The 101,616-nt window shown below is 40.9% G+C and overlaps 7 protein-coding genes across 12 annotated transcripts; 1 reads left to right on the top strand and 6 right to left on the bottom strand.

The window, feature by feature from the left end:
• Positions 1 to 6,089: 6,089 nt before the first annotated feature.
• heyl (hes related family bHLH transcription factor with YRPW motif like) lies at positions 6,090 to 9,845 on the top strand. The gene is made up of 5 exons (XM_075449676.1): positions 6,090 to 6,464; positions 8,214 to 8,280; positions 8,365 to 8,448; positions 8,564 to 8,645; positions 8,757 to 9,845. The coding sequence occupies exons 1-5, from the start codon at positions 6,385 to 6,387 to the stop codon at positions 9,434 to 9,436; spliced, it is 993 nt and encodes a 330-aa protein (XP_075305791.1). The 5' UTR covers positions 6,090 to 6,384; the 3' UTR covers positions 9,437 to 9,845.
• A 6,506-nt stretch (positions 9,846 to 16,351) lies between these two features.
• LOC142368211 (coagulation factor XI-like) lies at positions 16,352 to 21,019 on the bottom strand. The gene is made up of 9 exons (XM_075450347.1): positions 20,959 to 21,019; positions 20,696 to 20,852; positions 20,162 to 20,271; positions 19,906 to 20,068; positions 18,768 to 18,886; positions 18,544 to 18,676; positions 18,227 to 18,333; positions 16,634 to 16,793; positions 16,352 to 16,466 (listed from the first exon to the last, which is right to left on the bottom strand). The coding sequence occupies exons 1-9, from the start codon at positions 21,017 to 21,019 to the stop codon at positions 16,352 to 16,354; spliced, it is 1,125 nt and encodes a 374-aa protein (XP_075306462.1).
• Positions 21,020 to 21,936: 917 nt separating this feature from the next.
• LOC142367285 (glutathione S-transferase A-like) lies at positions 21,937 to 24,445 on the bottom strand. The gene is made up of 6 exons (XM_075449280.1): positions 24,203 to 24,445; positions 23,970 to 24,035; positions 23,675 to 23,780; positions 22,936 to 23,051; positions 22,347 to 22,432; positions 21,937 to 22,259 (listed from the first exon to the last, which is right to left on the bottom strand). Exons 1-6 carry the CDS (start codon positions 24,368 to 24,370, stop codon positions 22,130 to 22,132), a joined length of 672 nt encoding a protein of 223 aa, XP_075305395.1. The 5' UTR covers positions 24,371 to 24,445; the 3' UTR covers positions 21,937 to 22,129.
• Positions 24,446 to 28,983: 4,538 nt separating this feature from the next.
• LOC142367203 (glutathione S-transferase A-like) lies at positions 28,984 to 33,268 on the bottom strand. The gene is made up of 6 exons (XM_075449160.1): positions 33,101 to 33,268; positions 32,260 to 32,325; positions 32,055 to 32,160; positions 29,533 to 29,651; positions 29,354 to 29,442; positions 28,984 to 29,271 (listed from the first exon to the last, which is right to left on the bottom strand). Exons 1-6 carry the CDS (start codon positions 33,266 to 33,268, stop codon positions 29,139 to 29,141), a joined length of 681 nt encoding a protein of 226 aa, XP_075305275.1. The 3' UTR covers positions 28,984 to 29,138.
• A 1,844-nt stretch (positions 33,269 to 35,112) lies between these two features.
• On the bottom strand, positions 35,113 to 37,343 carry LOC142367302 (glutathione S-transferase A-like). Its single transcript, XM_075449300.1, has 6 exons — positions 37,106 to 37,343; positions 36,314 to 36,379; positions 36,073 to 36,178; positions 35,513 to 35,631; positions 35,335 to 35,423; positions 35,113 to 35,245 (listed from the first exon to the last, which is right to left on the bottom strand). The coding sequence occupies exons 1-6, from the start codon at positions 37,271 to 37,273 to the stop codon at positions 35,113 to 35,115; spliced, it is 681 nt and encodes a 226-aa protein (XP_075305415.1). The 5' UTR covers positions 37,274 to 37,343.
• A 1,704-nt stretch (positions 37,344 to 39,047) lies between these two features.
• Positions 39,048 to 40,487, bottom strand: LOC142367304 (glutathione S-transferase A-like). Its single transcript, XM_075449301.1, has 6 exons — positions 40,320 to 40,487; positions 39,868 to 39,933; positions 39,683 to 39,788; positions 39,441 to 39,559; positions 39,265 to 39,350; positions 39,048 to 39,180 (listed from the first exon to the last, which is right to left on the bottom strand). Exons 1-6 carry the CDS (start codon positions 40,485 to 40,487, stop codon positions 39,048 to 39,050), a joined length of 678 nt encoding a protein of 225 aa, XP_075305416.1.
• A 189-nt stretch (positions 40,488 to 40,676) lies between these two features.
• On the bottom strand, positions 40,677 to 97,509 carry fhod3a (formin homology 2 domain containing 3a). Of its 6 annotated transcripts, none has more exons than XM_075448982.1 (30): positions 96,959 to 97,509; positions 91,068 to 91,177; positions 87,685 to 87,752; positions 70,788 to 70,855; positions 69,945 to 70,050; positions 66,097 to 66,191; positions 65,222 to 65,333; positions 64,878 to 64,972; positions 64,596 to 64,739; positions 64,181 to 64,416; positions 63,962 to 63,988; positions 62,743 to 62,844; positions 62,109 to 62,516; positions 60,993 to 61,052; positions 60,465 to 60,599; positions 58,656 to 58,706; positions 55,026 to 55,243; positions 52,431 to 52,751; positions 51,651 to 52,348; positions 50,123 to 50,263; positions 48,666 to 48,824; positions 48,380 to 48,562; positions 45,601 to 45,720; positions 45,207 to 45,368; positions 43,798 to 43,988; positions 43,351 to 43,555; positions 43,174 to 43,197; positions 42,739 to 42,949; positions 42,481 to 42,645; positions 40,677 to 42,138 (listed from the first exon to the last, which is right to left on the bottom strand). In XM_075448982.1, the coding sequence occupies exons 1-30, from the start codon at positions 97,121 to 97,123 to the stop codon at positions 42,062 to 42,064; spliced, it is 4,857 nt and encodes a 1,618-aa protein (XP_075305097.1). In that variant the 5' UTR covers positions 97,124 to 97,509; the 3' UTR covers positions 40,677 to 42,061. The 6 variants fall into 6 exon arrangements, with proteins under 6 accessions (XP_075305097.1, XP_075305098.1, XP_075305099.1 ...); XM_075448983.1 differs by having other exon boundaries at positions 52,431 to 52,748; XM_075448984.1 differs by lacking the exon at positions 43,174 to 43,197.
• Between the last annotated feature and the right edge of the window lie 4,107 nt (positions 97,510 to 101,616).

Raw genomic sequence — 101,616 nt, 5'->3', positions numbered from 1 at the left:
TTAGCCTCTTTATTTATCTTTGCGTAGAGGGGGGTGAAGAGGCAGACCTCTCTCTCTATTTCTGGTCTCCCTCTATGTCTCTTGCTCGCTCACAGACAGCAATGACCCCATGGCTGGAGCCCTCCTGCCCTCCTGACACCTCAGATCACAGCAACCAGCCACTACCTCAAACATATATATTGTCTGTGTCTAACAGTGTGTATCTGGCTCTTATTTCACACCTCATATCAGTTCGTTCAGGTCATAGAAAACACAGTGCAAGTATTCAGAGGCAACAGAGAAACCTGGCATTTGCAGGAATGACTCACGTGTTCAGGTTATTCTTCGAGACTTGTGAAGAGGACCAGACAGCCACTGCCAGAGGTCCCTGGCATTCCTTATTTGCCTGAGGAGGACATAATTCCCTCATGGGTCACAGCCTGGAGAGTGCCAAGCCACTCCGATGCCAGTTCCCATGCCAATCCGATCTTGATCTCAGTGACTGATCGGCCAGCCACAGACTGACTATTATAATGGACTCATACTAATAAGGAATTAACTGATGTTGAGGGTACATGTCAGTGGCACTTGTATGCAGCAGGACAACATACTGAGCTTCTTTGACCACATTTGGCCCCCAGACAAGGCTTCTAGACAGTAAACAAACATTTAATTTACTGAATGCAGTTTTCTGACATTTGACAATATTTCAGGGACATCTAGTAATTCAAAAGGCATGTTTCTAAAACCACTGTAATCTATCATTTTCATATAAACTTGCAAAATTTCTATTTAATCATTCTCGTGTCTGCATTCATGGAAAGGTGTGTACTGCAATTGTGACATTTCTATCTCAGCAATTCAGGAAAGATGACTCTCATTATCTTCACAGTGTGCATTCACAGCAGGAATGTTTGTAAATGCTTCAAAGGCAAAAATAATCTGTAATTTGTTGAATTGCATCAATGTATTCAACAGATTCAAGCACCAAAGAAAAGGTTTTCTGAGCATCTTCATTGTATTAACATTATAAATCATGAATTATAAATTGAAAATCATTAATAAATCTAAAACTCAGCAACACGCATTTAAAAAAAGGTGGAAGGTTTACCATTGTTTACATCTCTCTTTTCTCTCTTTCCATGGACTGATGTACTTCCCTTCCTATACTGATGATACTATTTTACCACATTGAGTTAAGTCTCTGCCTGCCATGTTACTTACTCTTCTTATTGTTTATATAATCTGTTTTGTCAATCATTTGTGAAGCCCTTTAACTGATTTGTTTGAAAGATGCCTTTCTGTCCATCTGAGCTCACTCTAATATAACTGCGGTTACATCTGTAGAAACGACAGAAGGTAAGAACATACGAGCATTTCCACATCATGTGAGATCGAGACCAGCATAATTCAGTCAATGATGGCTTGTCACTTCCTGGTTGGGTTCGGTCAACAACATCACTTGGTTAGAGTTAGAAAACGATGGTTGGGGCCAAAACATCATTCTTTTCGCAACGTGACACACTCTGCTGGATGCCTTGGTGACACATAAACACAACAAAATGATGGTTTGGCCTAAAACAAAACAAAAAAAACATTCTTTTCACGATGGAACCATCACTGTCACGGAGGCCGTTTTCACAATTCACATGCAATTGTTCCTTCAACCACTAGATTTCTCTGGTATCCCTAAATCTTTAAATCGCTGTAGAAGTCGAAAAACAGAAGTAGATCGCAATTTTGCATTGATTGATATATTTCTTTGGGCTGATCAATGATTCTCAGGTGGAGTTTAGCACAAACTGGTGACCTACGACCCATCCTTAATAATTAATCTGCTTAATGTTGCATGTTTCCAGACAGTTTCATTTGTGGAGTCTATAAACGTTTCTCTCTTTGCTTCAATCCCTATTTATCTGTCTATCTGTTTATCTAATGATCTATTTACTTTATAGATTTATTCATACGCCATAGTCAAAAATGCAGTGAATTTGCTCAATGAAGACAATTAACATAATTTCCTTTGTGTCTTTCGATTAAGGTTGAAACAAATTAACGCCATTAAGATTCAAGCGTTTGTTTGATTTTAGAAAACTTGCCAACTTTTCTTGAAATTAGTTTTGTATATATCAGATGTTTGATGATTTATTAGGAGCCTTTTATTTTCATAGGAACAGTCGGTCCTCTGTTGCCGCACCGCAGGATAAATAACCAAAATCAGCCATGCTGTATCTGATCAGTTATATAGTTTGTCATGAATGCAGAGAAAAAGACACAAACACATACTCTGCTAAGCCAGTTCCATCTCACAGACTTTCAAACAATAGCAATAGTCATGCATCAGAAACAATAATTGCAGCTGAGTGTTTGTGCCTTATAAATTGTGGGTACGCACTGTCCACATTCGTGTGAGGGAGTCGTATGCGTGTGCTTGTATGAATCAGTTCACGGCCTTGTGTGCGTATATGTCCCTGAGCGTTCACACGTTCATACTTGAGCACTGCGTGTGTGTGCAAATTGTAAAAGTATGAGCTTGTTAATTTCAATAAGGGACTTCGCCTTGTTGTGGTTTGGTGGGAGTGGAGGGAAAGGACTTGAAGTGGCCGACCAAAATCGCCAGAATTCCATCCCACAATCCAGTGCCAGCTTCCCCTCCGTCTCCCTTTCTCTCTCATGTTGGTCTGCATCACCCTCTCTTCACACAACCTCGCCATGGAACCATTTTCACAATTAATCTATTTATTTATGCATTCATCTTCTTAATTACTTTCCAGTTCTTGTGTGTTTTTCATGCAACTTGCCTCATCATGGAGCAGCTGGGAGGCGTGGCTGGTCGTATACTAGTGGAAACCAGAGTGATTTCATTCACTTGTGATACAGAGGGGAAAGTTAATCTTTAAAGAGAAGGAAAGACGGGAGGGCGGTAATAAAAATAACAACAGACTGAAAGACTGAAGCCTGACTTCATAGATGTCTCTTTTTTCAGTCTCGTTTTTCTTCCAGTTTTCTGATGCTGAAATGAGATCCAGATCTGAATCAAGGAATGATTAGTAATGAAAGGATATGTGGAGGGGGTGGAGGGGAAAGAAAAAGGGATTTCTTTTTGTCCTGACTCACACTCCACCACACTGAGAGCCCCTACCCACGCCACCCCCCACCCCCCCACACCCCCCTGTGATGGCCACACTGATGACTCACACTTGGGTATTACAAACACACGCTCATGCACATGTTTTAATTTAGTTTACTGCTTTACACAGAAGACATGACAAAAAGCTGGTAGAGAAAGCTCAGACTTGACCAAAAAAGAAAAAGAATAAATAGATAAAGCAGAAAGATATATATGCGTTGATTTAATAAGTCCATCTTTGTTTCCCGAAAAGTTTTGAGAATTTTAAACACACATTAAAATTTTCTATGCAAATCAAAATAGGAGAAAGGCAACATATTAGGATTTGTTTTAACTAATAGACTTTTTCTTTTTTAATGTATGCCCATTTTGAATTTGATGCCAGTTTGCTCCAGTTTCACAAGGAAAAACACAGATACGCATCTATTTCCAGAAAACCCTGGGAAGTTTTAAAAAATGTGACAATAAAAAACATACTCAGAAACAAATGTATTAATTTAAAAAAAAAAGGGCGAGAGGCAAAGACAGACAGAAACAGTTATTGGAATATACAACAGTTTTTTTTTTGGAAGAATCTACAATCAGCTTATAATTGAGTGTAAAAGGAGCAACCAACAAAGACCTATTCTTCCCATCCAAGCACGGGTCGTGGTTCACCACTTTGTTTCAAACTCTGTCAGAGAATCAACTATCAAATTTAAATCAAATATTTTTCTGTGCACTGCTGTGTCCAGAAAGGAAACTTCCACTACAGTCTCATGAGGAAGCCATGTGTCAGTTTGTCACAGAAACAGAGTTCTCTGGGCAAGAGCTCATCTTAACTGGACAGAAAGGGAGTGGACACGTGTTCTGTGGTCCGATGAGTCCATGTTTCAGTTTCTTTTGATAAAAAAAAAAACTACATGCCAAACATGAGAAAGACCATCCAGGCCATTATTAGCAAAATGTACAAAAGCCAGTATTTGCTATGGTATGGGGGTGTATCAGTGTCGATGACATATGTGACAAGCATACGTGTGACGGTACCATTGATGCAGACGCATTGTTTGGAATTTCAGAGAAACACACGCTACCACCAAGGTGACGTCTCCTCCCAAGAAGTAAGTGGTTATTTCACCAAGAGAATGCCTGACCTTGTACTGCATGATTTATAACACTGTGGCTTCATAGACAGTCCAGATCTGTCTGAGTGAAAATGTATGGATCATCACAGTGATGAGAATTAGGCAACAACCACCACAAGCTGTTGATCATCTGAAATGTTTTTTTTTTTTTAGCAAGAATGAAAACGGATTCCTCTGAAAAAAAAATAATTCTGAGATGATTAAAAAGTCTCATTTAAAGAAAGACTGAGTGAACACAATGGTGCCATGTTTTCATCCAAACCTTTTTTCCATGAGTTGCTGGGATGTTTTTCACATTTTTTTAAGATGTGTTTATTAATTTGAAAACCAATTAATTTGATCACTGTAAACACTAATCCTTTCTTCTATTATTGTGTCTGATAAAATAAATGTATGGATTGCAGATGTAATTTTTCATTGCGCATTTTTATCGTTCCCAACTTTTCTGGAAATGGGGTTTGTAATTGCAGGAGCTCATTGGAACTTACAGGAGCAAATTCTGGTCAAAAAGGACACTTTACTTTCTCAAAAGGTCCACACAAAGATCTTGCACTCATGTATTGTAGTATGTTTAAACTAACACACCCTTCCAGTCTGCCAGGCAGGAAGAGACACACTCAGCTGGGCATTGTGTGGAAGGGGGCATGCCACTTGGCCTCTCTGTCTTTCACATACACATATGCACACAGTGCTGGGTCAGTCAGGCATCGCTCCTAACAACCGGCGCCTGGGACTCATGTTTCCATGGCAATCTGTACCAGCAATCTTCCCACGGTGGCAGCGGAACCCGGCGCTAAGTGTTGCAAGAAGCCGTGCGTGTGTGAGTGAGTACGAGAGTATAGAGAGCGCTATCTTGTCCACTGAAGAACACAGATGTTCAGACACTCACTGGGCTGATTCCTCACTTGACCCCTCCCTGCTTGCCCTCATCTCTGCACACATTGGCACTCACACAGGACTGGTTGAAACAGTTTGGAAGAAGTCAGGTTTAAATGCCTCAATCCTGATTTTTCAGATAAAAATGCAGCCAAATCTGGGTCCAAAATTGCATCTTACAAAGCCAAACATTCAGCAGCTGCATGGTTAAATAATTCTTTGAACTAGGGTAATTAAGGGGTATTAAAAAGACAATTTAAAAAATAAATAATATGGGCAAACTGTTTAGATGTAATTACTTAGCATTGATGATTGATTGTCAAGCCATATGTTTGATCATTCGTGTTAATAGTAGCGTTAAATAGGTTAAAATGAGCATCATTTTCTAATTTCTCACCAGGTGTGTTGCTGATCACTGCTTTTTTTGTTTGTTTGTTAGTTTTTTGGGTTTTTTTGCAATGACATACTTCCAAAAAGTAGCTCAGTAACTAGATTCTCCAAGTCACCTGTGCAAGTTTTAACTCTCTCCCAGTTCATAATTCCCACAGTCCTCTCTGCTCTCCTCCTCCACCTCCTGCTGCCATTGTTGGACAAAGCGGGGTCATTAAAAAGAGCCGAGAAAAGACAAAGAGAAAGGAGGATAGAAAATAGGAAGGAAGGAAAGCAGGACGAGTTTGGAGGCTAATTGACTGAGGATGACTGAGCAAAAGGATGGAAAGATGGGCCTGAGGGGGGGTGTGGTGGAAGGGAAGGAGGGTGACAAGCCAGGGAAGGGTAGATTAAAGGGATGGAGGAGGGACAGGGAGAGGAGGCGGGGGAGCCGAAACTGGCAGCCCTGCCCCAACTGGCAAAGTCCTATTTTGTCATTGGGTGGCTGTGACGGAGAGAGTGAGCCAAGAGAGACATAACAAGGAAATAAACTATGATTGGATGCCACTGATGGAGTAAAAGACTAAAGCAGCTTGTGAATTTTCTTAGTTGTCATGGGCCCTTGGGGGTTGATCAAGTGGCACCACTGACTCACACAGAAAAGGACTGAGGGCACATGAAGAAACAACAAAAGAAACGAACGCAAGTGACACGAAGTAACTAAGGACAACAAGGCTTTTATAAGAGCACAAGACAGACTTGTGCTGAGAGTGAGGGGCACGCAGGGAGAAGCTTGACAGTGTTTAGTGCCTTCAGGCAGCACAGAGAGCGACCAACAAGACTCATCTATCTGTGTACCTAACCATCGATCATCATCCGTCCAGCCAGGGAGGAAAGGCCGGAGAAATGAAGAGACCTCACGACTACAGCTCCCCAGACTCGGACACAGACGAGTTTATTGACGTGGGACAAGAAGACAGCTATTGGTGAGCATCCACCAACCACACCTGAAAGGGGCTGAAACACGTTGCCTCCAATCACACTTTACAGGAAAATTATACTGCTGCATTTAGCGGCTCAAGATACATTTACTCTAAACATGTCTTGCAGCGAGATGTGGGTGTTACGCATCATTCAAGTTCAAAGACTGTGGGAAAGAGGCTCCCAGACGCTGATGTGGTATCTAGAAAATACATAAAGCAATGAAGAATTAGCTTTTCATATTCTTCAAAGCTTTCAGCATTTAGACCAAAGTTTATACAGCGACACAAAAACTGTCTCATGAGTTCAAAAATAAGTTTTCATTGTGCTCAAAGAAACAGCGCTTTCCTGCGCTTTTAGATGAATGTCAGTCAACACGGGAAATTCATGAGAGAAATACGAGGCAAAATGTGTGTGAGATATGCGAAGGTGGGATGGGGTCATGAAAAATCTAGTTTTAATGTTTTTAATAAATGAAAGATGTTTAGATTAAATGCATAGATTTTTGGAATTCATTAAATATTTCAGGTTCATTTGAAATGTGAACTTATTGTAATGCAGACTTCAGGCATCTATAAGTCATGTTTTATTATAAACTTATAAAATGGAGATCAAATTTTAAATGAACACGAGAGCAACAAAGAAGGACAGCCCCCCTAACAAATTTTATATGTCATTTTTCAAAGAATATACTATTTATATAGTTTTCCTAGAGTTTCTAGAGTGCATTAATCTTGTCAGGTTTGTTGTAAGCTCACACAGGAAACTTGTTTTTTTTGTGTTTTCATTCCTTGTGCATATTGGCACAAACTGAAATACTTCTGAAAGAACGGATCTTTGAACCCCTGAATGCAAAAGTGACCTACAAAGCCAAGCTCCTTAACCCCAGACCATTTCATATGACTTCTTTCAGTGTTGCGGAAAATGACCGATAAGCGGTAAAACTACTCTGAACACAGCACAGTCTTTTTAAAAGTCATTAATTCATTGAGCTTCATATGTTGCTTGGCTAGAACTACACACATCTGGATTCTGGGAAACATTCGTGCAAGTGCATTTGCAACTTTGGTATAGAAAAAAAATTGCTCACTGACGTACCGTTTACATCACAAATGCTAAGCAAGCCACTAACACTGAAGACGGTTTTGACGAGTTAAACTGCTGTGTGACATGCAAACAGAAGACAGCTCTGCCTTTTCAAGTCAAACATAAACCTAAACAAAAACACTCAGCTGAGTTGGCAGGCCTCATGTTAAAATCTAATAGACATGCAATAAGTCTCTGGTGGGACAGTTTGAAGGAAACTCCAAGCTGTCAAGCTCTTTCATGCCTGTAAGATGAGAGTTCACAAACAAACACAATCCACATTGAGTGACTGTACTTGGAGGAGCTCCGCTCCCATGCTGCATGTCGGAGCTCCATGCGAGCGAAAGCATCGCCCCAAGGCTGTATAATCAGCTTTCTAAAAGTGCTTTCACTTGAATGGAAAGGAGAACAGCATATCATTTCACTGAGACTAATGTCCAAAGACGCATTAAACTAAAAACTATTCTTATCTTCCCTCCTTTCCTACGCTGTTCTGTGCCCAAAAAACAAATTAGATTGAAGAGAGCTGATGTGCCAACCTGTCTCTGTGTCAGATTAAGGAGAGTAATAATAACAACATGCAGGAGACTCAAGGTTCCAGCATTTTTTCTCTGTAAATGCAACTCTCTCATCTTCCCTGTTTTTTTTTCTCTATCTCCGTGATACAGTCCAGTCACTGGGTCCATGTCTCCAGGCAGCGCCTCGCAGATTCTGGCCCGAAAGAAGAGAAGAGGGGTGAGTAGAGCGATGGATCTTCATCTTTTTATTCCACTCTCTTTGGCTGGCTCTGAACGTCCCTCTGCTCCTTTTGTTCTGTAGATCATAGAGAAAAGGCGCAGAGACCGGATCAACCACAGCCTGTCAGAGCTGCGGAGGCTGGTGCCCAGTGCATTTGAGAAACAGGTATTTGCCTCTAAGAATTTCTTGAAAAAAAACAAGTAGATAATGATATCAAGCAACTGAACAACTCCATAAATCAGTATGGTACGGAGTAAAATTTTGACAATTTTCCCTTAAGGGTTCCTCTAAGTTGGAGAAAGCAGAGATTCTGCAGATGACAGTGGACCATCTCAAACTGCTGCATGCCATGGGAGGAAAAGGTACAGGGACACAAAAGTTCTTAAAACGTTGATGGACAGAGAAATTAGAATTCCTTTTTTTCTTTGTTTTTGACTACTCATTCTGAGACTAATTCTGTTGTTCCCTCTCAGGATACTTTGATGCAAGAGCTCTGGCAGTTGACTACAGGACCCTGGGCTTCAGGGAGTGTGTTGGAGAAGTGGTACGGTACCTCAGCTCACTGGAGGGAGATTCCCCAGATCCTATAGGAGCTCGCCTTGTCTCCCACCTCTCCCACTGTGCAAGTGAGCTGGACCCTCTGCTCCTTCAGTCGCCACCTGCTTCCACCCTGCCCTTCCCTCCTTGGACCTGGACCCCCTTCCCTCAGATCGCTCCAGGCTCACCTGCCCCCTCCTCATCCCCTTTCTCTGGTGGGCGAAGAGATCTCGCCCTACTGGGGAGCTACCCGTCAGCTGCCTCTCTCCGCCTCGCCCCCCTCGCTGGCTGCCAGCAGGGTGCACCACCGCTCCTTGCGCCATCAGCTCTGGCCTCTGTCCACAGGTTGCCCTCCCTCACAGCGTCTTCAACCCTGGCCCCCTCCAGACCGACCCAACCTTCCCCTCACAGCACCACCAGGGTTTCACCTCTACCTCTTCCCACTCCTTCATCTTCCTCTCCTTCTACCTCCGCTTCTGCTTCATCATCCTCTGCCCCTACACAAGTCTCTTTCCGGCCCTTTGCACCTCTGGGGTCTCCCACAGCCCAGCGCAGGGGCTTGAGTGGATCAGCCAAGGCTGCCTCGGGATGGGGGACTGAAATCGGAGCTTTCTGAGGATCACCTCTGGGTTTGTTTTCCAAACAAACTCTGTACTGTGGACATGAAGCTTCCTTGTGCGCCATGTAGCAAATATGATACCTTCGTGGGAAAGACACATTGAACCTTTGATGATTGTCTCTGCTTTTGAGCGACTCTAAAAGCCATATCAGAGGATGAGTGAAGTTTCAGATTACTACAATCACATATGATGGAATGTAAAGGAATAGACTAGAATAATTCATGTTCTTGACTGAGAGTTATAGACATAGAGTACCCAGCAGAGCCATATATACAGTAATAAACTCAGATGGTTTGGGTTTTTACTGATCTTTGAACTGTGATATTTTTTTTTTTGTAAAACATTTGTACATCTGATCAAATTTTCCATTTCCGAAGAATGTTTGACAAAGCCTTCATAAACACAAAGTGCCTTTACTGTTGTCCATTTACTCTGTTTTTTTCTGTGATTGTTTGAGTTCACGCAAGCATATATTTGAAGCTGTTGTCAATACAAACAGCAAAGCATTGCTAAAAAGACACAAAAAAAGCCCATTTCCCCCATTTATCCATATCACTCACGTCTGCAAACACTGCATGTTCTCCAGCCATAACCTCTTTGAGCATGTAAGCTGTCTCCAGTGAAGGCTGATGGGAGCTGTGGTCTCGTGGCTGCCGAGGATAAACATGGTGGGAGATGGTGATGTTTTTGGGATGCCGCGGCGAGGCAAACAGACCCATCACTGTGCCCTCTAATTGACATTCCCCTGTAATTAACTCTACCCTCATATCAGCCCATGTATCTTCCTCTCCTCCGCTGTCTCTTTGCCATTCTTTCTCTCCAATCTTGTGGTACACCAGCGGATATCTTCTCTCCCTGTTTGTCTGAGCCACTGTCTCCTCAACAATGGACAGACAGTAAAGGAGAGGGCAAGAGGGAGGAATGAAGAGAGGGGAAAACAAAGGAAAAGATCTGAAGGGCTGTGGTCGAGTGACTGATTCGGTGTAGACGTTCAATAACATTGTTAGGGTGGGAGACGGGGTTAGGGGTAGATGAGAGGGACTGTGAAGATTTAAGAAATGGTGTGAATCATAGAGAGTTGGCCAGCACATACAAGAGCGCACAAGTCGTCCCCAAACAGTGATGAATGATCGTTGCGAAGAGTTGTTTCTTCAGAAGATTATTCACCAAAGCTGTTTGCTGGGGATGAGAGAAGACTTTTGTGTGTTTACTGCAGGCAAGCGCTTTCATCTGCTTCAGGATGCAATGCTTGTGGTCTGGGGTCCAAAAATGTGTGTGTTCCGCAAGTGCGTATTGTTTATGTGAGTGAGTGTGCTAGTGTGTGCTTGAGCCAGTGTTGAGCTCTTTCATTCCCTTGGTGTGTGTGTGTGTGTGTGTGTTTTTGTGCTTTAGTGAGTGTTTTGTTTATGCGTGTGTGTGGGTGTGTGCGCACGCGTGTGTGTGTGTGTAATGCGAGTATTCAGGACTGGCGTCAGGACTGAACCGCGGTGATGGCGTGGCTCTCGTGCGAGGCCGGCTGGCGGTCAGACGGACGGTATGGTGGTGGAATGTTTGTGAAGGGTGCATGTACACATGCATGGTTACACACACAGACAACACACACACACACACACACACACACACAAGCTGGCTGGCACTATTCTAGCCTCTGAGCGAAGGAGCCAGAGTCACCACCACAGCTTCCAGGAAGGACAACCACAGTCACACTGCACTGGATTTCCCACGGGGGGAGGGAAGGCGAAGAGGGAGCAGCAAGGAGGGAGGGAAGGGAACAACAGAGGAAGAAGGAGGGAAGTGTTGTGTATATGAGGAAAAGGAATATGGAAGCTGAAATAGGAAAAGAGGAGGGCTCAGTCAGCAGGGTGGAGGTAGAAGGGAGAAGAAAAAAATCAGGATGTGAGAACATTTCTCCTCACTTCAGTAAGTAAAACGACTCCACTGATGCATCAAAGCTAAATTTGATTATAGGCGTGCAGCTTTATTCAACAATATTAAACTGAAATGTGGGAGGAAAACATACAATGATGTTTCAGATAACACCAAAACACTTGCAAGATTTGAAAATATCGACTGATTATTATAATCACATTAAACATGATTCATTTTGGCTGAAAATGCTTTTCTAAGGTTCTCCCTATGGTAAGAATCAAGTTTTAACCGGGTTAACGTGTCATAGAAGGGGGTAGCTTTAGGAGCTTGAGCCCCCGCCCCTTAATGTCCAAAGTGCCCTTTTGAGAGGGCTGTACAATTAGTACAGATGTGAACATTTCTTAACAATGCTTCAATTCATATTTTTATGAAACAATAATTTCTTTATTAATTAAAATATCTGCTGCCTCCAAAGCGTGACGTCAGCTATGGGTGTCACGTACACCTTGCATGTACGAGGTGCACTGGCGACAGTGATGGAAGAGACCGTGCATGGAGGTAACTTTAATGGGGACGGCTATTTCTGATCTCCAAACTGTTTAGCTGATGTTGAAAAATAAACCGTTTAAGGTTTATCTTATTTCATAGTGCCATTTTCTTTGAATGATATATTTGCAGGGCCTTTTAAACAAACATAATTTTGAAATTACCCGATTAACCGCGTTATTGCTCCATTCCATTCCCATAATGTTGCAGCTTAGCTCCGAAAATAAGCTGAAAATAGCTAAGAGAAAGAGCATCAGTTACAAAATACATTTTCTCTTTGGGTAATGTGTTTCCTGTCCAATCCTGGCTGGCAGTAGTCTTGTTCGCTCAACAGTTCCTCTTTCCTTGATATAAGCCTGCTAACTTGCATAATCATTCACCTGACTGTTCCCATAATTGGTGGTTTATACATCTTTACATGGCAATAGATTAATAGGTTCCATCTCCTTCAAATCTTGTTCCATATGTCCTCTTTTAAAAAAAAAAAATTTGAGTCCCTGCCCCTCCAAAGGTCTGCACGGCCCTGCAGCACAGTCTCAGATAATGAGGTCAGACAGCTCATACGTCCCATGCCGAACACTGGAGGAATGGAGGAACCAGTTTTGCCTACTTTTGGGGTGGGGCTTTACAGCTAATGTACATGCACAAACTAATGTTGCTGGCACAAAACTGCTAAGCTGCGAATAAAGGCCAGTCTAGTCATTACAGGGACACTCCACCCATTTGCATTAGGCTTTGCATTGTTAGAAACCCGGTCATACTTTTGAATGGTCATGCAACAGTCTCTCATTTCCCCCTGAGACGGGAGAAATCCGTATTCACCTCTTTACACTTCCTCCTACAATTATGCAAAAATCGTCATTTTGCGTCATTGCAGGAGGAAGAGTAAGAGGGGTGGATTTTTGTTGAGACTACAAGCGCTAGTTCCCACCCTTCAACACCGCCCATAGGGGGTTGGATCTAATGCGCTAACAGACCTATCGCAGATCAGTGCCAGTGCTTTTGAAGTCACTGGCAGAGAGCTGGAGGAATCTTGACTGGTGTTGAGATCATTGGTGCTGGTGCTGTCTGGGATTCATCCTCTTCTGATGATAAGGACAACTCTGCAGCAGACGTCGACGTCGTTTTAGTCTGAAATGTCATACGTTCAATAATGTTAAAAACATTTGAATAACGTCAGACTAACACAGTAAAACATGGTGGATTTACATCGCTAATAACGAACTTATTTAGATCTACATAGCAAAGTGTCTAACGTTACTTTGCTAACTTTGCTGACGAGTGGAGTTAGCGAGGCAGACACACTAGAACAGCAAGCGACCAAAACATACAAGATATTTACTTTGTAAACAGCCAAATCATATGAGATGTGCTGCTTTACAGCAGACGACTATATCAGTGTGTGTTCTCAGTAGCCGCTAGAGTCGAGTTAGAAAAAACCTTACCTCCAGGCAAATGCGTTTAGCACTGATAGCAGTTCCAGAAGTTCCTGGTTGTTCGTCGACATCATCTGGCAATATCGACGGAATTGCGGTTTTCACAAGCGCGGGTCTCTTCACTCCTAAGGGGTTGGGTTCGAAGTCTTCTGGCTTGAAATGTAGACTGCACACCGTCAGATTTTTTAGTGCTTCAATGGCCGTGTCCTCTCCGAACTTTGGGTTATTGATGGCCCGTAGCCACTTTTTGCACAAGTCCAACTCTTTGGGTAATCTATGAAAACTTACTCCGTGTATTTTCCTTGTGCTGGCTGAACATCCCGGTACCATGCAAGTGCACACCATTTCGAAACACAAACGACGAAACACAAACGAAGAGTAATTCCCTAATGATTTCGCAAACTGACTCTTCACTAGAAATTGTGTGACATGATTTCCAGGTAGCGTAGAGTCGGGTGGAGCTAGTACACTCTCGGGGGAGTGGCCTGCGGATCTTGAGCATTGCAATGCACTATGGGGATTGTTGTCTGCAATCCACAAGCACAAAAAAGTCATTTTCTGCCTTTTCTCGGTCAAGAAGGCACCAAATTAGAAATTTATGCTACTATTCTACTACATATATGGCCCACTTTCAATACATATTCATGTCTCCACTGGTGGAATGTCCCTTTAAGCTTGTGGCTGTCTTGCAGCTGCAGCCGGCAGCATCCACGGCCACAAAGGTCAGCCAGGGTCACTGCGAAGCAGGCCGCCCTGGCTGCTAGAAGCTCCAGCTGTGGCAATCCACAAGCAGTGCATTTCTTTATATGGTTAAAAGTGATAGAAGGGCTTAGTTTTCTCTTTGTTTTAGAGAACAGACCACAACATAGCAGACACAGATTGAACAGGTAAGGTCACTGTCATCTGTTGGCAGGTGGGAATGTGTACAAGGCTGGATTTGCTCATTCATGGATCCTTTTATACTGAATAAGAAGAAAAGTGTGTCATACCTCAAGCTGTTTTAAGGTCATGATTTTTTTAGTTTTTTGTGAAAGACTTGAGTTTTTTTAAAATATTTTTTGGGGCTTTTTATGTCTTTAATGATAGGACAGTTGGAGAGAGACAGGAAGCATGGGGCAGAGAGGGGGAAGACACACAGCAAAGGGCCGCTCGGTGCGGGACTCGAACCGGGGCCAGCTGCTGCGAGGACCGCAGCCTCTTTACATGGGGTGGCTGCTTAACCCACTATGCCACCGACCGCCCCAAAGACTTGAGTTTTCAATCGATTTTTAGTTTAATAATAGATTATCATTCTTTTCTTTTTTTTAGATTGTTGGATTATTATAACTATTGGATTAACCGGTAAAGCATAATCCACATAATTCAATCTATGAACCTAAAAAACAAATGCAAAATTCCCATCACAAACACAGCAAAACCACACAAACCAAATATTACTGAGAAAATGTTTAGCCAGTATACACCTGGCTGTAATGGACTGGCGACCTGTCCTCTCGTCCAATGACAGCTGGGATAGACTTCAGCCCCTCCACATTAAGGTTGCATTAAGGTGATTTATATGTAGTTGAGTGACCCCTGCTGTCATAATTACAAAAGTGCAAACATAAAGTAGGAACTGCGGAGACAGAATGTTTTTCTCTCACCCAAAATTCCAACAAAAGTGTTACATCAGCTATACTTTTTTTCTTCTTAGTAATATTGAAGTTTAGCTCATTAAAAACTTCCTATACACTACAGCAAAACAATATCACTGGCCTGTTTTTCTTTGGCATGACCGTCAGTGTGTTGGTGGCATCATTAATCACATTTACCACAGGTTCATTCTTATTTTTGTGGGAAAATTAGATGATGCAGTCACTTAACAATAATTATATTCTTATGCAATTGTTTGTAAAATATGTTTACCATAACTTACACATTTGAGGCACGCAGATTTTTCATAAATTAATTTATGAAGTTTTCCTGGTTGAGCCTCAGTCTTAGTACAATTTAATTTTGGTAACTCCTTATTCTCGGAGTAGATGGTCTTGACTACGTTATTACCTCTGCCCTTATAAATGGCAGGAATGACATTACATGGTGTGGGATTTCATTGTCATCTTGACACACTTCAGATAGCAGAGGAGCCTGTGATTGCAGCAACAACAGTATTGTCAGCAATGCACAATGATGATTTCTACATACAGTACAACAAACATCCCTAAGTCTGTAAACATCTAATATAGAATTCATTTTGGAGCTACTTGGTCTCTTGCTACTTAAGGTAAAGAAACAGTTGCCTGCAGCAGCCAGCTGATGCCTTAATGTGAAAGCTGGGGAGTATTTGTGCCACCTGCTGGTGGCAGAAACAGACAGCGTGTGTCAGTTACTAACAAGACTTCCTATCTGGCTTGAGCTTGCACCCTCTCAGTTTATTCCCTTTTGGTGTGTGGTACTGCTATGCATTGTGGAGTCTAATCTACAGGCTCAGTGTTGGCTGCAAATCCCTTTGCAAATTACAGACCAATTACCAATTTCCCCTTCATTTGTAAAACCCTTGAAAATAGCGGTTTGTGTCAGACGTGTTGATATTCTCACAGATAGGTTTGCTTGAAAAATCGATGCAGATTTTGTCATGTAATGAGTTTTCCTCATACGCAACAGAGTTGGATGAATTTGGGTGAGTATTTTCTGCCTCTAGATTCAGATATAAGTGGCTTGATGTCATTACGTTTGTCCCCAGTGCTATTAGCAACACCACTGTCTCAAATTTCTATTGCTCTTGACTTTAAAGACAAAACACTTTTAAAAGCCTCCATCTGGTCCAAAATAACGTAGTTTGGATTAGAATTGTAAGAGAGATAATATTCATCTTATTATTGCTTCTTTTCATTGGCTCCCAATCGAATACAAATACTAATTGATGGGTTCAGGAGGCAGATGTTATTTTATACCAATGGAAAAACAAATATCAAAGCAGAATGCTAAATTATCTGGACGGTTTTACTGCTCTCGTTTACACACACAAACCCACACGGACAGTAAAACTGTGAAGAGAGACAGAATATTTATCTCTGTCTTTTAGAGGAGTGCCGTGTCACAGTTCCTCTTGGAGAAGCCTGACACCACATCGTCCAGTTTATTAACTTTGGCAGGAGAAGGCATGGTGATGACGCGCTTCAGATAGCAGCGACGCCTGCAACACAAAATCGACAACATTTTTTATTAAGCACAAATTACATAGCATGGAGTATCTATCACCTGATTAATAAAAACTAAATCATGCATTACATCCAATAATTATTTGAATTGCAAAGACATACATGACTTGTGTTTGAGCAGGTTAAATAAGAAATACTGTACCAGAAATTACGATCAGAAAAGTTTTCATTGACGTATGTGTAGAATTGGCAGTCAGGATCTTCAGTGCAGGTCTTCTGACAGGTTTGAGCATTTTCCATCAATTCATATTTAATGTCAGAACCTCGGAAATCTAGTCCTTCGTATGCCACCTTAGCCCAGTCTGTTAGCAGAGATGAATAAAACGTTAAATTTCTGCCGCACACGAGAAGACTAACAATGTGGATATGTCAGATATTCATGTCCAGAATGATTACAGTTAGATTAATATTAGACTTTACAATTACCAAATCTGAAATATTAGCTTCTGGAACTTGTCCACAGTTCAATAAAGTGTTTGAAATAAATGATTAAAGTCAAATGATGAAAGTCATATGACATAAAAACGGCCTTTTGCTGGATTCAGAACTCCATGAGTGTCTGTGGAAAATGTTGGGCCAACTGATCTACAAATGTTTGATTCTTAAAGTGATGATTAAAGTTGAAAATGACTGACCATCTAACAGACTGAATGGAATTAGCACCCAATGACCCGTGCTGTTGACTGGTCATATCGTGTCTTTGTATCTTGTGTCTTTTTCTGTTAAAATGATAACTTAAGGCTGCAGTCAGCAACTATTTTTCAAGCATAATGCCTGGAACTGTCTGGGGATTCTGAAAGTAGTACATTAAATACTCCAATACAAAAAAAAAATGAGTTCTCTAGGTCCCCTATATGTCCCGCTAGGTCCCTCCAAAGCCAGCAGGTTTGTTTACAAAATTGCAGACAGGACCGGTAAAAGGTAACCAATCAGGTTACGAGCTGGGGTCTGCTGCCTGTCAATCACCGATTGTGCACGCGCGATACAAGGTAGGCTCGTCCCCACGCTTATTTATCTAGACTATTGAACTTCATTACGGGCTAGTCTACTTACTGTGTCTTCCATGATCGCAAATGACAGGTGAGTTGATGAATGAGGACTCGTGTACGCGCATCTGGCGTGCACGTAGACGTACACGAGTTCTCATGTGTTTTGATGGGGCAGGACAGGAAGTTGAATAACTTTTTATTTTTCGGTTAAAAAATAAGCATTTCTTGCATTTTGCGACTACGGAGGTCACTGTTTTCAACTTCAAGCGTTCTGATAGAACATGTAAACTCTTAAAATGCCAAAAATTAGGACTTTACGTATGACAACAACAAATCCTGCAGACTGCAGCTTTAAGACAGAGTTTTCAACATGGGTTTGGATGCAGTGCTACCAGTAATTCTGGCACTTTTTAAAATCTACAATGAGTAACCATGCAACAGAGTTGTTTATATGCAGGAGCAGCTTTCCCAAGCCCAAATAATGTCTGGAATAAAAGCCCAGATCCAGACAAGTTGAAGAGGATGTAACAGAGAAGCGAAATGGAGACAAAGGAGGAGAAAATTTAAATAATTTTTTCTCACAATCATCAACGGGAATGTGAGGTCACGGGCAAATAAAATCTTGTTTGGAACACTGACGAAGACAAAGTGGGAATATCAGGAATGCATTATTATATGCATCACAGAGACATGGCTACAGCAGCGTATACTGACACATAATCTATGTGCTTAATAGTGCTACATACTGTCATCAAGCTGGCAGAAGCGTGCTGGCATTCCTGAGGTGATTCCCTCATTTGCTTTGGTCACCATTTCATTTGGATTGTTCTTTAAATAGCAGCTGAATTCATTACTGCAAAAATAAACAAAATGAGCTGAATAGACATTTCTAAATTCTGGCATATGAAGAGAGAACAGAATTTACTGAAAAGCAGAATCAGTCAGGCATGGATGATATAAATAACCACTTGCAGTAAAACTTGTAAAAAGTGTTATGTGTAAAAATAATTAATATAAATAAAAAAAATACATTTATTTTCACTCTATGAGGAACTTATAGTACCTGAGAAAAGAGAAGTAGGTGCACTGTGGATGAGCAGAGCACAGGAACTGACAGTGTTCAGGAGAGACAGCCTTCAGCACCTGTAGGTCACTTCCTGGGATGTCAGTGATTGGGAAAAACGTGTTCTGACAATCTGTATAAAACAAAGGCAATACAACCAGTAAACGTGTACAAATAAGTGCAAACAGTTGCCTAAATCCAAGACTCTAGCTATGACTGTGTACCTGCATCGAATTTTTGAGTTTTTGTTGTTTTTAGGGAAAATCCAGATATGAGGCCAGCCGTTCTTTCTACAATGGGAGTCCTTGGCACATTCCAGCTGAATTTAAGGTGACACTTGTACCTAGAACAGATCAAGAAATGACACTGTTAATTTATGACTACTACATCCATCCAATAAAGATAATTTAGCCAGAGCTACACTGTCTTCATTACACTTAATGTATTCACTTACTATATTCGCCAGTAGGAAGAAATAATAGCTGCAGGTACTTTTCCATGTTTAAAAAAGAAGCCACATGATGTCACTCATTTCTTCTTCTAGTTTTGGTCTGGGCCAGTCAAATTTAAGCATAAGGTGTCAGCTTCCTTTCGGAAATTGTGTAAAAAGGCTACTTCATCTGTCACTTATTCCACCTTAAATGTACATCAAAATATGAACATATTTGATAAATAAACACAAAAGTTTATCTATGTTACATCTACAAGGCCTAAATTCATGAATGAATAAGTACATTAGAAAATGTAGTGAAAAAGTCATTTACATACAAGAGGTAAATGATGACATACTTTATAGTGTTCCTCTGTTTTTGTCTTTTTTTATCTATTTGGCTTTATATCTACACATTTATTCATTTGTTTCTGCACATATTTCTTTGTTTATTTTCATTTGCTTTAACATATTTCTTCTTTTTTGTGGCACTCCTATTATTCCACACCCAAGTGGGGATGCAAAAGGAGAATGTGGACGCCCCCTTGGGGTTGGTTATGGTATCAAGCCGTATCTGTGAATCTGCTGGCACTGCTAGAACTTTATCAGTATGTTTTTATGTTTTGTTTTCTTTGTTTTTTCACCTAAAAACATTTCACTTACTTACCCTCAGTTATAGATATCTGCATCTAATCTTGTTTAAATTTATCTCATAGTGGGACTTCTTGAGCCAGGACATAGTACAAGAGTTAATTGTTTGTAATATTGCTTTCTCCTTTATAAACAGTTAATCCCACAAACCTTTCTACGCTGAGGTTTAACTTAAATGTGGACATTTTTTGTCTATTCACAGAAGTCCTCGCTTAGAAATAAGAAAATATTTTGGTAACACAACATATATTATACTGTAACACTATGTAATCCATATTTACCTGTAAATCTGTGGTGTAAAATCCCCGTTTAGAAAAGTAAAGAACTGGCAGGCAGGGTCCTGAGTGCAGGCTCTCTGACACTCCTCATAGTCTGTTGTGAACAAGGATTTGTAGTCTGATCCATAGAAGTCCACATTCTGGTACACCTGAGACAGACAAGGTTCTGGCGCAGAGAACAGTAACACAGACAAAGACTGTAAAGCAGAAGGTGGACATATTATTACAACATGAGCAATGGTTATGGTTGTGAGCCTACCTGATCCGGCGTTGCAGGGTTTGAGGGAAAAGCCAGATGTAACGCCTTGTAGTGGAGTCTCAGAATTGGGCTTTCCAGATGTAGTGGATTTGAGATAGCAGTAGAAGTGCCTGAAAAGACGGGGGTGACAGTTTTCAAGTTTCATTTTTCATATATACATATACTTTTTTTTTCTAGATTTGTATATATATTTGTAGATTTTATTTTCATTTCTAGTGAAAATTCACTTCAGTTATAACAAAAACAATATAGAAAAGAATACCTCTGCAAGATCAATACACAAGAACAAAATCCAGTTTTATTTAAAAAACAGTCCCACTTATATAAAGTATATAATGCAATTATATGTAAAAATATATAATGTATTTTTGACTTTTTTCCGCCTCTTTAATACATCATTTTGCTGCTTTTTGGTTTTGTTAAGCTTTCAAGTTTTTACAATTCAAGATGTATCGTCAATGTTTTATTTTCTGAAAGCATATATTTTTTTTAAACTATTAACGCTTCCCTTGTGCGACTCTGTCAATGTAATACCTTCCATCTTTGGTCCAGTCAGCTCGAATGAAAGTAAAGAAGAGGCACGAAGGGTGCTGGGTGCACAGCAGCTGACAGTGCTTCTCATCAGGAGAGTAGAGAAATGTTATATCTGATCCTGGAAAATCCACATTCTCCTGGAACTCAGGCTGACATCCTGGAGAAATGGTAAAAGAGGCAAAATTTGTACGTGTACAAAAATAACAAATACAAAAATAAAGTCAGTTCTTTCATCACAAAATACTGCACGGTGTGTGTTCTACCTTGACTAAAGGAAAGACTGCAGAGAGACAGCAGCCCCAATAAAACCAAATGGATAACCATCTTTTACTGCTGATATCCTGAAGAGAATTAAGCTACTGAAGCAAAGCTACGGTCAAATAAATGGTTCAGCAAATGCAAGTTGGCCAAAGAACTATTTGGCAATGTTGTAACGTTCTGTTTACACAGTTGATAAGTGACACGATCGATAACTTGCTTGCACTGGTCCAATCCAAAGGGCAAAAAACAAGAACAGAAACTAATGCTTTGATATGATTTTGATATTTGAATTAAAAAAAAATTCCATGTCCTGTGAACATATCAAGCACGTTAATAATTGTAATCCTTCCCTCCTATCATTTAAAATGTACTTATCTGTATTTAACTAAAAATTGCAGCTGTGCCGGGCTTTGCACAACATAGTTGAAGTTTGACCTCTTTTCAACTTGCTGGGTTACGCAAAAAACAATGTACGAATGCTCTCTGGCACCAAGACCTGAGGACAGTGATGTATTTGGTTTTGCGCTGACTTTTTTTCTAATTAAAAAAAAACAAAAAAAAAGAATGAAGCAGTCGGTCCCCGTTAAGTTTATAGGTGGTATGTTTGTGGCTCGTGTGTTAGCAGTATGTAAAACTAAAGAACCGAGACAAAATAGGATTGCTGCAGGAGTGCAGGATTACTCAAAGTTTGCTGCAGTTTTGCTTTTTAACCAGTGGTGGGGCTTGGAACTACTTACCGATTAAAATGTTGTAATCATACTTTTTAAAAAAAAAATAAATAAATAGGGAATGCAGTCTAAGACACTCCCTGTTGAAAATAGCATGGGATATTTGGATATTTTGTAGCTTGCCATGACAGACCAGATCAAATATCTGTGTCAAGAAGCTCCAGCCACATTTCAATAGCCTCTAACTAAATTATGGCCCCCAACACAGGCCTAATAAAACATATTAGAAGTGTAAAAATAAAACAGACACAATTGAAAATCATTTTTCAGTTTATTTTTCTTCCTCAGAGCATATTCCGTAAAGTAAGTCACATGTAATTTACTTCAGGAAATTATAAAGCACAGCAAAAGTGAGAGAAAAGCTTTTAAAAATGTGAACTTCTAAATTAGTGCAAAGCACGGAGTGGTTACGCAACAACATTACAGCAGATTCAAAGTTTGAATCTCAGAGGTCTTTCAGCATCTCCTGTCCAGGTGTCTCCTTCCAGGTAGCAGGCCAGGTGGCTTTGATGCTGGGTCTGCTCTTCAGACGGTTATAGTAAGCTGCCAGTTTAGGGAAATGCTCCTCCGATAACCTAAAGACAGAAGAAGCGTTGGTGTGGGACATTTTCCTGCATTCATTGTTGGACCAGAAATTATTTCTGATAATTCGAGCGGCTTACCCAAAACGGAAGAGATAAGCAATCACTGGGTAAATAGCTACATCAACCATTGAAAAGGTCTTTCCTGCGAGGAAATCGCCTGATCCCTGAAAGTCAGAGCAAAACAGTGTTGAGCCAAGATACCAATGTTAGCAAACTGGGGATAGAAGAAAAAAAAAAAAAAAAAACAGAACATAATGGAGGCACATTCGTGTCACACAGCTTTTAATTATTAGTGTTTTTTTTTCCGTTTTTTTTTATTTTTTATTAAAAGGTAGCTTTGATAAATGGTTATATAATAAGTATCTCACCACTAAGACTGAAGTGTAAAAACAAAATGCTGTGGTTTTACTTGGGTTTAGTTTTTATACTTGATTGTAACTCCAGATCCTGTAGTTCTTAAATTATAGATGAAGCAGATGTCGCAGTATTTTCACACGAGTGTCTAGTGTTTTAACAAAGGTGAGACAATAAAACATTGAACTTAATTTTGCCTCCATTCAACAAAGATTTAAGGTTCATTCTGCATATAAGTTGTGAAGCACGAGACAAGAGTTAGAGCAAGTTAGAAAGAAAACAAGTCAAAGACATAATGCTGCTGAGGATCTACCTGCATGTATCCCTCCCACATTTTGACCTCAGCTTTCAGAGTCTCTGTGTTCCTCTTCACAGCAGAGTCGTGCCTCTCTCCCTCTGGGACCTTCCAGTTGTAATAGATTACGTCCGCTGTAAAATGTCCAACAGTCATTCGGTTAAAGCCACTCATGAAGCATGACAACTTTGAGTCATATCAGTAAAATCTGTCCGCTCACTGGACAACATTCACATCCACATGTGCAAATCCCTTTCATTTCCCATTTTCACCCCTCCCCCGCAATAAATGGAGCGCCTCATCTTGTGACTTAGCAGCAGTGCAAGCTAGTCTGAGCATGTGATCCTTTTTGGTTTTCATTGATGACCTTTCATCATCTCTACCTGTTATGAGGGTAGAGATGATGGAACTGCTGCATTGTGTTGTGCCTTAATTACGTGAGTGCACGGCTCATTAGTGGATGGCATGTGTTTTGAACCAGTTTGGCCTCAGGGGCGGCTGATGTAAGGCCGCCTCAGAGGAGGCTGACTGAAGAAACTATGTCTCAGTGGCTTTAAGGAGGCAGGTTGGGGTTTGATGTTGCCAAGAGGAATGCGGCTCCAGGTCTCACAAGGAAGACCTCTGAGTGACAACAACAGCAACTCTGAAATTATGGAGTTATTGTCGAGAAAGAGTGCTAGAAGTTGGATTTTCAGGGTCAAACGGTATGCCTGGCCTTGCAGATTTTCGGAGGCTTTTCATGTAAGGACATACATACCCATTTTGTTGCCGAGCGTGAGGCCCTCAAACATGCGCTGGTACATGAGTGCGATCTCAGCGGGGCAGTCAGGGATCAGCTTGTTTCCCTGCGACTTGAACTGGTTCTGTTGTTGGATACATGAAAAGAGCAGCTGTTATGAAGAGCTCCGGTTTCTTTTCCTCTACGGTGTAGGATGTCTTATTGTCTGCAAGACTTTGTGAGGCATACAAGATTGAGCAACCCTCCCACTCATTAACCCCTTGGTGACATTTGTCTGCATAAAACTTTATGCAGGGCCAAGGCAGGTTCTCACCTCCAGGTACAAGCAGGCAGCGTAGGACTCATTCAGGATATTGTTCCCATGTTTGAAGGCAGGAAGCTTCAAGACAGATAGCAGAAAAGTTAAACTTAGAATAAATTATTTTAGGTTTAAGCATTCCTATTTGCATCAGAAAGTGTATATGAATCAATGCACGTCAGGAAAAACATTATTTCTATGAGAGTTTGAATGATTTCTAAGGTAATGACGTGCATGAAATGACTTACCTGCCCCCTGGGATTGAGATCTAAAACTTGCTGCGACTTGTGCTCCATTTTCTCAAAGGAAAGCAGTTTGTGGTTGTATCCCTGCAGGTTCTTCTCCTCCAGAGCAATCATCACCCTCCAGCAGGGAGGAGAGCCAGAGCCCCAAAGCAGAGTCATTTCCTTGGCCATGGTTACAGAGTAGACTGGTGCCGCTAACAGATGAAGGTATGCTGGTGAAGGAGGTGAGGAATGAGCCTAGATGGCTGCACAAGCCTGGTTTTATAACAAGCTCCCGCCCTCCACATCCGGGTTGGTGGAAGAATGTCCCATCCCATTTTTATGTTATCACCAAAGATCAGTGACGCAAGACTGTTGAGATAGTTCACACTCATTCTAAACAGGTCAAACTGCTCTCCTTCTGGTCATGCAGAGCAAAATGACGTGACAGTTAAAGTCTGTAGATTCCATTATCTGTTCTGTTGAAATCACCACCTAATTTTAGAGAGGATTATGGCCCCAGCTGCTTGTATTCAAAAGGAATACTAAAGTCTTGTGAGTGGCGGTGACATCTCTTGCTTTGTGTTGCTACTCTTTGATTTTAAGTGCAGTATGGGTAGCAGTGAAAAACTCAAATTCAAAACCAAAGATGTTCAATTTTATGTAGAAGTAGAAAATTCAATAGCACCTATTCAAATGATTATTAATACCTAGCAAACTCTTTACAGTCAAACCTGAACATTAAACCGTTGTTTGTCATGGTGAGAAATCTTTATAAAAACACTTTTTAATAAAAAACAGTCAAGCCTCAAGAAAACGTTTGTGCTCAATTTAAGGTGACAATATAAGTGTTTGCATAGTTTTTTAACTTACCACGTAGAGTTGGGTTCTGTCTTCCTGTTGCATGTGCACAACATTCTGACAGCTCATAGTGACTCAGCACTTTTCATTCTCCCCTGCACACACTGAAAATTATCCTTGCGCAAACAAACACATGCCTATAGAGTGTAACTGACCACCTATCTGATTTTACTTACAGGTGATATGTAACATATACACACATATAAGATGCATTTATCTCAATGGAAGAAATCAGCACATGGTGCACGCACGTTGTGCACATTGCATACATACCCATATGTATGCAACAAGACAGTTTCTCTGAAGCTGTCTTTCGTAGTCGAATGTTTGAAGGAACAAACTGTTTTCTAATTGTTTGATAGAGTTTCCACTCTGTAGCACTGACTCAGTCTGCTGTAGCCTCGGAAAGACAACGTGTTGAAAGAAAGACTCCTCCAGAAATCACAAGAAAAAACATGTCTACTTGCGTCACAATTTCCTGTGTTGTAAAGAAAATGCCTCTTTGAACAACTTAATTTTAAAGTTAGTTTTTTCACAGTTTTATTCCGCCCATTTGAAATTCTTGCCACTGCGAGAGAAAAACTCCACCCAAGTGTTTATCAGTATGCAGGCGAGGGTTTAATGAGTCCCGATGAGTATTTCCTCTGAGTGTGCGTGAGAGAGGCTTATTTCATGTTTGCTCTGACAGCAAAACAAAAACCTTTTCTGTTGATGGAACATGTGCAGTAGAGAAGAACAGGTGGAAAGCTTCGGCCTTTCGGAGGGCATTTTCACAAAATTATGCTCCTGTTCACCCTTTCTCCTTAAATGGCATCCTTTATTTTTCGTTTGCTCTATGCCTGTTTAATATAATGGTAGTGTCCTCCTTTGTGCACCCATTATAAAGAGGACGACTGCTTCATTCGCCAGCCTGTATAAATAAAGGTTAAAAGAATGGATGAGAATACACACAGAGCTGCATTGTAGTTCTATGATAAACACAGAAAACACATCAGCATGCTTCAAACTGTAAATCATGATATCTGTCTCAGTCAGAACTTGTATCTTCACAGAAAAAGTCTAATTTTAAACAACTTTTAGGCTATTTCTTTAAATGTAAAGCAGGGCCTGTAGGAAGTCTTTTAGTAGCCAGGTTTGTTTTTGCAGATATGGATTGTACAACCAATTAAATATACAGTATTTGGCCAAATTAAAGTACCTGCCCCAAGTGCACACAAGAATACAAGAATGTCGTCTGGTACTGCTCTACCTGTTTGTGAATGATTTGTGAAAGATGTTTTCTGGAACAGGAAAAAACATTTCAATCAAAATCACACATAGTTTCTAATATTTAAAAGTAATACAGCCGACATGCTGACATAAAGCATGGTGTTGTCTCTCTAAGAGGCAGCACATTCAGTATAAAATGCAAATCATACAAAGGACACACTATTGAACACTGCAATTTATGCAAAGTCCTGACAACACAGGCCATTTGAGCTACCTTTGTGAAGAGCAAACCAGTTTCTGTATTAAGTATTTATGTTAGAACGCATAGATCGCGTCCTCAAAGGCTATGCCTGCTTTCTTTGTTTTCAGACACATTATATCCCCATACACCACATACAACAAGGCAAGGCAATGCATGTCAAGGCATCTTTATTTATATAGCGCATTTCATACCACAGGCAACTCAATGTGCTTTACATAAAGACAAGGCATTTAAAAGAACAGCATAAAGCAGCAATTTAAAGAGAAAAAAATAGAATAAAAATCAAAAACACAGTTAAAAGCAATCAAAGAAGAGGGGAAAAAGAAACTCAACCATAAGCACACCGAAAGAGAAATGTTTTTAACCTGGATTTAAAAGTGCTCACAGTTGGGGCTGATTTCAGTTCTGCTGGTAGTTTGTTCCAGTTGTGTGCAGCATAACAGCTAAAAGCTGCTTCACCGTGTCTAGTTTGAACTCTGGGCTCCACTATCTGACCTGAGTCAGCAGATCTCAGAGCTCTGCTGGGTTTATACTCTGCTAGCAATTCATTCATGTATTCTGGACCTAAACCATTCCGTGATTTGTAGACGAGAAGCAGAACTTTAAAATCTATTCAGTATCTGACCGGGAGCCAATGTAAAGACTTGAGAACTGGGGTGATGTGATCTGATCTCTTTGTTCTGGTTAAAACTCGGGCTGCAGCGTTCTGAATGAGCTGCAGCTGTTTGAGACTCTTTTGGGGGAGTCCAGTCAGAAGACCGCTACAGTAGTCGAGTCTGTTGGAGATGAAAGCATGAATCAGCTTCTCCTGATCTGTTTGGGACATGAAACCCTTAAAGTCGGGGTAGGGGATCTTTTTCTGGAACATTTTTTTACATATTGCTTGAAATACTCTTCACACCCTCATTGCAACCAATTAATTAAAAGTTTTGACACAAATATGAAAAGTTTTAGTGGCCTCTAGAACGTACAATCTAGGAAAAACAGTATCCAATCATTGTGAACGGACCGTTCACAATGATTGGATTCTGATGCCGTCTATCAAACTGCAATCTGCTCCTCCCTCCCCCTGTGTTTTACCTGTGTATTTTCAAAATGCAGCTTCGCTGGACTCAAAATCCAGGATCTCCTACCCTACCTTTAATTCTGGATATGTTCTTAAGTTGACAAAAGGCTGATTTGGTGACTGATTTGATATGGTTGTTGAAGGTCAGGTCTGAGTCTATCAGCACGCCGAGGTTCCGGACTTGGTCTTTAGTTTCTAGAGACAGTGACTCAAGATGTTTACTGACAGCAAACCTCTTCTCTTTGTTGCCAAACACAATGACCTCAGTTTTTTCTTGATTTAACTGAAGGAAATTTTGGTTCATCCACTTTTTGACTTGCTCTAAGCAGATGCACAATGACTCTATAGGACTGCAGTCATCTGGAGACAGTGCGAGATATATCTGTGTGTCATCTGCATAGCTGTGGTAGTTGACTCTAGAGTTCTTCAGAATTTGACCCAGAGGCAGCATGTATAGGCTGAACAGAAGGGGTCCAAGAACTGACCCCTGAGGAACTCCACATGTCATACCCACTCGATCAGATTGATTACTTCCAATAGTCACAAAATAACTCCGCTCCTCCAAGTAGGACCTGAACCATTCTAAGACTGTCCCGCTGAGTCCTGCCCAGGTTTCCAACCTGTTCAGCAGTATACTGTGATCCACAGTGTCAAATGCAGCACTTACAACAGCAACCTTGTGCTCAAAACTTCACATTTTCTGTTACTATTCTGTAATAATCCACATCATAAACACTGAAACATCCTGCATGCCATCACCGTGGCAACAGTCAGAGATTATCCACACATTCTTCCCTTCATTGAAAAAATAAAATAAAAAACTAATGTCAAACTCTTCACTCAGTCACAAACTGCTGAGAAATTTCTAATAAATCGATTCACAAAATGCGACACAGCATAATTCATATTCACGTTTACATTCCCTTGTGGACAAGCAACTGTTGGACAAATGAAAAGAACCCTTAAAAACTGGAGGTCAGAGCACATATCAGACTTTGTGTACATTGGAATCTGAAATACGAGACTGTGAAACTGCGAGCCCAGTGTTGCCATTTTTCTAAGCTCAACCCTAATCTGAATTTAGAGTATTTTGGGGCTGTTTATTTAATTGTGTTTCCGAATTTGAGATCTTTCTCAAAAGGTGTAGATGACATCATATGATTTCAGGGAGTAACAAGCAGCATCAGACCCAAAGTTAGGGTTTAACATTAAAGAGCTGAATACATACACATTAATTAATTGAAGTTAAGATGTTGATGTCATCATGTGAAATTTTATCTACTGCAAAAGTCTTTTACTTGCTTCACGTACAGCTTAAAATAAATTGACCAACTACCTTGGTCAAAAATTGACAGAAACAGTTTAATTAATTAAAATTTTGACAAAGAATAACAACATATGTCTTTTTTACACGTTCTTTTTCAACATTTGAAAAGTCACGTATGTCATATCATGTCAACTGTTAGCTGAAATAAATCAAACAAGATATCAAATAAGTCAAATCAATGTTGTACAAAGCAAACAAAAACACGGTTTTACAAATGCAATGAAATGTTTGTGTTTCAGATTTCTTTCAGTGTGTCTTGTCCCTTGGGGTTCTCCAGCCAGTGAGGAGGCCAGCTGGCTTTGATGCTCGGTCTATCCTTCAACATCGTGTAATACTCTCCCAGTTTGGGGTAACGCTGTGCAGACAATCTACAGTACAGAACAAAAGTTGATTAATTGGTGTAAAGCAAATGCAAACAGGATGTTTTCCTCACTTCTCTGCCTCCCTTACCCAAATCTGAAAAGTATAGCAATCGTTGGAAAAACGACCACATCTGCCAAGGAGAAAGACGGCCCTGCCAGGTGAGAGCCCGAGCCCAGCTTGAGAGAAAGAAAAGACAAAAATTCCGCAAGTTTGAACACATGGCTTTATGTTGAGTTGATTTCCGTGTCTACTGGTCATTCACGCACCTTCTGCAGGTAGCCCTCCCAGAGTTTGAGCTCAGTTCCCAGGGCTTCTCCATTTCTCCTCAGAGCCGAGTCATGCCTCTCCTCTTCAGGGACACAAAAGTCATAGTAGACAAATGAGTCTGGAAAGAGGGAAAACATTTAGATTACACACAAACAACAAGCTTGTACAGCTGAACATTTAATTACTTCTATTGTTTGTGGACAATATACCCCAAATGCTAACCCAAACCGTAACGTAGCCTCTATGCCCACTTTAGCACTAACTCAGAAACTGTGTTTTGCTGCATTAGCACTAAGCTGTGGTCCCTATAAGGATTACAGGTCCCAACATGGTCAGTGTTAGTACCATCTATGGTCCTAATTAAGTACAGAAAATGAGAATACACACACACACACACACACATATATATATATATATATCAAATGGTAACTTCCCTTGATGTGCAACTTCCTCAAATACTTGCAAAATAGCATTTTCTTTAACCTACAATACTATACAGTAGTGTTTAGGAAGTATGAATGTTATTGTCAAGATTCTGTTGGGATGGTTTGGTAACTTTTCTGAACAATCTAACAATCTCCTCTGTTTTTATCTCACTGTCGAGGCAGAGAGCAGATTTTTCCGTTTGTCATGTCTGGCAAGGTGCTCCATGTCCCCGTACGGCAGTTGTGCAGTTCTATCGGGCTAGGAGAGAGAGCTGCCTCAACTGTGGAATCCCACTTGAGCACAATACAGGAAACGTCTGGCACACAGCATGGCCAGGAGGTCAAATTTCAGGAGTTAGAATCCTCTGATGAAATCTGGACCATTTACGCATGCAAACAGGGATACAAAAATGTTCATAACTCCTCTCACCCCTACATATGTATTTCTGTCAAAAGACTGAAAAATACCTGAATTAATTATTATATCATAACTATTGTGGAGTTTCTATTTTGTCCATTTGACATTGTGACAGTCTATAAACAACATTATACATCTTGATTTACATCTACTTGTAGCAAATGTGTACTAAGTCTTGAAAATAATGCACTTTAAGGACTATTTTAAACTACATCTTATTGGAATGTATACATCTTAGTCACATTATTACTGTACTCCTGCCAGAGTTTTCACAGCATCTTGCAGCACACACACCCTCTCTACAGCGTAGGCTCCTGGCTCATAAGTTGCCAGGTCAGTTTTCTATAAGCAACTTTAGGCTTGTTTTTTTAAAGAACACCATCGCTTATTCTGGGCTTGTTTTCATAGATCAGACTGATGTTTCTGTCTCCTGATCTGGTAACAACAGTACCGCTGGAGTTCAGTGCAGAGCAGGATGGCTGGGGTAAAAAGAAATGAGCAGTACTACGATGCTGGTTATCAACTTGATAAGTCAAACCAGTTTTTCCTGCAGACAGGGCTGTTATCAGATGTCCAATCACAGCTACATATTTGTAGCTGGCTGAAAAATAACAAAGCTGCTGCAGCCAAATCAGGAAGGAGAAATCACAGAAAAAATGCTGACAATGTGAATGCGTAGATTCATCTGCTCAGTATCACTGCAACAATGACAAAGCATGAGGATCTAGATCTGATGGTGAGCAATTTAGTACTCTGCCGATGCAATGCTAGCAGTTATAGCTGTGTCAGTGGGATTACTGTAAATATCTAAGTTCTTTTTATCCCCCTTATCACCCAGGAACTAGAATGACATAATAAAAAGATTTCTAATGGTCCAGGAACTCAGTTAGCCTAGTTTTAAAACATTTAATTGTGAAGTGAAGTGAAGTGAAATTTATTTATATAGCACTTTTCAGCAACAAGGCGATCCAAAGTGCTTTACAACTTACAGCTATCCACAATTGTATAGCTGTGGATATGAACATAAACATACAGACATGTTTTGACTCAATTTGACGAGTTTGATACGCTGCACTTTACGAGAAGACTCTGAGTAAATAATTCAGGTTCAGTAAAAGTTAACAGAAACAAGTTTTTGAGTAATCGGTCTTGGTTTTAAACTAAGTATTCTCTTTTGCTAACGTCTCTTTTCACAAAGAATCTTCTCGGTAAAAGCACATTGTCAGAGAGTCAGACTGAGACTGTCTCACTGTCCAATCACCATCGGTCTGAAGGCGCTTTCACATGTGTTAATCTCTTTCCTGTATGAGTTGCTTTTGGTGATACAACCTGATATATATGAGTATATAAGTCAAATCCAGAATTGAATCTGAAGGTACCTCAATTAGCCACTAAATGTGCTTTGTAGTACAGGCCCCTGGACAGTTTAATCTTTCGCAAACATGTTTATCACATTAAATGGAAAATAAAAATCAAAAAATCAGTTGAAGTAGTATGTGAATAGTTGGGTTGCGCAGTAATAGTCAGAAATCCAGCATGAGCAGGTGAAAAATTTTAAGAAAACAGTTCTGTGCTTAGGCTCTCTACTTCACATCTTTATATCAACAGAATAAACAAACGACAGAAGCGCACACACAGAGTTAAATCAAAAGTCTGATTTGGTAAACTTTCATCTTACTGAATTTTTCGTAGACTTGGAGACCCTCAAACATGCGTTGGTACATGCGTGCTTGTTCTTCTGCTCTGTCTGGGATCAGTTTGTTTCCCTGAGACTTGAACTGGCTCTAACAAAGATAGAGAAACAGAAAAAAAAAACATTCAAACCGTTGAACCTACATTTGCAATCATTTTCTAATTAAAACCTTTAGCTGAGGCTCCCTCACCTCTAAGTAAAAACAGGCCGCATAGGATTCATTCACGATGATGTCTCCATGTTTGAAAGCAGGAACCTGAAAAAAAGAAAAAGTGTAAAAGTTGGAAAGAATATTCAAGGATTAACAGCTACTCTGAGTTATAATCATATTTGAGTGTTAGAGCCCCTCTTGAGTTAGCTGGAGCTACTGGGAGCTCATTTAGCCAAAGTGCTCCATCACAGTGGTTCCCAAACTACTTAATCTGAACCACCTCCTCTCACCACTCAATGGTTTTATTCTGAGCTTATTTTGAAATGAACTTCTTTCAACAATTAATTGTGAGTACGGTAAGTGAACAGTCAGTTTGACATCAGTCAACAATTTCTGTTTTGAATTTTTTCAAAAATGTATTCATTCCTTTTTACTCCCTATAAATGACTTATGGTTTCACCATTTATTCCCAGCCTGTATAGTGAACTAACTGCTTTAATCATTCACTTTTAGATTATTATTTCAACTATTTTCTCTCCTTGATTAGGAACTTGCAGCAAACTATTTCAGCTGTTCATGCATACTATCAGCCAGCAGTTTCAAGTGTTTATCTGTGCAATTAACACGCCTGTTTTGACACCGATAGCTCTGTTTCATCTACACATGAGCAAGTCATTTCACCTGTATAGCAACAGTAAGTTTCAACCAGAAAAACCTGCTGCCCAGAATTTTAACTGTTTGTGCAGCTTTTTAACCTATTTGTTACCTCAACGATTTATGCTTTCAGTTTGCACTTTGCTTTTGTTACTGATCCATCGGCATAAAGCGATTTCTCATTTCTATGCTTTGGTGTTTGCAGGGTTTTCCAAAGACCCCTTACCTGTCCCCTGGGATTTATATCTAACACTCGCTTTGAGTTGACCTCCATTTTGTGAAAGGACAGCAGTGTTTGGTTGTATCCCTGCAGCTTCTTCTCTTCCAGAGCAATCATCACTCTCCAGCAGGGAGGAGAGCCGGAGCCCCACAGCAGAGTCATGTCCTTGGCCATGATTTCAAAGTGGACTCTTGGACCTCACAGCGGTAGTTACTATGGTGTAAGGAGGACGAGGAGTGTGTCTATGAGGCTTCACAAATGTATCTTTATAGCAAGTTTGGATTGTCCACATGTGGTTGGTGGACTTTGACCATTTTTGTGTTATTGCCAACAATCAGTCACTCAGTAATAGCTCGACCACACTCCTCCACAAACTTTCCTTTTGTTAGTCCAAATCAGCATGGTTTGACTGTGAATATATCTTGCCTACAATTCAGAAACTGCACTGCTGAATTCATTGCCTACTTCAGTATGGATTATGCCTCCAGCTGCCTTTATCTAGACATTTATTGGTTGCAACAACTCATTAGAATGATCATTAATACCAGCAACCCCTGAAATTAGAGCCAGTTAGAGAAATGGTTTTAGTTATAGGAGAGAAACTTTCAGAAGGCCACGAAGTGTCAAGAGAATGTAGATAAAGGGTAAAAGTAAGTGTATTCGTGTTGTGTTTATGCATGTAGAGATCTTGTCATTGTTGCAGGGATTTAGTTAAACTCCTGACAAAGTGACTCAATAGTTGTCACTGTCAACAATAGTAAACTGTATGGAGAAACAAACCGCCGTCTCCCTCCATTTCCTATTTTCTTACATATCCTTATTTTTATTTATTCTTTGTCCCAGTTATTAATTTCATGTTAAATTATTTGATTTCATTTAAATCTTTCATTATCTTGTGCAGACTGTATTCAAACAACCTGTATAAATGAAGGTTTAACACTGGCTGAAAACAGAGCACATAAAGTATGCTCTATGGATCTGTGATACACACAGCACAACATAGGCACATTTTCATCTCTAAATCATAAGATATTTATGATTTACAACTGAAATCTGTGATCCCATAGAAAAGTTCATTGTTTTATATTTCTTTCTCCCACTAATTAGCTTTTATCTTGGAATATTAAAAATCTGGGCTTGTAGGAAGCACTTGATGATTAATATGCAGCGTTATTCCAGCGTCTTTATAAAAAACTGTGGAAAATGCAGCTGCAGATAAAGGAGTTGATGACATTAAAAAAAGAGAAAAGATTGATGGAAATAATGGAAGAACTGTTAAGAGTTACTTTTTCATGCCAAAAAAGTGGAAATAGTAAATGCTCCTTTAATCTGTGTCTGAAGGGAAAGGTGTCAGGAGTTCACGGTGCCATAATGAACAAGGACACGAGGAATTAGGGAAACAGAAACATTTTTTATTTATTGACGTGACACTGTCTACCAGGGCGTAAAGCTGTGCTTTCAACTAGAAATGCAATATCATGCTAAGTATGCAAAATTGAAGCCTGCGATTTATGCAAAGTCATGACAGCACAGGACATTTGAGTTACCTTTGTGCAGAGCAAACCAGTTTGTGGCCAAAGAATTCAAATGATAAAATACAAATCACGTCCTCCAAGACCCCGCCTACTTACTCTGTCGTGAGCTCCACACCTCACTTTATCTCTTAATTTTAGACTTTGAACCCCTACAAGAAAGAGATTTATTTTTTAATTATATGACCTGTTGCATAACTGTAGCCCCAGTTTTCAACGCAGTATATGCACGAAGCCCACATGAAAGGGTTTAATATAACTCTGAAAGCAAAAAGATAAAATAAGAAAAAGCTTTTGTCATCGGGTGACTGGCCCGTTGCTGTTCTTCGTTACCGTGCAAACACTAAATGACTTAACATGACCTGCGTTTATCACTAACTTCCGCCAAACACGTAACAGAAACGGAAACAAAATCCATTTTGGGAGTACGTCAGAACACACTATCGCATCTTTCTTTAGTCGACTGAAACTATATTAATTATATTTTCAGATGTCTTTCAGGGTGTCTTGTCCCTTGGGGTTCTCCAGCCAATGAGGAGGCCAGCTGGCTTTGATGCTCGGTCTATCCTTCAGCAGAGCGTAATATTCTCCCAGTTTGGGGTAACGATCTGCAGACAATCTATGGAACAGAAGGAGAGGGGGCTTTTTCAACTGCATCATCAGTGGTGATACCCTGAGTCTGGATGCTCCTTTCTCTGCCCTTCTTACCCATATCTGAAAAGAGTAGCAACCGTTGGAAAAACGACCACATCTGCCAGCGAGAAAGACGGTCCGGCCAGGTGAGAGCCCGAGCCCAGCTTGGGAGAAAAGAGGGGAAGAAAAAAAAAATAAATGTTAGTTTCTATCGTTTCAGATTGAGTCGGTCACGCTCAGTTGGGTCACACACCTTCTCCAGGTAACCCTCCCAGAGTTTGAGCTCAGTTGTCAGGGCTTCTCCGTTTCTCTTCAGAGCCGAGTCATGCCTCTCATCTTCAGGGACAAACCAGTTGTAGTAGATGACTGCATCTGGAACAGAGTGTACCCATGTTATTCTGCACAGCTGGTTGGCTGAGTATTTGCCACTTCGAGGTGATGGGCACCAGCCACTCACCATGTGTATTTCTCTACTACTTTTCGTATAACAGCGAGGGGCAGAGGGAAAACGCACATCAGGATTTGACTTGATTAGTTTTGTTTCACACTTACCATGAAATTGTATCATAATTCATATCATTGAAACTACTTGGAAAACTTCTGATTTTCTACAACAACAAAAAAACAACCTTTCGCTGCTCCATGTTTTAAAAATCTGTACCTCCACAGCATAGAGGTCAAATAATAGCTCTGATTTTATTATAGTTGCAACAGTAGACAACAACAATCAATCAATCAATCTTTATTTATATAGCGCATTTCATACCACAGGCAACTCAATGTGCTAGTCACTAACTTTTTTTTTAGTCTTACTGAGTTTTTCGTAGAATGTCGGACCCTCAAAGGTGCGCTGGTACATCAGTGCTTGTTCTTCGGGGGCGTCCGGGACCAGTTTGGTTCCCTGAGACTTGAACTGGCTCTGCCAAAAACAAAGGGAGGTTTAAAAAAATAAAACACTTGAATTTGTTGCAATTAATGCTGAAATTAGTCGTAGCATTTGTAAAACTGTGTTTCTCAATTTATTTCTTGTTTGTTTATGCACCGGCTCTCTCACCTCCAAGTAAAAACAGGCCGCATAGGATTCATTCACAGTGATGTCTCCATGTTTGAAAGATGGAAGCTAGAAAACGAAAAAAAAAAAAAAAAAAATCCATACAGGACACAATGTGAGCAAGACAAGAGTATTCTCAGCTATTCTGAATTATTATCATAATCATGTTTTGAAACTAACACTTCTGCCCCCTCACCAACACCTTCGCCTTTGTCTAAATGCTTTCATTTGGGCTCATTTTAACTTGAAAGTCATTTAACACTGTAGTATTAGTTTTTTCCCCATTACCCTTTACTGCCAGACAAACTGACTCATTCATATATTCATACATTTACAAACTTGGGCTGGTTTCAATTTTTTTCTACCCATTCGTTTGTAGCTAACAGTATATTTTATAGGAGAATCCAGCTCTGAGCTGGACGCTGGAAGTAATTGTTGAGAAGATATTATGTTGAACTTTTATTGTTTCTGCACAAATCTTTTCACAACCTCAGGGGGGGACGTGGCACCACGAAAGTGACAGCAACAGTGTTATGTAACAGAAATCACCTGCTTGACTAACGTAATGCAAACCAAATAAAGTACAACCCTGTTGATTTGCAAAAGGATTCGGCTTGAGTTTAAACAGGTAGCTCCGTGTGTTAATACTTGAATTAATCAAAACACTTCTTTCATGCCTGGACTTTGGCGTTAACTCGCAACCGCGATTAAAACCAGGTTAGTGGAGACGTTGGGGTTTGCAGCTTTCAGTGTACTCGTTCGTTGTGCTGCGGTTTGCTGAAGGCTACCCCGTACCTGCCCCCTGGGATTTATATCTAACACTTCCTGGGACTTGTGCTCCATTTTCTCGAAGGAAAGCAGTTTGTGGTTGTAGCCCTGCAGCTCCTTCTCTTCCAGAGCAATCATCACCCTCCAGCAGGGAGGAGATCCGGAGCCCCACAGAAGAGTCATGTCCTTAGCCATGATTTTAGACTGAGACGCGAAGAACCCACACCTGCGACAGAAACCGTGGACGGATTGTGTACAGAGTATGTCCGGTTTAATGAGGTTGTCATCCTTTGCATATAAGCACACACTGCCACCTACTGGTTCGGAACATAAACTGCACCCTAAGTCTAGTTGATCCCTTTGAATGCGTTGTGTCTGCTGTTTTGATGAGTTTTAATACCTCTCATGCATATTTTCCCAGAGTTCGAGTGTTGTGGTGTCTCTTCTACAGTGGAAAAACAATTCATTGATAGTTGCATGAAAGATAAAGCACACACTATACATTGAATGTTTCTTGAGTGTATTTTGTCTCAAGAGTCGCAAGTTAACAATCGCAAGTTTCAAAACGTGCTCATAGGGGCAGGAGGACAAGATGATCGGATTTTCTATTTTCTCAAGTGTGGTTCATTGTTCTGTTTTTCTTTAAATTCTCAAACTGATGATGAACTTTGAAAAATCAGGATTTTTATATCGGTGATAAAATAGCTTTAAAAAATTAATTGAAAGTTTCTTAAAGGATAATGATATGTCTGATCTTTAAGAGGTCTAATAAGACCCAACCTATGGCTTGATTACCACAAGATTTGGCTAAAAGCGATGATTCACTGAGCATCTACGAGCATTGTTGTGCTCGTAGATCACTTGGATCAACATTTGAGAATTAAATAAGTAGATTTTAGAGTGGTTGTTAAGGTACCTTATATAAGTAAACCACAGATATCAGTTTCTAAAGATCAGTAAAATGCCAACTAAGTCTGTTATTCAAGAGTTTGTATCTCAGTGGCAGTAGACAGAGGGCAAGTGGAAAGTTGAGCAGAGGAACTACAATGATCAGAGAACTTTATACTTATCTAAAGGTACATAGTAGAAAGAGACAATCAAAATGAATGCAGGAACTATTAAGACTAAAACGTACTTGTAAAAACTGATTTCCATACATGTATAAATTCTCAGCTAATAGTACAGACTAACACTGACTGCTTTGTAAGTGGATAAACCCCTAAGTCATAGCAAGGATAACCAGTTAAAATTGTTATCTTTGTGAATGAGTAAGACTTTTAGATTTTTAGTTTAGATATTTGTGCTTTAATCATCTGGGTAAGCAGTAGGAATGCTAATAGAGCGAATAACAGTCGAATAGCCTTTAATCTGCCTTCATTGTAAAAGCCACCCATCCTGTGCTGTTCAGCCAAACTGATCCTTTTTTTTTTTTGGCGTCTTGGAGGAAGCTCACAACTTCAGAAGAGCACCAGGAGCACAAATGTTGGTCTTATCCGCAGCAGCAAATACAGGCTATGATTGTGATTCCTAACCATAGCTAGTAAGGTGGTGTAACTATGACTGCAAACAGTAAATTAATCACACGTTAACTTCATCTGATGTGTATTTTTACACACAAAAGGGTGCATTTAGTTATCACTTTTAGCAGTTTTTGCATCAATAGTTTCTCAGTGTTTGTGTGTTGGCATCAGTTTGTGGTGGATCAAACCAAGTTGGGCACAGCCCAGCATGGAGAGAAAGGGTGACACGACTGAAATCTCAGAGTTTTGGCCACAGTTTTATCCACACAGTCCCTGTAAGTTGTAGAATGACCAAAAGTGAGCGCAGAACAAATTCTGGCCGAGAGGCGGTTTGCAAGAATGCATCAGAATTGAATGAGAATATGTTTTCTCGAAAGTATTTCCATTAACTTTAGATTTAAACAATTTTGCTAGCATACATTAAAATATGAAAACAATGTTTTTGTCTTTCAGATGTCCTTCAGAATATTATCACCCAGAGAGCTGTGGAGCCAGTGTGGGGGCCAACTCGCTTTAATGCTGGGCCTGTCCTTCAGCAGATTGTAATATTTAGCCAGTTTGGGGTAACGTTCCTCAGAAAGCCTACAGAGATAACAGAAAGTCTTAATGTCAGTGAAAAAGCACATTGGGCCCCATCTTCCAGCATAGCTGTGCTTGTTCACTTACCCAAAACGGAAGGCATAAGCAACGTCCGGAAAGACCACCACGTCGGCCAAAGAGAAGGCGCCCGCCAGGTATGAGCCTGCAGCCACCTAGATGCAGAGAGCAAATGAATGAACCCCTGCTGTCAATACACTGCGCGAGTGAATGCAGTTGTGTTCATTTGTGCACTGTCCACATACATTCTGCAGGTAGCCCTCCCAGAGTTTGAGTTCAGTGGCCAGATTCTCTTTGTTCCATTTGACAGCACAGTCTTGTCGCTCTTCTTCAGGGACCATCAAGTCATAGTAGACCACTAAATCTGAGACAGGACATCCGTCATTAACAACGCCGTGCTGAGGGTTTATTATTGTCTTTCAGTCCTTTCTGTTATCACTCTTCACCCTGCCATTGGTAAATGTGCAGATGCGTTTGCGTAGCTCACTGAGTTTTAAAGGGAGGCCGAGACCCTCCATCATGCGTTGGTACATCAGAGCTTGCTCCGCAACACTGTCAGGGATCAGTTTGTTGCCCTGAGACTTAAACTGATTCTGTCACCACAGCAGAGAATAAGAAAAAATAATTAAACAATACTTCTAAAATATTTATCAAGCTCCATATTTGGTTTACCTCAAGGTATAAACATGCTGCACCGGACTCATTCACAATGTTGTCTCCATGTTTGAAGGTAGGCACCTGGCAGACAGACATTGATATGATGATGAGCATAAGAAGGCAGGAAGTGCATAAATATATGCAGCAAGTCATTAGTCATATACTGTATGCCAGCTAACAGAACAGAGATGAGCAGAAGTTAAATGAAAACACTGTAATCATAACCCGCCCTCAAAAAAATGTGTTCCGTAGCAAAGACACAAAATAATGAAAAAAGCCTGAACATGTAACTTATTCTCTACACAAACTTCACCCTATTCTGAGTTAGCAAATCAGTAGAATCAGTAGAATATGATTATCTTCTGCTAATGAGACAACAACAAAAAAAAAGAAAAAAAATGTGGCTGACTTTAAGTCACGATCTCAGTGGATGTATGTTTGACTGAAAAGCCCCATGTTGCACCTACCTGTCCTCTGGGATTGATTTCCAAGACTTCCTGAGATTTGTGCTCGCCTTTTTCAAAGGCCAGCATTTTGTGCTTGTAACCCTGCAGCATTTTTTCTTCCAGGGTGATCATAACACGCCAGCTGGGAGTGGATCCAGCCGCCCACAGCAGTGACATTGATTTGGCCATGGATGCAGTTACTGAAGACGCAAACCTGGCTTCAAACTCGGGGAAAGATGCTCAGGCGTGACACAGCAGGTGCGTATACTTTAGTATAGTCATAGCATGCCAGTAACCCAAGAGTTGTTGTGTGGAGCCAAACCCATGTGTTAAAGTTCAACTCAGAGAGTAAAAGAATGACAAAAATAGACCTTTGCACACCTTGTTTACTTTTGTTTTTTTTTTATTGCATATTGTGTACACACAGCATTTCAAGTGAAATTGTTTGTCACCACAGTCTCGTGATCACGTCACTACATAACGCCGTGGCAGTGAGATTTCCTGGTTCTTGCTGTACTGTGAGAGGAGTGGACATATCAGTTCGGCCATCCAAAGTGTTACACGATCAGTTCAAGTTAAGAGAAAGAAAATTCAACGTAACCACAGAATTCAACTCAAAAGTCCAGATACTGCTCCCCACTCCCAGCAAGGAGCAACATTTAAAAAACAAAACAAAGATGATCGCATCTTTCTAGAACATTCTCTTTAATTACAATTCACAGAAAAGCCTTCTTTCTTACAGACTATAATACAAGTTTCTACAAAAATAATACACAACCGCACTAAACATGCAGACTGTAGAACTACAGGACTTTGTACCTGGCAGCTGACGAGGGCATTTACACGTTTGATGCAGAGTTCTCTGCATGTCCTTCAAGATAAGATTAATACATTAAAAAAAAAAAAAATCCATATTTTCGTTTTTTTTTTACACTTTACAAAAAATTTAACAAAAAAAAAAAAAAAAAGTCCTCTTTTTCTCTGTTTTCAATCAGTCTTTCATTTCAGCAAGACTACAAGTGTCAGTTAAGGTGCAAGATGTCGGAGCTTTGCAAATAAATACTGAGAGAGTTCATTGTTTCAGCACTAGTGCTTGATAGAACGACACATATCAAGGTGAAATCTGTCAGTTGGTGGAAAAGCAGGGTGTGGTTATAAGAACAAAGAGAGAGGTTGTTAAAAAGGAACAGCGTTGTCCCTTTTAAATGAAAGGCACTCATCAAACTGAAAACCTTTCACATTCCTACAAAAAACACACTTGCCGCTTTTCGAATGTGCTGCTGCAAAAGCAAACATTTGCTTTTTCATACAGGACAGAAAGGAGGGTTGTCTGGGGGTGGGGGTTAAAACCGTTTCAAATTCCTCTTCAGCTCTTTGTAACACAAATTCACAGCTTGAATAAAGCAAAAATTATCCCTTTGGATTCATTCAAAATACACTTCTGGATAAATAAAAAAAAAAAAAAAAAGAAGAAGTTTGTTTTACTGTGGAGGCTTCAAGGAGCACATTCTTTTTCCACCGCCCCCGTGTCTCTGGGAAGATTTTCTTGTTTGACTGAATACAAACGAAAACAACAAACACTATCATGTTGGCGGCATCTTCACTCGGAAACATCAGTCGTAGCAGCTGGCTTAAACCTGAAGAGGCTTGTGGCTGGTGGACTAAAACTCTAAAGTGTGGCAAACGCTGTCAGAGGTAACTGCCTGACTTTTCAAGCCGTGTTTCCACCACCGCGGGGACGGGTGGGAGACGGGTGACCGCTTTTATGTCTCTGGAGAGTCGGTTAGCCCTAAAGCGAGAGCTTCCTCTGGCGTCAGGCCATTTTTCAGAGTCCGCCTCACTGTGAGAAGACAAGAGAGGATAAAGAGAGTTATCGATCGCATAGTCATGTGTTCCCGCTCTCTGTATTTCACACTATATGCTGTGCATGTCAGGAAGGCGAGCAAAGTGACTGCGACTGCTTTCCACAGAAGGTGGAGCTCCCATCCCAAAGTGCAACCTCAAATTCTCTTTAATATGCTGTTCAATAAGGAAATCAATAAATAAATCAATAATAATAAATCAAACGTTTCCTGATATGCCTTTTTTAACAGTGACGTTTCCAATTTAAACACACCACACACTCAAAGCCAGCTTAAAATGAGCACATAGTATGATGCAAAATGTCTCCTTGAGCTCGTACATGATTTGCGGTTGGCTCTGGACCTCCTCCGCTCTCTGGGCTGTGTTCTGGTTCCTGGACCCTGTGTGGCCGACTTCACTATACGCTCCATGATTTCATCAGCGGCATCATCTCCACAGGTCTGAGTGTCATCCACAGGTGGCGTCCATGCCGGCATACTGCGACCTACAGGAACAAGGGATAAAAGCTTTAGCGTGACCACAGAAATCATGTTTGAATCAACCAACTCTCCTTTAAGGAACCCTCATTCTCCCTCACCTCCTCGTCCAGGCCGGGATCTGGTCCGTGTGCGAAGGCCTTGCATGGCGCTGCCCTCCTTGTCACCGCCACTCAGACTGGTTCTCAGCACGGCTTTCATGTGCTCATGATCTGCAGCGTCCTCAGCATGCTCCAGACCCTGAGGCTGCTCGATCTCCTGGCTGCCACTGGGGACGCTGTTGTTACCACTGTTTGAGCCACGCCGACCACACTGTGTGCATTGAAACAGACAATCAGAATTTGGCAGATCATCAGTCATCAGTATTTCGGACTTCGAGACACAGCAAAGATGATTCGAGAAAAACATCCAACCTGTAAAGATTATGAATTAGTTTGATTCACTCAGATATTCAGTGAAAACTTTGAGGAAATACAGTATAATCAGTTTAAAGTTAGTGCATCCATGCATACACACTCGTGCAGACAGGCTGATACCTCACGCTCTTCTTCATCATCAGACTACAGGAGAAAGGAAGAGTGGAAGTCAGGGAATAGATCAAGAAAAGCGAGGGGAAAATGTGAAAAAAAGGCGTTTTTTAAAGTGAGAAAATAGAGCTGAAAGTCTATGAGTGTGTCTTCGTGTCAGGGATGCTGTGCATATGTGATGCTTACAGGAGCGTTCACATCCATGATCATCTTTCCCCGGGTCTTGTTTCGTTCACGATGGTCAGCTCGTTTCTGTTTTTGCTGCAGCACTCGATCTCGGGTGGTTCTGTACTCCAGCGCAAACTCACTGATGATTTTACTGAACCTGTTGACGCTGATCTCTCTCACACTGTAGGCCGGATGACCGAGGTACAGCAGGAATGAATGGAACCTGGGTGAACGGTGCAAGAGGAGAAAAATTAACATAAGTACTGTGAAAAGATACGAATAACGGTATTTCAACTCAGTGAAACTTGATGCAACATGTGAGCGTGTCTGTGCCCATGCTCGAGAGCGTACCTTATGTCCTAATACGCTAATCTGCTTTTACTCATGCTGGTTTGTTTTCTACTTATTTTTCATTGTGTATTGTAAACTAGACTGATGGAATCAAAGTGTTGGTGGTGGAACTACCTGTTGATAATCCTGCGGTGAACTATCTTGAGGATGATGATTTTTTCAGCACAGTCTTTGAGGAAGTCAGACATCTTCTGCTTTAGCTGGGGCTTCATCTCATGCTTAGCAATCACCTTCAGGTGGTCCCATGAGGCTTTGCAACGCCGCTCCATCTGACACAAGTTCTCCTGCAGCTGGTCAAAATCCACCTGATGAGAAGGATGTTCACATATACAGATGAGCCATGAGGAATAGTACTTAAAGTGCATCCAGAGTCCTCTCGGTTGCTGTTTTGCCCTTCGGTTTTAAATCTTTCTAAAAACATCCAGTTAGACTTTTCCAACCTTTATGTGAATATTGGATTTCCAGTTGTCATTTTTGGGCCAATTTCAAAACTGCAACTTAAAGTGTTTTAACAACTTTAGCAAAGCCGGTTCACTAAACTCAACTAGTCGAGTTTCTAAAGAGACAAAACAACCAAAGATGATTTAATGCATCTTGCTAATATAGAAAAAGGAGAGATCTCTCAAAGCCTGTGTGTTCTTCGCTTTTCGAAGAAAAAAAAAAGAGAAGTTCATCCAGTCTGGTTTAAACTTGGCAGTTGTATGACAGGGGACCCAGAGAGGAGCCATGCTCCCTTTCCAAGTCAGTTGGATGAGCATTTCTCATACTTTGGCCTAAAGTTGTTTTCTGCTCGGAAGCACCTGCAATCACCAACTGTCTGTAAATTCTAGCTGCGCTTACCACGACTCATGCACATAGAGTTTGGTATTTTTATCCCAGCCCACAGTACATTCTGAAGGTTTTACACGAGGATTTTATTCTAACATCATTTATAGCCGAATTTAAAGAGCATTTTATTCCTAAAATTATGGTAAGAACACATTTTTCCTGGCTGCACACAGTATTTTCTGATTTATGGAACAATGAAAAAAAAGAAATGTCCAAAATCCCTCAGTGAACAGCTTTGAGTCGAACGTTTCCACAAAATACAACCATTTTTAACATCGTTTTTAGATTTATGTCCTGGTAAAGTTCAGAATTTCACTGATATCACCAGATTTGTGCATTTTACAGAAAAAAAAAACCAAAAACTTGATTTAACTAAAACACAGTGAAAGATTCACTGTTATTTTCTCTATCATTTCTGCAAGGGCCTTCAGACCTGTTGTACATCTTTGAAACAACAAATTAAGCACAAGTATTTTTTTTTTTAAAGACAAGTCAAATCAATTCAAATCCCAGGCCTTTCAGACTCCGTCTCCTCACATTTATAAACCGACATAGTGTGGACTGATGATTCAGTTATTTTACAAAGAGGTTAATAGGGCTTGCTTGATAAAGTTCTGTCAACTTAACATTAGTTGTTAAGGGATGCAAAACAGTGCATGTGTGTTCTTTTTAAGTTTTTTGCAATACGAGCATACTTTTGCAGAACGTGTGATGGCTCCTATCTCGGAGTAGAGGTCGGTGCTCTGAGGGAAGTTTTCTACCACGGCAGAACAGGCGTGATGGAGCAGAGACTGCTTATGGACTGTATCCTTCACTTCTGGAACCTTCTCCAAATACGTCAGCTCAAAGCCTTTGGCCTGAAAATAGGAACACATTGCTTATTTAAAAAAATAAATCAGTGTGTTTAGTTTTTTTTTGTGTGGGGGGGGGGTTGCATCCAAAAGAAAGAAAAAGTACGTAAAGCATTTGTTTTCAGTTTGATTTACCAAACAATACCACTTTGCCCTGTTACCATGACTTCCACTACAACAAAACAGTGCACTTTACATCATGTCTCAGTATGATTAAGTGAACCTGGTCATGACTCACATTGGTGCAATTGAGGAAATTTCCAATTGAGAGCAGTGTAGAGAGGATATAGCTCAGAGTTTTGTTCTTCTCCAGCTGCTCCATTCCCTCTTTCAGATCCTGTAGTGGCTCTGCCACTTCCTGGGAAGAGGACACACATATAACACACATACATCATTAGTTGAGCTAATCATTTCATTAGCCTGCAGTGAGCATTAAAAGCAGTGAACAGGTGCGGCCCATCTCCCCTGCCACAAATCATCTGCTCTCGGTTAAGGTCATGAGAGGTTGTTTAAAGGTTTCTCCTTATCTGTAAAATATGCTCCAGATTACGTGGAGGTTTTGTTTTTTGTGCAGCAGCAGGTTCTCTTGTGTGCATGTGTTTGTTTGCCTGCATGCTATGTTGCCCTGCATTAAAGCCTCCACGAGCAGAGCGTTCCACAGGATCGAGTCGGGTGTGCCGCTCTGGCGCACGTGCAGTCGCGTATCATGCCTTTCACGGAGAGATAAAAGACAACTGCATCCTGCTGAAAGCTGTAAAATTTATAAGACAGCAACAAAGAGGCAGCATGTTTTTCATTCTCTGGGCTCAGACTTTGAACTTCTCCTCCTGGACGCATTCTTTGCTCGAATAATCATGGTGTGCCAGAAGAACACAAGGCGCTGCTAATAAGCGTGCATATTTTGTTATGATGTAACTACACTGATGTTTTGCGGATGTTGTTTGTACTAGAGGGATGTTGATACTTCCTGCCACTAGTATAAGACACACACACACCAAGGCACACATGCCATACATCTTTACCCAAACCTAACCGTCCCAGTGCAGACTTAATTTAGCAATGTCTGTTTCTGCTTTCACAAAACTACATCCCCATGCTGTGATTTTTCTACAAAGGCAGTTATTAATGCCTTGAATGAATCATCTGTGTTACTCAAAATTGTACATTTAGTACTTAAGAAGGCTCCGAGTTGATGGTTCTTCACCTTTTCCTGATTCAGTGAATGAGCCATGAATTTGTCCAGCCCACTTTTTCTTGTCTGCCAGCCATCCCAGTTTACGCTGACTCTGTTTTAGTTTACACTATGCTCTGGTTAGAACTGCTACTATTGGGGTAATTCAGCCATAGAATTTTGAACCAGAGAGCATTTCTCAAGAAGAGGATGCTAAATTATACAAGGTTGCAAGTAAACTGCAGTATCAGAATAGAATAATGCTTCATTTCTATGGCTTTCATCATTATTAGAAAGGCACTGCTCACTGGCCAAGAGCTGTGGTGAGAAAGTATCAACCAAAGCTAGCTTCACTAGCAGAAAGCTAAGTCAGTTAGCTTCTCGATGGCCTGCTCAGCCAGCTAGCCGGGATCTGTGGTACCTCGTTTGGTCTTTTTCATAAGTTTCTCACAGCGCAGGCAAATTAGCTGTGAAGCTAGAAGATGCACCTAGGTGATAGGTGATCAGCCTGAACACTAGGGGTGGGCGAAAAAAATCGATTCGTGTACATATCGCGATTTTTAATGGGATGATTTTAAAAATCGTTTTTTCTCCCAAGAATCGATTATATTAAGTCATATCCGTGTCCAGAAAAACTTCATCAATTCATTACATTAAGTTATGTTAAAACTAGCCCACATTTGTGATGTGTGGACATTTGAATTCATTTTGTAACTGTAAACTTTAAAAAATGCTGTACATGTTAAGTACCTCTTTTTGTCTGAGTTGAAATAAATGTCAGCTGCTGGATTGACTGACACAGACTGATGTGTATCGTTTATGGGAACGACATTCATTCTAGGAGTGTATGATTCAACTTGTTTGTTTTTTAAGGAGGAAGAAAATTGCAATTACTAATTATATCGAATCGCAATACTTGTAGAATTGCAATTATCAAGAATCGGGATACAATCGAATCGTGACCAAAGCATATCGTCCCACCCCTACCGAACACTGATGGGTGGTTCAAGTTGTGATATGCCATATAGCAGAGAAAAAACACCCTATAGACTTGTTAATTAGATCAAGAGCTTGTTTTTTTTTTAGTGAAAGGGGATTTAAAGTAGGGCTGAGTGATATGGAAAAAAATATTATCACAATATTGATTTTTATACTGATCGATCTCGATATTGATAACGATATAGTTTGTTAAAGCTGTCAATTTCAAAAGTATACTAATAATGACCGCAACATACATAAAACAAGTATAGTTAAACTTTAGAACAGAGTTTATTAACCAAAGTTAAGTGACACCATATAATCGCCCAACTGTGAGAACATACTTAGAAACAATAGCTACAAGTTTTCTCCCATTGTAGAAAAGAAAAACTACAAATTTAAAGCCAAAATCTGTAATCACAAATTCCAAATAAAAGTCTGACACTCGTGACTCTTGTACATTTAAATCACTTCTTTTGCTGTTAAATATGACACTCCTGTTGTAATCTCTTTGCTTCGTACTGAGTGCTTTTCATATGGGGTGGCAGCCACAACTGATGAGATGACGCTTTTCTGAGTCGCATCAGCTTGAATTTTCATGCTTTCTGGGTAGTCGTTGGGGTGATATTTTTCAGCTTATTAAACAAATTAGTCGTGCTTCCCATTTTGGTGTTCACATTGTATTTATCTGTTCTTCATTATTTTTACGGAAACCAAACCTGACGTAGGGGAACCTTTTTCATCAACTACTTCGACAGTCTGGGAAAATAGCGCCAGTTCAGTCTCAGTCTCATCCCCGCTTTCGTGACTCTTCGGCTATACTCATTCTATCCTTAGCTGTCAGGAGTAACTTCGTGTTTAAACTGACCTTCTCTGTTGCCTCATAGTCCATTTTAAAGGCCCACAGTTGGAGTCTGGCTGAGAGCTCACTGATGGAGGACAAAGTGAGGAGAAACTGCTCTGCCGAGCCCAGTGGGACATCAGGGTTGGCCAGCTGGGACTCCTGGATCTTCTGCTTCTCCTCCTCGGTTGGGATCATCGTCAGGAGTTTCTGAGTGGGAAGAAGATTCAGAGAAAACAGCACAGTACAGGGTGAAGGGTGTGAAATCTGATTTAGGTACTTCTTAGTTTTCATCTTTGTTCGGATGTCTTACCTCTATGCCCTCCTTGTTGAGTGCATACTCATCAAAGTTGACGATTGCTGTCTTGATGGTGCGAGGCGGAGGCAGGACCGTCAGACCGATGTTGATGGCGTTACTTCTCTTGGAATCCAAAACGATGATTTCCTGACGTTTGCCATCAGCTGCTGTTTTCTAAGCCAAAGAAATAAAAAAAAAGAATGAATTGAAATCAATTTAAAGAGGGTCAAAGCTGGATGTGCATGTGTTTCCCTCCCCCCTCTGTCTTTGCGTCTTCTCTCGCTGTGGTCTACTTTATAGGCTTGTAAGGATTAGAGGGATCATCAGACGGGTTACAATGACTGCAGCTGTGGGATCTATATGAGTACTGGGAGCAGGAAATACCATTAGAGGTTACGTTTATGTGGGCATTTGGATAGATCTATAGACATCATGTTTCATTGCTGTATGTCCACAGATGACCTCACCAGCACTTGAGGCCATTATAAACTCTTAAAGGAAGGAAGTTATAATATATCACCACATAAAAGGGTAACAGAGTAGGTGCTAAGGCCTTGTTGCTACCACATGGTAACTATATACCCACCATATGGACCCCAGTGCACTTGCTCTAGAGTGGAGCTCTACTTTCTGAGTTACAGTTTAAGCTATTATGTTATAAAAAGTAATAAAAAAGTTAATTAAGAGTGCATTTTAATGGGTAGGGCAGGAGCTGGTTGTAACTGGTTCGGTTCTAATAAGAATTGTGGTTTTGGAGTAGCAGCTCAGGAGCTCAAAGGGTCTTCTTTGAAGACCGTACTTTTCTCACTTTGAGGCTTTGTGGGAATTATATAGGAATCAAAACTCCCCTGTTTGATCAGGAGTAAAACACACAAGGCCTTGGTTAACCCTTAAAACATCAGCTTTTAGATAATAATGGACACACGAAAAAAATATGAGCTGTCAGACTTTGAAGTTGTTAGTGATAAAATAACAGTCATTGAGTAAATAAAATACCACAAGTATAACATAGAGTGAATGACACCTGCAAGACTTGCTCATTTACATTAGAAGTTCTGGAAATATAACTATTAAAACCTCAAAAAAAGCTAATCTCAAAGGTTAGTACATGATGAGAGGAAACCAGTTTTTTTTCTACAATCCGTGACAAAAATGCATTTTTTTATAATATGACATCACCGTCCACTATAAGCATGAACATATTTCCCTAAATTAAAAATGCTAATGTGTCTAAAGAGCATAATTTTCTTCCATGAAAACTCTAAACCTCAATTATAAGATGCACCCCCTCCTCATCTTCATCAAGCAGCCCTTGCATGTCAGTCTGTTATGTGTAAAGGAAAGAAATAAGTGGTCAGTCTAACAACATTTTCTAACCTCTCTGCTTAGTTGCAGCATATATTCAGGACAACTGTGAAATTTTAAGCTCGCATCCCAAACCTCTGAACCATTTTCAGACTGTTTTTCTTTACCTTTGTAACTGATATTTCCTTTGACTTCGACTCAAACAGGTGCTCCAGTTTGGCAGTGTCCAACTTTACTGGTTCCACTTTGGACCAGAATGAGTCTCCACTCCGTTTGTAGTCCCTGTACTGAGAGTCTGTTGGACGCACCTGATGATAAAAAGAATGACACATGTGTTAAACTCCCATTTCCTACAATAAAAGAGGTAAATGAGAGAACACAGCTAACCACAACAATAAAGCAGCAACGGGAACACGCTGAGTGAGTCACTGTTGTTTAAGTCTCCTGAATCCTAACTGGCTAATGGAAAGAACCCTTCACTTTGCTCTTTTTTTGTTTGTTTGTTTTAATTTTTTATGTAATTGGGAAAAAATTTCAGTTATGATAAAAATGACAAGTGTAATGTATTGTATAAAGCACAAACATACACGTGTCATACAAACTTAAGTTTCACCTAGTCAGAGGTGGGTAAGTAACGAGTTACATTTACTCTGTTACATGTACTTTTGTAATTTTAAAAAGAAAATTATACTTCTAGGAGTAGTTTTAAATCACTATACTTTTTACTTTTACTTGAGTAGAAGTGTGCAGCAGAAACTGTCCTCTTACTCCGCTACATTAGGCTACAATGAGCTCGTTACTTTTCTTCTTACCTTCTTACCTATTCTACGCGTCATTTTTCTTATCCCCCCGCGTCCGCCTCATTTTAATGTTTTATTCTGACAGAGAGAGAGACTTCCGCCAAAGGCTCGACCACGTGACTGTGTTTCACCAATCAGACGCAGCCGTGCAGTCTCGTCACGTGACCGTACTCAATCTCAGCGGCGGGACGGGTTAGCTTTACAGTTTATAGTCGTAGCAAACAAAAAAAGAAATAAATGAAAAATGTCAGAATCAACGGTCGGAAATGAAGACGCAGACGAGGCCTCATACTGAAAGCATGTTTACCTTACAAAGAGTGAGAAACAGCAGCTACATTATGTGTCTTCTGTGTCAACCAAAACAAACACACATTTCAGCAGAAACTCAACATCTAACTTGAGGAAACATGTAGCGCTAAGTTTCCTAAATTCGTTTTTTTTTCACCATGGATAGGCGAATGTTTGTTTTTTAGGTTACATACGGGTTACATATGTTTGAAACATTTCCTAAGTCTCTTTTATTTTTTATCGAAGTACTTGAATTTACCTGGATTATTTTAATTTAAGCTATTTTGTAATTAATTAATTAATTTTAATTTATTTTATCGATTGGATGAACTCTAATTTGCCTAAAGATGATTATTTAGTATTTTTGTCTGTCTGATTGACTGCTTGTGTTAACAAATAAATCAGATGTTACTCAACAGTTACTCAGTACTTGAGTAGTTTTTTCACCGAGCACTTTTTTACTCTTCCTCAAGTAATTATCTGGATGACTACTTTTTACTTGTACTTCATATTATTCTAAAGTAACAGTACTTTTACTTGAGTACAATTTTTGGCTACTCTACCCACCTCTGCACCTAGTTAATCAAAATAGTGTTTTTTGACTCACCTCGCTCCAGAAGAGCCTGACTGTCTTCCTTTTTTTGTTGAAGAGAGGTGGTTCTGGGGGAGGAGGCGCTGGCACCGGAGTGCCAGAGAATGGAGCTGGCGGAGGCCTCATAATGCCAATTAAGGGAGGGGGTGGAGGGCAGATACCTTGCATCGGTGGGGGAGGGGGAAAGCGCAGGATGCAAGGCGGAGGGGGCGGGGGAGGAGGAAGATCGCTACATCCTCCCATCGAAACGGCATCCAGGGTGTCCTTGTCATCGTCCTCCGTCAGGTCAGTGAAGTTAATGTCCCCGATGCGCAGCTCTCGAGGGCTGGCCAGGAGCTGGTCCCAGATTGTGTCCGACTCCTTTTTGGGAGGAGGCGCAGGGGGCTCGTTGGCTGGACCATCTAGGTGAGGTTGCGGCGAGCTGAGGTCCTTGATCAAGTTTCCAAAGAGTTCGGCTAATGGACGGATGCTTCTGTGATGGTCCGACTTGTCATCTGTGCTGTCATTCCCCTGGTCCTCCCTCTGTTGCTCGTTAGCATCCTGGTGTGTTTCTCTGTCTTCCCCATCTCCTTTCTCTTTCTCCTTCTCCACTTCCTCCTCTTCCTCCTCCTCATCACTGGGCTTCTTGTTCTGGGAGTACAACATGTCCAGCATGAAGAGTTTGCTATTGAGGAGTTTATTGCAGTTCTCACTCACTTCTGCCTCCTTAAAGCCTGCGAAAAAGATAAAGGCCATCAATTACAAAACTTCGAGGCTCACTTTGAATCGAGTATTTTTACATGAAAGGCAACCCACCATTCTCAGTGCTCCCCCTCTCCTCTCTTTCCAGGGTGCTGCTGGCAGAGGAGATGCTGGAGGCTGAGCAGTTGTCCTTCTCATTCACCTCCTCATTTTGTCGTTCTTTGTCACTGAGGATGCCAGTGTCCTCTTCCGCCTCCTCCTCTCTCTGCTTCTCTTGTTCCTGCTCAAGCTCTTCGACTTCCTCGTCCTTTTCTGCCGCCACTTCCTCCTGCACTTCTTCCTCTCCCTCTTCTTTCTGTTCTTCCTCCTCCTCAGCCGTGACTTCTGCTTCCTTCTCCCCTGTGTCTACACTGGCACTGGAGTTGTCGGCTTCTGCTGTCAAAAGAGAAATTAGTGTTATCTTCTATCATTCATGCCTTGATTCAGCTCACATCAGAGCTATAATCACTTACACAGAAAGCTATTGTGAGGTTTCTGGATTATCTGTAACGAAATGCTGTTTGAAAAATGCCAGATGTCAGCCTTTTATTTAAAGCCACCTCTGTTTGCGCCACGTATAGGACACTTCTTTATTGATTCACTTTCATAGACACACACTAACAAGAAAAACAAAAACACACAGTCATGCTCTAATGTAAGCAATACAGCAGGTACACACAGGTTTTTGCAGGACCAGGATATGAGCAGGAAATGAAGAATTAAGTTCCTGTTTACATCAAAACACGCTCATGTACACCGTACACATACGTAACCCAGCAGCACAGTCCTTGCACTGATGCATGCGGGGTTAGAAAAACACGACACCGTGAGGCCTCATACAATCGCCTGTGTGAGCCACAGTAACTCCAAAAAAAGGCAGTTTTCTTGCACATGATGTTTTGGCATAACTCATTCACAAAGGTCTTTTAAAACCCTCGCACCCATGTCCTCTATGTGTGTGCATGTTTTTTTTCATTCCAACCCCCTGAAGGTTTCACCTATTTTTGGCTCATTGCTTTCCACAACCCGTTCTTTCTTCGTCTTTTGCTCTTGATTGCATGCTGATTTAAATTCAGGCTGCAAAGTGAAACAATTTCAGGTGAAGAATTATTGCTTGGGGCCACACTTTTGGGAATTGAACTAACAACCTTCTGGTTTTCATTATGACTCAACAACATATTAAACAACAGGGATCAAAGTAATACAAGTTACCTAAACTTTTCACACAGAGACATGGCCTTTAAGTTCTAGATGTTTATCAAGTCAAACCTTGCATTTATTGCTACACATTCTCTTTTTTTAAATTAATTTTTGTCTTTTTTTGCTTTTTACTTGTTTAGTTTTTGTAAGATGTTTACAGAAATTCTGGCATACCAATCTGCAAATCTATCTCACTGACGTGAACAATCACAACAATCATTTTTATTTCAAGCACTTCAGTTCAGCAGATCAGTTAATCGTGGATAATTAAACTGAATAAGGAGTAAGAGCATAAAGAGTTAGACTCGTCTCTGGCTGCTTAGGAAAATATTTGACTTTTGACTTTCTTGATTTTTAGAATTTATCATATGGATGTCTTTGGATGGACTTAAAATACTTTCAAATGTATATAAATTGAAGAAGTAACCAGCAGGTCTGAAAATTAAAGCCAACATCAAGTTGCATGAAACCTGCATTCTTTATAGTGGCCAGCAGGGGGCTTAGACATCTTTGGGAAAATTACTCTATTAGCCTATATGCACACTCTCTTCCACATTCCAGGAAAGGCAACCAAAAAAATGAAGGTACTACCAAATATCAATAAATGGCTGTAACTCAGAAACTTCAGGACTTATACATACTCATTGTTAGTTTCATGAGAATAGGCATGTGACAAAGAGAAGAAGGGCTTTGAACGTTAGCATGTTAGCTGGCGTTAGTGCAACGATACAGTAAAGCAAAACTACTATATTGTACTCATCAAAGGCTTGACACAAAGGCACACAGCAGCCTCCCACTTTACTTCTCTCAGTTTGTTGAAATGTCCTTTTCTGAGACATTTTTGCAACTTAACAATAGTCACAGAGTGGAAGTGACCTAGCTGGCTAATATTTCACAGGAACTATGTCAATACTTCAGTGTACACGTGCCTCTTTTCACTTAATTTTTACTATTAAACTATGAAAACATTTTTCTGGTGAGTTTAACGTCCAAGTCACAACTTTAAAGTTTTTTTCTTTCATTTAGTAAATCACGGTCTCATTTAGAGTAAATTATAAGATAAAGCAGGGTATGCTGTCAGGTGTGGCTATCTTGTGATGGACAAGTCATTATAATATTAGTGCACAAAGTGTCTTCTTAGGTCAGACCTTTCCCTTGCTCCTTCCACTACAGGCAAATGTCAAACTTGAGGCTTTAATACAGTAGTTCACAAATCAATGTGGCAAATGGAGTTATACACTGCATTTGCCTGTGCAACCAGGAGTGTCACAGTTTCCATCAAAATCCATTCGACTCTATACAAAATGTGTTTTGAGCATCCTTAATTTCTCTTAGATGTTTAAACATCTCTGTAAACATTATTATACATACAAGACAGCTGTACAGTGCTGTGCAGTGCTGTGCAGTTTGTTAATAACACATGAAACACATGAATGTACTCTTTCAACTCTACTCTTTCGGTCTTCCTACCAGTCTCGGAGGGTGTGAGGTCAGTGGCGGGGGTCTCGGCTTCAAGTTCGGTCTCTGCTTCCTCCTGGGACGCAAATGAGGACGGGGTGCTGCTACGTGATGAGGAGGGCCAGGCTTCCGAGGGTTCAAAGGCCAGACTGAGGTCAGGGCGAGTTCTTGAAACCCGGATGTGCTCCCTCTCGTACTCCTCCGCTGCCAGACGCTCCACGTTCTTATACCTGAAGGATGAGGAGAAAGGGGAAGGATGAAAGAGGGAAAACAAAAATCTCAGACAATGCATCTTCTGTCTTGCCTTTGCTTGATAATGCTGTTCTCAGGTTTGGTCTTTGCCAAACTGCCAAAACTAAACCACTTTTCTTTACTCTCTGCCAAGGCACCCAAATTCATGAGGAACAACCAATGTACAATGTTTACTTTTGAAACCCTGCTTGTTTTCTTCTCGATGGCTGGGATGCTAATTCACCTCTTTTTTACATTCATAATACCTTCTTTATTCGTTACCTCGCTCTATTTAACTGTTCACAAGATACATCCATCACTCATTTGCTGTAGGAAAGAGATTCCCCATCTTGCTTTCCTCTCCTGTCTTGTCTGCTATGCTTTCAGAAGCAGTCCACATATTCAACAAGAAGAATTCAAAAGAAGCGTTAGGGAGGAGGCTGTAGAGGAGGAGAGAACAGCAGGAAAGACGAATGGGACAGATGGGGAGAAGTTAATGTTAGTTTGGTCGCGAAAGGCTGCAGATTAGAAGTTAATCAGACTTAACCTGTTCAAGATGCTTCCCGGTCAGCTGTCCCTCATTGTCCAACTGCACTTTCTGGCTCCTTCCCTCGTCTTCTCTTCCTTCCTTTCTCCTTCTACCAAACTTTACCATTCAACCTGCCGGCCAGCATTGAGCTTTAGGGCACTGAATCAACCCTCTCTCTCTTCTTTTCTTTCTCTAACTCCTCCTCTTTCCCACAGCACCGTGAATGTGTGCAGCTTCTGTTCAGACTTCATTAGCATCAAGCCACTTCAGACATCTGAAGAAACCAGACACTAATACACATGTGTGTGTTCGTGTCGATCTGCATGTGATTAAGAGTGAAATTGAGCGAATGAGCCAAGTGTGTATTGTGGGCTCTAACATACTGTATGCCCTTATACACTTGAAAATAAAATGCGTTGAGTGAAAGTTTGCAATACACACCGACATGCAGTCTCCCACTGAGAGCTCTGATTGCATGCATTAATCACTCTTTGAAAAATTGAGCACTGTGCATGTCTGTTAAGCTATTTTTAACCAATACAAATATGTAAAATCAGATACTCAATTCAAGTTTATTTAGTGTGAGGCTTAAAGTGAAAGACCAAAACTGCACTAAAAAGTAGTCAGGATGAATACGGCAAGTTTAAAACAATATGGAACTACAGTGATGTTTATTATTCCAGGGGAAATAATGTAGATTTTCCTGATCTACCTGTATCTTTCAACTTTAGATGTAAGTGACTGACCAACAATATAATCCAATTTTAAAACGTGATTGCGATTAAAACAGTCAGAAAAATTACAGCAAAAATGCAATACACTACTTGTTGTATATGTTTTTATAAACTGAACAAATAACACATGAAAAATTCTGTCAAGACTGGTTGAGCTTTACCATGTTGAAACTGCAGTGCCTCAAGAGTCTAAAAGTTTCATACACGACAAAGCCAAGGAACCAGTCCATTCAATTTGCAGGATAACTTTTCAGGGCTGGTAATCAGGAACAAAGGATTACCTGACAATAGCATTTAGCAACTCATCATTAACTGTGTGCTAATGTAGTCAAATGGAAAACTTGCATTATCTTTTGCACACTTTTTTCTTACTTCAGCTCATATGTCTCATAAGTCATCAGTAAGTCTCTACTGCTGTTTTGCTGCTGATCTAGTTCTCATTTATTGGTGTTATTAGTAAAATGTAAACTGTAAGAAAAGCTTCCAGTGCATCTCCTCTGAGAGACATCCCCTATACAACACAAATGCACAACCGTGAGTATCGGGGGGGAAAACAAATACTGATATCCTTGATAACCAAAGCAGATTTAAGTGCAGCAAGTGCTGCATCTGACGTGTTCACAATTTGTCACATTACTGTGAAGAAAAGCTTCCCAAAAAGTGATTTCTGTAGGCCCAACAAGTGTTAATCTGCCAACACAAAGCCTTTTCTGTGTTCTTAAAACTCCTGGGGGGAGGTCAGTGAGCAGCACAGGAGAGACGTAAGACTAATTAGCTTTTTCACAGATCCTAGAATACTGAATGAGGCAAAATTTGTGATGCATCTAAGGCTTTCTAAGATATAAATGGATCATTTTTGTGTATGCAAAAAGAAAATATCTAAATATGTTATATTAATGAACAGATTTGGGTTCTGTTTAATCAGTGCACTGAGAAAAACTTTAGTATTCAAATATTCTTCATATGACTTGAAGCATTCTGCAGATTAAGGAGTACATTTAATCTTTATCTTTCACATTAATGTTGCTATAATGACCTATTTTTATATGGCAGAGCTCTAAGCTCATACGCACTTGAGCTATTGATACTCCTGTCACATTAAGCATATCTAGGTTAACCATTTTTTTTCATGCTCATCGATTTCTCGTATGTTGTAATGTAAAATTACTGCTTGAATGACGTACCAAACCAAACATGACTCTAAGCTTTTGAAAAAGTTTCAGTCCAAGCACAGTTCAGTACATTCAGCAATAATTTTTTTTATTTGACATTAAAGTCCTAATATGTCGTGCGTGTTCTTTTCGAGCAGGTTTTACTGTGCAGATGCATCCTATAAATCAGTGTCGCTCTGAGGATGCTTTTCCCACATACTTGCCCCATATGGTCATGACCTTCTCTGAATGTTTTTCTCGAGCTTGTTTCTTCTGTTTGTTATTGAATCAAATGTTTGTGTTTCTCTCTCTACTCTTCTAGTTTTCATGTGGTGTTGTATTAATTGTGCTTTAATTTGAGGGTGAAAAAAGACTGCCTTGAGGAAAAGGAACAACACTTGGCTCAGACTGTCAGTGGAAAGAGAATAGAAATGAGGAATAGCTGAAGAGGCATAGGTGTTTTTGCACATTTTGAAATCATGTGGTGAAAGTGGGTTTTCCTTTGATACAGTTGTTATCTGTCCTCACTGATAAATGACTGCTCTGAGTATGATCCTAATGTGGACATGACCTCACATACCCTCTCGACTAAATCTCTTGCTTCCTGTGATTCCCATCTGCACACAAACATAGATTTATAAGCCTCATGAAAACTCTTCCTGAGTGGATGCGAGTGCACATGCTTTTTTGTATTTACATGTGCATTCAACGTGAAAAGCTCAACAAATCCAGGAATCTGATTTTCTCATGGCATGCGGCCAAAACAATCAGACCCTTGGCAGAGAGAAGCAGTTAAAGTCCAACTCCTTCAGAAAGGAGAAGACAGGCAAACAGCGAGGAAAATCAGATCAGCAGCCCCCCAGCCTCTGGCAGCTAAGGGCAGCGCTTTAACCTGAAAACAATTACACTATTACCAAGCTTCCCAAACCGCCAGCTCAAACATATTCCCAGGGGGTTCGGCTGGTCTGTGTTGTTTTGATTTAGTGTGCACACTTACCTCTCCTCCCGCGCAAGCCTGGCCTCTTCCATTTTATCCACATAGCCGCGGCTGTGAGAGGCAGACAAACAGAATTTTTAAAGATAATACTCATACCCTACACTACAAAGGTCTCCTGTATGGCCACTGGGGTGAATAAGAGATGGCTGCAAATAATACGTGTAAGCAGTTACAGAGCCAACCCAACACATGATTCCGTATTCTGTGTCATGACAAAAACACTTGGAAATAAAAGAAGTGCAGTGACTGTTCAAGGAGTGTTACACTGGTTATTTTTTAGTACCTACAACTAAGAGATGTCCTGGGAACGCTTTTAAGTGGCTAAGGTTTAAGCCAAGTTCACACTCTGGGATTTTCACTCTCACTAAATTGTATTGTTCACACCACAGGACGTGCCTGTCTTGTGCTTGGGAGTTTGTATGCGTGTTCACACCACACGGCTAATCTGTGTGAGGGGATCACACACCATCTTAGATTTTTCACCCAACCTAACCGCAAACTCGTTTGACTGATTTTCGCCTATATTATACATCCAGTGATTCCAGCTGTCCGGAAGCCTAGTCTCTTCCTCGTCGTTAGCAGTACCGTATATATTTCGAGCAGTTTTTGACCTCGTCTTTGCTCTCTTCAGTATGATACGACTGAAAAAAATCAAACACCCGTGGGTGGTTTTGCAAGCGTCTAACTAAATTCTGCTTAATCTCCTGAGCTGACTCCTTTTCCACGTTCACTGTTATGCTTATTGTTTGTTTGTATTTTTCGGGTTTCGCCCCTTCTCTTCTGCTCCCATTGGCTGTAGCTCCTGGCTGATGGCTCACCCAACACCATTCGCCCGCTTGAAAAATCTCAAAAAACACTAGCTAGTCGGTCAGAGACTTGGGTGTTTCCCCGCGCCTCACAAATCCCGTCTCTCTGAGCGTTCACACATAGCGATTAGTAACTTCTGATCCAACTGTCGATTTGTCTGTGACCTTCAGTGTTTGCCTGCGCGGCGAAAATCAGGCTTAAAAATCTTGCTGTGTGAACTAGGCTTTAGCAGTGCTAACTTGAAGCCTCACAAGTAGGCAATCAGTTGTAGTGAAAGCATGTAACACATTACTGTTTCAAAATGAAGACAGCTTTGGGGATAAAGTCACTGAAACAAGAACATTTATGTGCCAACACACACACACAGGACAGAAGCAGGGCTAATGTTAACTAAGGCAGCTGATAAATAATCAAGCAGAAACTACATTGTATTAGCTGCTTGCTTTGACATCCCCACAAGAAGCTGAATAACAGGTGAGAGCTGTTTGGTTTTAACCTATAATATAGTGTGCTCACTTTTAATATACGGTGCATATTATATCGTGTGCCTTTCAACTTGTATGGTCTTTAAGATCAACACTGCTCTCTCTCTACAAAAAAAATATGAAGTATCTGCTGAGCTTACCATGGCATTATTACAGGACATTGTTAGGAAATGTATGCCCTCTATGGCTCTGGATAGGAGCTTTATATTCAAATTATCATGAGGACATCATACTATGCGTTTTGCATTTGAAAGCCATGGCCATTTGGAGGTCAGCAAGGATCTACTGAATAACAGTTTTGAGTTGTATTCTGGTATTTGCTTCTTTCCAGTTTGACCCATTCTAGAGATTAAACAACTAGGGCTCTCAATCTCTGCTGATTTAGGTCATTTTCAAATAAAATGTGTCCCTTTATGAAAGCACAGCAATAAACTGTCAGAGGACCCTTATCATTTAAAAACAATCCAAACTCAAACGGATGCAGGCCCTCGCAAAAACCAAGCTAATGAGGCCTCACCTGTGCCTGTTCCTCTCCTCTCTTTCTATCTTCTGCAGTCTCTCCTCTCTCTCCACTCGGCGGCGCTCTCGCTCAGCAGCCAGAGACTCCTGGTGCTGTCGATAGGAGGAGGACAAGAGTCCTCCTACGGCTGGCCTGTGAGAGAGAGGGAGACGGGAAAGAAAAGTGAATAAGATTGTTGGGTCTCTAATCCTGCATATTTTGTACCATTCTGATTAACAGCAATAGGTATAAAACACAACCCATGCTCCTTGCGTAAGCAGAGTTTCTACATGTTTAGGTACAGTTCATGTATGAATGATGGTATCCTTCAAGATGAAAAGAGAAATCTCTGAAACCAGCAGGCTGATTCACATCAGTATTTCAAGGAGGCACCGCACGCTGTCTACATTTATTACCCATGTTTGTTGTTGTAAACACACATGAATGTGTATTTTTATCTGAACCTGCTTACAGTACATGGACTGTGTATTTTAGGGCAGTTCCCAGGCACGTGTGGAGGCACATGTTGGTGAGCAGTCCTCTCACCTTGAGCTGGTGGGTGTACTTGGGGTGCTGAGAGAGGAGTAGGACATGAGGCTTCCTTTCCTGAAGGAGAAAACGCCGGTGAGAAAGCGGGTGACACTGGGTGAGCTCACCAGTCGCTCAGTTACACGACACCACATCGTCTGCGTAAGACTTGCGCCATGAACCAAATGTGACACCCTCTTACATAACAGGAATACTGTTGGTGCAACACCCGAGGGATCCTTATTACTGACTTCTATGATGTTTATTCAATTAAGTTTCAGGAAAATTCCGACAAGGTGTCTGTCCACACCTACTGCCCTCTGTGAATCTGAAAAGACCCTTCACTAAAACATATTTGCCATGACAAGTCGTTTAGCCATTGCAGGCAGCAGCTACTTACATGTTATTTAAGGCTCTGGTGCCACATATAAAATAACAACAGGTGACATATTATTTATGTTTCCCAAAGGGGGTATAATAGGAGAAGTATGATGACTAATTTCCAAAACATTAGCATCAGATTTCTGTTGATGATAGTTCTTTCTGCTTTAATATACATACTTACTTACAAGCCTGATAGTATGCTACAATTAGCATAATCTTATTCAGCAAGAAAAAAAAGGAAAACTGCAGTACTATGTCTAGAATATCAAAGACAAAAGTTGACAATAAAAGGAACAAAACTGTCCTAAAACATTCTCCCTAAAGGAAGAAGCACGGGGATAGTGATCATAAAGGTGGAAAGGTTAGGAAGACATCTGTGCACAGCACTTGTGCTGCTTTTGAAAGGTGGGGAAAGCCATGGTACTGAGAGGCAAAGTACAGGTTGCAAACAAGTGTGGGTTATCAAAGGAGTGGGAGAACTAGGAACAGATATGTGAAGAAGTGAAAGGCGATAATAAGAGCGTTGACAGGCTCGAGGTGAGAGGCTGTGAGGTAAAAGACGTGAAAAGAACTTGTGAAAAGGGAAGCTGATGAACAACAAAAGTGGCGCAGAGAGAGAGATCCAAGCTGGTGTCAAGATAAAAGCCAGAAATACAAGTGGAGAGTGAAAAAGTAAAGGTGGAAAGTGGAGGAAATAAAAGGATAGCTTCTTGAAGTTATGGGTGACTGCGTTATGCCGTCCCATCTGACCTGGGAGATGTGGTTTTTGGTGGCTCCTCGCTGCATTTAGATTGAGCTGCAGGCGACGGTTCCTCATCGAGATCGTATGAGAAGAGATGGAAGGGCGAGTGGGGGAGATAGGGCAGGCGGTCAGGAGAGGGATGGGAGCTTCCGCGCAATGGCGGACTGACTTCCTTGGTGGCCGGGACGGTGACGATAGACCTTTTCCTGGCCAGCAGCGTGGCCAGGAGGGAGGGCTGCGCTGGGGGGCTGAGAGTGCAGGATACTGCAGAAGAGGAGGTTGGAGTAGAAGGGGGAGAGGTGGCTGTTGGAGGCTGTTCTGCATGATTCCTGTGTTCATCCTCTTTTATACACTCCTTTCTGGAAGTGATGGTGATGGACTGTAGGGTTGTTCTGTGAACGATGGATGTAGCCAGGCTAGGAACAGAGGAACGGATTGAGAGGAATAAGCACAGGAAAGGATAACTGGGCGGTTGAGAGAGAAGTATGTGTCCTTGTAACAGATTTAAGGGCTACTTGGGTCAAACTGTGCATATATTAAACACTAAACAACAGACACATGTAACAAACTGCTTCCTTTATACAGATCACAAAGAAACAGGACAATAATCAATTTCCATGTCACCACCAAGTCCTAAAATACCTGGAGGTGGTCTGATTAGCCCCCTCCTGCTCATCTGAATCAGACTCAGTCAAAGGAGTCTCCTCGTCCTCCTCCTCTATGCCATCCTCACATTTTTCCTCTCTATAGACACGGATGGGTGGGTGGGTGGAGGGGTGAATGCACAGATGGATTTTGAGGATTGAGGGAGAGATGATGCGATACATAAGAATAGCATGCAAACAGAAATTGGGGAGTGTCGAAACAGAGGAAAAGAAAAGATGGAGGTTCAGACGAGACTGATGCATGGAAACAATGTTTAAATCTTTGCAGCAAAAGCTAACAGACATTTACTCTGCAAACAAGGACGTGACAAATACAGAAAAAAAAAACACAGAAAGAAAACAGAAGAGGAGGGAGAACACTGACATGAAATAGGATCACTTGTGGATGAATGCTTTAGATTACACACTTCATGCCTCCAGTTAGGCAAAATGAAGGCACATGAAGGCAAAATATGATGGCAAGGGAAGGGGGGTGGAATGCTGAAAGGAGTATATACTTTAGCTGAAAACTGACTTGATCTCAGTGCCACCAACACTGTTTTGTCTAGTGAAACCAGACGAGCCTTGTTGCAGTCGAGTCTGTGTGTGCTGCCAGGTGTTGTTCCACAAGACCAGAGCCATGTGTGTGGCGAATGGAATGGCCAATAAAGCTTGTGTTTGTTTTTCTGTGTGTGCATGCAAAGTACGAAGCAGGATGTGGTCCCCGACATAAACAAAGAAAAATCATCAAACACGTCACTAAATTCTCACTTCTTTTTCACGATACGCACTCATCCTGGCAGTACATTTAGACGGTATCTGCAGCTTGGGACACACAGTGAGGATGGAGAGGCGGAGAGGAGGCACATGTAGTAATGGTGGTGAAGGAGCAACAGTGGAGCAGTGGAAGAAGATGAAATATTCACCTTTGTTAGTCAGCTCGAATCCCACTGAAATTCCCATTTTCGTGTAAAATGCACACAGCACTGCAATAGGACTGTGCTGGTTAAATGTTTATGCTTGTGGTAGAGTTAGACACTAAAGGCGTATGCTGCTGAAGAGAACTATATAATTCTTTAGAAAAATTAGCATGTGGGGCTCAGATGGAAAATCCACGCTTTGAGTTGTGGGGACACACTGGTGGCTGTCACAATAAGTGTGTGAGGAGCAGAGGCCAAAGAGGTCAGCAGCTGGTTCTGAGTGATGTTTGGACTTACATGGATGGCAGAAATCCTGACAATGCTCTGGAGCAGAAAGTGGCACAATAGTCAGATCTTGCCCTCTGAGCTAAGTGAGGACTAATTGACACCACAATCATTTATTATGCCTAAAACCAACGCTTTTTAAAAAGAATTTGCTCAGTCACGACGCCTTATTAATCTCTCTGCAGTTAGATAACTGAGCCTGGCACTTCATTGCCTTCCCCTCTTTCTCACCTTTCACTCAAGTCCTCAGCTCTGTGTCCACTGAAAGGCTGGAAGCCGGCTCTCTGTGGGGATGCAGGGCTGCAGGGAGATGCTTGACCAGATCGTCCGAGAGAGGCTCGGCGGCTCCGCCTCCTCTCTAGGCCTCGTTGCTTGTCACCGCCCCCAAGGCTGGTTCGGCGGCGGTCCCGCCGTCCCATAGGTGGGGGCTGGCTGTCGTCGTCGCCATCTTCATGCCGCAAGGTCGTCTGGGGGATTGGGGGAGAATGATGGAGAGATGAAAGGTGTTTCTCACCAAGATATCAAATGTTGAGCTATTACACTATAAATGCTGTATGGAAATAAGGCTAAATCATAGTCACTGGACACAAAAAGCACTCATAATGATCTGTGCTTGTGATACTTTTAACACTTGTTTGTCTCTAACCTCGTAGAGGTTGAGCTGCTCAACCAAGTCAAGGTCAGTGCCTTTTCGTCCTAGGTGTCTTTGGGAGATTGACTCTATGCCTTGTTCCTCCAGACCATCCACCATGTCGTAGAAGGAGTCCTGGTCGGGCAGTGCAGCAAGTGTCTACAGCATGAAAGGACACAGATAAGTGATAAAGGTATGACTGAGGGTGTCAGTTCATTCAAAAGCTATACAAATATGGCGATAAAAGCAACGCAGTGAGTTATAAAGAAGCTTTTAAATGTATTCAGGTATGCACACCTTATTAATGAGGGTCATGGCATAGACGAGAAGTTCAGTGTCCACTCCATCCTTCTCATGCAAGATCTCCATAGCATTAGACCACGGCTTGCAGCCTGAGTACCATTCCATTAACATTTGTAGATAAAGACAGAAATCAAAACATTGATTATTTTATTACTATCACTAAAAAACAAACCACGTTTAGGAGACGTACCAATTCAGTTTGAATGAGTAGCTGTCTCAAGACTTGTCACTTATACTATATATCATACTAAGAATTAATCAAAGGCTCTATTAGACCAACAGAATAATTAATGACTTTAAGCCCCTCGTTAGTTGTTTTCACATTCGCTTATCTGCACCTCTCTTGGTGTCCACAGAGGCGATGGCTTGTATGAGCAGCGGCGCGTTGGACTCGGAGTACTCCACAAACACCAGCAGCAGCTTCAGAGCTGTTTTCACCACCAGACGGAACTAGCGGAGAAAGGACAAAAAGACAAACCTAGTTTTCACAAAAGATGGGTACAGAATGTTTTTCACTCCTGTGAGCATGACATGTGGAAACGTGTGAGTTATAGCTTTATAAATGTGTGTGTGCATGCATCACGGCTTTGTACGTCTTGACAGAATGCACGGGACGCAGATTTAGAAGTTCTGGCAACGAGAAATACAAATTGTCTTGTTGCTTGTTTGCTTGTTTGTGTCTGGAGACGTGTATTATGCATGTTGGGATGACTGAAATCTGTTTACAAAGTCTTATTGTGGGGATTCGCCTCCTTTTTGGGCACAAGAACGCCAGACGTGTAAGTCATAGTATTTTAGAGTGAAGACTTGGTTTAAAGTTAGGGTATGGTTATGGTTAGTTTTAATTTCAGGGTAAGAGTTTCAGCCAGTCAAGTTGTTATCATGGTCAGGTTAAGTCTTCACAGGATCTTCATCAGGCCCTGCACATTGCATGTTATGTGTGCTCGTGTTTAAGTGGCTCAGTATCAGTGAATCAGCTTGCTGCATCGAAACCTGGAGATGTGTTTTTGTCCACTAAGTAAATGAAACAAACAGAAGAAATACAAAGACAACACCATGTCGGGTGAGGACACAGACTACATCAGGGATGTGTTTGTGTGTGTTTATTTGAATAGAGGCTAAAAATAATGTTCTCCAAACAATGGATGGTTGCTCAGAGCTAATGACAGCCTACAGCCTTTCATTTTTTTTTTCCCTTTTCGCTTGGCTTTACCTTTGAGCCAACAAGAGTGTAAAGCCACTGGATTGTCTCGGGGTGGCCAATGACTCCGTTCATCCCGTCCACATATAGCATGATCTGCCCAAGAGCTGACAAAGGATGGAGGAGAAATAAACAAAAGGTTAGAGTCTACAAAGTTTTTTTTAAAAAGAGAGAAAAAGCCAACAAGGCTTTTCTGTGAAAACACAAAAGCACAGAAAGGAAAATGTTTTTCAGTCATCATACAGTTTTTTTTGTCAGTATTTGAAGTGCGAGGCAAGCTAATTAAAACACTAACTTAATTCATTAGAATTAACTGCTAAAAATCTTCTCTTACACATCACTGGCCAGCTAAAAGCTAAACCAAACTACTTTGAGACGATTATATTAACAAATGCAGCTTTATCATGTTGCTGCACCCAAAATGGCAGCACACACAGTATCAAACCTAAAACAACAGCCAAGTTGAGGTGAATTGCATAACATGCTGAGTGTAAGTTTGTGTGAACACAGTTCGCATACAGCAGGAGCATGTCAAGGTGAAAAACTTTGCTCCTTCAAGTCTAGTCCCAAACGTCTCAGTAGAGGATAAAACATGCAGTGGAGAGTAAAAACAATAAAGCAGCTTCTGTGAGCCACCGCAGTGGGGAAAGATTAAAGGGCCCCCTGTTGTAGTTCACATCTGTTACCAAGACTTAGATGGGTTAATCTTGAAAATGGACTTCATTTTTTATCGTGCTTCATAAAGCCTCTTATTTCCCCCTAAATGAGAGCAGGCTACAACACAAGGCATGGAGTTACACCCCTCTGCACCCCTGCTGGCCTTGCAGTGTAAGTGCAAAAGACTTTGGCTGGTGTGTGGCCTGAGCTGGTTAAATTGGCCGCATGTGTGAAGACGTGGATGGAAAACATACGTGGTGGAGTTTACAGAGGGTTCACCAGTAGTAGTGGCCAGATGAAGTTTCATGAAGCACTGAAACTTTCCAGAAAATTGTGTTGAAAAATGCTCATTGGAGCCACCTGCTGATTAGCTTCGATTAACATTTTCAGAAATGGTATTATATATCATTATGTATATATATATATATATATATATATATATATATATATATATATATATAAGCTACTTTATTGAACACCAGTGCTTTTTCATTACACTTAATGTCCTAAATGTTGTATGAAAATCAAACCACCGTTAAAATTCAAATTAAAAACTCTATATTGCTGCACGGGCAAATATCTTGTTTTTTACAACTCGGCCCGTGTCATACATACAACAACCCAACACAATTCTGGTTAAATAGGAAGCCAGTCTCACACAAAATACATATGACCAAAATAAAATGCCCTGCTAAACCCTTCTGGTTTTATTTCAGCTAGATGTATGAATCTTTTCTTTCTTTTCACATGTAATTTGGCCCCATTTGACCTGAATTGATAAAAACATGACAATGCCATAGTGTTTACAAATGAAATGATGGTTCACAAAAAAAAAGAAAAGAAAAAGAAAAACTTAGTGCGGGGTAAATAATATAAATCACATGAATCCATGTGCAAATAGCCAAGAGAAATCAATCATATGTCTGTATTGGGAGGCTTCATTTGTCATCAATAGGGTCATTCTGACCGAGACATCTAGAGTAATGTACGGGTAAGTAGGGTAAGGTATTTTACTGAAGAACACTTGCAGGTATGGACAAGAAGAGAAACTGGACAATTAAAATGATAGCTGCCACAGATCCAGATTAATTAAGCAATATATTATTAAAATCAGCTTCCTATAAGTTCCTTCTGATTTGCTGAACACAACAGCACATTGCTGTGTAGCAGTTGCTACTAATTGTGAGACTGCTTTGTGATGAAAGATGATTTCGCACTGCTGCTGATGTGTCAAACCAACAGAAGGAAAGTCGAGTCAGGGCTTAAAATAGAAGCCACCGATCCCTCGCACACAGCATGGCGACATCAGTTATCATCCGCCTCACTGGACCGCCTTAAACTACCATTCAGTTCGCGGGATTGGATGGAAGAAACAGCTCCTCAGAACTTGGACACTTACTCCTGGTGGCATGACAGGATCAAAATGGACACTTACCAAAATGTAAGAAGAGTTTTAGGTGGTGAGTGGCTGCAGCTGTATGCGTGCTTTTAAATTTTCCACACGATATATAGAAAGTAGGACTTTTTTTAAAATGAGATGTTAAATTTTATAGAGACACAACGCTCAGAGATTGTAAACGCGATGACAGACATCAGACTTATATTAAGGGGCTTTTCAGAGACGTGAAAGACTTTTTTGCCCTTTTTTTGCATGTTAGAGGAAATGATTAAAACAAGAGTCCAAAAGGCTGGTATCACATGGGCTTAAAGGTCAAAGGTAAATATCCAAATGGAGACACCTGGTCGGGCACCAATGGATGGAGAAGTCACTGGAAAGTGGCCTGTTTCATATCACGGAAAAAGCTTAGATGGAGCCAAGCGCATCGTTCAGAGTCCCTAAAAAGCAGGGAGAGAAGCATCGACGGGAGAGGAATCTACTCCACACCAGCTTTGGATGTTGCTGAAGAGGAAAAGTATGCCGAGACCTTCACACCCAAGAAGGCAGGGAAAGGTTACAAAGTGAACCTGCAAAATCGAATCAATCCAGAGATCTCATTAAGAGAGCGTAGGGCCTCCAAACTTGTCACTTATACTGTATATCATACTAAGACATTTGTGTAATTGCATCAATATTAAAGATCAAAGCAACTTCTTTACCGAAAACAAAGTTTCAGTGCAATCTGTTGGTTTCCTTAGCTAGGAAATTGTTTTTGAATTGGCTCCATATGAACGAATTGGATTATTTTATGAATAATTATGATTACAATTAATTGAATTCCAATTGGCTTGAATTGGACTTTATTATCTAAGTGCCTTGAGATGATATTTGTTGTATTTTGCGCTATATAAATAAAAATGAATTGAATTGAATTGAATTCTCTTCCTCCTTGATCTATAGTCAAGTATCCTGCCGATGATTGTTAGCCAACCTCTGCGATATGACACTCGTGCAGTACTGAGAAATGTGAGTACATGCGCTTGCATTTCCCTTTTTTTTTTTCATCTTAAAGCAAACTGCTCGTGCATAGTGTGAAGAGGAAACACAGTGGTTACCTTTTCTCAGTTATGTGTTTGGACTCAAACATAGAAACTGAAGGAATATCTTTACTTTTCTGGATAAAAACTAAGACTTTATGACCACATGTGGAAAAACTGCCCAGTCTCTCATGCTAGCTCGGCAATTTCCACTTGACAGACAAGCGTGTTGAGCATTTTGACATACTGTGCCATCGGGAAAACAAAGAGCTATAAAGGCCTTAGCCACTTTTGGGTTTGCAGTATGGCTCTGTGGGATGTTTTGTTCAGGATCAACAGGCCCTCTGACAACTGCTTTAATTCCTTGGAGTAAGAGCTTTGAAGTGGTTGCAAATAGCAACTCATTATGCAAGTAATATACATAATTACTATGTACTCGGAGGCAAATGTTTGGTGTGAGGAAACTAAAAGGTAAAAGAAAAAGAAAACACCAAAGGAAAGCGTGTGTGTGGATATTTAAGAGTCTAAAATAAATAGTTACAACCTCCTGGGTAACTGAGATGACTTACCTCCGATGGATATGAACGGAAGAGCACAATTTTATCATTTTGACAGATTAGATCATAGTTTATCTGAATAACACAATACCTATACACTAATTATATTACCAATCTTACCATTGTTTACTTGGAAATTGTAGTGCATCTTTTTGCACTTATGATGAATTAATAGAAATATCTAGAAAGTTAAATCTAGAATAGATTTATGTGCATTTCTCGAGACTATACCTCTTAATATGTAGTTCTGGTAGTTCTGGTCAGCTTCTGCTCCCACCTTGATGAGACATGTCAGACCTTCAGCCATCACAAACTCATGGACCAGGTCTTTGTCATCCTAATTCAAGGCAGAGAAAAAAGGAAATAAATCACCTTCATGGTGAGATGCAGCGGTCATACACAGTTGCAATTTCTTATGTCGCCACGTGATGGCAGTAGTGTGCGGAATTAGGATTAAAAGATTAAGACTTTCCAATACACAGTCCATTAGTCAACAAATGTTTGTGAATTACAGCAAAACACAACTAGAAGGACGATGAGCACACTTTAGTATGCCTGACAGAACATATGCAAGGGACATCTGAGACAGCGGTGCCTTCTGGTCACACATCGTCTGTGTGGCAAATAGAAAAGGAGGGTGAACAGTATGTTTTTTGTAGAAAAGTTCAACTTGTTTTTTTGTTTTTTTACTTTAATGCTGCACATAGTTAAAATAATTAGAAAATTCTTTACTATTTAGTTTTCTGAAGCCTTTTGCTTTTTTGTGCTTGTGCTGTAAAAAAAAAAATAGGCCCTTTGGTGTTATTTTAGTAACTGACTCTTGTATTGTAAACTAAAAGATTATCTCTCTCTCACACACACACACACACACACACACGAATGCAAACACACGAATACGCATGCAAAGACAGGGAGAGAAATGCCACGTTGATGGAGATCTCTGTCATCACAGAAGCACACAGTGGCCACAATAACCATCTGTATTCTGTACAACAACCAACTGTAATTACATGTAAAATATGCAAGAGTGTGAGTGTGTGTGTGTGTGTGTGTGTGCGTGTGTGTGTGTGTTACCTGAAAAATTTGCTTTAAAGAGAACAGTGCCCTCCTCAAGTCACGTCCATTGGAGTTATAGAGTCTTTCTGTAGGAGGAAAGACAGAAGTATAATCATGTATAACTGAACAAAGGCTGCAATAAAGCCACATGAAAGTAAAAAAGTCATGTTTCTACAAAGCATGAGTTAAGTTCTTTGGACACAAACTTGATGTCTGATACTTCTCCCTGCATCCCTTTCATCTCTCACCGGCCTCCCTTTCATCTCTCACTGGCCTCCATGTTTTTCATTCCGATGAGTGGATCAATAAAACTCTACGGTAAAATGAGTCTCAGCTGTGAAAAAGCTGCACAACAGCCCCGAAATGTGAGCGGAAGGCGGCAATTTGATGGGGCCAATCACACCGCAGGGTTCCAATCACCTGAGGCAGGCACTTCATCACACACTTTCGCTGTGCCCTCACTCACAGAGCAACACGTGCATGATCTGTCCCCCACGCACAAACACACTCGGGCGCACACACGCGCACGTTGCAGAGGTGATTAGAGCCGTATCGGAATGTTAATGAGCCGCTGGCTGGGTTTCAATGTTGAGGTATTCAGGTCACGACACGGAAACCACTCAGGACCAACGGCTTTGGGTTTGTATACCACGACACTCATATTTACACTGTTACTTCTATCTTTGAACACAATTTTGAATACACTTCCATAATACATTACACGAGATCTTACAAACGTGTGTCTCTGGAGTGGGACTATTTGATGTCAACTTGTCATTTCAGTTTAACGTAATCACGTTTCAACTTTTTTTTTATCAGGTAGATCATTCTTTCTGTGTCTGTGTATCTACGTCACATATACTGTATACATATATATATTTTTACACCAGTTTGATTCTACTACCAGATGATAAATAATCTTCCTAAGTGCTCTGCATTAAGCCCAAAGTCTGTCCATAGCATCAGTTTGCGCATATGAACAGTTATGCATTCAAATGTGTGTCAGCCTGGGGGTCTAGGGACCAGTGTGTGTGTGTGTGTGTGTGTGTGTGTGTGTGTGTGTGTGTGTGTGTGTGTGTGTGTGCACGCATATGAGTGTAGAGTTTGTGTGGTGATTATCAAACCTCTGATCACTCGTGAGAGGTGGGGGTTGGTTAAAAGGATATGGATGTACTATAAGGGCAAGGAAGGACAATATATGCACTCTGATGTGGACGCAGACTTGGGCTAGGCTGGCTCCGTGGTAACAGTTGCTAGGCTAGGCAAGGCTAACCCAAAGCCAGGGTCAAAATCATTATCATTCCGCACTCAAACAAAGAATTACAGGCCTGTCAGGCCTGCCTCTCCAATCTGCAGGATCATTTGTGTGAGATCAGCAGTGGCATTCATGGAATACATCTGCGATAGTCTTACAAGTAGGCTATCAAATTATGGAAGGTCATTAAATTGTCCACGTGATTAGTCTGGTGGAGGATATGTCACAAAGGGGGGAAAAAAAAGAAAGGAAATTCAAACAAACACTAAGAAGTCACACACACGGCTCAGCTGTAACTCGCATGTTCAAAAGGACAGTTTGATCGGATTTCCTGTTATTCTCCGGGTTTTCCCTGGAAATCAAGAGGCTACTTGAACACTCCATCTGGCCCTTGAGTTTCATGGTTTAATGCAGACCGTCACGTGTGTTGTTTGTGTTCTTCATCAGGCCACGAGTGAGGCTGTCAGGGTAACCTTTACCAAACGTCTGCTGTGCATCAGGAGCATGTCAGCAGCAGCGATAAGGCTCAAACTTGGCTTTATTTCTTTTTGTCTGCCACTAGTGGTGAAGTCAGGTGTACGGTGATATCGTTTCTTCACAGATGATCTTGAATTACTTGTCTTTTTCCCTGAGAGAAACCTCAGTTTGTTTAGGATCCTTTTAAAGGGCACAGGGGAAACGTAAGCCTCACACTTCAAACCTATTACAGCATTAATGCGGTCATGGCAACAACCTGTAATCACCTGAAAGCTGCTAACAAAGGCTTGTCAACATAATTACTAGTCTGCTCAAATGTAATTTGGCATGCTAAATAATGAATAGACCATTTTCCTTTTAACATTAAGAGCTCCAGCAGTGTAAACACAACTGGAACAAGCTGGAATTAATTCAAACATAAATAAAGCCCTTTTCCAACCACCTCGACTGACCAACACTGCTTCAGCGCCTCCATCTCACAAATATAAGAATGTACACCACCAAGGCCGATGCCTTATCTCACGGTCTTGATAAACGTGATCCAGATCTGCACCAAAATCTGCTGGATTTCACAGACGTAGATGTTTCACAATCTGCAGATGTTGAAAAAAAAAAAGGTCTGGGACATCCACGTGTCTTCCATTGGTCAGTCTCTTTTTTCCTGGCTCCTGGTTTTATCATGGTCACAAGAAAAGCTTAAACTCTCACTGGGATGTGTCACTGTGGCTTGTGCATGTGTGTGTGCGCGTTCGCTTGCCAACACGTGCACGCAGCCATGTGTAAGCCAGTGCAGACAGACAGGCACGTCTCATTTATAGGTCCTCTTTTACTGTTTTGTTTTGGAGGACTTTCAGTTCTTGTCCACACCATTTCACCATGGCCTCACGTGCACTTCAACATGTCAGTCGTGATGAGTCATTTGGCTCCAAACAGTCTTAAAATCAGAATTTCCTTAAGATTCGAATGAGCCCACCACAAATGGCAAATTTTCATTAGTTTCTAATGCGGTTGCTTGTGTTTGTAATTGTATGGTTGGGGGGTTTCATTTATTATGATAAAGACCAAACTTTTTTTTTTCATATATGCCTCATCAGAACTTCTCCTAGAAAGCTGGACTGTTACTGCACTGGAAAAAATCTAAATCATACCAAGTATATTTGTCTCATTGAGTATCTCATTACACTTGATATAAGACTCAATTGCCTAACATATAGATATAGGGACTTGTTTGAAGAAAATACATCTTGAATATCTTGTTAAGTGAAAAAGTCTTGAAAACATCTTGTTTTGAGTCACATTTCACATGAAACAAGCTTTTTTTCATTTGAAGAGGTTTTTAAGCTAATTTCAAGATCACTTTTAAACCAAAAGTATTAAATATCACATTTTATTTCACGACATCTTGACAAGCCGATTTTCACTAGTTCCATTGGCAGATTTTTTTGCTTATTTCAAGCAAAAACGTCTTGTGTTTGTTGTTTTTTTACTTATTATTGGAGGGGCATTTTTTCCAGTGTGTTATTAAAGCTTTATCAGACGAGCGACACAGAAACCAAAGTGAAGTTGCTTTTTAATCTTGTCGAAACAACAGATAGAGAGGATCACACAGATGTGAAACCTCATCATTAGATCATCAAAAACATGGCTCTGTGTGATACAGGCAACAACAAAAACTCTGTCTTTCCATTTCTTTCAGTAATTTCTCCATTTGTGCTGGTACACAATTTTGCTTCCCTGTGTGTAAATGCAAAATGTGGCAAAAACTGCAGCTAATCTGGAGCTAATTTATTGGTGAGTGATGTGATGCTCATGCTTATGTCTTTTGACAACAGTAGAGAGGATGTTTTTCCTTAATAATTTCCACAAACAGACATGGAAAACAAGCCGAATCGTATTTGCATCCACCTGATGCAAAATACTGTATAGAATAATCAGTTCAAAGTAAAATCCGCATAAAATGCCCACACTATGTATTTCTTTTGGAATAAAGCTGATGTGTGTATTTTAACTATCCCACATGCTCATGTTTGTGTGTGTCCTCTGCAGTGAAACAGAGATCCCCCAAATGCTCAGGGTGTCTGCTTAACCGTTCAGGAGTGGTCAGATCCCTCCTTCCCTTCCTGCCATAATGAGATTAATGCTCTGACCCTTCAGCTTTGACTAATCCCCCAACATTTACTGCAACATCTACACGTTCTCAAACAAAAAAACACATCTCAATGCAAGGCCTTGTTCACTGCAAGAACACCCAGATCCACACTGTATGGCTGTAGGCTATCTTGTTGCACTTGTTGCACCAAAGGCAAAGTAAAAAAGTCCCCAGGTGACTGTGGTCTCATTCTGCTTCATCGGCCTCAGCAAACAATTTACCGCTACATCGCTTAATCCTCAGATTTAATGAGAGGGAGTTAAGTAGACATTTCTCCAAGAGGACATGGTTAGTTCGGGTGTATAAAAGTGAGATGGTGCAGGTGGACAAGAAAGGATAATGTAAAGACAAGCGATCAACTTTACAAACTTCATCCTCATCACACTGTGAGCATTGTTTTGGAGCGTGTAAACTTTGGACCAGATATTTTCCTCTGGACTGAATTGTAAAACTAAGAGTAGACAAAATATTAATGTATTCTTCCTACATGCTGTCTGAAACAAAACCCCCCAAATCATTGCATTGTATTCTAACAAGCTTGTATCAAAAGCTATGTGTCCATCTAGGTTCATAGATTTCCTTTTTAAAAAGCAAAATGCTTGACACATTTATGCTTAATATCCACACTAATCGAGAGTTTGAGGACGAATGATAGGGTGAGTTTTGTGAGCACTGCTGACAACACTGTAGCTTAAAACCTTCAGGATTATACTTAAACCTCGATGAGCAGAAACTGAGATGACACAAACACCCACATTAATTTCAATTTTCGGTTTTAAGAGTGGTAAATCCAACATGAACAACTACAGCAGTAGCTCAGCTTGATATCTGAGCTAGCAGCTGTGCTAGCTTTTTCATGCTACTAGTGTCTACATGCACAGGTGAGGTATGCTGCTCTTCTATTAATTTGGGATAAATCCAACAACATTACCAGTCAATTGTCATGTGATATGGGCTTTCAGGCTGGTTAGTATGGAGAGTTTTTGTTTTTGAAACCTTGAACTGGATGTCAAATAAGATGATGACATAACTCAGTCATCTTTACAGTTTGTAGGATTAAATAAATGTGCTGCTGATCTACAAATGTAAATTAATTTATAATCCAGTTAGAAAATGGTGAACTGAAGCAATTGCAAAAATTCCTGGGTTGCAGCTCCTTTTCTTATATGAAAACGTGATACTTGATGGTTCTGGGTTTGGAGTATGGGACACAGCTGCTTAAATTCACAAACTAAAACTTTGTCCTGGGGGTTGTTGCTTTGTTCAACAAGGAAGCAGAAGAAGTCAAGGACTGAGTACAGTTTAAATGATGAAAAACTTTGGTATTTCATACCAAAAGCTGAAGAATAATAAGACAAAGGAAATGCATGTAGGCAAAGTGGCAAACACAAAAGTAAAATCCTGCAACTTCTACAGCATGTCCTCTGGCAAGGGGGAATTATTTGAGTGAGGCACAACTTTCTTAGGCCACAGGATATTTACAGATAAGCATGCACTGGGGTCAGCCAGGGGTAATATTTTTCAGCTTGCTTCAAATGTATGTTTGTGATGCAGTGAAGCGGTGGATCACAGCTGGTAGTCCTGCATTTAAGCCCAGTTATAACTGATGACTCATGTTTCTTAGGGATTTCATTGCACCTCTAAAAAAAAAAAAATCCCCCACACGGCTGTCCGGGTCAATCAGTAAGCCGGCTTTAAAATTTGGTCTTCGGTGGGATCTAAAATAAAGATGGGAGAGGAGGTATCGGCACGCCGGAGAGCTTGATTCAGCCCCCGGAAGTCTTTCCCAGTCTGTGTAATCATGCTAAATATAGGAGCATTAGGTGTCAAGCATACTGTAACAGCCCAAGATACTGGGTTCAAGTTTTGTCTGGGTCATGCAGTGCACAGCTACTTTGTAGGCTTTAAAAAAAGTCAAGGAAAAGGCAACTTGTTGTGCACATGAGGAAAAATCAATCTTAACGCAGGTTTTACTTCCAATTAGCGTCAGTATACATTTGCAAAGACATCAGCTTGACTGTAGTTCCCAAATGTAAGCACACATCTGTGGAGTGGCATAAAAGAATAAGTATGCCATCAATCTGTCATAAGTTCATATTTGGACAATAATGCACAATTTCAGTGTCATGTCAAGTGAAATGAAAAGGGAAAGTTGGCGGGCGGCAAAGGTCAAACTGCTGAGGACAACTCGGTTATTTTGCGACGGTCTATTTTTTGTCTGTTGGTCTTGGCCTACAGTAGAACTGCTGGAGGCTGCTGATGGTACGGATGACGATGGAGGCCCCGTGAGATCAGTTTGTGCGTGAGAGAGAAAAAAAAAGTAAAGAGAATATGAGACCTTTACATTTTACTAAGTCCAGCCATGAACTTCAGTTATGATCCATATCTACAGGCAGGGGGATACAACCTAATGCAAATGTACATGAATGAACAACGATGATGACTTAAACAATGATTCCATACATGTGTTTTAAAAGAGCTCGTGGACCGCATCCTTGAACTCATGAAGGACATCAGCTGTGCAAGAAGCTCAAAAAGCAGATGTCTTCAGGAAGGAGACTTACAACCACATAAACACATGCAAGCACATAAAAATACACACACGCTCACAAATACAGTAAATCGTCACACAGTGCAAAAGCAGAACATGCCCTGTGATCCTGCTATGCCCCTGGCACCTTTGAGGAAATCCAAAGGCTCTCGCACATAAATGGTTACTCACAACGCAAGCATGCCCAGCTTTTCTTACAGGCGCCCCGTGTCACCACAAGCCTCAGCCTTACTGCTCCACATTCACACACATGGGCACAAACACAGATTATTGTTGCTACGCTGTATCCACAGGAGCACTGAATACTCATTCATACTATTTATATAATTTAATACATTTCCTCCCAGTCGAATTTTTTGAGTCACGTCTGGCTTCACATTTAACACTTTTAGCTGCTGTTAAAAAAGCCTTGATATTCTTTAAGTGTGGTACACAAGTAAACGATGTGGATTACTGCAGCCCACACTGCCTTAGTTCTTCCCACTTAACATCATATTGTCTTTGTAATCCACTATTGTTCAGCTGTAGCATGCGGCTGACATTATGTCTAATTCATCCATATTAGTGCATTCTTAAAAAGCTGCACTGATTTTTTTCAGTGGGCAGCCAGACATAAAAGCAGATTGTGGGAAATATTGCCGCTGTTCCATCCCGCATACAAATGTGCACGCGTGAAACAAGTGCCCACTGTCTGCCCTCGCTCTTCCCCCACTCTTTGTCATTTGGTTTCACTTATCCACTCTCTTTTTCACTTCTCACGCTCGGCGCTGGTACTATTGTTGACTAATTGGTTTCACTGGGTATGTGTCACGGTGTGTGTGTAAGAAATTAGACAAGCACGGCAATTGAGCTAAATAAGAACGTCGTCTAGCAACATGGTTTCAGTTGTTATAGTTTTGTCTCTTATAGTGAACATCGATGAACACAATACAGGGTAATATTGTTAAATGGTGATTCAAAAGTAGTTTAAATATCTCTTTTGGCAAGGTGTTATTCCCAATCCATCATATAAATCTCTTGTGTTGATTGAGTAAAGATGACAGGAGCTTGACAAAAGCAGACAGGAAAGGCAGACAAGTCAGTAAGACAAACAGTATAAACAGAGGGTGAAACCAGAGCAGAGTCAAAGCGAGTAAACAGAGGATATGTGCTGCTTGCTGAGTGGATTAACGGACCGAAATCTCCCTCTGACTCATACCGTGCTTGCCTGTTATTATACTCTTCCCTTGTGAGTATGCATGTTGTGTCTCCCTGATACAGCTGGCACACTGATGTATGACATAAGTCACTGTATGGTGGAGGGTTATGGTGGAGTTAAGTGCATTCGCATGCAGCGATCATATTAAACTTTTGTGTACCTTTTTTGTGTTGGTCTTTATTTTGGGTACTTGTAACTAGGGGGTGGTGACAGAAGTCCGATTCAGTTGGCATCTCCATGTGTCAGAGTGAAAACAAAGTATCTGTGGAAGTTGAGCTCGAAGAAAAACGTTTGGAAAAACCAACGGCATCATGCATCTGCAATCACATGTGCATAAAGGGCTTATATTCCATGATGGCTCGCACTGGATATACTCAAAATTATAGCCGATGCACAGTCAATCTAGTCAATTTAACAGAACTGTGCCACCGTGGCAATACTTTTCACTTTCTTCTTCCTCTCACCTGTAAGCAAGCAGCCCTCAGAGCTGTGATGTAACATTCAGAGCTGCTGGCCCACTACTTCTACTGCTCTGTCTGGCAGGTGCATTTCCTCCGTGCTTTGTTTTTCCCTCGTGTTCCTTCCTTAAGTGATTTACCATCTCCCTGGAAACCTTCTCTCTCCCCGTTTCTTTCCACACATCCCCTAAACCCATCATCTCTCCAACCCCACAGCTGGATAAGATGCCAAGTGTGTGTTCTGCATGTTCAGTTTGTGGTAATGCTAATGGTTTATGGCATTATCTAATAGTTTCAAAATGATTAAAACAGACAAGCCAGAGGTTTGTTCCGGTACACTAGGGTGCATATATGAACAAGCCCAGACGCAACACCGAGACGAGTGTGCAGCACAGCCACACACACTCATGTAGTGGTATATTTCAGACTTTCTCCCAGTAAGCCCACACAGGCTTGGGAGAAAAAAAACGCAAACAGCAGTATGTTGTGTCACAACGCAACTGTTGGGCTTCTCATGTTTGTCAGCATAACTAGAGCCCGGGGAAAACCCTGCCACATCCACATGGAGCACCCACCACACCACAGCAGCGGATCAATACACTGAGAAAAAAAAGGACACACACAGCAGGGGAGTAAGGAAGGGCAGGGCACTTTGTCATGCCCAATGAAATAGAGAAGTTTTGAGTACATATTTTCTCCTCAGTACAGCTTCATATGCTGTTTCAGCAGGTTTTTCAGTTGTAGACCGTTGTTGGCAACATTTCAGGTACAGTTTTGCATTGGATTACTGTATTGACATATAAAAGCAACAACTTCACTGTGGATAGAGATTCCAAACCCATATCATTATGATTAAAGAACTTTTAACAAACAACCTCCTTATCGTACAAACCACAGTCATCTTTTGGGATACCGGCCTGAAGTGCAAGCAAAGTTGGCCCATTTGTTCAACCAGTAAGTCTCATTTAGGCGGGCATTTGAGAATGCCTCTACATAGATGACATCAGACGGTGATTTGTCTCAGATGTTTCTGTTTTTAGCTACCTTTTTTCAATACCGATCCAGCTTTTGCCTCCGCGTCTTCAGGAACAGACTTTTACTTTTTTTAGCCTTTTTTTTTTCCATTTCTAGAGCCTGCTTCACAGGGAATTCCTCCCTCCAACCTTCAAAATAACACAGTATCAGTGTGTTTAACCCATTATGACTCAAGTTTTCTTTTTGAAAAGCCTAAAAAAGCCTGAGGAGTCTCCTGGAAAATGTCAAACTGATATGCTAACCCTTTTGCTTTTTGTAAATGACTCACTTAGTCCTCATGTTTGTCAGTACATATTTTAGAAAGCAGTAAGTGTTTGTGTGTTTTAAAATGTTAATATGACACAGATGTGGTTTCAGGCTTGAAAAGTAAAAGCATACATATGTAACATCAGGTTGTAATGTATAAGGGAAGATCTATGTGCTGAGACTGATGTGGGCTAATTTTAGCCTGTCAAAGTTAGCTTAACGTTGTCAACGGAAAAAGTAAACCTTTCAAATTTCATACCAAACAATTATTATAACACAATATAAGCTCACTTTTATTTATTTTTTCTACAGTTTGGAGTAGAAAAATAAGAAAACCTTTCGGATACATTAAAGAAACTCGTTTAGAGCAGTTTCTTTCCTGGTTAGCATCTTCAACCTAAACCCAATCGTCTACTGAACTGTAAAACAAGTCCAGCCAGCCTGTTTTATGCAGTTAGAGACTATTTGAACTTTACTGAGGGCAGCTACTGGGCCTGGGTGGATGCATTTTAGTTGGCTTCTCTATAGCAGCTACTGCTGTGAAGTTATGTCAGCACTTCCACACCTCCATCCCTGATGCCTCATCACTTCATCTGTCCATCTCCCACAGCAGTAACTAAAGCATGACCTATGTGGGCACTCCTCTGGGTCTAAGCTGCTGGTGAGGGTGGAGGGGAAACTACGTGAGAGAGTTTTTCACATTCCTTCCGTCTCACTGTGAAACAGATAAAATGAGAGGTGAGGGGTGTTTTGGTATATTGAACGTATGCAGCTGATTTTAGGAGAAAGCATGACAGTAAAAAGAAAACAATGACACTCAAACACACAATTGCACGGAAGGTATCATGGCTAAGCGGAGATAAAACAAAGTGAGTGACAGGTCTAAACCTGTCAAACACCATGCAAACAACTCACAAGCACAGCAAAATAATCCTGTTGACTCAGAAGCCAACTGAAGGATCATGAGGCACTGCTCCTTGAGCCAAAACCACAGGTGCAAGGCAAGGCAAGGCAATTTAATTTGTAGAGCACAATTCGTACACAAGGCAATTCAAAGTGCTTTACAGCTACATAAAATCACAAGAAGGAAAAAACAATCATTAATTCATTCATTTAAAAAATGAAGAGTGCAGATAAAATACTTTCAGGTGTTAGATGCACAGCTAAATAGAACTGTTAACTGTGTAGTTTTTTAACAAAGAGGCCCGAAAAGCAGGTGAAGGTGAGCAGAATAGCTAGATATGGATTTGGAGAGGGCAGCATACTAGCCAGAAAAAGAAAGAAATGCTAAACGACAGCAAGCAAAAGCTGTTTGAAATGAGAAAAGCCAGCACAGATATTGGAGCAAAATGATCGAATGCGTCCAGTCTTTGACTACACAGCTGTAGATGTCCTGTTCCTCTGTCTCATCTCAACTTACCCATTACCAAGCATTATCTCCCTGTCAAACCATGCCATTACCAGCCCTTATCACGCACCACAGGGGACACCAGCACAGTAAACTGCTGTCAGAACCGGCTGCAGTCATCTCTATCTGCAGCATCTTAAGGACAGCCTGCTGTCACTACCACTGCGGTCCTCTCAATGCAATCATACTGAGCAGTCACTATTGCTCTCACACTCGAGACCACCCTGTCAGTAAAGCCCTTTTATACAACGATTTAGATTTGTGTGGCTCTCGCTGATACTGTCTAAAAAAATTCCCATACAGTGTTTAAATATACAGCCAGTAAAACCCTAGTTGTTGCATACACTAGTAGCTTATTCTCACCTTTTTATCCAATCGAAGCAGGATCAGAGCATAACACTAAAACGTGGAACAGAGGTGGCGTGATGGCAGAGGTGTTTGAGAATAAGGAAATCTATCATGAAGAGGAACGTTAAGGACAAGCAGAAGCAGCTCAGGCTGATGCCACACAATCGCTGACTTCAAGTTTTTTGACGAACTTCAGGTTTGTTATGTAACAGTACAGCCAGAGAGAATCAAACTTCACTCTCTACCTTTAGCTCCCCACGTCTCCTTTACAATCCTGCAGGGGGTGATTAGAGATGGATAATTGGGGAGCAGAAATCCAAGAGTCTGAGCCAAGTTTAGCAAAAAAAAGGACTAAATTCCAGAGCTCAATGCCAAGGGATTGAACAGGCTCCAAAACACATGCAAAGTCTTTTGTTCTGCACTCTGACTCTTTTGTTTCACCTGCTGCACCTCTCATTACAGGGAGCTTTACCTGTCAGATTGCATCCCCTCTTCTTATTTTATTACTTGAATTAAAGCATATCCCTTCACTTCAGGGGAGGCTGGGAAACAAAGCTGCATGGGAAACAAAAGCTTGGGAATCTGAAGACATTCTGTCACAATGTTCTGTTTAATCATTGTACAAAAGACAACATGACACTATTAAACTCACATTTGTTTTTAATTTACTGAGCACATTCATGCTCTCAAATGGGGATGGAAAACGTTTCCATTTTGTCAAATTCTCTTTAAATATGCATTTTGTTTTCTTTGTAAGTTATCAATCAATTACTACATAAGTCATCATTTTCTTAGTTTCATAAAAACGTGTCCGATCTAAATGTTGTTGAGTTGTGTTATATTTGAATATATTTCAAGTAAAGGTCAAGGATTTAATTTTCAGCTTCAACAATCCCTGTTTATTCGTTAAGTTGTAAAACAAATGCTGTAAATCCAGTCGGAAATTCACACCATTCTTTTCACAGAAACTAATGTAAACAGAGTTTTGTCACAATAACTTTTTAACATCCCTCACAGCTCTCCATTAGAGGAAACTTGCTCCTCTCAGAAGTAGGTGGGGCCAGATCACTACCCTTCAAACCAATGAGATCCATGAAACGCTGTCCGCAGCTCCAGTCATCGATCTGGGATGGACTTTAACCTGCCTGTGGCTGCCGGTATTGGATGAGGATTGGTCCAGTGTTTTTGATGATGGTGTTTATAAGTTGCTAATTGAATATTCCCTTTATTGACATCTGTATTTGTATTATAGCATTCTCCAATCAATGACTCATATCCACATTATGTCCCCAATTCCGTAAACCGAATTTGCTGCTGATGTTTCTCAGAAAATCTTCATAAATTCCATCACCCTCAAAACACGTAACATTACTCTGGTTTTTCCTTTTCCTGAAATGTGAGTCTTCACTTTTTTTAGGCCCACCTGTCCTGTTTGAAACTCGCTAAATCCAGGGCACATATTGTAAAGCAGAAATTCTGAATACTTGTCTGCATAATGTGGCTGTGGTTGAAATACTCCACACAGAACAATTCAATATTTGCTCAGTCAGCTTATTCGGGTAGAGGTGCTGTTTACATTTCAGAGTAAATTCTCAATCAGTTTAATAAGAGAAATGTGCTGTTTATGTAAACACAGTTGTTGTCAGTAACATGAGAAGATGGCCATGTTGGACTTTTCGCTGAGTCATTGCTTGTTGCTGTTTCTCAAAACTCAGACGCTTCATTTGCAAGCAGTTAAAGTAGCAAATTTACATACAGAGACAGAGCTATTCTAAAACACTGAGCAGCTGAGCATAACAGGTTTCGTTTCAGCTCCCTGACCTTTTTTCCCCTCTTTCCCCTTCTTTAAGCCTGATTTAACTTTTCCTTGCTTCAAAGTTTACCTGAAGCCTTCTGAAAACAATGCTAGTTTTCATTCCAGCTGTTATGTTGAGGCTCTGGCGCTTTGGTTCCATTATCATCCTTCATTCACTGTAACGTCCTTAAGTGCATACATGGCCACGTGTTAGCAAAAAAACTAGTCTACATCAAACAACTGCTACTGTTTTGACCCTTTGACACTTTGGATGTAATGAGCGGTGGCACCTCTGGGTGCTGCTATATGCAGCTGAGCGACACACTTCCTTTCTTGTTACATGAAACCTTTCCTAATCCAGTTTTAAAAGAAAAAAGGAAAGCTAGTAACAGTGAAACTAATATAATCTATAAATCTTTACCGCTCTGCTGCCCCAATCCATCCCTTTTGCCCTTCTTGCTTCTGTGATTCTAACGTTTAGTGAGCAGAGTGTGCTGTGGCTGCCTTGGATGTTTCAGGGCTGTCAACACTTTCTAAAGATAACGCCTCCACTTCACCCCGCCGCTCTGCACCCTTCTACCATGATGCACACTGACGCTGCTGTGACAGAGACAACTAAAATGAACACCTAAACGGGAGGTTCTGATGGTGTTCTGAATGTGGGAGAAAGGGCGCACGTGAGAATAATGAACAGATAATGAATAAAGGAGGAGATAAAAGAGACATATGGGAAAATTACGAGTTTCAGACCACACCTTGTTAAGCTAAAGCTGACACTGGGGATACTGGATACCCGCCCTGCATAAAAAGATAAAACAACCGGATTTCCCGGCTCAGGTAGTATATGTTGGTAAGACCTGGATCATTAAAGGGCCACAAGGGGCTTCTGACTGCTCGCAGAGCAGTGTTCGTACCAGCAGTTAAAGTTTTGCTGACCACGCCAATGTCTGCTGCTTTTCATATGCAGCAAAAAGAAAAAAAAACTCATTAACTGGCAAACGCTGTCACACCCTCACTCACACATACACGCATCACAGAGCTTCTTTAATCCCAAGCTGGCAAGCTCGCACGTAATTTGATCTTAAATGCCCAGGAGAGCCCTGTTTTTCACAGTCATGCTCTTTTTTTTTTCTCACCCTTGAAAGAAGATCAGTGGATGCCTGTAGATGGAAAAAGAAATGCAATCAAATCCTGATCATAGCCAGTCAAACTAGGACGTTTGTGAAGACGGTAAGATCAAGAAAATCTGTAAAGAAGTTCATTTTCTTTTGCATTTTAATGAAAAAAAACAAGCATTACGGCATAATCAGCAACTGGTATGCTTAATACTAAAGTGTAATTCTCCACTGAATAAATTGTGATGTTCGAATGTGACAGATCTTTCATTTAGTGGAAAGTCTGCTGACCACCGCTGTGGAGATCTGAAGGCTAAGGCCCGGAGGGATTAAAGACAGTCGAATGGGTAAATGATTTGAAAGCTGAAACGACTCTGAGAGGGTTTACGAGTCAATCTCTAGAGTGAATGGCTCGCTCTGACTCACTTAAGCTGTCTGATTATACAGTATGTCAGTTTAATTCAGCAGAAATACACACTGTCACACACTTCTGAATTTCAGCTCCGACTGAGGGTTGATTGCGGCAGAGCATCTGTGCCGTGCTGAATGTAATCTGGACTGGGGTAAAAATAGCGAGCAAACGCCACCATCAGGCTACAGTGTTTGTCAAAATTCACTCAAGCCATTCAAAAGCTATTCTTTTTTTTCCTCGCTTGCTCTTCTAAGAACCTGTATTTCAATAAGGAAGAAGGGGACCAGGAAATATTAACCCAAAGCATGTGACTATCTGTACTGAGTGCCCGTGTGTATTACATGCGAACCAGCATGAGAGAAAGATTTAGCTGTTCACTCAGACTCATGAAGGGATGACATGAAATGTTTCTACGCGCCATACAGTGTTTGTCTGGAGCCTCGGGTCACTTCTCATCCATCTCAGAGCAACACTCCTCATACCGGGACTTAAGAAAGAATTTGTTCATGAGAAGAAGGGAGCCATATGTCCATTGCCATCTGCTAAATCTGGCGAATATAGAGCCTATGACTGCAGAAATGGAACCTGATATTTAGTGCAGATTGCATAAACAGTTAAAGTTGATCTAATCTTATTAATCTAGATAAATCTAATCTTACTGCTTCTCAACTGTAGCAAACCTGCAGTCAGGAGGCGATCCTGCTACATATCAGCTGGTTTTATAATGCTTTTGAGCCAGCTTGCAAAACTGTAACAGAAAGAGAGACAAAAAAGATTGCCATAAACTGAATACAGATTCTTTTTCTGCACGTGTGCATTTTCTCTCCTTGACATCCAAAGCCCCACTTAGAGCCACCTTTCACCTCGTCACATTCCCAACCAATCAGAGGCACCGATTCTAGGGTCCAGAATTAGCCCGGCTATCACTGACACGGAGAATGCCGACCATGCAGACAAGATGTGGAGGAAAATGAGTGAAAAGCCCTCACCCCAAGGAATGAAAGGGAGCCTGAATTTAAGCGAGAGTTTTTTATTTGGTGACTAAACAATTCCGTTTTCGTTCAGTGACTTTGGATGGAGGCTATCTGAAGAAGATTGCTGCTGTATTTTGCAGGCTGTGTAGTGGGTAGAGGGATTAAGGTCGTTGGGCTAAAAAGTGTGCTTACGTTCAGCTGAAAGAGTGTTTGATCGAGTGTAATTGCGTAAGTTCAGGAAGACAAAGAAGAAATCAATTCATGACGAGTGAAAACATCAAAGCAAAAGCATCTTCCAATTGATCTACAAAAATTTAGCAAGGAGAATATACAAAAAATAAATAAAAATCTAGTTAAAAAAAAAAAATCAGCCTCTACACAGTTGTCACAGATGATGTGACAGTCTGGAAAGTTCTGTTCTGCACAACAACAACAAAAACCTCTCAACAATAGCTGTCAGTAGGCTGGATAATGGCTACACCCACTTCCAAAATGACGTGCTGACAAACATCTGAAAGCGCAGAGACAGTCAAATGTTAAAACGGCTATAGAAACATGACATCCCTAATGCAAGATCTTGGAGGGGGCAGGAATGTTAGCATCAAATTTCATGGAAATCAATCAATTAGCTAAAAATCACAACCTCACAGTGACACTGTAAGAATGCACCGGAAACATAATTTGCGCTCCACAACAATTTGTCTTGTCTTTGCTGAGATATTTCCTCTTCGCCCCTCTATCTGCCGGACTCTGCTCTCTCTAGTGCAAAGTCCTTCAAAGGACGTGAATAGTGCAGTACAGGGTGATAAGTGTCCTGCAGCCGTTGAGTTTAATCAGCTTGGAAAATTTTCATATTTTGAGTATGAAAGAGCATTTTGAGCATGTGTTCTCATCATAAATCGAGCTTGATGAAAAGAGAGAAAAGCATTCTTTTACAAGGTGTTTTTTTAACACCTTGTAAAAGAATACAGACCCTTTTAGGTCTGTTGGCTCTGTGTTGCTTGACACCTCGCTGCCCTTCCTCTAAATCTTTCACTCAGGTCTTACTTTTATCATGATATCGTTTTCACTTTGAGCGGCCGTCTTTGTTTTCTGACACCCATTTACATTCAGCGATACTGGCACCTCTGCGCCATTAAAAAAGTAAGAAAAGTCGAGGGCATCACACAGAGAAGACTTCTCCTTAGGGTGCAAGCTGAGCCGTACTGTGATAACACTTGCACACCTACATCATTTCACAGCCAATTTACACAATTCCACAGCTGAAATGATAAAGTAACCGCCTTAGATTTAGAGAGATTTCACACACCACTCAAATCCGCGTTGAAGTGGGCGGTCTCGGGTCTAATATGCACACCATATAAACAGCTGACAGCCCTGAACTTGTGGTATGAGGTGTTCTCTGGCCTGCTCATTTGTGTGACTGTTTGTGCATGTGTGGTCATGAAGATACGCATGTTTTACATGAGTATAAACATGTCAAAAAGTACTCACCAATGCAGGCATGTACACGGACAGTCAGCTGGGTCCGTAAAATAACACTGTGCTTCTTCCCCCTGGACCTTAGGGAGTGAAAAAAACAGAAGGAAATGTAATTATTACTGATTTAAAAGTATTTTCATGAAAGCAGGTCTCGTTGCTTAATCGTACAGTCAGAGCTAACGGATTTGTTTCATTTCTTAAAAGAAAATGTCGTTTTCCTGTCACCAGTTATGTTGCCAGTAACATTTCTGATAACAATGCCATGGGAAAAAAAGGACTGCATAATCAAGCAGTGGCTTTTTACACGTTGCAAGACCGTGAGCTGCGTTAAATTTGCACCCCTATACTGATGCACATCTGAGCCTTGAGGACAGACAGCAGAACTGCAGCAGACATAACACACATTTACAAATGTAAAAACACCTCCACATGCCATCGTTCCAATAAGCGCACGTTCGCAGACACCACATTTGGAGCAGGAAAACACAAACATGGAGGTAAGGAATGATGACATTTTAAGAGCAACCCTCGAACTCTCTCTCTTATCGTCCAATCTGTCGGGCCTGATCAGACTCTTCCATCACTAACATACCGATACCATCAAACACAAGCAGGGAAAGCATTGCTCTGATAGCACATACTGCAGCAAAACACCCGTTACGCATAACAAAAGCAGAGGGAAACAAGAGGGCAGCTGGATTCTTATCCATACATTGTGTTGTTATCGGCTTTGCTGGGAAACGGAGCAAAATGTTAACACAATCTATTGAGATGCTGATTGAACCAATTCATTTTTACTTGCGATAACCTATTGTGCGAGAATGACAGTCAAAGCAATGACTCGGAATGTGTCTTGTCAGAGAAATGAAGGGAGAAAAACGTGGATACCACCTATAATTCTTACACATATGTGTGGGGACAGAAATGCATGGTTAGGAGGGGAAAAAAGTTCAGAAGTCGCCGTATGTTTCTGATTTCTGTTCAGATATGTTTCCAACTTTACAAAGGCAGGTGAAAATGGTTCACAGGGGGATTAATGTGCATCACAATCGCACAACTTTTTACTTCCCATTTTCTGTTCTCCCTCTGTGGAAGCTGAGCTATCTATGTCACTGGATGACTCTGTTTACTGTCAACCGTGGTGAGCAGTGTCCCACCACAGCTGGAATCACAACACATTTTTGATGTGTGGGAACATTCTGAGTGAAAATCAGTCAACATAAAATGCCCTATTATAGATAAAGTGCTGGATATTTTCTGTGAGTAGATGGCCTTAGCTCTCAAATTCTGCTGTCATCCATGATATATAAATGTGCAGTATAATAATGTCTTTAAAGGTGCATGCAATCAAGGCAAAGCTGACGCTCTTGTGAGATTTGAGAGTTGAATGTGTGACTAACACCTGTATAAATACAGCTCAGTACTACACATCATTTACACCCAACTCTTGACTTTTTTATTTCTGAGACGGTGCTAAGATGTTACAGCAGCTGTCGAAAAACTCCCCAACTTTAGTAAAAAATAAAACATATGGTGTGAGGCTGACAAAATGAGTGTTTAATTTATCCATTTTTGACACTGTATACATTCAGTAAGAACAGGCTCAGTAAAAAAGTCTCCATTCCTGAAACTCTGTGACATCTTACAGGGTCAGATCCAAACCAAAAGCGTGACTCATTTCCTACCGTCAGTTCAGTGTGACCTTGGTAAAAGTTTGAAAGAGTGACACACACAGGCTGAGCCAATCAAACCAGTTCCTCAAGAGCTCCCAACTTCAGAAACGCACACAAGCCATTATTCACCTGTCCATCATCTGTCACATGGCTCACCAAGGGCACAAGATAAACACACTCACAAACGAATAAATGTCGTCATGGAAACAAACACAAATAGACACGGAAAACAGCTTGCCGCTGTGGGTCTGAACACATGCCCCCCAGTCCCAAACAGATAAACACACCACAACTCTCCTCAAACACACTGTCACACTCATATGTGCACCCAGTTAAAAGTTGCCTTCTCAGTAAACATCTCAAAGCTCTAGATGACCATGCTTTCTACATACAAAGGACGCTGACACAAGGTGAATTAGTTGGGATGTTAACCTGTATGCAAATCAGGTCGAGTTAAAACACCTGGGCAGTTGGCAACAATGGATCATTGTTAAACTGCTTGATTTACACAACAGTTGACAACCAAACATGGTTAGCAACGTAACTTACAATTTGCCAACCTTTTTGGTAGGATTACTGTAGTAATACTGTTTGCTAACTAATTGCATGGCTTCTTAATCTAACCAGATTTCTGACCACTTAAAACTGCTAACTATGCTAATTTAACAGATGACAAGCTGTCTCACAATGATTTAGTTCTTGTTTTAGGAAACTTACAGCATAACTTCCTAGTCATGACTGCAGTTTTTTTTTTTTTATCCCATTCCATCCTTGTTGCATCTTAGTTGTTGCAGCTAATATTCTGGTGAGACCCTCATGTTTTCCCATGGTGTTGGGCAGCAAAAGCTGGTCAGCCAATAATCAATAAAAGGTTTTTCTCTTCTTAATGCTCTTTTATGAAATGAAAATATATCTTAGAAATGGAAAAGGATAGAAGTGCTACAGAGCTATGAGGAGAACTGTTTGTAGCTTATTCTCTAAAAATGAGTTTGTGCCACTGAATGAGCAGAGTATAGACTGAGAGAGGTATGCTTTCCGGTGGGAGAGCAAGATCTTGCTTTGTGGTGCATTACTACTGGCTACCGTGTATTATGTGTCAACACCTAGATGGTTTCTTAAAACCTTTTTTTCCTCTTAGCCTGAAGCTATTTTTACCATGGAAGCAGAAACGTCCAGAAGCTCAAAAGTGACCCGTGCTTGAAAAAACTTTTTGGCAGTAATGCCTTGCCTAAAGGCTTCTAACTGACCTGAAGACAACATCTTGGTGGAGCTTTCTGAAATCCTGAGCTCTGGAGGGAGATTTCTCTTTTGACTCACAGAGACTGAAAGGGGTTTGACCACAGCTCTAATTCAACATTATGATGCTGTCTACGCTCCATTCAAGTTGACAAGCTGTGAAATGTTGTCGTATAATGGACCAGTATATCAATTATTTTTAAAGAAAATAACAGAGGAGCTATTGCTGTGGAAAGGATGGCACATCTGACCCGCTTTCCAGCGCGCTTCATTCTTTCCATGAACTTGTGCTGCCAAGAAATCCAAATCCAGCAGCTTGTGATTCTATTCATTTTATAAGAATGAAGAAAGTCAGAAAATATGTGTGTGAAGGGGAGAGGGTGCAAGGCAGCTAATCACTTGGTCTTATATGGTGTATTTTCATTTGAACAGAGGGAGTGTATGAGTCTGTCTGTTTTAAGGGGTGTAAATGTATGTGAGCCTCACCCTGTGTCATCCGGCTGAAAGCCCTCCAGCTCGTCCCTTTGCTCGGCCAAAGAGGACTCCAGATCCAGATAGGTTCCATTGTGGGAGAGCTGAAGTGCACAGTCATCAAGCTGTGAAACGAGATAAAGAAATCATTTTAATACAAATATTTGATGGTGATTTATTTGCTCTGAGCTGCATGAGCCATAGTAGGAAATGCTCAGTGGCATTCATTTAAACTGTAATTTAGACCCAAGTTTAGGCATAAAATGGCATGTTAACTTTCTTTGGGGTTTGATGTACAAACATGAAACCCTGTCAGGAATGGGCTCACTGTTTCACATGCCCACTTACTATCTCGATCCATGTTTCACACCTTTTTTTTAAAACAATTTAAGCCTGTAAAATAAAGCCGGTTTATGGGCCAGGCGTTTAAACACGTGTGTACAGTGGTCTCTGAAGAAGTGAGAGCCATATCCCGCCTGTCTCTGCTTTTGGCATTACAGAGCTGTTAAGGGAATTAACTCGTAATAAAGCTGCAGGACATGAAACCAAAACCAGAGTGGAACACAGAACGAAGGACAGATTTTAGCGCATTTAAATACCAGCTGTGAGAAATGTGACACTTGAATATTGCCTACATTGTGTACACTTTGAAGCCTCAGCATATTCAAATGTCTATATTTTTGCGTGGGAGTTTTAAACTGTTGTTCTCTCAAAAACATTATTCCTCTGTATGTTCTTCCTGCTTTGTTTGTCAGAAACACAAGTCTCGCACTCATACCATCTGTGAGTGCATGATCTAAAGTAACACTGAGTTACCTTCAGAACTGACTCACGATGCTGTTTAATAGGAAACCCTGCTGGGTTTGAAACCAGGTGCTCGGTAATATCTCTGCAAACCACTGGCACTGATGTTTATGAGTACAGTCACAAGTTGAGAGCAGGTGCAAGCAGCCATCCTAGAGACCATTTATAAAAAGCAACTTACATCATTATGTTGCAACAATCGGTGGAGAGTTTTGCAACTTCTGGTTAAAGCTGCTGATATATGAATAGGTGAATGAGATCTGACGAGTCATGCAATGGCATTTAGCAGCCCAGTGGTATCAGTAGGAATAACCCAGCTAGGTCTTTGGTGTGCTGCCAAATACCCTCCTGGACATCCATTCAAATGGTTGGATGACACTTTCTGACCAGGACAGACCACAGGTCACAAGACCTGCTGCGGCTCTCTGCCCATCCCTCCCTTTTCGTTGGAAACAGAGAGACGGACTGTCGGATGGACTCACAGCTTAAATATAACCCTGCTATATTTACTCTTCTCTGAGGCAGCATGCACACAGGAGCAAGGGTGGGTGTGTCCACAGGGGGTGGGAGTCAAATGGGAGCACAACCGAAACACAAATCAAAGTTTTACACAGGACAACGTTCTGGCTTTTATGTTCATATCCAGTCTATATCCATATTGGTTTTATAGAAAATGGACAGCAAAAGAATTCCACATGGGATCTGCTGTTTGCAAATCAAATCCAAACCAGATGAAGATGGTTTCGAAATGCAATTCTATTCTGATTTCTATAGACGTGTCTCAGTCTGGAACACAGACTGCCCAGCGCTCGCTGCACTGGATTTGAAATGGTCTTTCGCATGATGCGTTGCCTTTTTGCAATGGAACATACAACAGCAACATCAGATCCAGAGTAATTACAGAGCAGAGCGAAACAGAGTTGGAGCAACAGTTAGCGGATGGCTATGAAGCACAATGCAGGGAACAAAATTTTGGACACAGTCACAGTGACAAACTGTCTTCTTGTACTTTGGGGGAAGGCTTCTGTTTTGACAAACATGGAAAAGACCTACTCTTGAAAATCACGTCAACAATGGAGCTTAGTAATTGAGACAGGCATAATAATTTTGAATTGCTTGCACATAATGCTGCAAAAGTATGCCATAAAAAATCTAATATGGAGAAAAATATATGATTTGCCTGCAGTCTGAACTCTGAACATAGCCTAAGAGACTCCACGGAACAGATGATCCTTCACTCTGTCAATTCAATCCCAGAATCGAGATCTATAATTATACACCATATTTAAACAACACGGCTTTAGAGTTCTGCTCCAGTTTCCCTTTTTTCCCCCTCACAATAACACTAATCCATTTGTGTCAAATAGCTAATCCACTTAGTAAAACACACAGCTATCGGACGCAAAAACTGTTTTGTTTTTTTAAAATGTTGTCATTGTTTTCAAGTAATGCACGCTATGATACAGTGAGGACAGCACAAAAACAAGGAGTAAAGGATTCTTTCAGAGCGATAAATTGGCAGCTCAGGGAAAGATAATCACCGGATCTCCCTTTAAATGCTACCTTTAGCACGGAAACCATGCCAACATACTCACCAACTCAAGGTCCCGTCGTAGTTGTCGGCTACCACTTTGGGGCAGTGTCGAAAAATATGTGAACGAACATAAACTTCAGGCTGCTCATGTTCATGTCATCAATCAATAAGGACTAAGGGGAGAGGCGAGATTTAAGTCTGCGTTGATTGAGAGCTATGGGAATGGAAGTAAACATGCAGACATAAGTCAGCCTTTAGTTTGACATATTTTTTAGTTTGGCAAATTGTATTTGATAAGTACAACAAAAAGTAGAGTTTAGGCTGAAAGAAATGAAGACATTGCTTTTGGAGGGCTTTGACCATATACTTACTTTGGGCCGAACCAAACATTTTTACCAAAGATTACACAGAAGGAAGGAACATAGACTTGTGCATAAAATTCAACGCCCCCCCAGGAAACTCACACAAAACCACATCGAGTATGTGAGCCTCATAATGGTGCTAAAGAAAAGTCCGGTAATTAGCCAAGTTTCTGTCCTCAAACCACACAGAGACCAGAACACGCTGCCATCACCAAAACATGTGCGATGGCTACAGTTGCATCCCTCGAAATATCAACCAAACATCAAGGGGAAAAAATGAACCATCATTCTAACTTTAAGCTGAATCCACCTGGAATCAAACCCAGTTGCAATGCCATTGATGTTCACACTTTGTGGAATACGATAAATCTCAGATTAAGGCAAAAGGGGGGTGTGGGGGAGTGGAAACAGCACTGGGAGTAGGTTAATCATGCCGTGTCCCACTGCCCCAGTTTTCTTTGTAGGAATAAGACAAAAACATCTCTTTAGCCAAGTCCTCCAGCATTGTTCAGCACTTTTAACAATACTCCACCCAAAGAGTATGTTCTGTCCTATATAGCAGCTCCATGGAGCTTTCTTTATTTCCTTGAAACCTAATCCCTTCCGTCTAATGCACAGGCTCTATTACAGAACACAATCACCTCCCCTCCTGCTACCTGTTTTCTGTTTCTTTTATCCCCATGGATTAATTAATCCAACAAATATTGCTTAGACAACAAGAAGTGCACCACAGGTTGTTTTGTCACACTATATGTTAACAGCTCACCCAGCAAAGAGTGTGTCTTTCCAAAGGCTCTAAGTTTGGGTAACAGAAGTAATGAAATAACAAAAAACATCATGCTGGCTGAAGATGGAAGGGAAGCGACTCCAAACGGGAACCACGGCTTCTTCACAGCTCAAAGCTCCGGAACAGGCCAGGGAAACACTTTTGGGGCTGGTATACTTTACACTCATTTAATCAAGTTCTCCCAGAGGAGCACGGCAGAGAGAAAAAGGGAGTGGGGTGGGGAGGGTGTAATTACTTCCATGTTAAAACAACACCGAACCTGCCGGCGATCACAGTTAACGATACCCTTACGTAACTTAGATGACGAGTCTCTGAGCGTTTTTTTTTCTTCTGTCTAAATAAGAGCTGAAGAGGATCGGGCTCTTTGAAGAGCATGGGGGAAGGAGGTGTTCCACGTGGCCATTAAATCTCCCAATGTTGCTTTAATGGGATCCCTTTGGTAATGAAATAAAAGTTCTGAAGTATGGGCTACATTGGGGTATTTTGTTTATTTTTTTGGTTGATGGGAGTTATTCATTGCAAAACTAGCTGCTTGACTGATGGCGAAGCCTCTGCATTCAGCTGAACATGATCACTCATTTTCGGAGGGTAATTTATCTAAATTGAACTCCCTGATCTTCACATTTTAAACAGGATGGACTTTGCAGAACCTTCTACTGTTTAGGTTTTGAAGAGGAAAAGTGACGGCCTCTGTGAGAATCAAAAGGAAACATCTTTGTTTAGCAGTTTGGACAAAATGACACATCCCATGCACTCTGATTTAGACTTGGCCGCGTTCTATTTAAGTGTGTGTGTGTGTGTGTGTGTGTATGTGTGTGTGTGTGTGTGTGTGTGTGTGCGTGTGTGTGTGTGTGCCTTTTTGTGTTTGAGTGTGCACAGTCTGAGAGGTGGAAGAGGAGGTGGAGGAAGAGGTCAGGAAAACCACGGCACCCAAAGTGAGGAGAACAAAGTGTCACAAGGATCCAGGCCATGGCCACAGGAATTCTGGGACAAGTGACCTATACTTTAAATGCAGCCCAGCCAGCCATGCACAGAGCTCTCCCATCACAGCATAATAATACAGCAGGCTTTTCTAAGAGAAGAGTACAGGAGGTTTGGCAAAATGAGAGAAAGACTGCTTTAACAGCCTGAGAAATAACCCCAAAACTGAAGGGAATCACTAAAAGCTAAGCTGTTTTCACATTTTCCGATAGTATCACAATCTTAAGAAGCTCCAAAGTTGAGATCTGGACAGTCTGATGGGCAAATTTGCAACCATTCAATTTCATCCCTATAATCTAAACCCAATATCCAGTTGCCATTGCGCACAGTCAACCCCCGATGGAAAAAAATTTTTAAAAATCGCAAAACACAAATGCAGGCTGCACCATCTGTCCGTGTATAGGTTGTAATCATAAGATTTTCTGCGCTTTGGACCATTTTTCATTTGTTTTGTGGCTTTTAAAGATCGGGCAGCAAAAGATGTGATGGTTTGGAAAACCGCTCTGCTGTTGAATGCTGGTTTGCTGACAGGGCTGTGCCAGCAGTCAAAACTCTTACAGTCTGCGCCTCACTGTTCATTTCGATTCTGTACTTCCAACTTGAACCGTTCAGCATCTACTTAACATACAAATCTTAAAATATAAGGTTGCACACCTTAAAGCCTCTGCTTGACTTATAGAACCCCTGAGGGTGTGCATGTATGTTTGAGTCAGCCTTGTAAGGAAGGAGTGTGCTGTTATTCTCTCCGGACAGCTTTTAACACTGAAATGATCAGAAAATTGTATAATTTCCTCACTCACATATATATCTAAACACTTTGAACTGACTTTGGTTGTCTGTGATTTCGGTTGCAGGGTGCCTGAGGAGTGTGTGACTGTCACTCATAGATGAATAAGGCACCTCAGGTCATATCTGGTTGCACTAATGCCTTTGCAGCCACCTGTTACAGTGCTAAGCGCAAAAAAAGAAAAAAGAAAAAAAAACGCCATCAGGTTCATTCATATTTAGTTGTAATATACCGCTGAGATTCATTAGAACTATCAAAAGATCCAAATGTAAGACTCTTCGCTGGAGTAAATGTGTCCCTACATGGGATTAAATGAGGATATTTAATCTAAAGCAACTGAAGCCATATTTGATGTTGCTGAGGGCTTCGAGGCAAACCTTTGCAACCTTGTTTCAAATAAGATGTTTTTGCCTGTGTTCTCAAACTAGCCTGAATGGTGTTTATGGAAGATTATCTGGAGGAGGCTTGAAGTGAAAAACACAAGTATCAAGCATTCACAAGAATTGTGAATGCACACCTTGAATCTTAACATTAAGTTCCATGTTATTCTTTTGCTTTATTGTAGACGTTCAGTGGTTTCACTTAGTTTCTACCATCTCTTTACAAAAGGTTATTTCAACCCAGAGCAGTTTACTACAGTGGCAATCGTACCTTGTGTGGAGCTTTGAGGAGCCGGTGGACGCCTGCTAACTGGTTGATGAGGGGGATATCCTCTCTGAAGGTGTACAGCGGCGGTCTTGTCGGTTCTGGAAAATTTGTGCTGTTGAACGGATCGGTGTCATCTAAAAACTGAACCCTGCAGACTAACGTGGCCATGGTGCATCCATGCAAGTGGTTCCTCTGAGGGGGCAGCCCGGTTAGGTGAGAGCTGTGAGACTATAGCTCCGCTCGCTGCGCGCTCCTGTGCTTGTAACGACAACAAATCCCTGTAGCCGAGTGCGCTCTGCGCGCAGACCGTCCTCCCGAAGGACGCAACTGGAGGCGGAGTGGATGCCGAAAAAAGATGGCACAAGACGCCGTTGGGGATCTTGTCTCGCCTCCTTGTGGTGGTTTTGTTCGCTCTGAGCTTTTTTTATTTTTATGCCGCTGAGTTATTCTCGGAAAAGCAGGTGGCCAGTGATAAAAGGGAGGCAGCAGGCGGTCTCTAACTTGGTGCTGGAGAGTGAAGGATCAGCCCAGCTTGGGACAGCCGGTCTGCTGTCTGAGTCCCTGTAAATCCACCCCCCTCCAGCCCCCCCTCACCCCGTGCTGCTGTGTCTATTTTTCCCTCTGCCTCATCTCGCCCTCCCCCCCCCCTCCCTTTAAAGCCCTGTCTCCGATTTACCAGAGGCTTCGTATATGAAAATGAACTGCACTAATCCAATGTTATTTCTAAGAGCAATGCAAATATTTAACTTGAAAGGATGATTCAAGACAGCATTGAAAAGATAAGAACAGAAGCAATGAATGCAGTTAAAGTTATTTTCAAACCGCTTTATACTTTAGTCTCCACTGTACTGAATGTTATGGCCCTATTAGAACAGTAATTATGTGAAAAAAATATCAAGTTCATTGCAGTTAGACGCTGGCAGCATGCAATAATTAAAAAAAAAACTTTATCGGATAATGACTTGCTCATAACGGTTGAGCTTCTTGTTTGGGAGCAACCTTGATCAATGGTGACCTCTCGCGGCCAAAATGTTTAAATGGAATCAACCATTGAAATTCCAGCTTCATTACTCGCCCCTATACATACAGTCTATGCCACGGGTACATGACAACTTAAGCAGTTATCAGTTTCAGAGGAAATGCTATCTATCTATCTATTGAAATGGGGTTGGCCAACGCCTAAAGGGTCTCACTGACTTTTTTTAATAAGCTTTTTAATCTTACATAAAAATTTTAACAAGCTAGCAGGGTCCTTTGAAATAGGCCAAATAGGGAACGTTTTTTTAAGATAAAAAAATATATAAGATTGCTACATTATCACAAGATATAAAGACTAATGTAAGAAGCAAACTACAACCTTAATTGGGATGATGGTGACAGATGGTTAATGAGAATCTATACTGTTGTATATTCATTTATAACTATGTTATTAATTCACATTGGACAGCTTATATCTCTGATCAGGCTTTAAATTGTGTAAAAGTTACTCTGTCTTTTATTATGATTAAGTTGGGCTTTACTATACATTTTAAGTGCAAAATAGACAGTTAGTCAAAGTATTTGATCAAAGCTTGATAATTTTGTCATTTCTGGGGGGGGGGGGTTTAGATCGATGCGCACATTTTTTATTAATTGTTTTACGTAAACTCCCAAGTTCAAGTGAGAGATTCAGGTCAAAGTGAAGTTACCCAACTGCCTTTCTGACAATAAGGTACTGTAATATTTGGTAAGAGCAATGTTATAAAGTCTAATGGAACTGTTCATCTTTCTGATTAGACTCTAAATTCTGTTCAGGCTTTTCTGTTTGCAGCACAAAGGATAGGTGAGAGGCTACATTCCAGAGGTGTAAACTGGAAAAGCGGATGCCACAGTAATACAGAACACCTTGGTGCTATTTTTTGCCCAAGCAGAATAACTCTTGTGCCCAAATGTTTGTCATTGTTGAGGATATATCTTGACTTATTTTTTTCATAAAGATTTACAGCTTATATTTCAACTTTACCATTCGATGCAACATCTGCAGCAGCTGTGTAACAGTAGCGGGAACAGAAACTTCTGCAAGGGAAGTTCATGTAACACATTGTATTGCACATTTAATTTTGGTGGCAGGGCTTAATGCTATAAATATATGATTGGTTTGTGGGAAATCTTGGCCCCAGTAGAGCTTTATGCTCTAGCAATGTCCCTTTCTACAACTTTCTAATATAGCCAATGATGGTGTGTGATATAGTGATGATGAAAAACCGGACCATGCATTTGTTAATTCAAGACTGGACTACTGTAATTCCTGTTTATTGAGTTGTTCTTTGAGAATCCTGGAAGTACAGATGGTTTGTAGCCAAGCTGCTGCTGGTGTTGTTCATGGCTTTTTCCATGGCGGCATGAATTGCAAACGGGAGTGGGACAGAGAGAAAACACATTAGAGAAAATAAGCTTTTCAACATACCTTGTCATACTTTAACAAATAAATGGCTGGAATAGCATTAGTTTTATTGATAAATTTAGAGGAAAATGCAGCTGTTTTTTAGGTCAAACTTGAGAGTGAGGGAGAGTGGTGTCGCAACATCTGTGTCTCCTAGGAGAAAACATTGCTGTTCCCAGGTCTTGCGAGAAAACTTGTGAAAAGAAAAATTGACTTATCAGATATGCCTGCTAACACTAACAAAGTGTCTCAGATAAATGGCTGGCGATCACACTTCGCAATTAGTGGCCAAACCAAGCTGTTATTCAAACTTGTGAATTGGGTTCCTGTTGATGCCGACTCCAGACCTGTGTCCTCGCTGGTATCCTTTGCAGGCGTTCTTTGGATGGGACACTGCAAAGTCTCCAAAAATAAATAGGATCAATTTCTGTTACATTTAATCATTAACACATGAAAGGCTTGATTTTGTGCTACCGGTCATAAACAGAACATGTCTCGTCTGCCATTTGAGCAAGCAGAGGAAAACAAACATAGGAGTTTGCTTCTCCACCTTACCAACGTTAGTGAATCTTTTAACTTACCAGAGCCCCACCCAGCTAGTAGTCAGAAGTGGTTGGTGCTCGTTCCTCCAAATTGTTTAGTTAGAACATGATTTGTTCTCTGATTTTTGTTTTTTAGGCTAAATGTGAAAATCCTCTGCCATCTGCATCATCCAAAAAGTAATAATATATGAATAGACAAATAAATACTTTTAAGGTGTTCTTTAAGATCAATTCCATTACTAGTTCACTTATTACCGCGACCTTTGTTAACATCTGTGTTTGCCTGTAACACTGTGGATCTGATTTAGAAAAACTGTCCTATTGAGACACAGCTAAACAGGGAAACCCATTTACAAGTACCTCATTCAAACCGCAAGAGGGCAGAAAGTTTCAATCTATACAAAGAGAGACTGTCTACTCAGAATGCATCTCAAGTCGATGGCTGATTGTAATTAAAGCTTAAAATGTTAAGAGTTCCCCACACACCCCGAGAGTAACTTACGCTCACTTTCTTTGCTGCCCTTATCTCAACATTTTTGCTAAGTTTTGTTACCATAAAATTCTAAATGACAATTCATTATAACCAAGTCAAATCAAAAGTTACTATGGCACCAGCAGAACATGTGACAAAGCCACACCATATCACGTTGTATTCAGGAACACTTTAAAATGACATAATATGGATTATGGGAGCACATTTTTCTCCATTGCTCTCCTGTCTGTAGTCACACATTTACAGTATTGTAAGTTGTCTCTTTCTTTGTGACTTAACTACGTTCTTAATCCATATTCACTTTGTCATTAGTTTCAAGGTAAATACATGAAACTTGTGCTTAAGAAAAAATGGACCAGACTCAGTGAATAATTCCCTATAATCCCTATATGGACCAGTGAGCAGTGCTGACCAACATGTCATTGGGGTCATCAGGTAGGAACCTCCTCTCATCAGTGTTTCGTCTGGTTGGGCCCACGGCGTCTTCAGGAGGCTAGACAGTGATCACTGGTGTCCCAGAGTCACTCCCCTAATGCCAGCCATCATTGCTCCTCACACCACACAAGCCATTTTTTTTTTCACAACCACTATCTACCCCAGCCTCTCACCAACTGCACACTAGTCACAGCGGGGTGGGGATACAAACCCTGGTTCGGGTAGGGGTGTAGAAATAGAAGAGGTAAAGATAAGTAGGAATGGGATTCAAACCCTGGTTCGGGTAGGGGTGTAGAAATAGAAGAGGTAAAGATAAGTAGGAATGGGATTCGAACCCTGGTTCGGGTAGGGGGTAATGAAAGTATAGAGGGTACCAGAGGTGGAGGCTGGATAAGACACACTAGCAAATTCAGCAGTCAAACTCACCTAAACAGTCCTACAATCACTATAAATGCCAGCAAAAGCAAGGCTATACAGGCCAACTCATCTAAAATGGCCGCCTGGTTTCAAAAGGTTCACATGGACCACACCATAGACATGTAAAGAATAGACACCGCATCTACCGCTACTGCCTATTGGCGAGCCGTGGGGCCGCCATCTTGGACCAGTCATCCGCTCCACTGATACTGGGAGCTTGAGTATGCCTTTCCCATACAGTGCCACAGTACTTAAACATCCAGGAACACCTAGCCACTTACTAATGTAAAAACTAACTAATCTTTCCATTTTTTATGCAACAGATAATGGAATCGACAGTGGCCACATCAAC

The sequence above is a fragment of the Odontesthes bonariensis genome, chromosome 18, assembly GCF_027942865.1.
Source record: "Odontesthes bonariensis isolate fOdoBon6 chromosome 18, fOdoBon6.hap1, whole genome shotgun sequence".
Classification (NCBI taxonomy): Eukaryota; Metazoa; Chordata; class Actinopteri; order Atheriniformes; family Atherinopsidae; genus Odontesthes; species Odontesthes bonariensis.
The sequence above is the reverse complement of the archived record's forward strand: the minus strand, read 5'-3'. Positions and strand labels throughout refer to the sequence as shown.

Bases quoted from the DNA above. Each gene is read 5' to 3' on its own strand.
- LOC142367302 (XM_075449300.1), bottom strand. From the start codon at position 37,273: ATGGCTAAGGACATGACTCTTCTGTGGGGCTCCGGATCTCCTCCCTGC. The intron at 36,179-36,313 runs GTGAGAGAGCCG...TGTTTTTGGCAG, and splicing joins CGGCCTGTTTTTACTTGGAG to AGCCAGTTCAAGTCTCAGGG. The intron at 35,424-35,512 runs GTGTGTGACCCA...TTTTCTCCCAAG, and splicing joins GGGAGGGTTACCTGGAGAAG to CTGGGCTCGGGCTCTCACCT.
- LOC142367304 (XM_075449301.1), bottom strand. From the start codon at position 40,487: ATGGCCAAATCAATGTCACTGCTGTGGGCGGCTGGATCCACTCCCAGC. The intron at 39,560-39,682 runs GTGAGCTACGCA...GTCCTGTCTCAG, and splicing joins CGGCCTCCCTTTAAAACTCA to ATTTAGTGGTCTACTATGAC. The intron at 39,351-39,440 runs GTATGTGGACAG...CTCTGCATCTAG, and splicing joins GGGAGGGCTACCTGCAGAAT to GTGGCTGCAGGCTCATACCT.
- LOC142367285 (XM_075449280.1), bottom strand. From the start codon at position 24,370: ATGGCCAAGGAAATGACTCTGCTTTGGGGCTCTGGCTCTCCTCCCTGC. The intron at 24,036-24,202 runs GTAAGTCATTTC...TCTGTCTTGAAG, and splicing joins ATCTCAATCCCAGGGGGCAG to CTTCCTGCCTTCAAACATGG. The intron at 22,260-22,346 runs GTAAGCCGCTCG...TTCTGTCTTTAG, and splicing joins GCTTATCTCTTCCGTTTTGG to GTTATCGGAGGAGCATTTCC.
- LOC142367203 (XM_075449160.1), bottom strand. From the start codon at position 33,268: ATGGCCAAGGACATGACTCTGCTGTGGGGCTCCGGCTCTCCTCCCTGC. The intron at 32,161-32,259 runs GTGAGGGAGCCT...TATCTTTGTTAG, and splicing joins CGGCCTGTTTTTACTTAGAG to AGCCAGTTCAAGTCTCAGGG. The intron at 29,272-29,353 runs GTAAGGGAGGCA...TCTGTACTGTAG, and splicing joins GCTATACTTTTCAGATTTGG to ATTGTCTGCACAGCGTTACC.
- heyl (XM_075449676.1), top strand. From the start codon at position 6,385: ATGAAGAGACCTCACGACTACAGCTCCCCAGACTCGGACACAGACGAG. The intron at 8,281-8,364 runs GTGAGTAGAGCG...TTTGTTCTGTAG, and splicing joins CCCGAAAGAAGAGAAGAGGG to ATCATAGAGAAAAGGCGCAG. The intron at 8,449-8,563 runs GTATTTGCCTCT...TTTTCCCTTAAG, and splicing joins CCAGTGCATTTGAGAAACAG to GGTTCCTCTAAGTTGGAGAA.
- LOC142368211 (XM_075450347.1), bottom strand. From the start codon at position 21,019: ATGGTTATCCATTTGGTTTTATTGGGGCTGCTGTCTCTCTGCAGTCTT. The intron at 20,069-20,161 runs GTAGGCTCACAA...TCTCTGCGCCAG, and splicing joins ACCCTGCAACGCCGGATCAG to AACCTTGTCTGTCTCAGGTG. The intron at 18,887-19,905 runs GTAAATATGGAT...GATCTGTTCTAG, and splicing joins TTTACACCACAGATTTACAG to GTACAAGTGTCACCTTAAAT.
- fhod3a (XM_075448982.1), bottom strand. From the start codon at position 97,123: ATGGCCACGTTAGTCTGCAGGGTTCAGTTTTTAGATGACACCGATCCG. The intron at 91,178-96,958 runs GTACGATTGCCA...CTCGTTTCACAG, and splicing joins TCCTCAAAGCTCCACACAAG to CTTGATGACTGTGCACTTCA. The intron at 42,139-42,480 runs GTACGAGCTCAA...GTCTTCTCACAG, and splicing joins CAGAGCCAACCGCAAATCAT to TGAGGCGGACTCTGAAAAAT.